At 52.9% G+C, this 139,600-nt stretch overlaps 4 protein-coding genes and 1 non-coding gene across 22 annotated transcripts; all 5 read left to right on the forward strand.

Annotated features, from left to right (window-relative positions):
* The first annotated feature begins 1,234 nt into the window (after positions 1–1,234).
* Positions 1,235–9,197, forward strand: LOC103815568 (arylacetamide deacetylase). Its single transcript, XM_050978098.1, has 5 exons — positions 1,235–1,585; positions 5,236–5,458; positions 5,688–5,757; positions 6,084–6,255; positions 7,394–9,197. The coding sequence occupies exons 1-5, from the start codon at positions 1,448–1,450 to the stop codon at positions 8,000–8,002; spliced, it is 1,212 nt and encodes a 403-aa protein (XP_050834055.1). The 5' UTR covers positions 1,235–1,447; the 3' UTR covers positions 8,003–9,197.
* Positions 9,198–9,315: 118 nt separating this feature from the next.
* On the forward strand, positions 9,316–15,145 carry SUCNR1 (succinate receptor 1). The gene is made up of 2 exons (XM_050978099.1): positions 9,316–11,995; positions 13,323–15,145. The coding sequence occupies exons 1-2, from the start codon at positions 11,993–11,995 to the stop codon at positions 14,271–14,273; spliced, it is 954 nt and encodes a 317-aa protein (XP_050834056.1). The 5' UTR covers positions 9,316–11,992; the 3' UTR covers positions 14,274–15,145.
* Positions 15,146–26,091: 10,946 nt separating this feature from the next.
* Positions 26,092–91,110, forward strand: MBNL1 (muscleblind like splicing regulator 1). Of its 17 annotated transcripts, none has more exons than XM_050978210.1 (12): positions 26,097–26,572; positions 44,706–45,611; positions 68,144–68,314; positions 70,338–70,538; positions 75,758–76,015; positions 76,935–76,988; positions 77,791–77,944; positions 83,170–83,205; positions 83,894–83,988; positions 85,800–85,924; positions 86,944–87,018; positions 87,805–91,110. In XM_050978210.1, coding segments are annotated over exons 2-11 (1,269 nt in total). In that variant the 5' UTR covers positions 26,097–26,572; positions 44,706–45,437; the 3' UTR covers positions 86,945–87,018; positions 87,805–91,110. The 17 variants fall into 17 exon arrangements, with proteins under 17 accessions (XP_050834178.1, XP_050834167.1, XP_050834179.1 ...); XM_050978208.1 differs by lacking the exon at positions 26,097–26,572 and adding an exon at positions 30,204–30,371; XM_050978209.1 differs by lacking the exon at positions 26,097–26,572 and adding an exon at positions 30,447–30,605.
* Positions 91,111–116,425: 25,315 nt separating this feature from the next.
* P2RY1 (purinergic receptor P2Y1) lies at positions 116,426–119,784 on the forward strand. Of its 2 annotated transcripts, none has more exons than XM_050978096.1 (2): positions 116,426–116,540; positions 116,915–119,784. In XM_050978096.1, the coding sequence occupies exon 2, from the start codon at positions 116,983–116,985 to the stop codon at positions 118,072–118,074; it is 1,092 nt and encodes a 363-aa protein (XP_050834053.1). In that variant the 5' UTR covers positions 116,426–116,540; positions 116,915–116,982; the 3' UTR covers positions 118,075–119,784. The 2 variants fall into 2 exon arrangements, with proteins under 2 accessions (XP_050834053.1, XP_050834054.1); XM_050978097.1 differs by having other exon boundaries at positions 116,459–116,536.
* Positions 119,785–120,464: 680 nt separating this feature from the next.
* On the forward strand, positions 120,465–122,230 carry LOC103815255 (uncharacterized). The gene is made up of 2 exons (XR_007778250.1): positions 120,465–120,630; positions 120,674–122,230. It is a non-coding gene; the product is annotated as an uncharacterized LOC103815255 (transcript).
* Positions 122,231–139,600: the final 17,370 nt, after the last annotated feature.

A 139,600-nucleotide genomic window follows, 5' to 3' on the forward strand; every position in this document is an offset into this window, starting at 1 on the left:
CCAGGGAGGGACAGGGCAGGAGAGGGCTTTGTCCTGCATTCCCCATCATCAGCTGTGCCTTATCTTCCCATGCCACCTGAGATCTGGCTTCTTTACCCATGTTTTACCTCTCAGCCCCTGACAAAAGACCTGAGCTGTGCAAAAGAGGAGATGGGTTTGCTGCTCTGTGCCCAGCCGTGTGTGTACACGTGTCACTGCTGGGACCCAGGGCCAGGCCACCCTCACCTGGCCAGAGTGGGCTCACCTGTCCCCTGCCCAGCACTTGGCACTGCAGGGCAGGTGGAGTGGCCGGGGAGCTGTGCTCTCTCTTGGTTTTGTCGGGGTGGGGTGAAGAACATTGGGTTTTCACTGGCTGTTGTGCTGCAGGATGACTGAGGAGAGGGAGCACGGGTGGATTTTTAAAACACTTGAATAGTTTGGAGGTGTTCAGAACTTAAATGTCTGAATGTTTGACTAAGGGCCAGTCTTCATCTGTGTTTGGGCAGGTGGCACATGGTTCAGCTCTCAGCCTTCGGTGATTTTCCTGCTCTGCTCCTCCAAAGGGTGCTCCACCCCACAGGCTGCTCAGCTGGAAAGCACCAGGCTGCGCCCATTTGCTGCTGGTAGAACTTTAGCCAAAAAAATGACCTTCATTTTAATCTGAAAAGGTAAAACCGCTGTGTCCCAGGCCCTGCTCGAGTTTCTGCCTTGCAGAGCGGCAGCTCACTGCCTCGGGACACCCGACACGGCTGCCTGCACTGGGTGTCACCTCCCGTCCCGCTCCCGTCCGCTGCCTGTACCGGGGGCTCTGTGCGGGGTTTAGTGCGAGGTTCAGTGCGGGGCTCTGTGCGGGGTTTAGTGCGAGGTTCAGTGCGGGGCTCTGTGTGGGGTTTGGTGCGAGGTTCAGTGCGGGGCTCTGTGTGGGGTTTGGTGCGAGGTTCAGTGCGGGGCTCTGTGCGGGGCTCTGTGCGGGGTTTGGTGCGAGGTTCAATGCGGGGCTCTGTGCAGGGTTTGGTGCGAGGTTCAATGCGGGGCTCTGTGCAGGGTTTGGTGTGAGGTTCAATGCGGGGCTCTGTGCAGGGTTTGGTGCGAGGTTCAATGCGGGGCTCTGTGCGGGGTTTGGTGCGAGGTTCAGTGCGGGGCTCTGTGCAGGGTTTGGTGTGAGTTTCAATGCGGGGCTCTGTGCAGGGTTTGTGCGAGGTTCAATGCGGGGCTCTGTGCAAGGTTTGGTGCGAGGTTCAGTGCGGGGCTCGGAGCAGGACTGGCCGGCCCAGCAGCTCCCGGCTGGCTGCACGGTGAAGCTGCCGGGGAAACGTGTTCAGTGGACTAACCTCTGCCCCGACTGATACGACAAGAAATCACCTCCTGGCCGGGACCCAAGCAAAACACGGGATTAACTTTGCCCTGCGCTGGCTTGCTGGGAGGCGGTGAGAGCTGCTCGGCCAGCGCCAGAGCGGAGCCTGCAAGGATGGGAGCCAGGCTGCTGTGCTTGTGCCTCCTCACAGCCCTCCTCGCCTACTACATCTACAGCCCGCTGCCCGAGGAGCTGGCCCAGCCCGGGACAGTGATGCTCGTCTCGGCTGCCCTGCGGGCCCTGGGGCACCTGGTGAGGTGTGGGGGTCGGGAGGGCAGGGGGGTTCTCGGGGCTCGGGGACACGGCGGGGTGTGTGTGTGCTGCGTGTGCCCCACGGGGACGGTGCTGCACGGACCCAAGGGCAGAGTGGCTGAAATGGAGCACTGAACTGACTGTGACTGTGACAGAAAGAAATGCAGGAACGGTTTGGTCTTGCAGCCCTGAGAAAGGGCTGTTCGGAGTAACGAATGGGACGTGGGAGGTGGCTGGATCGACAAGCACGGACAGGCTTCTCTTGCCTGGCAGGGCGGAGCAGTTAGAGCCCTGCTGCCGACTCATTCCTGGCTGCCTGTGCCCTGCTCCCCCGGCAGCGCCGGCTGTCCGGGGAGGGAACACTACGGCAGCTCTCACATTCTATTGATTTTTGTAGTTTCATGGAAATCCACTGACAAAACCAAACGAAACATCTCTGTGTGAGACAGCCCTTGTTGGCAGGGGGTACCTTTTCATGGCTGTCCAGTCTGCAGGAGGAGGGGGGATGAGGAGTTTTCTGGTGCACGTCAGGGACTCCTGCTTTGATTTCAGGGGCTGAGCTGGTGAAAGATGAGAGTGGTGAGAAAGAAAGAAGCTGGGGTCAGCAGTGTTGGTGAGCTGCCTTGCTGCTTCCCCTCCTAAATCCCCTGCAGGAGGGAGCCTGCCAGGAGGGCAGGCACGGGCAGCTCATTGCCCAGGCATGCCCAGTGCCTGCTCGGTCACACTGTGCCCTCAGCAGGCCCTGCTGGCCGCAGGAGTGGTGTGAGTTCCCTGCAAGGTGGAGCTGTGTCCTCTTTGTGCCAGGGTGGTGTGAGTTCCCTGCCAGGTGGAGCTGTGTCCTCTTTGTGCCAGGGTGGTGTGAGTTCCCTGCAAGGTGGAGCTGTGTCCTCTTTGTGCCAGGGTGGTGTGAGTTCCCTGCCAGGTGGAGCTGTGTCCGTGGTGCTGCTGTCCTGCCTGCCTGGGAGCGGCAGGGCTGTGGGCAGGCGTTTTGTAACTGAGCTCTCATCTCCTCATAATCCCAAGGGATGGGCACAGCCACAGCCCCCTGGAGCTGCAGTAGTGCAAATTAGAGTTAGGTGGCCCTAAATTGTCCCAAGAATATCCCAGGGCAGTGACTCGAGGTCACCTGGGGCAGGGCTGTGTTTCAGAGGGCAGTCTCTCTGACCCCCTGCTGTTGGTTTAAGCAGAGGGGACAAAGTGCCACCCTCGAGCATTCCTGGGCAGTAGAACTCTCCTGGAGCACCCAAAAGGTTGTGCCAAGAGCCCCACGACATGGCACCTCTCCATCCCCTGTTGTGGTGGGTCTGGGGGAGCCCCCAGCTGGGCAGCCCTGCTGGGTGAGCTCAGAGGCCCTCGGTGCCCCCTCCTTGCAGCAGGGAGGCTGGGAATTCTCCCTGGCCTGCTGATGTTTGTGTCCTGTGTCCATGTGCTGCCAAGCTGAGGAGCAGCCTCTGAGAGCAAACCTGCCACTTGCTGCGGTGTTTGGGCCCCAAATCCCTCAGGCATTTCAGGAAGTGCCTGTGCCCTTGGTCTGAAATGCCTGAAGATGGAACAAAACACAACAGGATGTTTTTGATGTTGTTGTGTGGCGTCCCCCCAGAGCTCCCCCCTGCTCAGCCCAGCTCTGTGGAAGCAGAGACCCAGACTCAGCCCTGCTCATGAGCTGCCCTGTCGGGGTGATTGGGAGCATTCCCTGAGGGTGCCTCATCCCAGCTGCTGCTGCTCTGGAACCCTGACCTGCTGGAAGCCCTGTGGGCACTGCCCCTGCCCCTGCCCGGGCACAGCCAGGCTCCCTTCCCCCTGCACAGGGTTTGGGTCTGTCCTTGCTGAAGGGACTGGGGAAAATGCTTTCCAAAGCACAAGGATGCCAGCCCCAAAGTGGCTGGCTTTCCTGCTACTCCATAAGGCCCAATGATCTCACACTGGGACAATGAGCATTTTCAGATGAGGGCACCATTTCCTTTTATTGATGATGGCCTGGAAACCGCAGGCAGCAGCCCAGTGGTTTTCCACAATGTAAATTGTCCACTTGTGGAAAACAGCTCTGAGAGCTCTGGAAACCCTCAGTGCTGGGGCTCAGGGAATTCCTCCCACCGAGGGCTTTCACAAGCTCGTTGGAGTCACAGCAGGACTCACTTTGACAGAGATATTTGTTTTTTCAAGATGTTAATCCTTGGGGGAAAAGCAACAACTGAGACATGTTTATGTAAACTGTGTCAATGTGGTGGCTAAAACGGCAATTCTGGCACGGGTATGAGTGTTTGTTTGTTTTCATGGAGCTGATGGCAAGGACCTGTGCTTCCCTTTGCAGTGTGCCAGGGCCTGCCCACTCATCTCCCTCCCAGTTCCAGCACCCTGGGATTGGCAGGGCTCCCCCTGGCATCACCCGCTCCAAGCCTTCAGAGAGAGGTGACTCAAAAATGTGGTGACAATCCTGTCAAAGGCTGCCAGCAAGGGCTGAGCTCTGTGCTATTCAGCTCCTGAAAAAGAATGTTATATCATGGAATTCCGGAATCCCAGACTGGTTTGGGTTGGAAAAGAACTTAAATTTCATCTCATTCCACCCTCCTGCCAAGGTCAGGGAGGCCTTCCACTAGACCAGGTTGCTCAAAACCTGGTTATATGTAATGATGATTAAACAGTTGGTTTAAATACAATTGAAGGAAAAAAAAATACACCAAGCAGGGTGAGACTGTGTGACTTCCACTATCACAGTGGGAAGGCTGGAGGTTACACCTATCAGCAGACGACCACTCGTGCTGTGGGGGTTTCACATTCTTCCTGGGAACAAAAGAGCTTCTCATGGAAGCCAAACTCCAAACAGGTTCTGCACCAGGCTTGGCTATTTTCTTCCTTTTAAAACTCAAACCTACTCTAAATTTCATGTTTTCACCTTCAGATAACATGTAAGAGCTTGGCTTTATTTCTTATTGTTTCACTTGTGGTGTGGTGAGGCTGGGGTGGGAAGAGGGTCACGTCCCATTGCTGGGGTGCTGGGGGTGGAGTAGAGGTGCTGGTGCTGGCAGCAGTGCAGGGGCCGTGGGTGGCTCTGCAGTGTGCTCCCTGCGCTGTCCCCACTGGTGCCAGCAGCAGTGCAGGGGCCGTGGGTGGCTCTGCAGTGTGCCCCCTGGGCTGTCCCCACTGGTGCTGGCAGCAGTGCAGGGGCCGTGGGTGGCTCTGCAGTGTGCTCCCTGCGCTGTCCCCACTGGTGCCAGCAGCAGTGCAGGGGCTGTGGGTGGCTCTGCAGTGTGCTCCCTGGGCTGTCCCCACTGGTGCCAGCAGCAGTGCAGGAGCCATGGGTGGCTCCCTGTGGGACAATGTCTGTGCTGATGCCGGTGGCTCACAGAGCTGGACGCTGGGCTGCAGAGGTGACCCACATGAGCCCCAGGCACGTGTGTGAGTGTGGGCACCAAGCAGCAGCCCTGGCTCTGGCTGGGCTCTGGCCTTGCTGGGCAGCTGGTGGCAGTGTGGGCGCGTGCCATGAGTGCTCCTCGCCCTGCCAGGCTCGGGTGGAGGCACTCTGCTCTGCCCTGTTAGTGTGACTTCCACAGCAGTTCACAGGTCTGCACAGAGCATCAAAGTCTCTTTGGGAATTTAATCTGGGAGTGAATAGGCTGCCCTGAAACAGCTTCCCCTGTCTCGCCCTGCAGTCGGAGGCGGCTGAGCTGCTGGGGCTGATGCACTACATGGAGGGCCTGAGGCTGCTCACGGCTGTGGAGCTGGTGGCTCCCACCTCCGATGAAAACGTCACCGTGACAGACACGGAGCTCAGCGGCGTCCCCGTGCGCCTGTACCTGCCCCGGAGGGCACCTGGAGGGCTCAGGAGGGCCGTGCTCTACTTCCACGGCGGCGGCTGGTGCCTGGGAGACGCAGGTGAGCTCTGCACATCGCTGCCCTGGGTCTGTGCCAGAGAGCTCACAGCCCTGTCAGGCGCTGCCTTTTGTTATGTGGGACTTGCCACAGGGAGGGGCAGGGGATGGGGGTCTCACCGGCTGAAAGCAGGGGGAGGTTTGGGAAAGACGGCTCGAAGTGCTGCCAAGGGGAACAGGCAGGTGTGTGTGTGTGTGTGCCCATTCTCACACACGCTGGGCTCTCATTGCAGGCATGCACGCCTATGATCTCATGTCACGGAGGATTTCAAACGAGCTGGATGCTGTCGTGGTGTCAGTCAAGTAAGAGATATTCTCCTTCCAGATGGGATGAGGGTTTGGAGTAAATTAATCTGTTTCAATTAATCTGATTTGTCAATGTTTCTGTATCTGGTTGTGTGCTTTCCTGCTGACTTATACAGGTTTGTGAACAGAGGCTGCCAGGGTGACAGTGGAGAACTGTGGTTGGTGGCTGTTTTGGCTTTATGGAGATGGGTGGGTAACAAAGCTGGGACAGGCAGTTCCCACTTCTCTGGGCACAGAAACAAACATTCCCCAACAGGGAGATGTGAGCAAGCCTTTCTCTTTATTGCCAGCAGGTACTAACACACTTCTCTTGCCTCCCGCAGCTACAGGTTGGCCCCTCCACACCGTTTCCCCGCCCAGTTTGAGGACGTGTACTCGGTGACCAAGTTCTTCCTGCAGAGCCAGGTCCTGTCCCAGTACGGGGTGGACCCTGCGCGGGTCTGCGTGGCCGGGGACAGCGCCGGGGGCAACCTGGCTGCAGCTGTGGCACAACAGGTACAGCACGAACGGACTGCAGCTCAAAATCAGAGCTCTTTAGTCTCACGACCACTAAGACAAGCTCAGCTGGCAGGTACCATCTGAACCTCAAACCCCCAGACTGCAGCACACGCTGCTCTCGTGGTGTGTCAGGATGTCACAGCCTGTGGCATCGTCACAGGGCTCTGGGGACCAGGCGGGCAGCTGTGCTGAGCCACTCGGTGGCATGGCAGGAGCTTTAGTGCCATCCTGACATCTGTCCCCCAAAAAGGCTCTCTGCCCTCTTGTCGGGCCTTACAGCACTCTAACCCTAAGCTCGTGTTGACTGGTTTAGGTATGAGGTTTGCAAAGGGGATTTTAACTGCGTGACTCATAAAGATGCAAACAGCAGGGAAAACAAGCAAACAAAAAAAAAACCTCACTAAATGTTGCGGTCTCTGAGCAAACACTCTGGTGCCTTTTGCACTTCTCCTTCAGCTTTATTAAAGAAAGCCAGCTTCCTGAGAGAGCAGCATGTTGCTGCTCTCTCAGGAAGCTGTTTGGGCTGTGACTAAAACCTGGGAATGGTGGTGAAATTGCTGCAGATGCTGAAGGCAGAAAATGAGGGAGAAAATAGAAAATATATTAGTGAAGAGGGGAAAAAGGTTGACATATAAGAAATGTCAACGTTCAATTCATCACATTTTATTTTTTACATCTCTAAAACACACAGAATTACAATTGCTTGAGTTGTAACATCTCAGGGTTAAAAACCAAACAGGTGAACATGCTCTAAATTGTGTGAAATGATAAGGAGACCCAGAAACCTGAAAGTTTTGTGATGTAAGAGTAGAAATTTTCAGTAGCTACAGAAAATCTTCTGTCAATACTTCAGAAAGCATCAAAATTTCAGAAAGATTATTTCCCAAAAATCATTATCCTTCAATACAAGACATAAAATGAAATTATATTTGATGTTTGAGAATTTTTATTATAGCATGCTGTTTTAGATAACCTGCCTTCAGATTCAGAATTTCTTTATCCTGGTTTTATTGGTAATCTTATTTTGCTCACGTTACAAAATGCGCGTCTTCATTCTTCACCTCGGATGATCCGTCAGCATGGGAGAATCGACCCCTTTGCAGATTCTTTGCAATGGGTTCTGTTTTTTCTGCAGCTGTCGGAGGACCCCGAAGCCAAAGCCAAGCTCAGAGCTCAAGTTCTGATCTACCCAGCCCTGCAGGCGCTGGACCTGGACCTGCCGTCCTACCGGGACAACGCGCACAAGCCGCTGCTGCCGCGGGCGCTGATGGTGCGCTTCTGGAGCGAGTACCTGAGCGCCGAGCCGGCCCTGGCCGCGGCCATGGCCGCCAACCGCCACCTGCCGCCCGAGGCCGCCGCCCTGCTGCCGCTCGTCAACTGGAGCCGCTGGCTGCCCGCCGACATGCGGGGCGCTCACACCTACCGGAGCCCGGCCCTGGGCGGCGCGGGGCTGGCCCGGCGCTTCCCCGCGCTGCTGGACCCGCGGGCGTGCCCGCTGCTGGCCGCCGAGGCCCGGCTGCGCCGCCTGCCCCCGGCCTTCGTGCTGACCTGCGAGCACGACGTGCTGAGGGACGACGGCGCCATGTACGCGGCCCGGCTGCGCGCGGCCGGCGTGCCCGTCACGCACCACCACGCCAGGGACGCCTTCCACGGCGCCATGACCTTCCTGGCCTGGCCGCTGGAGCTGGCCCTGGGCCACCGCCTCCTCGGCACCTGCCTGGACTGGCTGAAGGAGAACCTGTGAGGGGAAGGTCGGCCCCTCGCGTGCCCAGGTGTGACTGGAGCCGGGCTGGGTTTTGGCCGCGATCGCCGTCCCCCTTGCAATCCCCGTGGTGCTGGGGCTGGAGCGTTTCCCACCTTGTCTGGCAGGAAATCATTCTGACCCCAACCCAGTGTTACCGTCTGAACCTCAAACCCCAGACTGCCAGGCCTGCCCTGGGGCTCCTCCTCTGGCCCTGGCGCCTCCGGGCTCTGCTGTCTTGTCTCTGTTGCTGCCTCTTTCCCCCTATGGCCTCCTCAGCCCGGGCTGTGTGCCCAGGGGCCCGGGGGCTGTGGGCACGCGGGACCTGCTCGGTGGCTGCTTGCTCCCTGTGCCCTTCGGCTCCGTGGGACGTGGCAGCATCCCCACTGCTGCCAGGGCTGAAGGGCAGCACCGGGAGCTGCAGGAGGCTCGGGGCAGCTGCAGCGACCTGCCCATCGCAGGTGGGGCTGGTGCTGCTGCTCCTGCCCGGCACAGCTTGAGGGAAGTCTTGGAAACCCAGTGGGATGGCTAAGAAATTGTGCAAGTGTTTTGGGCTTTGCTTGTTGGTTTGTTTTGGGGGTTTTGTTTATTTGGGGTTTTTGTTGTGTTGGGTTTTTGGGTTTTTTAAAGCATGTATCTTACTCCTACTTCCTTTCTTTAATCCGCGCACTAGCAGGAATGAGTGAATCAAACCAGCATTGGATATTCACTGGAAAAAGGAAGCTGTGAAGGTCCCAGACTTAGGATAATACTGCTGCATGGTCTGCGCTCTACTTATCTGTTAAGTCATGTACTTGGTCTTCTAATTATCCTTGAAATTTTTTATCAGATTTCACATATGATTTCTTAAAAGTAGAATTAGCTTAGTAGCTTTATAGGTTTGGAAAAGAAACATAGTTTACCTGGCTGTGTGGATCAAATAACCTCTGTGTAAATGTTTAGTGTGTTAAATATAAACCCTAAAACTTTCGACTGAAGCATGAATACAAGGGTTGGCTGTTGGTTTAAGTAAATCAACCACTGGGCAGGTACTTCATGTATCCTGCTTTTCTTTTGCATAAAAGGTACATGAATCTTCAATAGTTCCGGGTTATTTTCCCGAGTGTGTGGGGCCTGTTCAGATGGAATGTGTAGGGGGTGATTGCTGTTGTCCATCTTCATCCAGATGAATATAAACATTAAACTGTTTTTGATTCCAGTGCAGTGTTTTGTCCCTCGGGTGCCCCATCCAGTGGGAAGCAGTGGAGCTGTGCTGCTGCAGACAGCCCCAGTTCCAGCTCTGCCCTCTCTCCTGCTGTGGAGGGGGAGCTGCTGGGCTGGGCTGAGCAGGAGGGAAGCAGCAGTGGCTGGGTAGGTCTCTCCTTGCCCCTTTGCACGCCCTCTGGGTGCACATCTGTGCTGGTGTGCTCAGTCCCAGAGGGTTTGGCAGTTATTCCTTGGGTGTCCCTGCAGCACTGCCAGCACAGCCCAGCACTCACCACAGGCTGGGCTCCTCTCTGCTGCCAGAGGCAGCTCCATATAGTCCTATTCCTCCCACATTTGGGATTAATTAACAGCCTCTTAGTGTTCCTGAGGAAGCTGGCCTAGGGGGTTTTGCTCAGTAACGCCTTTGGTCTGATTTTCTGTACAGTTTTAGGGTCATGTCCACAAGAATGTTCCTGGGATGGGCATTTCTGGGTTGTAAGTGCTAATGGAATGGGTCCAGCTGGGGTTTGCAGGAAGATAACCTTGCTTAAGGGACTGCTCAGGGAGGATGGCTGTGGTTTTGATTTGGAGGGGACGTGCCCACATCACATCCCTCAGCAGGTCGCCCTGCTGTGAGCCAGAGTGGCTTTGGTTGCTCTCCTGCCCCACAGCACTGGGATGTTGCTGTTAGGGCAGCACTGGGCTGAAGTCTTGGCCTCAGCTGGCTTGGTCTCCCTTCAGGGCTGCTGGAGGTGGCTGTGCCAGCCCAGCTGGAGCAAACCTGGGCCATCCTCCCTGTCCACACTGCCACCAGTACTGTGCTTCCTCCATCGTGGCTCAGGCATCAGCTGTGTCAGGGACACTGAATGCCTGCCTGTAAGGCAGGAGAAAAATTTATGTTCTAAGAAACAATGCCAGCCAAAAATTGCCAACCTTCCCTTGTGTGTTTTTATAGGAGGCTCTTGGAACCAGAAGTAAATGGCTTTTAAGCACCAGCACCTATGGACTCATGATTGATTGGGCTGTATGTTTTTGTTTAGGTTCCTAAAATAGACTTTTGAGATTGGAAATGCCTAGTGAGGCACAAAATGAGGCAGTGAAAGCTGCACTATTGATGTTGCTAGTAGGAGAGGCTGGAGCTGCAGTAAGCAACCCATTTATCCACACCAGAAAACAAGAGAAACCACCACAAGGGAAGGCTTTGGTACATCTCCAAAAGCCTTCCCTTGAAGGGAGGAGGGGATTTGGTGGTTGGCAGTCAAGGACAAAGCTCAGCCTCACAACCCTGCTTGGAGCCAGCTCTGGGTGCAGACATCAAACCCTCCAAGGATGCCCAAGCACAGGGAGACTGATCACGGACTCTCCTATCACGGGGTGCAGTGGGAGCTGTATGAAGAGAGGGGGGTCATGCCTGCAGGTGAGTCAAGAAGGAAATTAAGCATACTTGAAGTATCCCCACCAATCTGGGCTTCCCCATCACCCATTCCTTAAGAACCCTTAACTTTTTGTTGAAGTACTACACTGGTTAAAAAACCCAAACTATCCCCAGCAAAGCACCACCAAAACCCCAAACCCCAGGACTGGACAGAACTCTTGGGTTGCTGGTGTTCGTGGCAGTGTTGATTGATTGCTCCTGGTGTGCTCAGCCAGGCCCTTGTTCCTGAGAAGGGCTCGGGGAGGGCCCCAGGGCTGCCCCACCGAGCTCTCGGGTCCCTGCTGGTTCCTGGGCTGGAGCCCCAGCAGAGGCCAGCAGGACTCCAGCCTGCCCTGCCAGGAGCACGGGGAGTGCCAGCCACCACTGAGCCTGCTGCTGAGAGCCCAGCTCAGTGTTCCTCATGGACAGGGCTGCTGGAAGGCAGTGGAGTGCCAGCATGTGTGACTGGGACAGCCTCAAAATAACTAAGGGATAGAAAACTGCTTAGAAATACAGCCAACTGAAGCAATGGTCACAGAACTGTAAAGCAGGGACCAATCTAAGCCTACTGAAATGACATTAAGGAGCATTTCTTGCTCCCTCACCACTTTTCTGAGGAGTTAATGCAGCAGGAAGGAAGAAATGCTCCATTTCTTCAGCCCTATTTTATCCTTCAGTGCAACAGCGGTTGCCGGAATGAACAAGATATTTAAAAGCTGGTAAATGAGAAGCAGTGTCGGTTATTAGCCATGGGAGAAATTTTAAATCAGCTTCTGTAATGCCTAAATATGAGCTGATTTATTGGCCTTGTTCACAGAGAAAAGCTACAGTAGCTTTTTATATATATTAATAGGGTTAATATTTGCTAACTGTGAAGTACATCACAATAAAGAGGAGGGAGAGGCAGAGAAGCTGTGGCTGCCCCATACCTGAGGATGCTCAAGGCCAGGTTGAAAGGGGCTTGAAGTGGCCAGCTCTAGAGTCCCTGCCCAAGGCAGAGGGGGTGGAATTAGTCGCTGTGGGGTTTGGCCACTCTGCATTAGCAGCATTATGATAATTTTTATCTTTGCCAATAATTTATATAGCAATGCTGGTAAAGCAGGGAGCTGGGGAGCGGTGATGTGCTGCTGTATGAAGAGTTAGTGCCCCTCTTCCCCCGGCTCTGCCCTCCTGCAGCCCCTGGCTGTCCCAGGGCATGGGCCCGGAGCAGGGGGTGCCCTCTCCTCCGTGCAGCCCGGCTGGTTCCCCGGGGGTTCCTGTGAAGGGGAAGTGTTGCTCAGCCCAGCAGGTCCCGCCTTCGCCCTGACTCGTTAATGATTGAATGAAAGGCGGCGAGGCTGCCCCGGGATCGCGCAGCTCGGCCGGACCTGCGGCGAGGCAGCACCGCCCTGGCCATGGTAAGGCTCCAGTGATGGGCACTCTGCTCTTCCACCCCTTCCTGAGTGGGCTTCTAACTGCTCTTCCTTCTTAGCTCACAATCAGCTCTCTCCTAACAACTTGCTGAATTAATGCATCTGTCCATACTGAACTTTCAATCGTTATTGCTCTTTTGAGTGCGGATGTCCCCGATGTGCTTTCTAGATTTAGAACCTCACTAAGGTGTTGAGTTTCTCATCAAGAACCGAGCAGACAGGGCTCAGCAGGTGCAGCCGGTGAGTTCTGATCAGAGCAAGTGCTCTCTGTAGCATTTCTGTCTCCTGGGATGCACAGAGTATGTGTAGAGACTTGATGGAAATGGCTTTATGGAGTTTTTGCTCTGCCTCATGATCTCCCTTCGAAATGAAATACAGCTGATCTCTGCTTTGAGGACAGAGACCTGTGAACATGTTCTTGACACCAAAACACCTTTGGAAAGGCTTAACCTTGTCTTGGGTTCAGTTTTGATCTATATCCTGGTTTCTGGCATTTGGTTTTCCCTGCTTTCCAGTTGTTTGCTGACATTTTACCCAAGGCTCTCACCAAAAGCTATCTGTGTCCTGTGGCAGGGACAGGTGGCTTTGCTGAAGAGGGAGAAGAGTAAACACTTGAGATCCTGCTCCGTCTCCTTCTCTGTAGCTGAAAGCAGTTTTTTAACCAGCCTTTAGAAAGAAAGCAAGCTCATGTGTGTACAGCTTTGAAGGAAGCTTTGGCAGAAAGCACAGGAGATGTGCTCCATCCTCCATGCAATTCTGGTATCCAGTTTCCAGCACAGCACACAAAGTGCTCGATTGAGGGCTGGGTTAATTTAACAAACACATCTCTCCTGGCTCCCTGGCCAGTTCTTAGCAGCACTGCTGCCTCCATCCCTCACCAGCCCTGTCAGCAAACCTCTGCCTCGGTGACGAGGCAGGACCCACGGGACTGGTGTTGGGTAACAGGGGCAGATGACCCCACGAGGCTCTGACAGGGCACCCATGGGCTGGTTTCACTTTCCTGGCCCCTGGCACTGCCCTGGCTTTGGCCAAGCTGGCATGCTGTGACTGATGCCTTCATTCAGGTGGTGCTCCCACTTTGAGTTCCACAGGTCTTTGCTCAGGAGAGTTTTCATTTTGTTCTGTAACTCTGATCAGTGTCTGCAAGTGCCAGTCTTGTGAGTGAGAGACGTTTGAGGTCACATAACTACTTACCCTGTAGGCTGGAAGGAAATTGCAGGCTGCATTCACTGATTACAACAATGATATAACAATAACTGCAATGATCTTTTACTTGGGTTTGATCTTTATTTTTTTTCTTTTGATTTTCCAGGATGTGAACGAGACCTGTGACTATTTTCTGACAAACAGAATACTGGAAAAGTATTATCTCTCCACCATGTACAGCCTTGAGTTCATTATAGGGGCCATTGGAAACACCATCGTGGTGTTTGGCTATGTTTTCTGCCTGAAAAAATGGAAAAGCGGCAACATCTACCTGTTCAATTTATCCATATCAGATTTGCTATTTCTGTGCACTCTGCCAATACTGGTGAACAGCTACTCCAAGGATCAGTGGGCAAAGGAGAGCATCCTGTGCCACAGCAACAGATTCCTGCTGCACGCCAACCTGTACAGCAGCATCCTCTTCCTCACCGTTATCAGCATGGACCGGTACATGCTGATGAAGCACCCCTTCAGGGACCACATCCTGCAGAAGAGGAGCACAGCTGTTATGGTGTCCGTTGCCATATGGATGGGGGTGATCCTGGAGCTGCTGCCACTGTTGCATTTCCTGGAGCCTCTAACAGCTGCCAATAACTACAAATGTCTTGATTACGCCAGCTCTGGAGACCCCGTGAGAAACCTCATCTACAGCGTGTTCCTGACTGTCTTTGGCTTCCTCATCCCTCTCCTGACCATGGGCTGCTTCTACGTGAAGATGGTTCGTTTTCTCCAAAACAGGAGCGAGCAGATCCGCTCTGCCCTGACCCTGGAGAAGCCCCTGACCCTGGTGATCCTCACCGTGGTGATCTTCTCCCTGCTCTTCACTCCCTACCACGTCATGCGCAACGTCCGGATCGCCTCCCGAATTTCAGCCCTGAACGTCTCTGAGTGCACACAGGGAGTCATCAGCACCATTTACATCATCACCAGACCCTTTGCCTTTCTAAATAGTGCCATTAATCCTGTTTTTTATTTCCTGATGGGTGACCACTTCAGAGAGATGCTGATGGCCAAAACGAGACAGCTCCTGGGCAGGCTGGCAACCACTGGGAAGTGAATGAGTAAGCTCACCCCTTGTAGTGGGAGAGGTCTGGGAGGAACTCTCTTAGGGAGAGCATTCAGCAATGTGCCATTTTTTAGATAACTTTATTTATGCAGAATAGAATAGGAATGAGCTGATTGTGTTCCTCTAAATCCACCTGTTACCTTATTGTACAGGAGACTTCTGCTGAGCTGCCTCCAGCAAGCCAGGAGGAATGTTTGCTCACTCCCAGCAGGACAGCAGTGGGATACCCCACAGCCTGTTAATACTGTCATCAAAAGGCCATCAAGCCAGCTCTCTGAGGGAAAGCACGCTGCTCTCAGACAGCTGCTTTGTGAGCCATAATGTGGGCCTGGGCTGGGACAAAACGTGCCTTCACCCGTCACCAGGACAGCCAGGCACGCTCATGTGGGCACTCACACAGCCACTTACCCAGGTATGGAGCTACCTAGCCTCATTATAACTGTCTATAAGTGCCCGTGGAATCTATAGCCTGAAGCAGAATTCAGACCTCAGAGTTCAAACTTCATTAGCAGTTGTACTAATGAACCAGGAGCTAATGAGGAGCCAGTCTCTGCCTGATCCCTGCAGGATCGATCAGCAGCACAAGTTTCTCTCCAATGGACTGACCTGACTTCAAATAGAAGGGGAAAGATCAATGGAGCAACGAGCTCCTGTGAGCTTGGGCTGGCCCAGGGCTGCAGGGTGTGGGCAGCCCCCTCCCCTGCCCTCCTGCAGGCCCCAGCCCCAGGGACTCCCTAGCACAGGGAACGGCTCAGGTCTCACCCAGCTCAGCCTGGGGTCTGCTCTTGATGTGTCAGACACCTGCAATGTGCTTCACTGTGCTGTTGGCACCAGCCCCTGGGGAATAAACTGCTTTAAAAGCTAGGAAAAGTCTGCTCTGTGTTGTTTTACTTTATTTGCTGATCTCTGAGTGTCCATGAAACCTCAGCATCTGTCTTGGTCCCTGTCACATGTGCCCCATCACAGTGTTATCAAAGCAGGGTCTGGTCCCCAGCCCCACACAGCAGCAGCACTTCTGGGCCTGCCAGGGAGGTGACCCTGTCCTCTTTGCAGAAATGTGGAAGAAACTTACTTGCTTTGGTTTTTTTTAGCACAGAGATGGCCATGCAGAAGCTCAAGGTGCTTTGTCAATTTAGATTTCCTCCTCGAGGCTGGGTCTGCTGGAAGAGGAGGCACTGCCAGCCCAACAGCATCCAGGGTCACTGCCCAGGTCTTGCCTGAGTCCTTCTCCACTGTCCTGCCCAAGGAGTCCAGTCCAAGCCCCGAGGCAGGGCTGGAGCCACGGGCACACTGGGTGCCACTGCCCTCTCCAGAGGTGCCTGTACAGCATGTGGCATCCCATGCCCCTGTGTGATGGCCAGGAGCTGATTTCTCTTTGTAAACAGTGTGTAGTGACAGGTTTTATGGATTAATACACTCAATTATTTGTTTTGCTGTGTCCATGGAGGAGAGCAGGGTCACCTGCTCCTTCTGAGTGACTGAGTCACCAAGGTTCCTGCCTGAGTGCCCACTGGCATGGCATTTACCCACGGGTGCTCATCAGCCCCAAATTGTGCTCTTCCTGTCAATGTATGCCATAGATCCATCAGCAGAAAGGAGCAAAGGCAGAGCTGAACAGTGCTGGACAGAGCTCCCAAGGTTCCCTCACCTGCTGCCATCCCACTGGGGCAGGTCACAGCACCTGCCTGCTCACCTGTGATCTGCCCTGCTCACGGCAGGCTCTCCTCAGCTGGGAGCTCCACACGGAGCCCCAGCACCTCAGAGGGACTCAAAGACCTGCTGGGCTCTGGTCCTTCTGAGACAGCCCTGGTTTGTACCTTTGATTCAGTGGCAATCTCTAAAGTCTCCATGACTCCCATTTCCCCAAACTGATGAGTGAAACTTCTGATCCTTACACAATTAACTGTGATGCTGCTGGTTTTGCAATTAAAAATATGACAAAAAAAGAGAATATAAACCATGACGTTCAAGCTTCACAGGCATGTTCCTCTCTGCTTAATTCTTCTACTCCTGAGTGGCACATGGAGAAATTTCAATTAATAAAGCTCCAAAGCACTCCCTGGTTCACCTGAGCTGGGCCAAGCAGGACCAAGGTGGGTGCAGGTGGTGGGCAGTGGGTGCAGGTTCCCCCAGGCAGAGCCACACTTGGGCTGCAGGCCCTGGCATCAGCACAGCTGGGCACAGGCTTTGGTTCTGATTCAGACGGGGTTTTTTTGGTTTCATTTTGTTTTGTCTTTCCTTATTTTGGGTGTGGACTGAAAATGCCTCCAGAACAGGAATTCAGCTGTGAGTCAGCCTGAAAGCAGTCCAAGTATGTTTCAGTGGCGGTAAGTGACCTAAAAATAACTGTTCCTGGGAAGAGGGGTGAGGGCAGGGCGAGGGGCTGGGGCTGCCCCTGGCTCTCCCAGCCCTGCAGCCACTTTCCCAGGCTCACACAGGGCCAGAATACTGGGCTGTGTTCAGTCTCCCGTTTAGGTGGGAGCTGCAGGAGCCTCCTGTCTTTGGGGGGAATTCACAACCAGCTCCACACCCACAAGAAAACACGTGGATCTATTTCTTATTCATTCCAAACCCTACCAAACCTCAGGACCTCTGCAGCCTGGAATGTGTAAAATGTCCTACCATGTTTTTCCTGACATTTGGAGGGAATTTCTTGGGTTTGCCTTTGTTCCCATCACCTTTTGCCCTGCCACTGCCCATGCAGTGCTGCCCTGGGCTCAGCTGCCTCTGCCCTGTGCCCCAGGTCCCTGCAGTGCTCTGTGCCACAGCAGCTGCTGCTCTGCATTGTTTTAATAAGGATTTATAAGAACATGTCTCCAGAAGAGCAAGGCTGCCCACACAGGGGCCGTGGATTCAGCGCAGTGCTGTGGGAGGGGTGGCTGCCTGGCTGCCCTGGGCACCTGCGAGGAGCTGACACCAGCAGAGGTGTCCTGACCATGTCCCTGCCACACTGGCAATTCAGAGTTTAACTGCTCATGTTGACAGTAATGAAGATACTAATTCAGCTGACTTCTGCTTGGTTTCAATTTGGTTTTTACTTTCTAAAAATACGTAAGCTAAAAATAGTCTTCCTGGAGCCCAGGAGAGCTTCACCCTCTGGGCAGTCTGTCCTTTGGCTGGTGAGGTGAGGTCAGCTCAGCAGCCCCCCGAGGTCTCTGGGCAGCACTCCAGGTGTGCAGGCACACTCATGGAAACACCTAGAGCTTCACCTGTTTGTTCAAGCAGCTTTTGGACCAGCAGCATCAGGGTCTGAGCCGAGCACACGATCACCTGGGGGCAGAGTGCTGCAGGGATCTGAAGGCAGAGCAAGGTGCCTGCAAGACTCATTTTCCTTTCAGTTTTCTGGGTCTTATCGAGATTTTGACCCACATAAGTGAAGTGGAACGTTTAAGTGCTGCTTTGTTCACTCTTGCCTCACTTCCTGACACAGCCGCATAAGAGTCAAGGATGGAAGGTCTCACAAATAACCGTCCAGATGAAGTAATTAAGTTATTTGATAAATAAAGCAATCCAGCAGTTTGCCTGCTGCCTTTTGAAATAAATCCTGTGCTCTCGGCTGCTCCAAGGCTTGGTCTTAGGAATTCTTTTCCTTCCCAGAGGCCTGCCCTGTTTGGTGAATGCTGTTCAGGGGCAGTCACAGCCCACTTGCTGTTGGCCCGATTCCTTCTTTCTGATGGGAAAGGTGGGGGCTGAGCCTGGCACGGCCCAGCTGCCCAAACACCCTGGGGGGAACAGGGAGCTGTCAGCCCACCCAGGGAGGTGATGCAGGGCTGGGCACAGGCTGGGCAGTGTCCTCTGCCCAGGTGAGGGGCTGGAGCAGTGGGCAGTGCTGATGAGCCAGAGGAGGCAATGGGTCCCACCTGCCCCAGGAGCTCCATCAGACAGGATGTGGGGCCCAAAGGGTTAAATAGGAGCTGTGGTGCTGCTTCCCAGCCTGCACAAGGATCCTGTGCTGTGTGCCACAGGTGCACAAGGAATGAGCAAGCTGAACAGGTAAGAATGAGGTGACAGTTCTCAAAAGTCCCTTTTATAACCAAGTAGGTTACAGTAGAAAAAATTACTGCAGAATGTGGCACTTTGGCACTTCTTGGGGAAGCCTGGCTGAGTGATCTGCTGGAGAGAGAGCTTGTATGTGCATTGTGGTGCAGGGCTGTGGTGGGACAGCCAGAGGGAATCAGGAGTTCCTGTAGAGAAATGAAGTGACCCAGTTTGGTTTATGGGAAATGTGCAGCAGCGTGAGGGGAGCTGCTCTGTGCTGGGGCAGGAGGGGTGAAGGGAGGCTTCTGCAGGGGTAGTAACTGAGAGGCAACGTGCACAAAGCAATCCTCTGAGCTGGGTTACAAGTGAAACTACCGGGAAACGTCCCCTGTAAATGGAGGGGTGAGGAGCAGCTGTAAGGCCAGGCACAGCCTGGAGCTGCCCGGGCTCTGCAGGGACACACAGCACTTCTGTCTTCAGCTGGCCTGGCAAACGGCTGGGGCTGTGGGAGTACCCCAAGGGTTCCCTCCATCCTTGGAATGGGAGTTCCACTAGGGACTTTCTCTTTTTTTCTTTAGACAGTCCCCTCATCTCCTTTCCCCTGATCAGCCTAGGAGAGGCTCGAAGCAAACCTGACCTCACCTGGTGGACCTTGGGCTGCTCACATCTCCTTTGTCATTGAACAGCTCCTGGCACTCGAAGGGTTTTCCATTCTCCCAAAGAAATACAGCTCCTGGGATGCCTGGTTGTGCTCCCCTGGCAGGTTTACTAGCGGAAATCCTCCTCCTGCAGGAGCACAATGGCTGGGGGCTCTCCAGAGTGAGCAGCAGCCAGGGAAAACAAACATCATCCTGTTAGAGCACATTTCTACAGAGGCCCAAATTTAAAAACCTCATGCATGAGGTTCAATTGCCATGATTTTATATCTAGCAATACATTTTTGACAGGAGAGGAAGTACTTTATCACCCTAATGTTTATTTTTCTTTATGGTGTATGGGGATATTCTAGTTTCTTTGTATTTCAACCCAATATTTTTGCAGGGAATGCTTTAGCTATCAGGTGCCCTAAGAATGCTGGCTTCTCTGAGGTTTGTGTCTATAGTTCTGTCACAGAGAATTAAGCTTTCCCTGATCCCTGAGAGCAAATTACTTTCAGTGCCCATTTGTCTTTCAGGGTGTTTTTACTTATTTCCTTTTAATTAGTTGCTGTGCATTTCAGGCAATCATTACAAAATGGTGGTGCTTGGTGCTGCTCCTTTTGCTCCATTGAGGGAAGTGCCCCAGGATGCTTTAGATGGCTTGGTTCCCTTAAAGGCCCGTTGGATTCAGGGTTTGTTGTGTTTCAGGAGGAGGGCTGTGGCCCTAAGTGCTGTCCCAGCCCCATCCCTGCCTTCCCTCAGGACCAGGGCACCTCCTTCCTCCTCATCCCGTGCACGGAGCTGGAGCTGATGAGCAGATGCTCTCTCCTCTGCTTTGATTTCTGTTATTTCCTAGAAGGATTTCAGTAGTAACCTCAAAGGATCCCGAAATGACTTTTCCTGTTCCATCAGAGATTAATTCAGCCTTTGTTTTCTCCTGCCTGCAACACCTTTGGGCAGAGTGTTTGGTATAACTTGGCAAGGGAAGAAATAACATCAGAATTGACCTTGTACCAAAATAAATAGAGAGGAATTAATGTTTAGTTACAAATATCCTGTTCTCATTAACAGTTCCTCTGCTTACTGTGACATATGAACTTCCAAGGAGTTTGGAGTGACTTTTGCCATATTTATGAAAGCAGTTTTTTCCAGACCTGCTGCCTGTGTGAGGAAGGATAAGCCTGCTTACCTCCTAAAATGCTTTTCAGACCACTCTGTGTAGTACCCAGTATTGCTTTACACAGATAAAGATAAAAATAGAGTTAAATGGTTCCTCTTAGCTACTTTGTTCCTATATTGAATTATATCAGAGAAATCAGTTGTTCTTGAAGCTGCTGCCTATCATTACACTGATTCAGCCTCTCGTGCTGATAGCATTGAATGTAAGTTTCTCCAAAAGTATTTCTTAGCATGACAGACATGATTTTGATTCCTTGGGCTCCTTAAATCTTATTTTAAAGCAAGTTTCTGGTTCATGCCTGTAACATGCAGACTGTAAATCTGTTGAATGGACTCACTGTCTGGATGTGCCACTTCTTATTTATTTTTATCTCCTGTTGCAATAGTATCTTTCATATTTTTCTTTATATCCTTTTCAAAAGCACAAGAGACAAAGGATGCCTTTTTCACTAAAAAAAAACCAATTAAATTTTACCTAATGATTAATTACTTGCAATCTGATTTTTATGACACGTAACTATAGTCACTACTTAATTAGAAAGAGTGCAACTCCAAATACTGAGCTAGAGAAACCAGCTGGTGTTTACAGAATGAGCTGATCATTAACCCTGGCCCTGGGGGTGTCACCCTCCATCCCAGTACACCCACTGCACCAATTGGTCTGCACTGGGCAAGCACTGCTCAGGTTTTCTGTCCGTGGCATGGCAGGGCTGTGTCCTGCTGGAATAGGGCCAGGAGCCTGGACACTGACAAAGGGCATGGGGCTCTGTGAACAGCTCTGTCATAGAAAAGCAGATCATGGAAGCTCTTGGTTTGTGCCAGAGGGAAGTGGGTGGTGTGTTCTGTCTGTCCTCTGTGGGGTCTGTGCTTGTCACCGTGCTCTGGTTAACTGGGGGCCCATCATCCTGCTGGCAGTTCTTGAGCAACGTGTGATTACAGAAGAAAACCCTGACATTGTCTTCTTTGACTCGGCCTTGGTGAGAGCAAGACAGAAACAACACTCTTGTCATCTTCCTATATTTTAATTCAGATTATTTTGCTTTGGGCCTGACAGGATGGGGCTGTGCATCCAGATGAGGGCTGTCAGCCAGAGAACTTGCTCCAGTGAAGTAATGTGGCCTCTTGTATGCTGTGAACCCAGTGCCCTCCCCAAAATACTTTATCTGTGTTGGTTAATTCCTCGGGCTGGGAAAACATGTGCCACAAAATGCTTGTTAGGAGGGTGTCTCATAGCAAAGGATGTGTCTGAAAGTAGGTCTCAACTAGACCCGTGTGAATTAGCAGTGTCTTCTGAAGAAATCGGGGTCTGTGGTTTCCTGAAGAGACAGAAAGATAGATGGATTGGAGTGTTTGCAAGGCTGGAGGAAACCTTTAGGCATCCCTTCAAAAGTGTCCAAAAAGCAGTGCCTTCACCCAGGCCGGGACATGGAGGGGCTTGGCCGCCCCACGGCACCTGAGCATCCTCTTTGCGGCCAGCATCCCCCGAGCCGAGCCGCCCTCCCGTCCTGTCACTGAGCGCGCCGGCAGCTCCGGGCTCTGAGCACATCCCGGCCTGCCCGGGGCCCGGGGAGCCGCCAGGGCTGCGATGCTCTGCCCGGCTCCCGGCCAGGCTGTGCCCTGCTCCGGGTCAGGGCCGCTCCAGCGGCCGCTCCCCGCTTGGTGCGAGTGTTGGTGCCGAGCCTCGGAGCACAGCTGCCCTGGTGGCCCGGCACTGCAGGCAGTGCCCCTCGCTGTCGGAAGCCGTGCCAGGCACGGGAGGGACGGCGGGGGACACGCCGGGTCCCGGGCCCCGTCCCCGCGGCTGCCGGCGCTCCTGGCAGGGCAGGGCAGGGCGTTCCCGGCACCCGGCTGTCTGCGGGCAGCTTGGCGACACCGTGTCCCTGCCAGGTGCCGGGAGGCTCCGCGGCGCTCCCGCAGAGCCGCTGGCTGTGCTTTGCCTCCCTGCCGTGCTCCCGCTGCCCACCGTGCCCGGTCCGGCAGGGCTCGGCCCCGGCACTGCCCCGGCCGGGCCCCTGGGAAGGGCAGGAACGGCGCTTCCCCCCGGCACACGAGCTCCGGGAGGGGAGCGGCACGGATTCGGCTTTGCCGGAGCCGGCGAAGGGCTGTGACACTCACACCGCCGTGCAAATACATACAGGGTGCTGTCAAACCGTGCCAGGCTGGAGCTGGGCACTGCTGGGGCTTGCTAAGACATGGCAGAATATGGCATCCTTGTTATTTAGCTAAAAATAGGGGGGTCAGCAAGTCACATCTGCCTCGCTCCTTATGCTGTAATATTTCGGTGTGGGCATAGGCCAAGTGCCAATGACCCTCCATGGCCACAGATGAATGAAGCCAGACTTTGAAATGTAATTTTCATGTCCTTCCTTGGCAGGAAGGGACTGCTGCTCCCTGTCACTGCCTGCTGGTCTGTGCCCATGCTGGGGCATGGCTGGGTTACATAGCTGGGGCTGTATGAAAGGCTGTGCACTATTGCTGTCCTTTGGAAACATCTCCATGGCTGGAATTACTGTGTTCTGTGTGAAAGCAGACTCACCTTGTGCTTCCACTTGTGCCCCGTGGCAGTTTCACAGCAGAATACTTTCAAATGTGGCTGTTTTGGGTCACAGATGCACAAATCCTCTGGAAGCAAAAGGGATACTTTGGTAAAACTCCACAGCTTTCACCGGAGCAGCCATGCTTCCACTGAAATATTGAGAGTAAGTAGCTGGCTGTGTTTTTCCCTGAAGAATTTCTTTGTTTCTAAATGTGGCTGTGAACTGTTGATGCCTCTGTCATTTAGGGGACAGGCAGTGCTCCCCGCAGCTGGGCAGCTCAGATCTAAATGGCAGGTTTGGAGATGGGATCAAAGTGCCTGAATCCTGGTTGTACAAGGCGTTTGGAGATGCCACCTGTGTGCTGAGGGGGGCATGAGGGGGGCAGGAGGTGTGCAGGAGGTGTGCAGGAGGTGTGCTGAGGGGGGCAGGAGGTGTGCAGGAGGTGTGCAGGAGGTGTGCAGGAGGTGTGCAGGAGGTGTGCAGGAGGTGCAGCCCCCCCCTGCACCCCGCTCTGGGCGGGGAGTGCTGCGGGCAGTGCCCCGAATGTGCCGCAGCATCACGGGCACTGCGCTGCCAGCCAGCCCCAGAGCTTCCCCCAGAGGACATGTGAGAGAAACCAGGAACATTCCCAGCAGCTGATATTTGATTTGGCTGCATCGGAGCGGGCAGGAATGTGCCATTGCTCTGGAAGCCCAGGGAGGCTGTGAAAGGCAAGGGAAGGAGGGGAGTTCCACTGGCTCTGTGCCAGGCACTGGGATGATAACAAGTAGGATTGAAAAAGAAAATGAAATAAAGTCCTAGGCCTGAAAATCTGCAAACTTCTTAAAGCTACCTTTTATTTTATACCAGGCTACATTTAGTAAAAAATAGAAAAAGAGGGGGAAAAGGTAAAGAATACAGCAGGAATGCCTTTAGTAGCATCACTTGTTTGGGATCTAGCTTCTGAAAGGGAAAAAATGCCAAACTAAGCAAATAAGTGTCTGTTGTTTCACCTGGTGCACTTTGCATTTTCATATGAATTTCACTTTTGGGACTTAGATGTTTTATTTTTTGAGGCAACCTCCTCCTTTATGGTTGGACTCTAGCAATCCTTCCTGGGATGGAGCTTAGGGATGTTGAGATGCTCCCACTCCTGCCCAGTGCCAGCCAGGCCAGTGTGCCCATGGCAGATCTGCCTTGGTGACACAGTTCCTTATGGAAAATACAAAAGCTGCCTAAACAACACAAGAAGGCACAAAAGGGTCAGTTTGTTATTATTTCACACTGGGGTTTAATATAAAAACATGAGGATCCTGCTACAGGTTCCCATATCAGGGAAGAGACCTTTGTTTCCAATCTGGATCTGTTTGACACGATATCCAGCAGGAAAGCAAAGCTGTTATCTCCAGTGCTGGGATGGAAATGAGGAGCATGGACATTTTATCTCCTAATGAGGGAGAGATGAGATTGTCCATATGTTTCCCACACTTCCTCTGATTCAGATAATCTTTTACAGATTAACCAGAGGCTTCTTATTCTTTGCAAGCAAAACAAAATGCTCCTGCCCCTGAAAACTTTAACAGTCGTTATTTTTCAAAACAAAGATGTGACCAAAATTTGGAAAAATAATAAGAAGGACAGAGTGGAGTGATTGGTCAGACACTGTCAGCTTTAATGAGAAAGAATTAAAGCTCCTGAAATGCTGGGAACAGAAACCCTTCAGCAGCACCATGACATGGGCTGGCCTGGCTGCCTTTCTGAAGGAATTCATTATTTTAATAATTGCAGCCTAAGAAAAACTTCAGGCTTTGGTCTCTTCAAGAATAATAACCAAAAAAAGGAAAAAAGCTGGGCAGTTCTGTCATCTGTGCCCCCACCAGGGCTCACCCTGTGCATTCTGGGGCTGACACATTTTAGCTCAATTCAGAACCAACACCACAGAGCACACCATGGCCTGAGTAATAACGTGCCAACAACTGTGTCTGTGGTGAGTATTCAGTGAGGAGCTGTACTCATGCAGCAGGGCATGAAGACTCCCCCTGCTGCATGTCTGACACCACAGGGAAGGCAGATGGGCCCTGCTCTCTGTTTGCAGCCTGGGTAATCATCTCAGATTAAATGGGGCTGTTTGCTAGCTCACTGTGCCTGGCAGTGCCACAGCTGCATCAAGAAAAAGGACAAAATCTGTCGTTTCAGCCAAGATTTTCAGACTAGACCTGGGCCCCTCTCCATGGAGGCCTCTTTTCTGATGGAGGCCTTGAGGCTGTTGGGTTTCTGCACAGATAGCTGACACCCATGGGAAATTTTATCTTTTGTATCTCTCTGGGTGAAATTTCTGGGTACCTTTCACCCTTATTGGGGGTGTACTCTGACCAAGCTCTGGAACATCTGGGAATCCTAGAGAAGGGACCAGGGTGCCTGTGCTCTGCTTGGAAAAAGGCTTCAGGATGGGAAGAGACCCCCAGTGCAGAGCATCCCTATCCCTGCCAAAATGCACAAAATTCTGTAATAGGAATGGATATTTCTCAGGTGACTATTGTAATTGATTTTATTTATTATTTATTAGTGATTGAAATCAGGACTCAGGACCTGTCTCTGTCCCACAGGGCAGTTCTTGGAGCAGCCTCAGTGAGGAAGCTGAGCAGACACACAGACCTGCTCCCCACACTCTGCTGCCAGTGCTGCGGCCAAGCTGGGGCTGTGCCAGCCGGGGCTGGCTGCTGCATGCCACGAGCCAGGCTCAGGGACTCATGGAAAGCTGTTCTCTCAACTCCTGCAATACCCCGTAGGGAGGGATGGTGAATCCAGCAGCGCTCTGCTGGGCAGGAGCAGAGGGGGACACTGGTGGAGGAGCGGAAAGAAAAGGCAGGAAATCCTGTGCATGGCTGTGCTGGCTGCAGCGTCCCTCAGCAGCACTTCCAGGCTGCTCAGCCACGTGTTGCACCTCCAGCTGCACCTGCAGCACGACCCGAGCTTGGGCACTGCAGGGCCTGGGTTCAGAGAGATGGCTCTGCTCCTGGCACGGGGGCTGTGGGTTTGAGCCCCCCTGCACCAGCTGCACGGCACAGCTGGCACAGCCGAGCGGAGCCACACGGCCCTTCTCCTGCAGCTCTGCCCACTCACCCCTTGCCCTGGGCCGTGCCCACCACGGACACTGCCGGGCAGGAGCCACTGCACAGGTGTACCAAAGCTGGCATGGCCAGTGAAGGTGGGGCACCATGGCCTTTTCCCCCTGGGCTGAGCGAGGGACATTTCCAGCTGGCTCTGAGTGCAGCAGAGCTTTAGGTGGAAGGGCCGCTGCCTTTGGAAGCCTGGAGCTGGTGGTAACCCCAGCAGAAATAGCAGAAATGGGCTGGAAGCCCCTGGCTGGCGAGGCCAGGCAGCCGTTATCTGCGGCTAGCAGCAGGAAGGAGTCCCGGGCACCGCCCCAGGCATTGCCCCATTTCCAGGGAGCGCGGGCCATGGCCCATGTCAGCGGCCCAAGCCCGTTTCCCCCAGCAGCTGCCAGCGGGCAGATTAATGGGGCACAGGGAGAATCTGCAACCGCGTGTCCGTGTCCCCCATGTGAGTGAGCTCCCGTCAGTGAGCTGGGCTGCAGCGCCATGCAAAGCACTTCCTCCGCCGCGTCCTTTTTTACTAGCAGAAAGTAACTTTTGCTTCCTTAAGAAAATACATGTGCGAAGCCCAGCCCGCGGCCGTGGTTACCGCTGCAGGAAGGGCTCACTTCACTCCCCTGGCCCCCTAGGTTTGGCAAGTGTCATTCTCCGGCCTGTCCCCGCTTCCCCAGGCCAGGCCACCGTGGCAGAGAGCAGCAGGCTGCAATTGGCCCCGCGGCGCCGGGGGGCGGTGGCGGTGCCAGCCGCGCTGCCGTGCCCCGAGCACCGCGCAGCAGCCGCAGGTGGGACCGAGCCGCTGCCCCGGCGCGGGGCTCGCCAGCCCGCCCAGCGCAGCAGGACAGAGCGGCCGTCGGGGACGGACGGTGAGTTGTTCGCAAAGCTGGACCGCTTCATTGTCGTCTTTCACTGTGCTGCTTTCGCGTATGCACCTCGCAATCTTGAGTTAGTGAAGACTTGAATAATTTATTAGAGATATTAACAGTAAATGCAAGATGGTTTTATGCAAGGCATGAGTAACAAAACTCTGTGGTTCTGAAGAGCATTGAAAGTTGCAGTCAGACCCAGAACAGACCCTCCGTGGCGCATGCTGGGGGTCCACTGGGACCCCTGTGGTGTGGAGGAGCTGCACCCTGAGTGAGCACCAGCCTGCTCCCAGGGACACGTGGAAGAAGCACGGCGCGGGAGCCTCTGCCATGGCGCCGGCATGTGCATCTTCTCTTTCTTCTGCTTTTACTACAGTTTTACCCGTTCATCACCTGGGGTGCTTACTGCGCTGGAAAAGGTGAGAGAGGTTCTCACATGCTTACAGGAGCCCTGTGAGCTGGTTTAACATCTTTTGTGTTCTGGCGGTAGAGCAGACACAGGGCTGGTGAGGCACCCTCACCATGGCTGTGCTCCACTTTGGGTGCATTTCCCACTGGGGCCGAGTGCTGCTCCTCCGCAGGGTCCTGCCAGCCCTGGGCAAGAACAGGATGGGTGTGGGTGTCCATCCCTGGAGCTCCTCAGCCCTCCGCTGGCACTCTGGGGGGCTGTTGGTTAAGTACATGGGAGACTGAAATGACATTAATCCTCTGAGAGTGACCCTCAGCTTCCTAGCGTGAAATCCGCTGCTGCTGGTGAACGTCCCGCCAGTTTTCAGTGACTAAACACCACGTTGCAGCAGCCATGGGGCTGAGCACCCACGCTGCTCCCATGGGGCTGGGAGGGCGAAGAGGTGCTGCTGGAGGGGCTCCAGCATGAGCTGCATGGAAAGAAAGAAATTGCGTTTGTGGAAGGTGCAAAAGCTAAAATGCGTATCACAATTATTTGCTGGGAATTGCACTGTGGATTTTTCTCATTTGTGTGCTTGTAGACTAGGAGAGATTATAAGTATCTTATTGTTTTCAACAAAAATAATATTACACAGTAGTTGCAGGAGGCTTTAAAACAAAAGGACAAAACGGTGTAAGGGCCAAGTCATAAATTTGTGTGCTATATTTACAGAAATGCACATGCAGATGAGATCATTAAAACAGAAACAAATGTGCTCTGGCCTGGCGGGAAGCGGTGGCTGCGTGTGCCGTGCACAGCCGCGGGAGCGGGCGCCGGAAGAGCAGGGAGGCAGCAGGGCCTTCTGTGGCAGCAGCACTGCAGCTTGTGTCAGACCTTTTTGGGGAACTTGAGCTTCACCAGTGTTGCACAAATAAGGGCATCAGGAAGCGAACGGCTTCTCCAGGGTTGCAGTCGTGTTCAGTCCGGGTTTGAAGCAACTCTGTGTCTGCCTTTATTAAAGGCTCAAGGAGGGAAGGAAGATCAGAGTGTAGGTTGATTTAGTGACTGCTGTATTGAAGCTATTTGGTGAGATAAAATGAAGACACAGGACACACTTGGAGCTCAGGTGGATTTGCACTGTGGTTTCTGTCTGTGTGTAGGCCAAGTACGGAGCCCCCCGTGCTCCTGATGATGACAGAGCCCTGCGGTGAGGAAGTGTTTTTGTTCTGCTCGAGGTGCAGCTGTGAAGAGGATGCCCACAGGCACCCTCGAGTCAGGCTCTGGGACACACTGGTCCTCTGCCATGTCTGGGTGACCACGGGCCCTGCTGCCTGCCAGGCTCAGAGGGAAGGGCAGGTACATTGGCACCAATTTCACAGGTCAGCCTCTCACCTCAACAGCACCAGGGCTGCACTGACTCAGCCGGGAGAGCTCCTCTTTCTTGCTCCACTTGTGATAGCAAAAAGGGATTCTAAAACACAAAGTATCCCTCAAAAAACTTTCTTAGCACACAGTGTTTCTCTTTGTCCGCTGGGCTGAGCGGCACACAATGCTGAGTGTGCAATGAGATATTTCTTTATCTTTGCTGTAAGACAATTAGTCTGTTGGAATCGCAGGTGGTGATTGTTGTTGGTATTGGATGATGACCTGGGAGATCCCTGGATCTGAAATTCCTCTTGGTTTTCTCTTTTCTTTGCTCGGCCTGGACACTATGTTATGACAGAGCTTGTGCCTGACATCCATGCCCTAGGGTTTGATCCCCTGTAACCTTCATAAACCGATGTGAATGGAATGCATTCACTTTTCAGGATACAGTGAGAAATGTCATCACTGTGCTCAAGACACAGCTCCAGTCTCCCAGCACCAGGACACTGTCCCTTGCCATTATTTAGGAAGAAATAGGGCAGGGAGGAGTTTGTACAGAAACTTTGTGACCAGAACAAGTGCTTTGAAAACGCCCAGAGCGGTGATGTCGGTTCTCAGGGAGGAAATGGCCCAGGGAGCTCTTTGTGCTTGAACGGGAACAGGAAGAGCACAAATGGCCCAGTACAATGTTCACTCCCAGGGCCCATTGGACTGTGCAGCCAGGGACATCTGCACTGCCCCACACTGAATATTAAATACCATGGGATCCCAGTTGTCATGGATTTTCTTCTGATCTGGATTAAACTCCATTGAAACGCAGGTGTAAGTACACAACATTTTTCTGGAAGAAAATGGAATGCTTCTTTGCCCTTTCAGTCTCCTGTTTCTAGCAAAAAACCATAAGGGCCAACCAGCAGGTATCAGAAAGCTCTCCCAGCCAGTGAGGTGCCAGCACTCCCTCGGGCATGTGGCACACCTGGATGCTCCCCAAGCCAGGCAGCTCTGAGGAGGGATGCTCACTAAACCCAGTCTGTTTCCAAAGTGCTGCCTGCTCGTTGCAGGGGTGATTAGAGCACAAGAAAAGCAAAGTTAGTTATATCCCCTCTAGGCTGTCAAATAGAACAAAAAGCCTCATGAAGGAAGCAGCCGGAGTTAGATCTTGAGACCAGGTAACAAAATGTCTCCCAAAGTCAAGTAAGGAATTATTTATCGTTACTTCATCTCACAAAACATAATCCACTGCTTATGTGTCTGTGTTCAAGGATGTTTAACACTATGTGACACTGGAGAAAAACTCTGTCTCTTTCCTTGTCTCTTTTCAGTTTGTTTGTCTTTCCTAAACTGTAGTTACCACCACAGGGGTCTGATGAGCCCTTTGCACATGGCCCTATGTGCGCGTCCTGGCAGGGGACACACCGATACACCTCTGGCTAATCTAGACTACTGCGTGTCCTTTTCTGCACTCCGCAGTCGGTGTCACCCAGACGGCAGGACCGACACGTGCCCTGTGCCGCGGCAGAGCCGACCTGTTGCCTGGGCGGTGGGCCCGCTGCTGCGGAGGGCCAGGGAGCGGAGAGCTGCTGATGGTGGGTGCCGGGCGAGCCCTGCCAGCCCCCGCAGCAGCCGGCAGAACCACCCCTCTGCAACGGCTGCTCTCGCTAAGATGAAGGAAGAGCGGGAAGCGGGAGGAAAGCAGGGTCCTTCTGCCTGCTTTGGGAAGCAAATGCTTAGAGGATCGTGTCCTCAGGAACGGCGCTGGGGGGGTCTGGAGCCATCGCGCTGGGCGTTCGGCGGACACGGCCGGGCCGCGGGCAGCGCCGCCCGCCCCCAGGCCGCCCCTGCCGTGCCTCCCCCGGCCGGAGGCGGCGGGGCCGGGCACGTGTGCGGGCCCGGGCTCGGTGACTCATGAGGCGCCGGCCGCTCCGCCGCGGGGAGGATGAGGGAGGGCGGCCCCGGGGGAGGGCAGCCCGCCGCGCCGCCGCCCCGCTCCGCGCCTTCCCCCTCGCTCCCGCGGTGCCCGGAGCAGGGAGGCCGCACCGGGATTAGGTGAGCGCGGCCGGGCCGGGTCCGGGCCGGGCTCCCCGCGGGCCCGGGGCTGCCGGCGGGGCCGGGGCCGGGTGGCGCTTCCGGGCGGGGCGGGGGCGGCGGCGGAAGCGGGCCCGGGGCTGGCGCGGGGAGCCCGGGCCGCCGCTGCCTCCGCCCGCCGCGCCGGCGGCACCGTCAGCATGAGCCGCTGAGCCGGGCGGGCCGCGCCGGCAGGGCCCCGCCGGCAGGCCCGGGGTGAGTGCGGCGGCGAGGCCGGGCCCGGCGGCGGGGGGAGGCGGGCGGCGGCCCTGCGGGTCGGCTCCGCGGGGAAATGGGGAGCGCCGCTGCGCTCGGCGGGCCGGGGACAGCGACCGTCCTGCGGCAGGGGCCGGGGCGGCCCCGGTGCCCGCGCGTCCCTGCGGCAGCGCCCGGCGTGGGGCTCCCCACGCGGGTCCCCGCCCGGAGCCGCCCGGCCGCGGGGCGAGCGGCGCTCCGCAGCGCCGGGCCGGGGCTCGGCCGTGGGTCGGGGCGGTGGGTGCCGGCGGGGCCGGTACCGCGGTGCGGGGTCCGAGGGCGGCGGGGAGCCCGGCGGTGCGGGAGCAGCACACGGCGGGGCGGGCGGCAGCGCCCCGTGCGCACTCACCGCACGGCCTGGCCCCGGCAGCTGCCGCCGTAGCGTGACGGAAACAGAGCTTTTTGTTTCATTTTTGGAGAAAGTTCTTGAATTCCGAACTTTGGTTTGCAGGTGCAAACAAGTCAGTTTGTTAAGACGCTGGTATAGTGGAAGAGGAAAATGCAGGGATGTTTGTGTAGAATGGTTGTCTTGGGAAAATATGTTTTAGAACATATGATTGTCTGTTTTAGAAAGAAATAATTTCTTTTGGTGATTCTTTTGAGGTGGGGAATATATGCCCCAGAGAAAGGGAGGAGCAGGACGGGGGTGACAGAGATAATGAGGTGCAGGAGAGCAGGTTCAAGGAAGGGATGTAACGGGAAAGAGGGATGGAAGTAATGAATAGTAATGGTGAATAACTTAACTGGGTTGTATATTTTTTTTTTGGCACTACGGAGAAGGGGTTCTAATGAAACTACAACATATTCCAAAGTGACAAGGAAATGATTTACATAATGAATAATTAACCGATGGCACTTGTTGCTGCAGGGGAAGTTTGGGATGAGAGCTGAGGAGAGGTTGCAGGCTTCCCTCGGGCTGGCTGCATGTGACACTGACCCTGGGCAGGCCCACTGGCATAGAGCAGTATTATGATAATTTAAAGTAGATAAAAGAGGAAGAAATGAAAGGGTTGGTAACCCCGTGCTCACTGCAGTGGTGACAGGACTGCTGCATATGGAAGGCTGGGATGTGCCACTGCAGGAACCAGAGGTGTTGGGCGTCTCTCTGCTCTGGGCTGAAAGCAGGCATGGGCAATAGCCAGTTGGGGTGTATCCCACAGCTGCCTCCAGCCTTGTTCCCCCTGGGTGGGAGAATCTGTCCTGCACTCCTGCAGTCTGTCCTCTGAGGGGTCTGTGGAGGGCAGGTGAATGCCCCATTCCGTGGCCTTGGTGCGATGTCCCAGCCATGTTCTGCTCCTTCCCTGCATCAGGTGCTGCTCTGACTGTCCTTGGAGCTGCCTGTGCTGGAAGCCTGCAGTACAAGGGTGACATCCAGGAGATGTTGGTGGGTGCCAGCAAACAGCTGGAGCACGCCCTGGCCGTGGGAGGGTGCTGCCCTGCAGGGCCAGGCTTTGGCTGCCCAGAGCAGACAGGCTGTAAAAGCCTCATGGTTTCACCTCACTGTCCAGGGGGGTTTCTGTGGCCACAGGAAGGTTCTCACACGTGTGATGTAGATGAAGATCTGATGGTCAGCTCAGATTAAATCATAGGCTTCTCTCCCTGTTTTCATTTCCTTCGAGTACTTGTTTTATTCTGCTGCTTCAGCGTCAGTGGGGAGGTGGTAGTGACACAGGAATGCCAGTAATTAGGGGGATGAGCCTCAGCACCTCTTGATTCCTAAACAGTGGATGATTCCTGCTCAGGAACTGGTGGATAATCTGCAGACATAATTTTCTGACACTGAGGAAGTCATGCATGTTGGGTTGTAAAAGGCCTTGTGGTAACTCCGTTACTTTCAAAGGCTTAATGGATGTTTTCCTTAGGCATATTTTCGATGGGAATGCTGTAAACAGCATGTTAGCTAAGGCCAGCTCCTTAAGGTAAAACTGCAGGAAAAGTTCTGTTCCCATTCCTTATGATTTATGTTCATGCCAAGGATGATTTTTGCAACTATGAGTTTATCAGCAAATTCCTGCTACTACTCCTGTCTGGGGGGAAGGGAGAGGGAGGATCTGTCAGAGTTCAATTGCTTCCCTGGGAATTCCTACACTTCAGTGTGTCCTGCTGTGCCCAGCCCTACACAGGGGGCTCTCCTTTCCCTTGCATGACTTGTGGTCTCTGCTGTTTGTGTGCCTTAAGGATTAGAGCAGTTGCCTATGATTATTATTTTTAAATTTAATTTTATTAACAATTATGTACTGTAAGCTTAGTTTCCCAAGTTATGCAGCAAAGTAAACAACGTTTGTTTCCTCCTGACCCATAGTTATTTACCAAAAGAATAAACATGTAAATATGTTTGAGTGCTGTCCTCAGCGTTTGGAGCCTGCTCTGCTATAAATTTGTGCAATTGCAATTCCATTAGTGTCAAAGAGAGTTCCCAGCAATTAAGCAGGAAAGAGAAGGGATTATTAAAACCATGTTGTAGTTGTGATGAAACTTCAGTACATCCTAAGATGAGCAAATACAGTTAATGTACGAGTTCTGAGGTGAAGGCTTTGTGTGGCTCCAGTGAGGATGCTGGAGCCCACTCTCCCTTCAGCACTCTGTGCAGGGGGAGTGTCCTAGTCAGTACTTTGCTCAGAGTAAAAAGCCAGAGACAAATGTTGGTTTGCCCTGATCTGTGCATTCACAACCAGCAGTAAGTTCTGCTGTTCTGAAGATGCTCTGAAGTCTGTTCAGCAGTTTCTGAGGCAGCAGCAGGAGAGTGACAGCAGCACCCTGAGCTGGGGCAGGCTGACAGATCCGAGGTTTCCCATGCCCGTTGGGCAGTCTGGGCACTAGGTTTGATGTGCACTGACCTCAGAGTGAAGTCCCACTATCTATCAGAAGAATTGCTTTTCCTAAGGGGTCAATTATTTTTTTTTTAATGTCCACTTTGTGTCAACTTCTACGCTGTGAAACAGTCCATGTTTCAGATTATGTGCATCTAATTGTTATGGAAGAATATTTTTATCTGAAATATCTTCATTCCAAGTAGCTGGGAAGAAAAAAAAGTTTGCAATAGTTATAATCTATCCTTAGTAAAATCTGACTCGAGTTCTCACAACTCAACTTGATTAAGCTTGAAATTTTGGAGGTAAAATTGCTATTGGTACAATAGACGAGCAGCAGTGTGTAAGGTGACAGCACTTCTGTCAACAGGGTGCAAAATCCTGCAGTTTGAGTTCATTTTGGTTTGAATGTACAGCTTGTACAGGGAAACTGAGGCAGGCAGGCCAGAGGAAAATGCAGCTGGGCCTGAGTTTTGTGTAGCCAGGTTATAATTCCCATGAGGCAAGTGCATGACCAGCATTAGCCCAGCCTGGGGAATGGGCCAGCTCAGCTTGGGTCTGTCTGTCCTTCCAAAGCCCCACTACCTCCTGGAGCTGCCCTGATCTGAGCACTGTGATAAAGTGTATGACTCCTGGGACCTTTGCTTTGGACAAATAGGCCAAATACTTGTTTTCTCAGAAAAATATTCTGGTACATAAATATGCAAGGTGTATATGAATAGCTGAATGGAGTGGATTTCCACAGAATAAAAAGCAATAAGTACTAGAAAGGTTGCTCTAAACACCAAAGGCCTGGTTGTATTTCAGAGCTCCTGCACAGCCTGCCGTGGCTAGCCTGGCTGGGCTGGGCTCCTTTTATCAGTCCTTCTTGTGAATGTGCAGGTGGCAGTTCCAGCGCCTGCTGAGTGCCCAGGTTTTCCTGTGGGAAGTGTACCTCGCTGTCCGCCCTGGGGCAGGCTGCTCTTGTAAAAGGAATTTCTTTTCCCTTATGTAACTTGTTGGTGTTACATCCAGAGTCGGCTCTTGCAAAAGTGCGTCAGTCTTGCTTGCAGTGGCGCTGAAAAAACTTAACAGAGCGTGCACTGAATTCCCCCCTTATCTCTCTATAGCACATTTTATGTATCTTGTAGTGAGATGTTTTGTTTCTGCAGTTTCAGACTTCGTGTTTCAGAAGATTAATAGACTTAGCAGCCCTGTTTGCTCAGCTTAGCAGCGATAACAATGTAATAAGTCATGAGATGGTCGCAGATCATCTGGCAAGGCAAAATATGCCTTGGACTTGAACTTGGAGCAGGTATTATTTGCAGAGGAAAGTGAAATGTTGAAAGCATTATAAATAGCGTGTCCTGCCTTGGGTGGCTGTGGGTTCAGGTCTGCCTGCAGAGCCTGCACAGGAGGCGACTGATGGCATCTGCATTCCCCTGTCCGGATGGCCCGGGAGGCTGAGGGCAGCGTTTGTACCGTACATGGCTGGTATTTTCTGCAGCACGTACAGCCCTGGCGGGGCTTGGGCGCAGGCTGGAGGAGCGGGCTGGGCCCGGGCTCCCAAACCCTCCCGCTGCAGCTCCGCACATTCCTGCTGCGTTGCTGTCTCCCGCGGCAGCGAGTCCAACTGCGAGCAGTGAGTAAGGACTTGGGAACCCAGAGCATTTTTGGGCTCTCGGCCCAATCCTGCTTCCAGAGAAGTTAATTGGAATTTTTGCCTTCTAAAAAAGGGAGAGCAATCAGAAGTGCCCGGCTCAGCCGTTCAGGGCCCCGGGCGCTCCCGTGAGCGCGTTGTGTGAGCCGGGCTGCCCCGGCGCCCGGCAGGGATGGGCTGCGGGCGGCCGGAGCCCCCGGGGGATGTGCTCCCGAGGCTGCTGGAGCCGTGGCGCTGCAGTGGCGATATCTGCACTGCAGTGACAGTACCCGGCTGGAGGAGATAAGCTTTTCCTTTAAATGTGAGTACATTGCTGTGGGAGCTCGCGGAGTTTGCCGTGTCACTTGGGTCTGCACGCACCCGAGGTGCGGAGCCTTTGAGCCCACCGCTCCCCGGGCAGCGCGGAGGAGGGCGCCGCACCGGGCACGTGGGTCAGGCTTTCCGAGCAGGTTGCCAAGCTGGAGGCACAGCAGCGGGCCTGGATTGGCCATATAAAGGAGGTGTCGGGTGCTGCCAGGGCCACCCGCCCTTCCTCTTCCTCACCGCTTCCCTGGGCCGCGCTGGCCGGTGTTTCAGTGCTGCCTGTGCCTCTGGCTCCCATGGAAGGAAGCTCCCGATAAACACGGCAGGGCTTTCTGGGGAGAAATAAACTCTCCCTTTTTTCTTCTGTGGGTCTCCGAAGCTTCAAAAAAAATCCAAACAAAAATGTTGATTCTAGCGTGTGGAAGAGTTTATTAGTGCCTGGGCAGCATTCTTGACTCTATGTGCCCACCTCTGGTTTTCAGCGAAGTCTGGTACTCTTTACCTGGGCCATGAATGCTTCCATGCTCCAAACATAGGCACAACTTCAGTGGACTTTGAGCCTTCTTTCAAGCAGTGAAAAACCAGAGGTAGTGAGTCCGTGATCCTGATAATGTAATTATGTATTTTTCAGCTTTTTGATGTGTAGCAGTTAAAAGTGTTGTTTTGGGAGTGCGAGTGCTTGCTGTGGTGCTGGAGCTTTGCAGACTGCTTGGGAATGAAGTCCCTAGGCAGATATCTTGTTTGCTGCTTATCAACGTTTTATTGAGCTCCTACATTTATGTGCAAATATATTCAATAAATAAATCTTTAATGATGTGATTTTTGTTGTGAAAAGTAGACACAGCTCTGTTCAATTCTTATAATTAAATACAGCCAATGGTGGAACAGAAATATAAGCATTTGAACTTCTTTCGCTAATTTTTCTGCATGACTGACAAAATTATTACTTTGGATTTGGTTTGTTTTCTACAACTTCTGAGCATTCTGCAACTTCTGCCTTTAATCACCATTTTTATAAAAGCTAGGTTTTCTTAAGTTATTTCTTAGAATAGAATCTGTTTTCCAAATATCCCTATTTCTGTTTTTTTGTGTAAGAGTAGAAATTTAAGCTTTCATTCTTGGTGTTTTAAAATGGCTTTTAAAGGTAGGAAGGAAAAATACAAGGAAAACAGTGATCTTTTGAGGTTTTCCCAAAATTCCTTCATTGGGTTTAACTTGGGTAGCTTGCTGTGTTAATGGAGAAGGGACACATTGAGGAGAACCCAAGCAGAGGATAGAGTATTCTGTGTGAGAAGTCCTAAGGGACAGTGTCAATGGCACTGCTGTGCCGCGCAGGGACCAGCCCAGCTCAGGAGCCCCTTTGTGACTTGTCCCCTGCGTGGTGGAAGCTCTGCTGGCTGAGGTTGTGTGCAGAGAGGCTGTTCTGAACAGGGGCTCTTAGAGGCTTGTTTCTCATGGTTATTGTTAGCTGTGTACATGTCATAATTCAAAATGAACAAGTGTAACAATATACTAAAACAAATACTGATTGAAAACTTGCCTCAAAGATATTTTCCACTTATTTCCTAAAATAAAAGTCATGCAGTTTTTATTACTTCTTTTTAATACCAGTGACTAATTTGGAGCTTTTGCTTGCTATCTGAAGACGCGTGTATTTGTTTAGTTTGCGTGAGATTGGTCACGATCCAAAACTGATCACAGCAGTAAGTGTTTCTGTGCTGCTGAGCATTGTATACGTAAGGATCTCTGTTAGGTCAAGAAAGTGTCTCCTAAACTGGTTTAGTTTTGCTGTGTATGGAAAATCATTTTATATTTAGTGTGTAACAGTCATCTCTGATACCTCAGGTGGTGACAGGCAGAGAGAATTAAAAATCCCATTCTCTGTGGTTTAGATTCTTATGTAACTAATCAAATAAATTATATAGATTCCTTGTATTTTCTGAGAAGTTGTACAAGTTTCTCTTATCCTGGAAGGATGTGATTATAAACATAAATTAAATGTAAGGCCAGAATGAATCAAAGCCCCGAAAGTGCTCTATTTTGGATCTGAGATTCCCTGAGAAACAGACAGCTGTGAATGCAAATGCAGTCGGCTGTGTCTCCTGTCTCACAGCAGATGCTGGAGTGTTTTCAGGACTGTCCTTGCCGTGATTCATGTTGGTGAGCGAGTCGGGCAGTGTCGTCATTGCACTGAGCTGGCAGTGCCTCCCTGCTCCAGGTGTCCCCAGCATGGCAGTGCTGCCACTCTGTGATGCTGGCATGGTTTCAGAGGTGTGGGACTCCCGGTCCTTCCTCAGGGGTGCCGTGCCTGGCACTGCTTGGCCATGCTGCAGAGCCAGGGCGCTGGTTTGCCACTTGGGCAGCAGTCCTTCAGTCCAAACTGAACTACTCTGCTGTCCCTCATTCCCAGGTAATTTTCCAGTCCCTGGGGAGAAGCCTGTGATTGTCCCTGCATTGCTGTAGCTCGCCATGGCTGAGCTGAAGTGACCAGTTCTAAGGGCTGCTGCAAGCAGAGCTCGGTGTAACGAGTTCCTCATGAGCTGGACTCGCGTCCCTTTTCGGTTGCCCTCAAGTCAGATGCAAGATGAAGCAATCCATGACTGCCAGAACTCCCAAGGGCCTTCCTGGGAGTGTGCCTGTTAGGCAGAGAGCAGCAAGGTGTCCCCCATGGAATCGTGCCCCACTGTGGTGCATGTGTCCTCAGGGCCAGGAGAGCTGCTGGCATTGTCCCCAGGAGCAGGACCACACACCAGTGTGGAGCACATGACATGAATGGCCTATTCTATTCCCAGTAATTAGGTTCAGATTTAATCTTGCTAGTTAATTTGGTCTGTGCAGGGATGTGGTAGCTGCATCCTGACACCTGACTCGAAATTATTGTTCTAACAAAGTGGTTGTCATGTGAACAGGCAAGAACTTTGAAATCTGGAGTTTTGATGTGGGCAAAGGTAGGAGGAGTGGCCCAGCCAGGGATGAGTTAGTGAGGCCAAGGGGAGGAGCTTATTATCTGGAGGAAGTGGTACTATTAATAAATGAATAATGTTAGTAGTGACCATGTGTGTGTCCTGATCCACTGCTGTCTGCAGTGGTCCCTCAGGACTCCTTTTCCCCACTGCTTTATCCAGCTGTCTCTGGGGAAGGAAGAGCCACCCTTTGCACCAGGGCCACATGGCAGCTGCATGAGGAAGGGAAGTGGGAACTGAGCAGTACTGAGGTGCTGGTCTGTTTTCCCTTGCAGTACTGGAGATGTTCAGGCTTCAGACCCGTGGGGAGCCAGGGTTGGTGTCTGCTGCACCTCTCACCAGTGAGAGCTCTTCCGGGTCACTTCTGCTGAAACCACCAGCATCAGCTGAATTTGGTGTCAGAGGGAAGCAGTTCCTTCCCTTGCTGAGTCATGGATGTGTCTTTTTTTTTTCTGTAGGGATTCTTCTTATGGATGATGCTAATCATTGTGTTTTCTATAAATTCATACACGCATGTGCAGCTGGAAATCACCTCTCCCTATGGGACAGTTTCTGCCTCTTTGCTGCTGCTGCAGGTGCCTCCTGGCTCTGAATCTGGACTGTAGGACTCATCCTGGGGTTTGCCATGTGGCTGTTCTTGAGGACAACACCCCGCAGCCACTGCCAGCGAGACAGGCATGAGCAAAATTACAGTCAGTAATTTTATGCTCCTAGTGAGCCTGAGTCACACCTGCAGGGTGCAGAGCAGGGGAGGTTTTACAGGTGCAGTGGTCAGTTCATGCACCCTGTGCTGCCCGGGGAGGCGCTGGGGTTGGGGGTCTGCTCCTGGGCTGACCCCACTGCCATGGTCATCCTGCTGCTCTCCTGCCTTGCTTGGCTTGTGTACATTTGCAGTTAATCAAACAAAATGTGCAAGAGTCGGATTAATAAATAGCTTGTAGTTTTTGGAAGGGTGCATAGTTGATTTATTATGGCCTCTCAAAAGCCTTTGTATAGAAATATGTTTAAAATTAGTATTAGAACAAGAAAATAAAACTGATTTTAATAAAGCAGGTTTTGGTTTTTTCAGTTCATTTTGTTACTTCTTGGAATTTTAACTTAAATCACTAGATTGCTGTTATTTTTAAAGATAAACAACTTCTTTTTAGGCTTGCTTGGGCAATGTCACTTCTTTTATGGTCGGAATTCCCCTGTGCCAGGATAATACAGAACTTCTCATTTCTAAAATACATTATGTGAATGTTATGGCAAGGAAATTACAGTGCAAATATGTTTTTATTATCAGAAGCAGTATTTGTGACTTCAGGGTGGGTGGGGATGGATATGTAAATGCTTTGTAATACATAAATTGATGAAAAGTGGATTAAAGGCAGAGTAGTCCTTGCCCATTTTGTGTCCCTGACTTAGTTGTAAGAACAGAATAACAGGTTGTGTGCCACATCCTCGTCCAGAGACAGGGCCTGGCCTGTGCCTGTTCTTGCTCAGAAATACATATCCAGCTAATGCTGTCAAACTGCAAATCCCATGTGCCCCTGAAGTCTCAAATTTTGTAACAGAGATTGATATATACCCCAGGTTATTAAAAAAAAAAAATCAGCAGGCATGTTTCTTGACTTTAATATTTTTTAAATTACAGCAAGAGCAGTTAATCTGTTACTGTCTGCTCCTTAAAGGTAAGAGGGTTTATGGAATTTGCAGTGTAGCTTTCTGACTTGAAAATAGCATTACTGTAATCTAAAGTAAGAGAGGATTGGGCTGTGGGCTTTGTATGTCGGTGCCCGTGCGCTGCTGGTGGGAATTGGCTTGCAGTTTGATTAGGGATGGAAATCTTGGGGCAATACCTGGTTTCTGCATGTGGCTGGGGCATGTAGTGTACATGTTGCCTCTTTTTTCATTATTTATCAAGTTTTCATGAACTGAGTACACTTGGGTGTGTTAAATTCAGATGGAATGTCACAGTTAGGTGGTTCTGCTAAAACAGTTTCAGAAACTGTGAAATAGACTCAAGATAAAACCACGTCTGATGGGGATGTGCTGGAGGAGCCACTGAAGTCAGTGGGAGGTTGCACAGGAAAGTCTGTCAGAGCTAAAACAGTACAGAAGAAACCTTTAAAACACTACTACTACTACTACTACTACTACTACTAGTGCTAAAACTCTGTGTGTCATGCAAAATATCTGTGTCATAGAAGCAGTGTTGGCAGTTTTTTACTAATCTGGTGTGGCACTTAGTAGCTCAAAGCTAACATGTGCTTGCAGTTTTACCAGGCTCCCAGTCCCAGGTTGCTGGGTTGGGGAGCTGTGAAATCCAGCCCAGGCTACAGTACCCTGGCAGTCCTGCTCTGGAGCTGGCTGCTCTCTCTCCTGCCTTTGCACTTCCATTCTTTCCTGAAACATACAAAAGTACAAAATTGTAAAAGGAATCATCTTCCATTTCCATGCTGTCCTATGGGAGCAGCGGGTGCAGCCCAGAGTGTGAGACAATCTTCAGCTGCATTTTACTAAAGAATATTTTCCTTTATCCAATCCTATATTGTTACGTGACAAGATGTTAATTAGCTCATTGTTTCAGCTTAATTTTGTGACAGTGCTATAATTATATCCCTCAATTGTGCCATGGAGTAATTGCTGTATCTCCTCCAAATCTTATATTGAGATATGTTATTGGTAAACTTTGAGTTTGGCAGAGGTGTTTTGAAAATACTGTAAGGAGTCAGTAATTTTGTGTTCCTTGATTTAAAAGACAGACATTTGGCAATTTCAAGCTTTGAGACTGCCCTGTCAGTGTAAATAGAATATTGATTTTATTCCATTTCCTATCTCATTAGAGTCATTGTCATGAGGATGAATTCACGTTGTGTAATTATCTGTTCTTGCTGACAGTTCTCATGTCATTGAGACTGGTGTTTTCAGCTTCCACTTTCTCTAAGCATAAAAATAGCATTCTTCCCTGCCATCTTCTCCTTCAGTGCTGGGCTTCTTGCCTGCCCAGCTTTCTACATCTTTCTGTGAGAGACCTTTGTGAATTGAGATAAACAGGGATGTCCAGCAACCCCAGTTACAGGAACAGTGAAAACAATGCCTCAGCGCAGGGAGTTACCTTATTTTTATGTCAAAGACTGTAATGAGGGGAGAAAATGCATTGTTAATCAGTCTGCACATTTCTTTATAGCAGTAAGGGGAAGTAACAGGAGTCTCTTCTGTGTCAGATTCACTTTCTTGGACATTTCCAGGTAACCTTTTCATTGATTTGTGAGGCTGTTTCTTAGTCATTTTCATTGACCCAGCTCAGGAGACAACTAAGTCATCTCTGTTACCCTCCTAAGGAATGACTCCTCAGTGTTATTTCTCTCTTCTGTCTCTTCTGAGAATCACTTTTTAATTTACTTGCAATCCCTGTAGCTCGATATTCAGTCAAGGCAAGGTTCTGCCTTGGCCAAGCCAGTGTTGCACTATTCCCAAGACAAGTGGCAAATGCTTCCAGATTTCAAAAGGGGAGCTTTAAAATCCACCTGTGGATCATAAGAGTCTTTAGTACTGACTGCTCTGCTGGGTGGGGTCTTGAAACCGTCAGCCCCTAAATCAGTTTCAATTGAATGAAAAAGAAGTTGTTCAGTCCTTTTCCTGTCATTTCCCTATGGTTCTCCCTCTGGATTTGTTACAGTCGTTCCCACCACATCAGCGACAGCCCAAAGGAGACATCACATGTATCAGCTGGGTTTTGCAGACAGTGTATCTTCTAGCATGTGAAGCTTGCTGGGGACTCCTTAGTGACTGAGTATCACAAGAGAATTTCCAAGTAATGGGAGAATAGCTTATGCAGATAAAAAAGGATAAGTCTATGCTAACATCTTCCTTTATTTAGTGGATATAGAAGATAAACCTCTGGTCTGACGTCAGGCTTTATTTCTGCTCAAAGGCTATTTTTAAAGCTGACATTTCTGGCTGTTTTCAGGTAGAAAACAAACTATGACAAAACACTTTTTCTTCAAGTAACTGTTCATACAATATATACATCTAGTATTTCTTTGTGTCCTGAAGATTTACCTTCGAGGCATCAGCTCCTTGGAGTGATGCTTTTCTTTTTGTGGGTGGCAGCCTGAAGAAGGAAGGGTGGAAGGAAGGTGCAGTCACAAGTGTGTCACTGACCTCAGCAGGAGAAGGATTTCTCTCTGAGTGGGTGATTGTCCAAATCCTAACAGAAAACTTATTACAAACCTGGGAGTAAAACACAGTTCGGGGAGCCTTCCCAGGGATATTTCTCCTGTCAGTACATGAGAGCACAAAAGCTAGTTTTCATCTGTTTTCATTTTTAGGGTGCTGCCTTCATGCTCTCTTTTCTTTCTTATTAGGGGTGACTACTTGTGTAATGAGAGTGAAATATCTTGTTTGGAAACGGTGGCCTTTAACTTGCATTGGCTTTAGCATATAAAATGCATCAATTTACTGCTCTAACTCTTCTTGGTGTTTGGAAAAATCAATCCTTGGTATGGATTGGTTACCAAGCTGATGAACAAGAGAAAACCCTGCTGAGAGCTGTTCCACAGCTTTGTGGTACAGCTCTTCTTGCTGGCATTGGCAGCACCCTGTCCTGAGGGTCTCACAGGGAACAAATGTTCCTAACAAAATAACACAAGTCATTTTGTGCAGTGCAGGAGTGATGGTGGGAGGACGCAGATCCAGCTCTTGCAGTGCACCTTGACTGAAGGCTGGGGGATGTGTTTAGGCTTCCAAAAGCGCTCTGATGTGCTGGTATTCCTGCACGAGGCTGCAGGGAGGCCTGGTGGATCTGGTGGACCGGCTGGCACACAGTCCCAGCAGCACGTTCTCTGCTTTCAGATCTCCTGGTGCTAATCTGTCACGGCTGGGAAGCGTGGCACAAGTGCAAGAACCAAACTGGTTTGCCTGGACATCTGTTACAGAACAAGTTTTCAAGACCTAAGAATTCAATATCCTGAGCATGAGGAGTAGTGACTGCTGGTACAGGATGACCCCGAACTTCAGAGTTTTAGGCAGTTGAAGCAAATGAGTATCTGTGTTTACCACAGACACTTAGTTGTCAACCTGTGCTTGCAAGTAATTAGGTCGTTGTTTGTCTCTTGCTAGCAGGGATTAAAAACGTGGCAGGATTTCAAGTGTCCTGGCAAAGAACGCATGGTGCCTGTTGTAATCTCATTAGCTCTGTTAGGTGTGTTTTCCTTCCCCTGGAGTTGGTTGTTCTGATCACTATGTCCCTAGAAAAAGACTGTAGCTTTTTCTCATCTGGTTTGCATTCACGCTGACAGCATCGCTTCCCGGGGTGTGATTCTGGGGGCTGTGTCAGTGACCTGCATTGGAGGGTGGTGGGAAATGGGAAGACAAGGAAGCAGCATCTTTAGAAAGACGGGGATGGGGCTAGTCTTCCCCTTAGCGCAGGTGGAGGATGCTGCTGGGGCTGCAGTGCTGGCAGAATCCCCGTGGCTGGTGCTGTCAGTGTGTCCCAGACAGTGCCACGAGGGTCCCTCTGCTCCGACCTCTGCGAGGATCCCTTGCACAGGGTCCCCTGCTATTCTCAGGTGGGACAGGAGCTGTAGTTCATTATACCGGATTTGCATTTGCAGGTGGCACCAGGCTTCTGTGGCAGAGCTGGGCATCTGAGCCGCGGCGCGAAGGGAAACCCATGCGGCCCACTGGGCATCCGAGGGCGAGGTTTGCCCGCTGCCCGGCTGGCTTTGCGGCGGCCGGAGGCGCTCCCGCGGCGCGGTGCGGGGCAGAGCGCTGCTCCCGGCGGGCAGGGCCGCTGTCCCCGGGCTCTCGGCGCGGCCCCGGTGCCGCGGGCCTTGTCCGAGCGGGCGGTCGGGCGCCGCCGGGGCCGGGCCGCTCCGGGGTCAGCGTGTCTCGGTCTGTCCAAACGCCGGGCGGGCCGACGGGGCGGTGCCGGTCCCCTTCGGCCGCCGCGTTCCGCGCGCCGGGGAGCCGCGGCGGGCGGTCAGGCCGGGCCCGAGCCGCTCGGAGGGCCGGCGGGCGCTGCCGGTGCCGTTCCCGGCGCCGTTCCCGGCGCCGTTCCCGGCCGGGTTCGCTCACCGGTACCGCCGGGCCGCACGCGCGGCCCCCGGCGGGCGCGCTCGGGGCAGCGCGGCGCGGCCGGCGTCTGACAGGCGCGACCTTTCATAAGACGGCCCCCGCCATTGGCTCCCTGCCCGGAGTGTCGCTGCAACGCTCGCCGCGATTGGCCCGCGGCGGTGCTGCCGCCCGGCCCCGCGCGGGGACGCGGCCCCGCCGCCCGCAGCCGTGAGTGCCCTGCGCGGGGCGGCGGCTCGCGGGGCGCCCGCGCCGCCCGCTCGTAACGTGTCTCTTCTCTCCACAGGTTGGTACTAAGAAGTGCCTTTCCTGACGTCGCTGCTGCTTGGGACCGCTTCTAGAGCAGCCGCTGCTTTTGCCTTGCTTGCTGCCAGCTAGACTGCGACGACAGCGCTCCGCCGCTGCCAGCCCCGCGCCCGCCGGGAGGAGGGTCCGGCGCTGCTCCCCCGCCGCCGCTGCACTGTGCACTAAAGTGTGCCGCGAAGGTCAGAGCTCTGCTGCCCGAAAGCCAAGGAGAGGAGGAGAAAAAGCCCAGCCTAAACCCGGTGTCGGTCGTTGCTCTAAACTGCTGCATCTGTCTATGCCAAACTAATCGATCCCGATTGCACCGCAGAGCCCGCTGCGAGCCCGCTGCCTGGAGGCACCTGCCCGCCGCCGTCCCCGGGAGCAGCTCGGGAATCGCTGCCGGAGCCCGCCACGTTCCCATGCTTGCGGCGGCCGCACTCAGGACGGGATGCTGAGCGCGCGGGGCTAGTCCCGGCCACGCTCCCTCCGGCAGGCGCACCCGGCTGCCGGCCCGGCCCTCCCCAGCCCCGCTAACGGTGCCACGCTCTGAACTCTGGTGACACAGCTCTTCCTCGGGATTGCAGCCACCCGGTTTTACACGCACTTATTTTAAAATAGGGAGCGGGGGAAAAAAGTGTTCTGGAGGTGGCACTTTCGTAATTTCCAGTTTATCAGTTCAGCTACCCGTTTGCCCATTTTTATTGGAAATTTTAACTACCTGTAAAATCTAAAGATGGCTGTTAGCGTCACACCGATCCGGGACACAAAATGGCTAACGCTGGAAGTGTGTAGGGAGTTCCAAAGGGGGACTTGCTCACGACCAGACACGGAATGTAAATTTGCACACCCATCGAAAAGCTGCCAAGTTGAAAACGGACGCGTAATCGCCTGCTTTGACTCATTGAAAGTGAGTAAATATTACATTATTTTCAAGGATAAATGGTTAATGAAAGAAGCAGTTGTAGCCAGAGAAATCCTGCAGCCGAACAGGAGCAAGTGCTGGCTGCCAGCAGTGGGGTGTTTTGCTGCTTTTATTTTATTGATGCTTGTCGATTTGTGTTGCTGCTTTCCTCAGGGGAAGGGGACGGATATAGGGAACGAAGGGAAAATATGTCTGGCAGGGCTCAAATCCTCCAGTATGGCTACAGGGGCTCATTCTTCGCCTCCAAATTATTCCCTGCCTGTAGCTGGAATAAAGGGCACTTCACGTAGAAACAGCAAAGTCACTGTGAGGATTCTTTGTTTTTAATAGCACAAACCACGTAAGCAATATGAGGATATGTTTCCATCTCATAACTACCAGCGGGTTGTTGGTGTCTCTGGACAGCTGATGGTGAACCTTAGAAGAGTGTTTTCCTCCCTGGGTTATTCGGGTGTCTGTGAGCACCCTGCTTGCCTTTCTGTGGTTGGCACTGGTGTGGTTATCCCATCTTTTTCCCAAGTGCACTCACTTAAGGGAAGGACAGCACTTAGCAGAAAGCAAGGTGCCTCTGGACGTGCAAGCATGGCAGGAGCAGAGAGGGTTTTCAGGAGGCACATCCCATCTGGGCACCATAAATACAGGGCTGTTGTTTCTCTGTAGCTCCTGTGTCAGTGATAGGTGTTAAATGTGCAGGTCCCAGCTCCTTCCCTTGGTTTTTCATCATTTGAGTAACCTCACATGTAAAATACTCATACCACAAACAGTACAGAATTAATCCAGCGGAGTCACGAAAAAATCAAGACATGGGAAGCAGAAATTTGTCTGCCAGTTTTTTCTCCAGTGTGATTTTCTCTCCCTGGGCCCCGACCCCGAGAAGGGGAGCTGGCTGCTGGCAGGGCCATGCTCGGTGGGAGCTGCTGGAGCTGGAGCTGGAGCAGCTCGTGGCACAGCCGGGCCCGGCGCAGCGTGAGCGGGGCAGGAAGTGGCTTGCAGCAGGTCTCTGTAGATCCTCAGCGTCCCAAGCTTCACCATGGGTCTTGTCTCTGATCAGGGTACGGGGTAAAGCTCTGCAGTGCTCTCAGGCTTGAAATGCTCCATCACCCCCAGCCACGGCTTAACTTGCTGATTCTGAAAGGATTTGTTTCTCTGTTGTTCAATTTCTTTTTAAATACAACAATTACCGTGCATGCAGGGTATTAGTTTTAGAATGTGGAAATAAGATGTTTTTATGCATTAAGCACGTGCTGGAGGTAGGAGCAGAGCCAGGGCTGCCAGTGCCAGTGGGGAGTCCCAGCCCCGTGGTGTCATCACGAGGACACGGTGCTACCGCGTGTCGGCGTGGCCGTCGGTGGCTGCGCGGTGTCACCGTGGGGATGGCGGTGCTGCCAGAGCACAGGCCTGGCCCTGGAGCCTCTCAGCTGTTCCTGAGCAAGGGGCAGTGACTGCCACCCTGGGTTTGCTGGTGCAGCAGCACCCGCAGTGTCCCCAGGTTGGTTTCCCAGCAACATGTGTCTGGCCACTGCGGCCTGACCCCACTGGCCTTGCTTCTCGTGGCGAGGATCTGCCGAAAGGCTGGAAAGCAGCCACTAGAGTGACCCGGACATGATGTCAGTGGTCGCTGGAAGTGCCCTAAAATCTCAGTGCTGGACGGGGGTGCTGCTGGTGCTGGAGCCGGGTGGCAGCGTGAGCTGGTGTCTGTGTGAGAGGGGATGGAGCGCGGCCTGGGCTGCTTTCCCCAGCCCCGGCAGCGTGACTGGCCCTTCTGCTGCTGTCAGCAGGGCTCTTCGCTTCCCTTTTTAATGCAGGAACTGAGGCTGACCTTTGCCAAGCGCTGCAAGGTCCGTGGGTGATAACCGTGGGTAACGTTACAGCGTTGCTGCGGATCCTCGGAGAGGAGTGTGCTGCTGCCCTGTGGAGTCAGCGCATGGGCCGAGCTGGGAGCTGGGAAAGAATCTGCTCTTTAAAAATACACTGCTGACCAGAGCTGTTTACTTGTGCTCATGCTGACAGGTTTGCCAGTGGCTGAGCTGCTGTGTGCTGGAGAGGCTCCCGGGGATGCGGGGCAGGAACCCGCGGTGCCTGTGGCTGCCAGCGGCTCCCCAGCCCTGGGCAGGTGGTTGGTTAAGGAGCTGTACCATGTACGGAAATACCTTGGGCAAACAGGAATTCCCCCCTCTGGGGAATTCCCAGTCCAATCCCCACTGCTGAAGCCGTTGCTCAGTTTTGGTTTTGTTTGGGTTCTGTGTCAGTTTTGGTGTGTGCCAATCTCAACCACCTCTAGTCATTGAGTTACCTTGTCTGCAATATCCCAAACTTTAGATGTTCTGCAAAAGCAATTTAGGGAGATGCTGCACCAGCTCTCTCTGGACCTTAGAAGGTCAGTCAATATTTTAGTACAGATTAAAAAAGATTTTTGGTTAGGACATTCAAAAGTAATTTTTAATTTTTCAGTAATTCAATATGGATGTAATGTCCTTGTTCTTTACTAAAATAGCAGCACGCTGAAAAATTGACCTTAATGTTAAAGTATTTGATATCTTATTAATGTATATAATATTATTATTAATTATACAGCTATTCTTGCATTATCTCTTGAACATAAGACAGATACTTAGTCACTGAATTTTTCTCTACAAACTCCTGCATCTTGGCAGGAGTTGAAATGAGGTGACCTTTAAGGTGCCTTCCAGCCCGCTGTGCGATGCTGTGATGTGTCACTCCCCGGCTTGGTGTGCCTTAGGAGTGACTGCTGTGTGGAGCTGACGTCAGGCAGGTGTGAGTGCTGCAGAGCTGCAGCCCCGGGCAGCACTCCTCGGAGCTGGAGATGGCCCGTGTGCTCGGCTATTCCTGGGACAGGAGCAGATCCTCGGAGGGACCTTGTGCGGTGGCAGTGCCCTTCGGCTCTGGCCCTGGCCCAGGTGTCCTCTGCGGGCGCAGGGACAGTGCGCCGAGTGCGCAGCCGCCGCAGCACAACTCCATTGCCCTGCCCTGCCGGGAGGAGGCAAAAATAGATGCCAGAAGTGAAACTTGGCAGCTTGGGTAAAGCACTTTTTTTTAAATTACTATTTCCCCCTCCTGTGAAATGAAGGCACAAACTCTGTGCAGGGCTAGAGCAAGGAGAGCAGTGCTGCCTCCCAAGGTTCCCTGCCGTGCGTGAGCAGTGGCACTGGGCTCTGGACACCATCTCTGGTTGCAAACACGTCCTGTGGGTGCACCTGGCAGCTCCTCCTTACCTGTGAGCAGAACCAGCAGCTGCTGGCCCATGGTAGTTGGGAGCGTGGGGAGCAAGAGGCAGCCAGGCCCGTGGCTGTGACCTCTGAGGTGCTGCAGGAGGTCAGGGCTGGGACAGCCCCAGCAAGATGTTATCATCCTGCTGCCTAATTAGCACTAATGGAACCTGCGAGGCTGGCCTAGGGGAGCGTGTGAATCAAGATGAACGTGTGTGGGATAATCTGGCCCTTAGATATTAGGAGGATAATTTTAAACCAAGAATGATTATGTAGTGTATTCAAATTATGTGCTGGAGCGGCTGAGTCAGCTCCAGCTCTGGCTCTGCCTTGTTTAAATGCCGTAGGATTTTTTTCCTAAATTTGGATGCCTAAAAGCCTGTTAGACTGTCTACAGCAAAAATAAGCTTGAGTTCCTAAATCAGGAAACTGGTTTGCAACAGAAATTTGATTTTTACCATAATTTTGAAACATTTTTTCTTCTTTCTTTTTCTTGGAAAAATAAGCCGAAGTCGAACTCGTTTTTGAAATTACGTTAGCTTCATCAGATGTTCCGATAGATGAGTCATCGTCGTTTCCTGAAAGCTGAGATAAAGATGTCTGAACAATGGGGAGATGGATGTCAAATGCAAATTCTGTGGGAGCTGCAGATGCGCCGAGGCCACCATCACTGCGGCCACGCGGCCACTGCCAGCCCTGTGCTGGGCAAGGTGTCACACAGCAGGAGGGGCAGGGAGCTCGGGTGTCCCAGTGCTACCTCTGGAGCTGCCCACAGTGCTGCCCACAGTGCTGTCCCAGTGCTATCCCTACCTCTGGTGCTGTCCCGGTGCTGTCCCAGTGCTACCTCTGGTGCTGTCCCAGCACTGTGCCAGTGCTGCCTCGGTGCTATCCCCGTGCTGTCCCAGCGCTGCCCCCGGCGCTGCCCCGCTGTGCTCGGCCCAGCCCCACAGCAGCTCTCGGTGGGGTGGGGGCTGCTGTGTTCCCAAACCTGCTGCTCCAGAGTGATCTGAACCTCGCGTGGCTTTGGCCATGGTGAGCACAGGTGCCAGCCCATGGCTTGGGGATAGCGTGCACCACGGGTGCTGCGCTTCCAAGTTGGCTTTTGGTCTCCTAGGCTATGCTCCCGCTAAGGCGGCTCCTTCATGTTCAAGCTGGGTGTCCCAATGAAGTGTAAAAGCTTTTTCTACTCTTTCTTCAACAGCTGGAAAGTCTTAAACTTCCACATTTCTCTGCTTTTTTATTTTTTTTTTAATTCTAAGAAAAAGCTGGAAGCCAGAAGTGTAAGTCACTTCAGTGACGATGCCTGAGGTTGAAGCTCTGGTGCCTAGTGTCTGAGACCCACCAGCACTTGGTATGATAGTATTTTATCTTCTGATGTAGAAGTGTTTATTTTTTTAAAATGAACACCTGAACTCTGTGAAAGTGACTGCCACTTTCTACCAAGAAGGCTTAAAAATATATAAATGTAGCATTATTATTATTATTATTGCTGAAATTCATAAGCATTTTATTTCTTCTGCCTCAGAGATGTAATTGTTAGTTGTTCAAGTCTCTCTATTGAAGTCCCTCTGCTTTGTCCCTGCTTAAAAAAGTACTGATTTTTTTGACTTGCCGTTCTCCCTTATGTGACACTTACCTAAGGGTGTAGAGTAAGAACTCTATTCCATTTAATACAAAGAGAAGAAAATCCCATAAGCCTATTGCACTAATCATGCTGGGAATGGCAGATCATGGATCTGATTCTTCTTCAGTGAAGGCAAAAGAAGAAACCCAGAACACTTGAGCAGGTGATTCTTGAGTAGTTCTACCTGTGTGGTGTCTGGCATCCCTGGACCGCGGGGCAGTAGCAGCAGCAGGACTCGGGGTGCAGGGATGAGGTGAGGCTCAGGGCTGGGAGGCAGATGGACACATGGCTGATTTCAAGGAAGCTCGTAAAGCAGTAACCCTTGGCAAAAAATGAAAACATAAACAATGTTCAAATTCCTAAGGTCTGATTTGCCATTTTTCTCCTCTCCAGCCTGTGCGTCTGCCAGCAGGCTGAGCTCCAGAAGAGGAAGCAAAGGGAAAAGTGGCAAACACATGGAGAAAATGGGGCAATTGTTAGGTGGAGTGGCAAATAGTCCATTAGCAAACCAAACAATTGAAAGCACGTGTGTTCCTCTGTGGGAAGATAGATGGTGTTTTGAAATCTTATCAGGCCTTTGGACAGAGAAGTTACAACTAACTACAGCCTTCGCAGCTCATTTTACAGTTTCAGCTCTGCCTTGGCAGAAAGAAATTAAGTAGAAATTAAAACATTGCACTGCAGCATTTGCACTGTCATTTCTTAAAGGCTGTGCATAATAGAAAGCAGCGTGGGCTCCTGTTACAGTCAGGAACTCTGCTGGGCATAGTCAAAATGAGCAAAATTCTGAACTGGTTTGCAGGGAAGATGTAAAGAGGCAAAAAAATAAGAAAACTTCGTGTCAAGAACATTCAGACATTTGTCCCAAGTCTTAACAGAGTGATCAGGAGCAGCCTGTGAGGCCTGTCTCCTTCCCAGGATGACCCCAAGTGTCTGTTTTTCCAAATACAGATGCCTCGTTGCCAAGGCTCACTGAAATTTGTTGGAAGCAACAAATTACATTCAATACCGAATGATCACATCTGTTTTTTGACTTTGGAGAAATGCTGGTGTTTCTTTGTTGGGACTGCAGAGCCTTGTTAGCCCAGCTGGATGTTATTTAGGAACTACTGCCCCGGGTGCTGCTTAGGAGTCTGCGCTTCCTGCCAGGAGCTGCTCCCGTGTCCATGCCTGGGAAGGAGCCTCTTCTGCAGGTGAGCAGCCAAAGCCAGGGCGAGGCCACAGCCCTCCCTCCGAAGTGCTCAGCTCCAGGCATCCCCGCAGAGAGAGCCAGCAGGGTTTGGGCTTGGCCAGGGTCGGGGCAGTGCTCTGTGCTGGGCTGTGCTCCCTGCGGGGCCTCGCGGCACCAGGGCTGCACAGCAGCACTCCAAACAGCCCCCAGGAAATCACAAGAGCTGCTTTTATCCTGATCCAGAGGGCTGTCTTGTCCCCTGTTTCACAGTGCCACTGGGAGGATTACTGCTGTTGAAATAAGATTTAAGTCAACACTGAATTGTCAGGTCCTGAAACACAGGATTATGCTGGTAAGAAAACCTTCGGGTTCATGGTTGAATTTGTTGAAATACTTATGACTTATCCTCTTCATAAGGAAACATCTCAGGATTTAACTGATGCAGAACACACATTGAAGTAGTTGAAAGCAAATGCAATATTTGATCAAATGAAGGAAAATACATCTGATGAAGTGGATTTTTAAAGAAGAAGAAATCCAGTGTAGTGCTTCTGGAGGGCTTCACCCTGGCACTAGCAAGCTGCTTCCTTAGATTGCCTTTTTGTTATATTCTACTCACTGGATAGACTTCTCAGCTCTCAGCCCTGGAGATCCCAAGAAGTTCTCTGTCTTTTCACAGAGGGGATGGTGGGCTCTGATGGGAGAATGCTGATAACTCCCAAGTTTGCTGACAGGAGCAGGAGGGAGGAAGGGGCTGGCTGGGGTAACAGGTCTGGATCCAGCTTCATCTCAGAGCACTTCAAGTCCCGTCAAGTTCCTGGAAAGACTCTCTTCAGCTCCAGATTTCTCTGGACCATTCCTAACTTGGCAAAATAGTATAGAGAGTTAGCAAAAGGAGTGCTGTTTGAAAAGAGGAGCAGTTCTGGGAGGAAGAAAAGCTGGTTACTTTTTGTTGGTGCCATTTGACTGGATTTGCATGGGTTAATTCCAGGCTTGCATAGAGACATAAATGGTTGTGAGACTGAGATTTAAATTTGAAAGAGAGGAATTGCAAAGTATGGAAATTGTCCCACATGTGCCCACTGGACCAGGAGGCAGCTGACATAGACAGGGAGCTGTGAGGATGTGGAGGGTGGGTGGCTGCAAGGCCACCTCTGTTGAGGGGACAAACCTGTGGGGAGCAAACATTCCATTGAATCTGAGATGGAACAGGGCAGTTTGTGCTTGGGGTGGGTCATGGGCAGGAGTTGGCTCAGGCTCAAGGGGTCTGTGGTGTCCCTGGGGGACTGAGTCGTTTGTGTGTGGACATGCTGGAAAACCCGACAGTCCAGAAGCAGGCAGCAAAGCCAGGGTAGCTGCAGGTGTAGTTGGTAACTACCACTTTGCAGGAGTAAAACCCATTGTTTTCTGCTTGCTCTTTATCCTGGGTGGGATTCACTCTAAAATGCTGTACAGGTTCATTGCTGGTATTTGACACTGGGTGAGGAGGAGGTTGTGATTTTTTTAATTTGAGAGCATCTTTCCAGCTTTGTCTGGCTCAGGGAGAGGTTCTCACTCCCTCCAGGAGCCTGGCAGGTTTTTAGGTGTGCAGTAGCCACCACAGTAATGTCAGGAACAGCCCAGTTTTTATTACTTGGTTCTGTTATATAGGAACAAGAGTGTGCACATTTAACAGAAGTCTTTTGAAAGGAATAGGCAGAATGAAATATTTTCTGGGTCTTTGGGGCTCGCTGTAAACTGACATTGGTGAAGCAAATACTGAGTGCCAAGAGAGCACACTTGGTAGTGTGTTTGTGCAGAATTCAGCAGGCAGCAGCTCGGAGCACATTGTGCCATCAGAGACAGGCTGGGCTGCAGCTGCACGGGCTGCTGGCTCTGCTGTCCCTTCCCCTTTCTCACAGCGCAGTCAGTGTTTAGAGCCTGCTGTAGATGGGAAACTGTGCCTGCAATTCTGGTTGCTTTCTGGTTGTAGGGTGGATGATTTTTTTCAGAAAATAATCTGCATTGATATATGGTTGCTTGTTTGGTGCCCTGGTAAAATTTTCCCTGCAGTGAGCTGAGTCAGTAGACAGCCTGGATGCCTGCAGTGTCTGTAACCAAATAAAAACCCAGGTGAGCTTGGAAAGCCCCTGACTGTGCAGACTCAAGGGTTAAAGAGTTCCCACTCACTAAGCACTCCTTAGAGGAAACAGAAGAGTCAGTACTTGGTATCTGCTAGTTGTTATTTACTCCTGTTGTTGGCTGATTGCTGGCTGCACCTCCTGTCTGTGGGAACAGAGTGAGGTGCTTCCCTTGGGCAAGGCATGCAAGGATGGATGGATGGATGGATGGATGGATGGATGGATGGATGGATAAAATGCAAAGCTCTTGTTGTCAGTGGAACACGAGGAATTGTTTCATAGTAAAAAAATTAATTTCTGATTTAAATTTCCAGGTGATACTGGAGGGGTGTGGTGGAGTTGGTCAGTCCAGGGAACACCTCACCAGGCTGAGCATTTGCTGCAGAAGTGACAGTGTGTGGAGCTGCAGCTGGCAAAACAGGCACGCAGCACAGAGTGAGCTCACTGCAGCCAGGAGAGGGTCTGGGATTTTCTCTATGGCTGCACTGAACAGGAGGAAACGGGATTTTTTATGACAGTGGTAAAGGTGATTAAGTCTCTAACTAGAAGAGAAGACAAGGCAGAAGAGAGAAAGAAATTAAAGGGTGGGACAGAGGAGAGACAAAAGGCTGAAGAGGTCAGATACTGTTATAGCACCTGGCAGATAACACAGGAGAGAGGGCTCTGTCTGAGCTGTGTGAGCAGATGGGAGGGGAAGGGGAAGCAAGAGCAAAGCACAAGCCAGGAGATCAGGAGATATCAGAGGATGTAGTGTGCGGACAGGCTCCAAGATTCCTTGACAAAATGTGTTTGTTCCCAGGTTCTGACAGCTTTTTGCAACAGATATTTTGCACCTAGTTCCAAACGTGGTTACTGGTGTGATTAAATATATCTGAAGAGAAAAATAACACTTGCTGATGGATTTTTTTTTTTTTTTTTTTTTTTACTGTGGGGGAAAGCACACCTAGTTTTGTCTTGTTGCAATCCTTTAGCATTTGGCTTCATTAAGTGTGGCACTGAAAATCAGAAGGGAAGTGAGGTCTCCTGTTCGTGTTTAGTCCATTGGCTGAAGACACTGCTAATGTTTGTAACAATGTAAAATATTTCTGCACAGCATTTGTCACATATTTATGGTTTAGATGTTTCCGGTAATTTTAGATACCTAAGGAATTAGAGACTGAAAAAGTAGCAACAGTGGAAGGTTGAAGTTATTTGTTATACTTGTCAACTGTTCTGCTCTGGGCTACACACACACTGCAGGCTGTTTGTGTATGTGTGTGTGCTCACTGTATTTTATATATAATGTATGTCTGTGTGTATATGACTCCTCCAAGTTTTTCCCAGGCTGTGTGTTTTGTGTGTTGACTTTGGGTTTGTACAGAAAAAGGAGCATTCAGAAACTGCAAAGACCTTTTGTGAATTAAGAAGCTACTTTATGCTTAAAAAAATTTAAAATCGTAGTTGCTAAAAACACACTCATATTTAATAATTAAAATTTGGAAAGCATTGCTGGATTTTATCGTTGTCTGGAGTACAGCCATGGGTCAGTTGTCCAGCACCATCTGTAGCTGTTCCATTCTTTCTTCCCTGTCCTGTTTAAATGACAAATAATGAAGTGTTTCTGAGTGACTGCTCAAGTTCTGTTTGACCACCTGACAAATTACTTGGTTCAGCTTCTGCTCCTTAATGTTGTGTGAAAGCTGTCTGAGCCCTGGCAGCTGCAGGAGGGAGGCAGGGATTCCCAGTGGTCGTGGGGGTGCTGCAGGCAGGGATTCCCAGTGGCAGTGCTGCCAGGGAAGAGCAGGATCAGCTGCTGGGAGCAGCACATCTCCATGTCCCTGGAATGCTGGGGTTCTGAGCTCTTGGGGATAATGGTGAGCAAAGCTGTCACTCTCACCTTGTGTCTTTGTAGGGAGGTTTTGGGGTAGAAGGTTCTCATTTTCTATTTCACTACTTTGCTGGTTTACTACTTTTAGAGTGAGTCAGGTCTCACATAAAAAAAAAAAGGTCATGGAAAAGAGAGGAATTCAATATTTGTTTGATTTCCTTTTAATGCTCAAAAACAAGTTGTTTCCTCTCGTAGATCTAAGTAAAATGTATTAAAAGAGAATTTAGGTTTTTGAAGAGCAAGCACCTGTAAGGCAGCCCTGCAACCCAGCCCCAAGGCTGATGCTCTCATCTCTGGAGCTTTGATTCTGCCTCACCATGCTGAACTTGGGGAAAAAGTGCTTCTGCAATGAGATCATGATACGCCAGTCCTCCCTCTGAATGTTCCTGTTTGTTTCATCAGCTCAGTTGGCTCCCACACATGGAAAGTTTTTCATTTCCCACCAGCTATGTGGCTGAACACTTGAAGTGAGAGCGTTTGAGTCTTCAGGTCACACACATACACAGTGTCTGCAGAGGTGGCATTTCCTGCAGCTCAGCGTGTGCACCAAGGTGGTGACACTGCCAAGATGTCCTACAACAACATCAGACTGCCAGGAGCAGAAACCACAGAATCATTTAGGGTGGAAAACACCTCCAAGATCATCGAGTCCCCACCTTGTCACCCAGCCCAGAGAATTTGTGCCACGTGCAGTATTCCTTGGACGCCTCCATGGCTGGGGGCTCCATCCCCTCCCTGGCCAGCCCTGCCAATGCCTGACCACCCTTTCTGTAAAGAAATTCTTCCTGAGAATGCTGCTTCCTACAGAAAGTCTGCATCTGTAAAACAATACTACTCCTCTTTCCTTTTTGCCATTGGGCTGGGGTTTTGTGTCTTCCTCCTGGCTAACGTCCTGCTGGGGTGGGCTGAGGAGCAGAGCACTGCACAGCTCTGCTTTGGGACAGGACATGGCAGCTGTCAGTGCCCCTGTGAAATAAACAGTCAAAGGGAATTCTGACTGCAGAGCAGTGCTCGGCATGTTTTGTGGTTATTTAACTTTAGAAAAATAAATCCTGCCACCTGTGTTTGCCCCTAGTCCGTGTGCGCTGACCTGCTCTGTTCACATCATGGCAAGGGCAGGTGGATCTGCACCTCTGTGTTCCTGCCTGCCCACGAGCTCTGCGAGGCCTTACAGACACTGAAAAACAGATTCTGCTGCTTGCATGTTCTTCTGCTCCTCTGGTGTCTTTGTCACCTATTTCATAAGCTTTTCTGAGCGTTTTTCTTCTCAGTGTGTGACTGACAGAGTTGGGCTTTTCAAGACTTTTGCATCAAATATTCACCCTGCAGCCGCATTTCTGAGCACACAGAGGCTCTCACCTGGTCCTGCTTTGTGTGAGTATTTGTTCTAGGAAGGAGTTGCATTTTTAGAAGTGAAGCCTATGCAGAGGCTTTAACAGAGAGAGGCTGGAGAGCTCCTGAGAGCAAGCAATGTTTCCTGGTAGCTGTAATTATATTTGCACTGCACTGGTGCGGACAGAGCACATAGATACTGTCTTTATTTGCACACTGCCTAACAGTGGGTCTTTGTTCTGTCATTTTGCTGTCATTTTGTTTCATGTGGAAAGTGAGCAAAGCCAAACCTCTGGGGTAGAAGGTAGCAGGGGTGCAGAGTGTGTAGTTACAGCAGCACTGCCTGTTAGAGATGCTTAAATGAGTGCACACATCCATCCATCCATCAGACAACTTTGTCTTTGTGAAGTATTGATCTGCAATATCAATGTTAAGAGGCCTGGAAAGCACTTAGTGCAGGAAATTATTCCTGAGCTGTATGAGAAAAAAGCCTGTGACTGATATAGGGCCTGTTGAGCCCTCTGTCCTGCCTTCCCCTCCTGAGCAGTGCAGCACAGAGCTGAGCAAGGAATTCAGCATGGTGTGGGCTGAAACTTCCAGTTTTGGTTGGTGCTTCCATGTGCAGTGTTAGTGATTATTGGATCATGTCATGGGCAGGTCAGGGGGCTGGACCCTGCACCGCCTGGTTACTCGTGGGGAGGGCTGAGCCCCCAGGTGAGAAATTCAGCCAACGGGGCTCGTGCCCTGCGCGCTGCCCTGTGCCGCTGCTCTGCTGGCTTCCACAGGACACGGAGCTTCCTGCCCCCAGCTCCGATGGCATGTTCTCTGCTCCTGCTGCCTTTTCCATGGAGCTGTTAAGTGCTTCAGGGCTGGCTTTGGTTGGGTTTGTTTTTTTTAAAGAAATGTGACAAGTGTGTCCCAGAGGCACAGGGGAAGTGGTGCTGCGTGTGAGGTCCCAGTGCTGCTGCAGTGGGGCCTCCAGCCCTACCCTCGTTCCCGGGTGGTTCCTGCAGGGACTGCAAGGGTGTTTATTTGGTTAGCAAGCTTTTACTGGGCCTCATTGCACACTTGCAAGGTAAAACAAACCTGATGTGTCAGCCTTTGTTTACCCGACACTTTCCCTTTCCTATTCTTGCTTGCTTCAATTTGTTCTTTGTTAAAGACTTTTAACTCTCCGTTTTCCTTCTAATGTTGAGAACATCAACATTTTTTGGTATCATTTTTTTTCCCCTGATGTCTGAATTACTTAGATTGATCCTCCCTGTATGAATTTTTGAACTATAAACTTAAAGTTTTTTTATCTCTCTTTGGCTGTACCCTATGTTATTTATATCCTTTTCTTCCCTCATTTGCCTAAGCAGTAAAAAACTGTTACTCAAGCTTGTCATCAGTTGGCCATGGTTTGGTGGCTTTCTTTATCTAGCTTCTAATTACTTCAGATTTGTCTTTTCTCTTGCCTCTTTGGATGAGGTAGTAAAATCTTAGGTTTGTGTTTTTCTAGTCCCTTTACCCAGTGCTGTTATCCCCTCATCAGTGACGGGCAGACCAGATTTCAACAGTAATGGGTACTTTCATTGCCATCAGGGAAATCTGATCTTCCTTTCAGTTTCCACCCCGCTCTTCTGAGGCATAAAGTGCCTCTATGATTGAATACCACCAGACCCATGATAATTCCATCACCAGCCCAGTGTTCTCTGGGGGGCTGTTGCTGGTGTTTTCTTGTCCAGCAAGCCGAGCAGTTGGGGTGTTCTCTGTGCTGAGGAGGAGCTGGGTGTGTGGGTTAAGGGGTCACTGTTCCCCTGGGGGAGCCTGTGCAGGACCCTGCTGTTTGGTGCAGCAGGGCACTCAGGACAGCCTCTCCTGGCCAGGGCAGTGCCCAGGGCAGTGTGTCCCGTGCCTGCCCTGCCCTGCAGGACCCTGCTGTGTGTGTGCAGGGTTTGGTGCAGCAGGACAGCCTCTCCTGGCCAGGGCAGTGCCCAGGGCAGTGTGCCTGCCCTGCCCTGCAGGACCCTGCTGTGTGTGTGCAGGGTTTGGTGCAGCAGGACAGCCTCTCCTGGCCAGGGCAGTGCCCAGGGCAGCGTGCCTGTGCCTGCCCTGCCGGTGGAGCGCTGCTCCCCTCCCAGCCCTCCCATCCATCCCGGTGTTCCGCTCCCCTCCGCCCTGCTCACATGCTCGCTTTTTTTGTCCAGAAGTGACTAAGCTTCCTGTTATTCCACTCTGTCAGTTTTTCCCCAATCCTGCTGTCGTGTTGGGCAATATTTACTTGCCAGCAGCTTCCTCTGCCGCTGTCCCACTCCGCTCCGTCCTATTCCCACTTGACTCTTAATTTGTTATTTGTGGCCCTCAGGGATGTTCACTTGCACTCTGTTAGATTTATTTCCACTAAAGCCAGGATTTATGGAGAGCTGTGAATCCCAGGAGAGCATTACCTGGATGCTGCAGGAATGCAGTGGAGACTGTTTGATCTGTGGAGGGAGAGCTGCACTTTGTGAACACACCTGACACAGGTGCAGCCAGGGCAGCATCACAGCACTGTCCTGAGCTGTCCCTGCCTGATGGGTGTGTTCCTGTGTACAGAGGACTTGTTCCTGCCTCCTTGGAAGCCACAGGGACACTTTGATTTAGCAGGGCTTTCCTCAGAGGATGGGAAGTCGAAGGAGCTGCTCAGGAGAGGGTTTTCTCTCTGGAGCTCCAGGGGCAGCCTGGAGGCATTGGCCAACACTGTGGGGAGGTGGGGGGTGACTCTCCCTGCATGCTGGGCACGGCTGGCAGGGTGGGCAGTGGCTGAAGGTGTCTCTCATGGACCTGTGCCAGCCCCTCTGCCCTGAGGCAGGGTGGTCAGGCGGGTGGGGATGTCCCCACTCCAGCACCATGCCGGGCTGGTGCACCTGGCCCCACCATGTGCCTCCACTGGGACCAGCAGCAGCAAACAGCCATGGCGACCCAGTACTCCTGGTGTAAAAATAATACCTCAGGAGGAGTAAACAAGCTATTTTTGTGTGTTAGGGGTGGCCGTGCAGAGCTGACTCAGGGCCTTGCCTTGCGCTGCCACCGAGGGCTTATTCAGACATGCTGAGCATTCAGAGCAGCTTGAGGCGCTTCCCTTGGTGCTGGGAGGGTGGGATGGTGCCAGTGGGGCCTGGGAGGTGTCCGTGCCCTGAGAGGGGCTGCTGGCTGCCAGGCACTGCTGCTGTGTCACAGAGCAGGGGACACCCCAGTGCCAGGTCCTCAGGTCCCCGGCAACATGGTCGGGTCCTGCTGGAGCTGCTGCCGGCTCGGATGGTGCTTGTGCCCAGGTACAATCAATTACATGGAATTTCAGCAGGTGGGGAGGGAAACTTTATCTGGAAGCAAATAGGGACAGAGCTCGTAGGAAATGAACAGTGCCTGGCAGAGATTGGGTGTGAAAACTGACACATAAATGTCACAGCATGAAAAATAGTTTCTCATATGTAAAATTAAACCGCTTGTGACCCCAAGGCTACAGCAGGGCTGGGTACACCAGGGGAAGAGCATCTCTCTTTTGTTTTACTCTTTTATGGCACTTTAGCACTACAACAAGTACTAATTTTAATTGTTTTACTTTGCACGTGCTGAGTTCTGTCAATTGCCAAATTCCAGAGTGACGTTCCCACTGGGCTTTACAGGTTTTATGGTGGTGACATGTGCAGAAACAAAGGCAAAGGCTAACAATTCTACTTATGTGATAATTATGATATGATAGAACGTAAAGGGAGAAGAGCTGTGTTCAGTCTGTCTTGCACATTTAATGATTGTTCTTTGATTTTCACTTCAAACCAGGTAGTATGAGCTATTAAAAAAAAAAAAAAATCAAAGTGACCAGGGGTACTTATATGCTAGCCAACAGAAAGAAAGAGGAAAGGTGTGGGAGAGGAGGGTGCCTTGGGGTGGGATGTGGGGTCCCTGGCAGGGGCACACAGTAGTGCCCTTCGAGGGGGACCTTGTCTCAGGGGGATGTAGTGGTGTCCTGGGGTGGGACATGGCAGTGCCCTTGGCAGGGGGAATGTGGCAGTGCCTTGGGGTGGGCACCACGGTGCTGGGGCAGTAGCTGCTCTGGGGGTGCCTTTGGGCACGAGGCTCGTGCGCTGGGTTCATTAATTCCTCCTGAATTGCTGATTAAGGGTCTTCTTTCTGCTGCTGGTCCTGGCAAGCTGCACTGACCGATTTTAAAGGGGTGTTTTGTAGGAAATCAATGTCTTGTCAAAAGTTCCCTCTTGTGGAAAACAGATGGAATTTTTTCTTAGAAGTTGTTAAAGATTCCCTGGTTTTGTTTTGGTTGTTTTTTTTTTTTTTTTTTCCCAAAAGAGAAATTCTTTGACTTTGTTTAGTTCCTAAAATTCTTGTTGGACAGTGGCACTGCTTTCTGCCTTACTCAAGTGCATTTGTGGGTTTGTCCTTTCAGTCACAGTGGGATTCTGGCTGGAAGAGGCATCCACTGGCCTGATGTGTCCTGTTACTGGAAGCTCTGAGTGGTTTTCCTTCCATTCCTGTGTGAACTTGTCTTGTTCTTTGGGTTTGCAAGGCAGGGCAGCACTGGCCAGTTCCCCACACATCTCCAGTCAGTGGCACTGTGGTGGTGACAGCCATGAACCTTCACTGTCAAACCTGTGGGTCACCTCATGCTGCCCTAAGGGGGTTCAAGTCCACCTTTTACCTGCTGTGATGGACTTTAGTGGTCCCTCAGCCTCCTGTGGAAATTGGTCTCCAAGGTTAGTGTTTAGTGGTGCAGTGACATCAGACTAAACTGCTTTGGAACTCCAGTGCCCTGCGAGTGACGTGCGCCCTGCTTCCTCCAGCAGCCTGTCCTGAGTGCCAAGCATGCTATATTGGCCTCTCTTTTGTTTTATTGCTGAGTAGACTGAATGGCCTTAATTTGTTTATCCTGTTAGCAAACTGTACAGAAAAGCCAGAAGTGTCAAATTTTTGGTTGCCAGAGGCAGAACTTGGTGTCAGCTGCCAAAGGCAGCCTGTCAGTGGCTATGGCACACACACAAGGGTCCCTGCTGCTCTGAAAGACTGTGGGCTCTGTAATGCCCAACTCAGCTCAGTCCCAGTCCTGACAGCTCTCCCCACTGCCTCCAGAGCCACTCTGGGTTATTTTGGCAGTACTGGAGGTGTGTGGTAATTAAGTAGAAAGGTTTGGATGTCATCAAGCACTATGATTCCGTCTTAGGCAGTTTTTTGTGTTGTAAAATGTCTCTTGCACGTGTGCAGTCAGGGACCTGGAGCTGTTTGCATTCCTGAAAATCAGGTCACCTCTCCGTGCTGCTTTCAGGGATTTCACGGGGTGCCCTGCAGCCCCTGGGTTTCCCAGCAGTGGAGCGTGCTGGGTTTGTTTTGTCAGGTGCCAGCAGCCCTTACAGAGCCAGCAGAGCACACAGCTCTGAGGAGGTTTCTGTGTGGCATTGCTGAAAGGGAGTCAAGATCATTTCTCATGCTGCTCACTCAAACTTGTGATCCTTTGTACGCTCGGGGAAAGTTCCTCATGCTGAGAAAGCAGCTGTTGGCTTTTCCAGGTGCCAGCAGCCACTGCTCCCCCCGTGCCATGAACCCGCTCTGTACCTGTGCACAGGTACCTGTGCCACTGCTGTCTTCCTGGGCAGGGTTCACTGTCTGCCTTCCACATTCTAAGAAAAATGGCATCTCGGGGATTCATTTGAAATCGTATCTCCAGGCTTTGATCCCCAGAACAGTTCCCATTTGAGGCTGACCTTGGTTTCAGAAAAATGTTTTATTTATCTATAAGGATAGGTCCAGGCAAATTTCTTCTTTCAGCAGAAATTCTTCTCTGTGAGGGTGGTGAGTCTGGCGCGACCCTGGCACAGGGTGCCCAGAGCAGCTGTGGCTGCCTCTGGATCCCTGGCAGTGTCCAAGGCCAGGCTGGACAGGGCTTAGAGCTACCTGGGATAGTGGAAGATGTCCCTGCCCATGGCAGGAGGATTGGACTGGGTGATCTTTAAGGTCACTTTCAACCCTAACAAGTCTGTGACTGTGATGCTATGAAATTTCACTTTTAGAGCTTTTCATCTCAGAGTGCTTTGTTTCACCTATGCTCAGTTGTAAACTGAGTGAGCAGCACGCAGGAGCGGGGTAGCCCTGTCCTCACGTCACCTGGGCCCAGCCTCTGCAGCCAGGCTGTGGGGCAGAACCTCCCGGAGCTCCGTGCGCCCTCTGCTCAGCAGAGCCCTGCCAGGCAGCCCCGGGGAGCTTCAGCAGGAGTTAAACACCACCACTGTGGACATTCACTGGTGAAAGTCCTGGCTCTTGTGAGGGGTGATAGGGATTGCTGCTCTTTCCCCCTGTCCCCCCAGACCTTGTTTTGGAGCCTGTGCACCCCTAGCCCCTGTACACATCTGGAGGGGGTCGCTCTGTCCCTGCTCACATCCAGCTGCAGGTGGGGGATGCGGGTCCCGTCTTGTGGGCCACGTGCCCCGTCTGATGGGGCAGGGGATGCCAGGCTGGGGGTACGCTCTGGGCATCTCTGGGAGCTAAGGGCAGCTGTCAGGGGTGCCCAGCTGGGGTCCCTGTGCAGCAGATGCCCTGATGGGCTCAGTCCCGAGCTCTGTGCAGAGGATTGGCGCGGTGGTGGGGCCTCACCGCTCTCCTGCTGCTTATTTGCTTTGTCTGTTCAGGGCAAATTTCTGGTGCAGGTTCTGTGTAGTGCTCTGTGTCGTGCCTGTCGAGTGACTGTCAGGGGATTATGGCTGTGAGCAGGATTTGGATCACAGCAATCCCAGTACCTGCTCAGCATCCCACTGTTCTGGCCACTTGCAGCTGGGCTCCACAGGAATGTGCACCGATAAACAGATTAAATCTGCCGTGTGTTGTACTTGATCCAGACATAAAGTCATGTTCATTCTCCTCTTAAATTGTGGGTCATTGCATGCCTGAGTGAGCATCGTATGGATTAGCAGAGATTGCTCTAAAAGCATTTGGCAGCATTGGAAGTTCAAGGAGCAGCTGGAGCTCTCGCAGGGAAGGGCTCGTGGTTCCCAATGGTGCAGTGACCCCCGGGCTGCCCCTTGGGGGGACAAAGCCCCTCGGGCTGGGGGGAGGCTGCTCCTTCTGCACCCCCCTGGAAAAATGTAATTCCCTCATGTCCTGGGGTACAGCACTGGCTGGGGGCGGGTGGAGGGGTGCTTGGGATGAAATGAAGTGTTGTTCAATCTCAGGCTGCAGAGTCTGTGTGTCCTGGGAGTGTCAGTATAAATACTTATGGATTGATACATATGTGGTGTCTATATAGACATAGGGATATACAAACATTTGTAGTAATACCGAGATCAACCACATATTGAATATTTATATAAATGTTTAAAACATATAAATTTTAAAATACATAAATAGAAATAAAATTTATTAAAGAATTTGTGTAAGTACTTGTACGTCCATGTGTGGTTGATGCATTTGCTGATGCTGTTATGAAATGAGAACTGGGGTCACTTGGGGGTTTCCCAGCAGCCTCCTTACAAGAGGTCGGGGTGGCTAGGGCTGGACAGGTGCTCAGTTGACATCACTGTAGGTGCAAAGAAAAGTGGCACAGGTGTGAATATCCCCATCCCCATCCTCATGTCACTGTTGTGGCACTGGGAATCATTCTGTGCTTCCTCGGAGCTGAGGAGGAGGCACCCACAGACGGCAGGAGCAGCAGGGAGGGTTTTGCTGCTGAGCTGGTGTCTTTCCTTCTGTTTGTGTGCTGGCAGTCTGCTTGCTCTGTTTGCTTTTTTCTTTCTTTTTTTAAATCCTGTTGTATTTCATGGCAGTAGGACAGCTCCCGTAGGAGTGCTATTAGCTCTGCTAGCCAAATGATCCATTAGAGGGGTTGAGGCTTTTATGTACAAGAGTCACACACAAAGACGTCATTAAGTGGTCACTTTGGTGTGTTTTCACATGGAAGGATTCACTTTAAAAAGTGTCTGCAGAGTGCTGCCATCAGTATCCCTGTGCCACAGCAGCAGCCCTGGGGGGAGCTGAGGGGGCTTCACAGGGGTGATGCCCTCACCTCCTTGCCCCGGAGATGTGTGTTTGCCCCCAGCTGGCATGCTGCTTGCCCTGAGAGTTGTGTGTGTGTCCAAACTCACAGCCCCTCCCTGGCAGGCTGTTGGGCTGTGAGCTGGGGGAGCTGCAGGGTCTGGAGGGCGAGCACTGCCCCCAGCTCTGGGTTTGGCCCTGAACCAGCGTCTGGTTATGGTGTGGGACCAGCTCTGGGCAGAGGCACCTGTGGTCCCACAGCATCAGACAGGGGCAGAACTGGCTGCAGGTTCTTGTCTGCAAACAGGCTGTGCATCAGCCTTGTGCAGAGGCCCAGTGATTGCAGCCCTGCCTCTGTCTGGCCTCAGAGGTGTCAGTCACTGACTCACGGGGCTGCAGGCTGCTTCAAGGCAGCCACGCAGGCCCTGTATATTAAAATATAGATATTAAAAAGCTTTCTCTGAATGTGCAGGCAGCCTCAACACAAAGCTCCTGCAAGCAGTTTATTTTTAAAAAGGAAACCACAGCTTACATGGAGTTAAATGTTTTCCTGTAAAAGCCATGGGCATCAGGATAAATAGTTTTACCATTTACAGGCAATAGTCGATGGCACGTAGCAGCCATCCTCCTGCTCGGGTTCAAACGCGCCGGGTCACAGGGATTTGTGCTCCCTGACAGAGGGAGGTGTTTGTGTGTTTGCTTTGGATCAGAAGCATTCCCTGTGCTCCAGCTGCACTGTTGGGCTGTGGCTGCTGGTTCTGCAGCTTTGGCATCCCCAGCCCGGGGGAGGCAGCCCCAGGCAGAGCTCCTGGCTGAGGGAACACCGCAGCTCCAGCAGCAGCAGTCGGTGCCACAGCACCCTCAGAACATCCACACGTGTTTCAGTGACTGAAAATTCTATCAGTCATTAAGGATTGTTTGTAGTGATGGGGTGGTGTGTGTTCACACAGGGCAGAGGGGATGTGCAGCGCTCACTGGAGTCTCTGCTGGCCACAAGGAGATTTCTCTTTTGTCCTTAGGAGGTAGTCTGGTCAGTGGTAGAGGGTTGTAGGTCTGACCACCAATAGCCACTTCAAATTGCAGAATCACAGACTCAGGAGTAGAGGAGCTTGCAGTGTCAGAAGGGAATCCCAGGAAAACATTTCTGTTACTAAATATACAATCAGGGTGTTTTCTGGAAGGAGATTATTATCATAGAGCAAAAGTTGCAGTTGGATGCCTAACATACAGTGTGGGATGTCAAAACCAGGGTGTGCTGTGCTTCCCAGAAAAGTGATGGTGTGGGGAAGAGCCTGGTGGTGACCACACAGAAATGGGCACACTCCTGTTCACCTGTGTGCAGGTCTGAAAAACCCAGGTGTACTGTCACAATCCAACACACCTGTCAGAGGATCCAAGTCTTCTAGGAATACCCTGGATTTTCTGAACGTAGAATCTGGGAGTGATATTTCCAAGGCATGATTGGTCATTTTCTTTTGTCTGAGTTTGCCACATTTTCCACAATTCTGTAAGTGTTCACACAAAGTGCCTTGTGCTTTGTGGAGAGTAAAGCCCCCATTAAGTGTAGCTGGGGATGCTTCTGCCCTGTGGGAAGGTGCCTGGGGACAGGTACAAGTTCCTGCTCCCCTGAAGGCAAGGTAAAAAATCCTCCCAGTCCAACTCCTGATCACCAGACCATGCTGAGCCCTGTGCTGCCCCCGATGAGGTGTCACAGGAGGCTGAGCTCAGCAAGGTCAGGCACATCCTGCTCCCATCCGGAGTGGATGGCATTTCTTCATTTTTGACAGTGAAAGTGAACTATACAGAGTAGGAAATAAATCTGTGTATTAAACACCAAAAAAAGAAATGGAGAAGCAGCATGAGATGAAAAGAATTACTGCTGCAAGGAGAGAAAGCAAATGTGTGCTTGCTGCCATGCTTCAAGGAAGAGTGAGGAGTTTGCGTGGCAGCTGCTGCAGGCACGGCGCTGTCCGGCTGGTCAGAGGGGCTGAGCTGAGCTCAGCAGGCACTGCCTGACCCTGCTGAGCCCAGGGCTGGGGCAAAGCACCACCTGAGAGTGGCTGGGACACCGAGGGACCCAGCTGGCCCTCTGCCCCTCGCCCCACTGGCCTTGAGGGCCTCTGCTGAGGAGCATTTGTGCTGAGTTTTAGTCCAGCAGGATTGGGTTAATGCCCCACTGTGCTGGCACGGCCCATCAGGACACTGCAGCATCCCCTGCCACCTCTGAATTTACTCACTTATAATATTCCTTTTGTAATGATTGGAAGAGAGTTCAGAGAAGGTTCAGAGAGATGAAAATCTGCCTTGACCTCTGCTGATGCAGTTAGCAGGATCCAGTGACAGGGTAACTGGGAACTGCTTGCTGCGGGAGCAAGGGATGAATGCTGCCCGTGTTCTGGGGAGATCTGTGCCGCTGGTTGCCAGCCTGCAGCTTCCAGCTCCTGGGTGCTCTGTGGGCCATTTGTAAAGGTCCATGGAATGAAAGTGAGACAAGAAACCTTGCTCCCAGACCGACAAGTCTGCATTTCTTCTGGGAAATGTGCTAAGATCTGTAAATTAAAAGAGATTGAAGGTTAAAGGTGCCCTGCACTCCAGAGCTACATGAAAACAAGGAGTATGTAAGTGTTTTGATAGTAGCTGGTGATAGCAAAGCATAAGCTGTGGTATATTCTGGTAGTCTTCAACTCTGAGTAAATAGCTGTCCTTAAAGACCATCTCCTAGGTGGATAGAAATGCTAGTCTCAGTGGGGAAGCAGAGAGACTCCTTGTTTCCTGGGAGCCAGAGGACATTGCATTAGATCACAGGAATGATTTTTTATGGCTTTAAAGCATTTGAGTGTATGAAGTACATTAAGTGGTTGGGGTGTACAATATGTACTGCCGGGCTTTGGATCTCATCCAGAGAGTTGTGGAACAGCCTAAACCCCAGCACTGAAATGAGGACATTGAGTTTAATCTGGATTTCAGAATTGGGTTGGTTAACTGCTCCTCTGATTCCAGCAACACATGCTGTAGTTCCATGTTACCCATTTAGCAGTAATTTGCTCTGACTTTTACATTGTGCTCATGCAGGGTCTCGTTTTCCAGGTATCTGGTAAGTGTGTTTGCTTGTGTTTGCTTTAGCCCATGGCATGAGGAACAAAGATGCAGCTTCTAATCCTACTGTGTCCATTCTCTTCTTCAGGGTCGATGTTCAAGGGAAAACTGCAAATATCTTCACCCACCACCACACTTAAAAACACAGCTGGAGATCAACGGCCGCAATAACCTGATCCAGCAGAAGAACATGGCCATGCTGGCCCAGCAGATGCAGCTGGCCAATGCCATGATGCCCGGAGCCCCGCTGCAGCCCGTGGTACGTGCACTCCAGGGGTCCCTCAGGAGCTGGGCTGAGTGCAGGCAGCACAGGCTTGCACACCAGGGAAATCCCATGAGGGTCAGGAATGGGAGAGGAGTCAACTGAAATGCCCCTCTGAATGTCTTTGTGTTGCTTAATTCTGCCTTGCCTGAAGTAATATTTTTAATTATTTCAGTAATATTGGGTTAATTTATCTTTCGCAGCTTTATTCTCAGAGTTTGGCAAGCGAGTGATCTGCATGAGATTTTCATTTCCTTTGCAATATTATGTAATCTAGGAAACTCCTGGCTCTAAGAAGATGCCCACTGGGTGTTTTCCCTTCACTCAAGGGAACTTGCCCAGAGAATTGCTTACTGGAATTAAGCTTTAGTTTAGGGGGAGTTAGGTTCAGCTTGACCACGGCTAGTGCATCAGTCAGTATGAGCCCACCCAGCAGCAGAGAGCTGGGGTGGCTCTGTGCCCTGGCCCAGCAGTGGCCATGTGCTGATGGGGCTGTAGGACAGGGGGGTGTTGCCACTGGGAGTGGGCAGCACATCACAATGTCCCTGTGAGCTTCAGAGCAATGCCAGCTGGCTCTGATAACATGCTGTCAGTCTGCAGTGGTCAAAGAGCTGCAGGATATTTATATTGCTAGAAAATAAGCTCAGTAGAAAATAAATGGGGTAGTCTTATTTGCTGTACAGCAGGCACACAGGTGTCTGTTTGAGTGTATTGGGCTGAAATCAAACACCAACATCTCTGAAGTTACACACTAACAGACTGGTTCTATTTTGAAGTTCATTCTTACATAGCTGATAACCCAATGAAAAGTGCAGTTAATTAATAGAGTATTTAAGGGTAATATTTAATTTCCTGTAATATTTGCCAGACTGTTTTTCATTCACATGGATGAAGAGTTATAAGCATTACAGAAATTATACCCATTTACACAACTCTCGTTCTGTTTTCTGCAGTAATCCCTGCATGTTTTTGTTCATTACTTCCAATGTCTCTTGCTTCCAAACAATTCAGTCATTTCCTCAGGAATACAGAAACATGTCCTGTTCTCTGCTGTCTGCCTTAAATTGATATGAAACAGAGAAAGAGTTGTGTTAACTCTGTAGTTGTTTTTCCTCCTAAAAATTAGTTGGGGAAAAGAACCTAAATGCCTTGAGTAACTGCCTTATTTAGATAGTGAAAGACAAACACTCCGACTGAATTTTATTTGCCAGTTACACTGCATTTGGGGGCAGGAGAGTTATTTAATCCTTGCCTCAATGTAGCAGCTCTGTGTTAGGTTTTCACAGCATTATTTGGGCTCTACCCCCAATTATCTTCACACCCACAAAGGCACTTGACTCTTTTTTGAAAACATGCAAACAAACAAAGTCAAGTCATGTTTGCATGTGTGCTTTCTTCCAGTGGTTTAATGTTTTAGCCTACCTAAAGCATCTCCCTGATGCAGTGTGTCTGATTATCTGCATGGCCAGCCTGTTGGATTCTGTAAAAACGGGAGGATTGTGGCTGTGAAACCTCAGGAGTTCCTGAGCCAGCTCTAGCTGCACCAGGGTCAGAAAAGCTTTTGCCTGTGCCTGAAGTCGAGTGGGGTTGGTGCTTTTCAGGGCTCTCAGTTGCCTTTTCCCCAAGAGCCAGCATTGTACCTGCTGTGGCCATGTCCCCCTGGTAGTCCCAGACTCTCTGTGACCCCACAGAGCGTCTGTCATTCATTATGGCATTGCTGGAGTGTGGACCCATTGTAGGTTTTCTCCAGGAGCTGCCATGTGCTGTGAGTGTGCAGGGAAGCTGGAGGAGGAGAGCCAGCAAAGGCTGGTGGGGATCCCTGTCCCGTGCTCTTGCTCAGGAGCAACAACTGCACGGGTGTTCCCCATGCGCCACAAATACAGCAAATGCTCCTTTCCAGTTAGCAGCAGAAACTCGCCTCGTTCAGCTCCAGGCCATGCTGAAGAGCTGTTCTGGTGACAGCCTGGCAAGCTGCTGCACAGCAAATGTTAAGTGTCTGTTTCCCTGTCTCCACTTGCAGCCAATGTTTTCCGTTGCACCGAGCTTAGCCACCAACGCGTCAGCCGCCTTCAACCCCTACCTGGGGCCCGTGTCCCCAGGCCTGGTCCCTGCTGAGATCCTGCCCACGGCCCCGATGCTGGTGACAGGGAACCCCGGCGTGCCGGTTCCCGCCGCCGCCGCCGCCGCTGCCCAGAAGCTGATGAGGACAGACAGGCTGGAGGTAGGAGCTGGCTGGTGTAACTTACTCTCACAAGCGCTATCATTTATTATGTCTTCTAGGTGGGAAATACTTTCCTTGTGAAAGCAAATAATGCAGGTTTCACCTGGGCTGGTAATGTGGTATCTTTGTGATGGTAAGAATGAGAAGTGACTGAGTGATTGCACAGTAAGTTCAGGCTGCCATTCTACTTCTGACCCTCGCTTGCAGAAGGAAATTGGAATATTTGGGAATGATCATGGCAGCAGCAAGGGTGCCACGAAGCTGTTAGTGTGTGCCCAGAAGACGTTAGCATGGTGGGGGCACAGCCCCTGAGCACTAGGGAGAGGTGCAGAGCTGCAGCTGCTGGCTGCAGATGACTTGGCCTCTGGCTCAGGGCATACGGTGCCCACGCTCCCCTGCTGGCCTCCCGCACCTGGCTTATCACCCTCGCTACAGCCCTGACAAGTGTCAGTGCTCTGCTCTCCCTCGCTCCCAATCTTTCTTATCTGAAAGGCCTGACAGTGTTTTCAGCACCTTATCGGTGCTGCAGCGGCGTGGGCGGGCTGCTGTGAGCTTGGGGCACTGCCCGTGAGCACAGCCTGAGCACAGCCTGAGAGCATAGGGCACAGCCTGAGAGCATAGATCACAGCCTGAGAGCACAGATCACAGCCTGAGAGCACAGCCTGAGAGCATAGATCACAGCCTGAGAGCATAGATCACAGCCTGAGAGCATAGGGCACAGCCTGAGAGCACAGCCTGAGAGCATAGGGGCACACTGAGATGCATAGGGCACAGCCCTGAGAGCTAGATCACGCCTTAGAGCATAGGCACAGCCTGAGAGCCTCGGCAACAGCTGAGAGCATAGATCACAGCCTGAGAGCATAGATCACAGCCTGAGAGCACAGCCTGAGAGCATAGATCACAGCCTGAGAGCATAGATCACAGCCTGAGAGCACAGCCTGAGAGCATAGCATAGCACAGCCTGAGAGCATAGGGCACAGCCTGAGAGCATAGGGCACAGCCTGAGAGCATAGGGCACAGCCTGGAGCACAGCTGAGAGCATAGGGCACAGCATAGAGCAAGGCACACCTGACACACACCTGAGAGCATAGGTACAGCCGAGAGCGCGATCAGCAGCCTGAACATAGTGGCACAGCCTGAGAGCACAGCCTGATAGCATAGGTCACAGCATAGAGCATAGGCACAGCCGATAACACAGCCTTATAGCATAGGGCACAGCCTGATAGCATAGGGACAGCTGAGAGCATAATCACCTCCTGAGAGCATAGGGTCAGCTGAGACCCAGCCGATAGCATAGGCACAGCCTCAGAGCATAGATCACAAGCCTGAGAGCATAGGCACAGCCTGATCTCACAGCCTGAGAGCATATGCAAGCCTTAAGCATAGGCACTCCTGAGAGCACAGCCTGAGAGCATAGATCACAGCCTGAGAGCATAGGGCACAGCCTGAGAGCACAGCCTGAGAGCATAGGGCACAGCATGAGAGCATAGATCACAGCATGAGAGCACAGCCTGAGAACGTAGATCATAGCCTGAGAGCGTGGAGCACAGCCTGAGAGCACAGCCTGAGAACATAGAGCTCAGCCCGTGGGCACAGCCTGAGAGCAGGTGCTTGGCAGCCCTGGCTGTGGTTAAAAGGCAGCGAGGGGGGAGGCTGAGCTGCCAGGCTGCCCTGCTGTCCCCCTGGTGTGTGCTGCCACCCTGGTGTGTGCTGCACACGGTGGGGTGAGGTCTCAAGGCTGCTGTCTCCTGCACGGCTGCTGCTGGTCTCCCTTCTGGCAGTGGGTCTGCTCTCTGAGCTCAGGGAGCACGCTGGGAGGAGCAAGAAGGATCTCTGTTTTATGCAGCCTGCTCTATTTGTAACTCTGTTTTTTCTGCCTGTGCATCTGCACTAACAGGGATTAACTCTCCTTCCAAGGGAAATTAATTCCTTTTCCTTAGCTGCATCCCTGATGTCAAGCTGCTGCTCAGAAGGGGCGAGCTGGGAGCGGTGTGGAGGGTCATCTGGCAGCCAGCATTTCCCGCTGCTGCTGTCACTATTCTCAGAGCTCACATCACCACAGGTCACCCTCCTGTGGGATCACATCATTTCCCTTTTTAGAGATGTTTTCCCTGAGGGAAGCGTTCCCCAAAGCACGCTCAGGTTGCAGGGAGGCAGCCATGCCAGGGTCTGAGCTGGCACACAGGTGGCTGGCTGGAATCACCCAGGGATGTTTTTCCCTTGAGGACTCTAAAAGATGGACTCCTGCCAGAGGTGGATTAAAACCAAAATGCAATTAGGTAAATTCATAAATAAATCATAATGGATTTGGAAATGAGTATGGAGAGGAGGATGCCTATGGTGGGAACCCTTTGGGTTGTGCTGCCAACATCAGCTGCTGGGTTTGATTGTGCTTCCAGCCCTGCAGTGCCCATGGATGGTCAGCGTGGGACATGACGGCTCAAAAGCATCCTGGTCATAAGCAGGATGTACCCATTGTCCCCAAGCACCCAGGGAAGCAGGAGCACCCCTTTGTGTGCCCCTCCAGGGCAGCCCTGGTGCTGGCCACCGGCTGTGTCCTCTGTGCACAGGGAGCTGATGTCACCTGGGACCTCAGTGTGCAGGATTTGTCCCTCTGGACACTGCATTCTCTTGATATTACTGGTCAGAGAAGTGCTGCACTGCTGAGCCAAACTCCTCTGCATGAGAGGGAGATGCTAGAGCAGCACTCTTAGGGTCACAATACTGTTTTTCCCTTCTGCAAATTCAGTTTAAACAGTGAAACCTGTAGGTGAGAACATAATTTGCAAATGCTTTCCAGTACAGTGGTCATCTGATCTGGAGATTCCAAATTTAGTATCCAAACATTAAACAAGCATGTAATTTTTATGAACAGCAAAATATTTGAATGTACTTTATAGGCTACAGAAATGCAGAATGGATTTTGGAGATTCTCCATGACCTGGCTATTACCTCCCAGAGGAGTCAGCAGTGTCTACCTGCTCTTCCAGGGAGCTGCTGCTGTGGCACTGCCATTTGTTATGGCATGATCAGAGCTTTATAAGGCTCCACTCACTCTCCCGTGGAATGAGCTGTCCTGGAGAAAAATAACCACAATGATGTTAGCATCTAATCTTGGAGTGTGATTGGTTCTGCTTAGAATTTTAAATATTTATTTTCAAGGGTGGTATACTCTGTCAGGAATTAAGTCAGCACATGTTCTGGCATACAGACCCAGGCTGTTCCCAGGCTGAGAGCTCTCAGTAAGCACACCTGGGGTTTTCAGAGATGCAGGCAGACACCACAGCACTGTGGTGCTGCACTGTGGGCAGCACTGTGTCTCCTGAATTAATGTGAGTCTTGGTGAAGTGAGGTGGCGGACTGATACTAGCAGTGGGATTGCTTTCATCTGCATTTCACACTGACAGCATGCAGATGTTGGGTATCCAGTGCTTTCAGCCACTCCTGTAAGGAATCTGCATCTCGGGATGGAAATGTCATGGCTTCAGGCTTTTCCACAGCTTTCCTCACACTCCTCCCCTTCAGGAAATATCTTGAACAAAGTGTGGCTCTTCAGTGAACTAGAAAAGAAGCAAGAAGGACAGGGAAGTGAGAGAAAAAGGAATTGCCTAATGCTTTATCAAAAACAGCTGTTTCTGTTGGAATGCCATCATTTTCTATTAGAAGTGTTCCCAAGTCAGGAATGACCACAGCCAAGCTGCTCTTTCTTGCTTGGTTCTTACATGCCATGCTTTGCCAGAAAGAAGCAGCTTAGAAGTTCTTGGAGCTGGTCAGCTCAGGGCAATCAGGACTGCTGTGTTGGCTGGCATGTGTCACTGCAGGGGACTGAACCAGGGAAAGGATCTGGCTGCAGGATTACCTGGCAGGCCAGTGGATCTATTCCAGCCCAGGAGTTTGCCTGAGCTGTTTTAGGCATGCTGCAGAATCTGTACTGTGAGCCCTGAGCAAGAGGGCATGGGATGAGCAGGGACCATGCAGGGGCTGGGCCTGGCTCACGTGGCTCAGGTGCCAATACACACCTGGAGTCTGTCACCATGTGAAAAAAGCCCATGAACAGGGTTGTGCAGGAATGGCCCTGGACAAATGTTTTCACACCTGACCTGGTCCTGCAGGGGGTCAGTTCATACCCATGGAGGATTTCCAGGTGGCTGTGGCAGTGGCACGAGGGTTAAACAGCAGCCAGAAGACTGGTGTGAAGGGAAACCAAAATCTGGGTTGTTGCAGGGATCAGAGCCAAGGTCCTAAAGCAAATACTTATGATCCAAGCTCACAGGCACCCACCTTGAACAGGAAATTCCATCTACTAAAGGGTTTTATTTTGTCCCTTTGTTTCCTATGGCCTTTGGAAATCTGGAATGCAAAGTGTGTTTTGTTGGCAGTTTGGGGAGAACTGACCATGATAGGAGCCCGCGTCAGTCTGTCGGACACAGGGTTGGCACAGGGTTGCCAGAGCGGGCCAGTGTTTGTCCCACTGGTGACACAGTCCATGTCTGTGGTGCTGGGGTGCCTGGGGGCCAGGGGTCTGTGTGGGCTCAGGGCTGGCTGGAGCCCACAGGGACACTGCAGGTGCTGTCACCCAAGCAGCTGCAGTGTCCGAGCCCTCAGCTCCATCTGGCTGCTGGTGTGTGACAGCGAGAGCAGTGGTGGCTCTGGCTGTGGCCACTGCTATTCCCCACCTCCCCAGGGTGATGGCTGGGCAGCACAGGGGCTGTGCCACCACCGTGGGCTTGGCTTACTCTCTCCTGGTAGGCACCTGGATTGTGGGGGCACATGGACACAGGGTTCCCATGCAGTGGGGCTCCCTGGGGGTGGCCACACACCGTCCACTCACCTTAATGAGCACATGCAGCACAGCCAGGTCATGGCCGAGCATCTTGGGGTGCTCGAGCATGTTGGGTGGTGCCCAAGAGCAGCCACGGCACATTTCAGGAGACAGCAACAGCCCCCTGGGCAGCTAAGTGGGAGCCAGAGTGATACCTGCTGTGTGCTTGGCTCTGGTCACGGTGGGGTTTCATGCTCCTTGACACCAGAAGTGGCTCTGGAGAAGCCAGTCTCTGCTGCCATGTCCCTGAGCCCTCCATCCCACTGCACTGCACCGCCTGGGCCAGGCCCTTCCTCGTGGTGCTCTGGCAGATTTTCAGAAAGCGTGTCTCTGCTCCAAGCTGTGCCTGCAACACCCACCACCAAAAGTAAGTGGCTTTCTTTTCCTGGTGTCACAGGTTTGTCGAGAGTACCAGCGTGGGAACTGCAACAGGGGAGAGAACGACTGCCGCTTCGCTCACCCCGCCGACAGCGCCATGATCGACACCAACGACAACACCGTCACCGTCTGCATGGATTACATCAAAGGGAGGTGCTCCCGGGAAAAGTGCAAATATTTTCACCCTCCTGCACACCTGCAAGCCAAGATCAAGGCTGCCCAGTACCAGGTTAACCAAGCTGCAGCTGCCCAAGCAGCAGCGACTGCAGCTGCCATGGTGAGTGTGGGAGCACTTGTGGACGTAGACATACATTGAGGAGAGGCAATGGTGGATGATGTGTGTTTGTCCTTGCTGAGGAGGGTGCGTGTGCTTGGGGACCTGGGTCACTACGTGGTGCAATGAGCTTTCTCAGCATGTGGTGCCAGATCTGCTGTGAAATAGTTCCAGACCATTGAGGTGTTTGACTAATTTTGCCTGCCGATGTCCGGAGTTCCCGTGTGTACCTCTGTGCGTGCATACGTGTGTGCGTGTCTGTACGTGTGGGCTCCTTGTGTCTCTGGTTGGCTGTACATCTGTGTGTGGGCAGATGTGTATCTGTCCAGCTGCACAGCTAGATAAGTCCATGTTTAGTTTCTGTAAGTCGGTGTTTGTAGAGGTGCAGTTTGGAGTGGATTGACCGTGTCGCTGCTGTCCCTGTCCCGTGTCCCCTGAGGGCTGGCGGTGGCTGTCCCCGGCGCTAGTGCAGGCCCGTAGCTGTAGCAGCCAGGCCTGGGCCCCGTGAGGAGCTGGTGTGCTGGCAAGGCGAGGGCAGCACCGGGGGGCTGTGGTGGCAGAGGGTCCCGCCTGTGCTGAGCCCGTGGGTGTGGGAAGCGGAGCACAGAGGGGGCGGCAGGGCCGGCGGGGCGAGGCGGTGGCCGCGGGCCTGGCCCGGCAGGAGCCCGGCCGTGCGTGGCCGTGAGCCCCGCGGCCCGCCCGGCGTGGGCACCCCCTGCTGCCCCGCTGCCCTGCCCGTCGGCCCGTGCATGCCTAGTCTTGTTACCGTTGTACACGGCATCCGGTGATTTGTTTTTATTTGTTTTTTCTCACCTCCCCAAATGCACTGCTGCCCCCATGATGCACCTCTGCTTGCTGTTTATGTTAATGCGCTTGACCCCACTGGCCATTGCCATCATGTGCTCGCTGCCTGCTAATTAAGACTCAGTCGGCTGTCAAATCACTGAAGCGACCCCTCGAGGCAACCTTTGACCTGGTACTATGACCTTTCACCTTTTAGCTTGGCATGTAGCTGTATCGTAGAGTCGAGTTTGGGGTTAATGTGTAGAAATGGAACATCCCGGTTTCCCTCCCTGCGTCCCCGGCAAAGGGCGTGCGGGCGGCCGGGCCAGGCTGGGTGCCCTCCCTACAGCCCCCGCCGCCCCCGCGCCCCGCCGGCCCCTTCCCGTCCCCTCCCCTGTCCCCTGTCCCCGTCCCTGTCCCTGTCCCCTCCTGGGTGCCGGCGCAGGGGCGTTGGCATGGCTTGGTGGCGCGGAGGCGGCCGGGGCCGGCATGTGGCGCGCTCTGCATGCCCGGGCAGCGCTGGGGCCCGGGGACTGGGGTGTCACCACGGCCCTGCCATCCACTCCAGACGGTGACTATTAACATGGCTTCTACGTGTGATCCTCATGGAGCTAGCAGTGCTGCTTCCCCGAGAGCCTGGCTCCTGGCCCACCCGAAGCTTTCCCTGGCGTGGCACTGATGCCGGTGCCCGCAGCGGCTGTCCCGCCGGTCCCTGTGCCGCTGTAGTGGCAGGCAAACAGTGCTCCCTGGAAAGCTGTTCCCTCGCCTTTTATTTGGTAGTTCAGTCTGCTATGCCGCTTGCTTGCTCATGGAGAAACATGGTGCTGCCTGGTTATTTTGCCTTCTACTGATTTTTCTTTTTTCCTTTTTCTCTCTCCTTTTCTCCTCCCTCCCTCCCTCCTTCCCTCCCATCCTCCTCCACACCCCACCCACCCCCTCCCTTTTTTTTTTCTTTTTGTTACTGGACTTTATTTTTATACCCATCCACCATTCAGGGAATTCCTCAAGCTGTACTTCCCCCCTTACCAAAGAGGCCTGCGCTTGAAAAAACCAATGGTGCCACCGCAGTCTTTAACACTGGTATCTTCCAATACCAGCAAGCTCTTGCCAACATGCAGTTACAGCAGCATACAGCCTTTCTCCCACCAGGTAAGTGCATCACTGGCGCCTTTTCAGGGGCAGGAGCGGGGGGGATTTCTGGGAACAGCACTCTAGGAGGCAGCTGTAGGTTGCTGGTGCAAACGTGGTGTGTGCTGAGGCCGCTGGTGCCAGGCACAGGTAGCCCCTCCAGGCAGGGCACAGCAGTGCCCCTGCCCCTGGGCAGAGGAGGGGCTGCCTGTGGGAACACTGGCTTCTCTCTGCTCCTCGCAGAAGCTGGGTGGGTGTTTTCCAGTCTAACACAAAATCAGCATCATGCTCTCTCACCCCAAATCAGAATTTGAAATCTCCTCTCTCCTTCCTCTTTCCCTGGATTAACTGCTCTTTCTTCCACATCCCTCAGCTGTTGTTCTTGTGTCGCTGTAAGACCCCTTGGCCTTGGCAGTGGTGGCTCTGAGCCACACACACAAAAGGGTTTTTTAATGAGGTTTTAATGGGGTGCAGTGATCCCAGGCAGCACAGGCAGTGTCACAGGTGGAGAAACACAAACCTACACAAGAAGTCACATTTTGGGCCTCCACCACTGATGTCTCAGGGCCGGTCTTGGACTGAGTAAAGCCAAGTGCCTTGTTCTCAGCCAAGAGTCCTGGTGTACTATGGACCAAGCAGAAATCCTTTTGGAGGAATAGTGATGGGACATAAAGCTGGAATATGTGCTTTGGTTCTGCCAATGGCACTGCATGAAAAATGATCTCCAGTATGTCCTGGGAGCTTCTGCCCTTAGTTACACGGCTGAGGTAGTTTGTTACACCTGAACCCACGCTAAAGCAGCACCATCTTTCCAGGAGGTGTGCAGAGCTGATAGATCTGTACTCAAAAATGGGATAGAGTCTGTGAGGACAGCCCTTCATAATGCAGACTGGGAAGGGGAAGAAATACAGCTAATCAGCCTCTACCCCAAAATTTAAAGGATTTTACCCTGAGCATCTTTGGCAAGTATATTCCCAGGAGATCAGTACAGTGCCCTTTACCATTGTCTTCATCTGGCATGCAACCAACTTGTGTACTTTAAATGGCACAAAAATCAGTTTCTTGATCTAGTGCATTTTAATAATGCAAAAATGCATTACAGCCACTGAAATGTATCAGTAAATGTTGCAAAGCTTGTTGGAGTCAATAGCAAGATGGGCTGGGTAAGCTGCAGGTCAGATCCCTAGCCCACATATTAAAATCCATATAAAAATTCATATGCAGTCTTGGACTCATGGAACCATTGAATGGTCTGGGTTGGGAAGGGCCTTAAAGACCACCTCATTGCAAACTCCCTGCCGTGGGGGACACTTTGCAATAGACCAGGCTGCTCAGAGCCCCATCCAGATAGACTAAGAATCCTTCCTATGAATGTTAAACATTTCACAGACCTCTTTGGGCACAGCATAACCAGTGGAGTCTGTAAACGGCAATTTTCTGGCTTCCATGAAAGCAGCAAGGGGCTGGATGGTTTCTGGAAATGCTGGAGCTGCCTTTGTACTTCCCCTTGGAACTCAGGAGCTGGGGTTGTGGTTTGTGTGTGCCAGACCCATTTGCACCTCATCCTAGACTGGGGTCTTTCCCATTGGCTCTTGACACACCTTACCTCAGCTCTTCCTCCAGCAGATCCACACTGAAACCTCCAGGAGCTTGGCAGTGGTTCTTGAGCTTCATTAGACCTTTCCTGACCACTGGAGTTTAGTGTATGTTACACAATAAAAGTAGGGGAGTTTTTAGCCTGAGCTATTATGAATTCTCTCTTTATATTTTTCAGATAGCTGCAATTTGAGCTTTCCAGTAGTCCAGTACTTTCCAAAAAATTTGAAAAATGTCTTTGGCACCTTGCCCTTTTTAGTTTTTCCCGCTTCAAATGAGCTGGGATCAGTTCCTGTTTGGGCACAGACACGTGGACACAGAGTTTCTCCATCTGCCCCTGCGAAGCCACGGAGAGCACAGAGCACGGGTGCCCCCCGCTCCATGGCCACGGAGCAGGGCCAGGGCAGCTCAGGGGGATCTGAATTAAAGTGACATTTTTCAGGTTCAGACACCCAAGGTGTAAGTGCTCATTTGTGTTCCTGGTTGCTCCAGGCAGAGCGTGCAAGAGGGCTGGAGGGCAGGACACCTGCAGGGCCTACACAGGGCGGGTGTGCCCTTGGCAAGACCCTCCCTTCTGCAGGGCACTTCAGTCCTCATGTTCTCCCACTGATACTGCAGAAAACCTCAGATACCTCTTCTGAATTGTGAGGCATTGTTCTGGCTGGCTGTGTGCCAGGGATGTGAAGCACATTCAGGGAACATCCATGCCTGGGAGTGGACGCTGCACTCCAGCACGCCTTAAGTGATTAAATGTTCTTCAGACATTCATATCAACTACAGCTCCCTCTGTGCACAGCTCCCCTCTTGAGGTGTCCCCAAAACTATAGCTGCTGGAAGCTGTCCCCAGAATGAGAGGGGAGTTCAGGGGTGTTGCAGGGAAGAACCAGGAGCATTTGTGTTGTTGAGATAAGGGCAGTTAGTGCGCCGAGTCAGGAGGCTCTGCATTCTGGGTTTGGCCCCTGGGTACTGGCTGCCAGCTGGGGACACCTCGGCAGACGTGGGTGACCCTCCCTGTGTGAATGTGCAGAGCTCCAGGTCCTCAGACCTTCACCTGCTCCACGTCCTGCAGCGACTGGGGCTGGCTGAGTGCTCCTGGGGCTGAGTGACATCCTGCCTGGTGCCTGGCACCATGCTGTGCCCCAGCTCCCTTCTCCTCAGGAGTGTGAGGGCAGCTGCTGTGCCCCAGGTGTGTCCCCCAGGTGTGTCCCCCAGGTGACCAGACTGGCCTTGAGGAGCAAGATCCTCCAGAGCAAGGGGTCAGGTTGGCAGGATGCTCCCAGGAGTTGGGTGGTCCAGCTGCAAGGGGCAGGATTGCAGCTGGCAGCTGAACCCCAGAGCCAGTGAGGAAAGGCTGCAGCTGGCTCTGTGTCGTGGTGTTAACCCGTTGTGTATTTGTTCAATTACTGCAGCTTCAGCACCAGAGACTCCCTTGCTCCTGGCTGGGACTCAGTGCCCAGAGGCTTTCCTAAAGGGACTTTCCTTCCTGGGGCTGCTGGGCCTGTGCAAAACCACTGCTCTCCCCCAAAACATTGGGGAGGGAAAGGTCACACACCACTGCTCACCTCCACAGGAGTGCTTTTGCTGTCTGGAGTGTTGTTTTTAATTAGACTTTAGTAGATTGGGCAGAAGAAATAGACTGAGGGCAATAATACAAGGGAGAAAAGAGAAAAAAATAATTAAAACAACAGTAAACATAGAATATTTCTAGAAATAGCTTTATTGTGTTGCAGAAATAATTTGGTCATGAAGTTATGGTCAGTTAAGTCATAACATCCTCAAATTAAAATTCTGCCTTGTGCTGAACAGCCAGGGAACATTGAAAGTGCACATTCATAATTCATGTGTTCTCATTAGTCAGTCAAAGCTTCTGAAGTCAAGCTGAATATTAGGATCATAGCAAAAATTATTTTTATTACTGGTAAGAGGATCATAAAGCATAATATCTGTGTTTGGGCAATATGCCACCCCAGCAAGCATTCTACTTTCTGCCTCATGCTCATTTGCTTTAATTCCCTTTCAAAACTGTGTGCACTGGTCATAATGTTAATGATGATCATCCAGACTGAAATTTGGAGCTCTTCACTGAAAAGTGTTACAGGGATGTTTCAGAGTGGTTATAACACCCAGCTCATATGTAGCAGGTAGATCCACTTGTGCATGGGGTGATGGAGCATTGCAGGGTGCACAGCCATGTGCAGGGGGCTCTTTGCAGAGCCACAGCTCAGAGCTTCTGCTCTGAAACCCCACTAATGCCACTGAGAGCCCACAAGAGGGACCAAGAAAGCAGTTCTGCTTACTGTTTGTACCTTTTAGCCAAATTCTGCTCCATTTTTTAATCTTACAGGTGATTCCCTTGGCTTCAGCTGTGATTTGTGCCAGGGGAGGTCAGGACAGGCCCTTCCTTTGCCCTTTCTTTGCCAGTGTCCTCGGTCTCTTCCTTGACACAGAGGAGTAATCAGGGAACACGATGATGCCCTTGCCTTTGTTGCCTTACAGATACAGCAGTGACAGAGGATAACCTTGGCCCCAGCAGTAATTAAACTGGCCTGACTTCTTCCCTGCATAGTTAAATGCTCCTGAGGCTGTGGCTGGAGCCATTTCCTGCCCCCAGGACAGCCCCGGGATGTCACAGAGGCAGCCTTGCCTGGCTGCCTCTGGCAGTCTGCTAGGATATGTTTCCATTTCCACTGCAATCTCATTCCCAGATTTCAGAGTTTATTTCCATTTCTGCTGTGTCACTCATCATTAACTGTGTTAATAAATGTTTTTCGTTAAATTAAAAAGTAAATAATTTATTAAAAATGGATATTCTGGAAGATCAGTGTATGTTTAACATCTTGGAAGCAGAAATAAAAGATTGTGAGATCAGTCTGGTGGAGGGCATTTTGCTGTGTGACTTAAAGAGAATTACCACTTTGGTGATACTTAAAAACAAGGCCAGAATAATCCTAAAAACACCTTCCTGCTCTGGCTCTGGTTGCAGGGCAGAACTCTCCAGGTGTGTGGTCTGAAGGGAGTTGGGGTTGTGAGCCCAGGCACCAGCAGCTTAAAGTTCATCCTGCAATGTAGAACAGAAGGCTGAGCAGGAGTTGTGAGGGAGTTGTCACTGGGAGCTGCACAGGGCACAGGGACCATTCAGCCACTGCTCTGGGCCACATGAGGAGAGGAGAGGGAGAGGAGATGGACAGCGGGAGTGTCACCTCCCACTGTCCATCTGCCTGGATGGCTCCAACAAGGACAGCAGGGCCTGGTCCCTGGTCCCTGCACTGGGGACTGCAGGCGCCAGGCAGGGTGAGTTTGAAGCATCTCTTTTGATGTGAGAAGAGCAGGGAAAAGACCATGACAAAGCTTGTGTTAAAAGGCAGAAAGGTTTCAGGAGCTGTGAGCTAGAGCTGAGGAAGGCTTTCCTGGCCGTGCAGGGGCCAGCAGGGTCCCAGCACAGCTCCACCCGCTGCCTGTCCCCAGGCCTCGTTCTAACAGATCACTGTGCTATTGTGTGGTTTGATTGTGCTGACAGTTACATGCCACTGTGCCCGTAATAACAATTTTTCTTCTTTGTTCAATGAAATTTCTAATTACACGTGTGATGGGTTGTTTTAATTCTTTTCCCTTTCCAAATCCACCTTCCTGTTGCAATGCATGATGAGCAGGCTCAATATTGTGCATGACACCCGCTACAAGTGTTGGTAGGTGCCAGCTTTGTTTCTTGATTATCTTAAACCTGTGGTGCAGCTCACAGACCCTCAAAATCCACTGCTAGATTTAACGTACAGCCCTCGTGCCAGTCCATCTCCCCGTGCCTCCTGCACTAACACCTGTCAATTAAATGTGATTGTTTTATTTAATTGACATGGACACGTAGATGTTAATTTTGTACAGCAGTTCTTAATTGCACATTGTTCCTTGGTGGATTTTGACTGGACTATGAGTTCCAGTGTTTAGAAACTATCTTGTGTTAACTAAAGACTGTATCTTACCATAGCCACGTAGCTGTATTCTGTCCTTCTACAAGATTAATTTCTGTTAGCAGTTAATATTTGGGTTGAATTTCTAAAGGACAAAAATTTGTAAATGTAAGGGCATTGAAAAAACTCTCCTGTTGTTTTTCATATTGAAATGGTTAAGCTTGTTTGTGTCGATTTTCTTGATTTGATGGTAACAAGCATTTTCCCCTTTTTTTTCTCTTCCGTCTCCCTCCCCTCCCTCCTGGAATGCCGTCCTGCTTTGCACTGTGGTTGCATGTCACGCGCTGGCAATGATGTCTCGGGCTTTCTGCTGTGGTAAACCATGCTCAATGACCCTCCCACGTGTCGCTCTGGTCCCATACTGCTACACTCTTCTGTATGTTTGCTTATTTGATTTTCCTTCCGAAAGTTCCCATGGTGCACGGTGCTACGCCAGCCACTGTGTCTGCAGCAACAACATCTGCCACAAGTGTTCCCTTCGCTGCAACAGCCACAGCCAACCAGGTTTGCTAATTTACAGCTTTGTTCCTTACAGACAACTCGAAATCGGTGCTTTAATGAGCATGGGGGTTTGGATCTGACCTCTTGTTGGCCTACACATCCTCTCAGAGAGCTGCAGCACAGCTTAATCAGCCCTTAGCTGTGCTCCAAAGGTGCTGCAGTTCCATTTCTGATGCTAAAAATAATTGACAATAGAGTTTCTGACTCAGTCTTGACATTTATGGGCCATGCTGCTTATTTCTGTTCTCAGGGATGCAAAGAGCAAGGGATAATACACAAACCCATGATTTATTTCCGTTTCTGTGGAGCCAGCAGCTCCTTTCAGTGCAGAACTCAGGGATAGCCAGGGGAGTCTTTGTGCAGAGGGGTTGCAGGTTCTTACAGTCTCAGTTTAGCAGTCTAAACATGTTCTGACTCTCCTCTTCCAAGCGTAAAACAAAACCCTGTGAGCATGGGCCACACAGAAAGGCTTCCTTGAAGCCTTTGTTGCAGCCTTGTGATTCTCCTTGGAATGGCCCATTGCTTTGAACAGAGCTCAGATAAGAAAATGCCCATTAGAGTCTGGGTTTTTTTCTCAATAGGCACCCCAGTCATTGCCGTGTTTGGATGTATTTCAGGAATATGAGAGTAAAGCTTTACCACGTAAGTGATTAGAAGTCCTGCCAGGAAAGCCAGAACCAATGCTCTAAAGATGAGTCCCTGGGCCAGAGGAGCGGCTGGAGCTGCACCTGAGCACAGGACGCTGTCAGAAAAGCAGATTTCTGTACAACACCTGGCTGAAACAATAAAAGCATTTTAAAGAGCCTCATGTTCCTCTTCTAAGAGCTAATTATTTTTTGAGATTTGCTGGGCAGTTAGTTGTCCATGCCAGGAAGCTGTCAGCCCTGGTCTGATATACAGGTCTTGCTTCCAGCTCAGTGGGATGACATGTGTGCCCCTTAGAAAAGGGAGTTCCAGGTTCTCCTCAGCATTGTGCAGGTGTGCTCCTGTGCAGGTAAATGTCAATGTTAAAGCAGGCTTACCTGATGCACTTGGCTCCTGGCTCAGGACAGGTGGCTCCTCAGAACACTCAGAGCTGCAGAGTGAGCCCCAGGGCCTTTGGCTTCAAGCCTTTGCACCTTTACCTGTTGAACACCACCATTTTGTGCTGCCCCAACTGTACATCCCTCGTTAACCTGTCTGCTTCCTCATCTCTCAAAAATACAATTCCCAAATGGCATCATTGCAGTGACACCTAGGCATGCACATCCCAAGCCTCCAAAGGGACATGGATATTGTAGAATGCCAAAATCAGCCCAGGTTAGTCTGCTCAGCAGCTAGCATGTTCTTGCCTTGAGAAATGTTTGCTGAATGGACAGCTCACTTGGGGCTTTAAACTTGGCCTAAGAATTTGTGTTTTGATGAGCTAGTTCATAAATGGGCTACCTCTGCATATGTGCCACCTCAGCGAGCAACATTCTGTGTGCCCAAAATCTCTTAATATTGTAGTTTATTGCACCAGACAGTTACTTTCAGTGCGTCTCTATATCCTGTGTGTGTCCTGAAGGTTGTGAGAACAAGACAAGCCACAGAAAAGTAATCATTTTAAAATCCTCTGTTAGTAACCATGCACTTCCCAGGGAGATCACAGGGAAAACCTTCTGCTGTAGAATCTGGTCATTTCATGCCTTTTCTCCCCAGAGCCTCATAACACCCTTAGTGCAGTTCTGCAGCCAAACCTCCATATATACATATATGCCCATATATGTATATGCCATGTGAGCAATGCTGAAGGTATTTAATGCCACCCAATGCCGTGTGCCTGCATGCCAAAGGCTAAAGATGTGGCCCTTCATCTGCCCGGGCTGGTGTGGAAGGTCCTTGGTCTGTTCGACAGCACTGCCCCTGATGCTGCTCCAGTCGGGTGCCGCAGCCTGTCCTGCAGCAGCAGGAAAACATGGTATGAGAAGCTTCATTCTGCTCCAAGCCCATTTCTGTGGAGTTGGCAATGCTGTGATGTGTGAGCTGCCAGGGGAGGAGAGGGCACACGGGGGGAGAAACAGCAGCAGGACCTGCCAATGAGTTAGCTGAGAAGAAACCCCCCCCCGTTCTCTTTACTGGGCAGATTCACAGGCCAGCCTTGGTGCCCATCAGGAAAAAGAGTCTTTCCAAGTGCCACAGCCATTTGGGATTGTGCAAATCTACCTTGTGTCCTAGGCCCCAGCACAATTCCCTGTGCCTGGGCACGTCTGCTCCCCTGGGCGCTGCAGGGCTGCGGTGCCGCCGTGACCCACAGCCAGGGCGCAGTGTCACCTGTCAGTGGCACTGCTGGCACTTGGCTCCGTGTAATCCTGGTTTGTTAAACGGCGAGCTGAGCAGATGGGCCTGTGAGGGGAGCCACGTGCTCAGTCCTGTTTGTGCAGCCGAGCCCTCTGGGGGTTGTTTCCCTGCTTGGGGAGGCTTTGCTTGCCGGCTGCTCCGCGCGGCTGCTGCGGGAAGGGCAGAGCTCTTCTCAGCCGGGCATTTTCACCAGCCATGAACATCAAGCTCAGGGCTTCGTAGGCTTGGCATTCAAACCCCAGGACAGTGACATCAGTGAACACTTCACAAAATCACACTGAAACGAGGCCACTGTAGAATTCATCATCTGAGACACTGAAAGCACAGGATTTTGTGTAGGCCAACAAAAAGGGCTATTTTCAATTACTGCACTGCATGACTTGTAGATGTTAACTTCTCCTATTTCCTGAACAACCAGTAATACTTATTTATATTTGTCCAGTAGTACTTAACCCAGTGTTTTCCAGTTATAAGTTGCTATTGTAGCACTTCAGTTGACTTTAACTTAGAGTTATGATATAAAATCCACCGACTCACAGCTGATCCTCCCTTTCCCGAACTGATGTTCTGTAGCAAATGCTGTGCCTCTGGGTGGACTTGTTGCTCCTGTCACTCACTGTTTACATTTCTTACCTGTAGATACCCATAATATCTGCCGAACATCTGACTAGCCACAAGTATGTTACACAGATGTAGACATTTGGTCATCAAACAGTAAGTTCCCAATGTGTTGTTGCTGTATTTTTTCTTACTATTATGTGTGCAGTTGGTTGCTGTAAGGGACAGAATGTTTTTATCTTCTTTCTAATAAAGCCAGTAAGCTCTGGGGCAGAGGCTCTGACTCCCCTGAGGGGCCATTCCTCTGCAAGGGGAGATCCCATGGGTACCAGTGGCCACATCCTGTGTTAGTTTGTACATGCCCACCCAGCAGAATCAGGGTTCACAGAGGTTTATGCTGTCTGCAGTGGCGTCAGCATTGACCTGAGCTGAGGGCAGACTTGGGGGGAAAATGATTCCATCAGGTTCTCTTCAGAAAGAATGGCTTTTAAATCTCAAAATTTGGAACCCCAGCATTTCCTGGATTTGGAAACTCATAATTCTCCTGTTGTGAGAGTCCCTTCCCACAGCCATCCCGTCCAGGATGGCTCCTGCTTCGTGTTACCTTCCTCTCTCCTGTGCTCCATTTCTGCCATGTTTTTATTGAATTCCTTGGCCATAATGGAATTATTTCTGAGGGTGAGGATTGACCCTTTGGCCACAGTGGGTTTGTAATCACGGCTGCTCCTTTCAGCTGAGCATAAACATTGTTAAACTGCTGGAGTGGTGCAGGGAGGGTGGGTGGCACGGGCTGGGGTGGATGGAATGCCTCGAGTGGGATGGGACGCTTCTGCGGCCCGAGGGCTCCTGCAGGGACACAGCCCCCGTGCGTGGAGCTGGGGCTGGTGTGTGTGACCCCGAGTCCTGGCTGTGCCGAGAACACTTTGTGCTCTTCCTTCCCAGATGGTATCGGCGGCGAAGAGGCCGGATTTGGGTGGGAAGAGGCCGAGCTCATTAGCCATAGTGTATGTAAATACTGTCCAGCAGCACGGGGAACCCCTCAGCAGTGACATCACACATTGCATGTTAACGAGACGAAGCGAGACCGTGGGACTCCACTGCACACTGTTGCCTATCTACTTTGTACATTGAATTGATATTTGTGCTGAGGTGATTTACTGTCCAGGCCCGCAGCATCGTCCGCCTTTGGCGCGCGCAGCCCGGGCGGCGCTGGGGGCTGCTCCCCTCTGCAGCCCCAGAGACCGCCCCGAAAGACCGACGATGCTGTAACCAGACATCTATTATGTATTGGTACGTCTGTAGACCAAGATATAATTTTTTAAAGTAAGTTTATTTCTTTCAAGGTTTACAAATAACAAAGGTGCACCTTGTATTTAAAATTGCCATTATAGACGAGAGCGTGCATGCACAGTAATTTTTTGTTTAAGAGTAATATTTTTAATGTAATAGATTGTAAGAAATGAGAAGAGAGGAATCTGACAGAGATGAATGTGCCAAGCAAAACCACAACTGTGTATATTTTAAAGCACATCAATGGCTTTAAGTACCATGTTGTTAAGGATTCTCATGAAGTGCCATAGACTGTACATCCATCAGAGTATTATTTCCACAGTGTTATTTTCAGAACCACGTTTTCACTGACTTGATGAATACTGATCAGTCAAAGGGCACCATTCTGTTTCAAACCAAAGCTGTCTCAGAAATGGCCAATTGCTCCTCACAGCCAGTGGGTAGCACCAGAGAGATGCTCCAGCTTCGTGTAACCCTTATGGACAATATTATCTATAAACTCTCCCAAGGTGTTGTATGTCATATTTATGCATAGTTACTGTATAAGGTGATCTGCAAAGGGAAAAGCCATTTCTGAGACACAGTAACAAATGTTGAGGAACTTCTTTTGCTCTATTTATAGCCTCTGTCTCAAGTCACAAGGACTATAAATGTTTTGCAGAGATGGGTTTCACTTTAATTCATCAAGTCCCGCGTCCGCGGCGACTCTAAACAAAGACGCAGAAGCACTGACAGCAGATGCATGACAAACCAAAATAGGACAAATGAGACGTTGATTAGTGTAGAAATTGGGTGGGTTAATACTCGGGTGAGTTTTATATGTGATTTTTTTTTTTTTGTTCAGATTAACTGCTTATAGCCTTAGAAAGCCTTTACAAAATAAAAACAAACAAATAGATGTGCATTCAAGTTCTAAGAATGGATTCATCCAAAGGAATTCCTTTTTGTGGTTTGGATGTTGCAGCCAGTAAAGGATATTTTTGCTCTGTTCAGCCAGGGGCTGCCTGGGGCCAGGCCCCGGGTGGGCAGGGAGGGAGAGGCGCGGGTTCGGTTCTAGAACTCGCCGTACTCCGAGTTTACTGCAAGTTTTTATGCTTGAGAGAGATGCTTTATAGATAAGAATGATGTGTTGATTTTCCTGATTGTACTGTACATCTATTAAAGCCTTAGATTATTACATTACGGGTTAAAACCCATACCAATGTAATTTCAATCGTGTTAAGAAAGTATAGGTGACTTCACATGTTATTGTAGTGACTTACCATAGAGAATTTACTTATTTTTTTCTTGTTAAAAGTGTAGTTTTTATTTCTTACATTTATTAGCTCGTTTTCATTTTCTATTACCAGTTGATACCATTTCAGTTCATAGAATTTTGTTTTATTAGAGTTTACTGATGACTTTTTCAAAATATAAAAAAAAAAGAGTAGTTTTCTTCATAACATACTCAGTTTGGAATCTATATGTAGTGTCTTATGAGTATTCGTATTATTGTTAACTAAATGATTTCTATTTTACTGATCTAATACGACAATGTAAGAATGTCAGTCATTGTTAGTTCTTGTCTAGTTTTCATTCAAAGAACAAAGATCTTTTATATGGATATCTTATAATTATATAATCATTGCTAAGTAAGAAGTTAAGTTGTTGCTATAGCAACAATCCTGGCAGACAATTGAGTAATATTTTGATGATTTATTTTGTTTGTAATTAGTTATTATGAGAAAAAAAAAATCTAGTTCCTAGATATTAGAATAAAATTTATTTTCTACTGTATCCATTTCAAATGTTAAAATATTGTTTAAATATTTTTTGAAATCCCTGAATATCAGGCCTTGTTATAAATAAGCTGCATAATCAATAGATCAAGGGACTTTTTGTTGATAATCCAAATACTCAAAGTTTACGTAACAAGAATTCTAGTGTGTGTGTGCAAACTCTTGAGGGTTGATTATGCTGCAGTTGGGACGTCGAGAGCGAAGGTTGACTTTTTGCACTTCTGTATATAGTCAAAAAAGAGAGAAACCTGTATAATAGTAAGATCTTATTTTGAATAAAAATGTCTATAATTACAAGGAGTTTTGTTAAGGCTAAATAAAATGACAGGCTGAACAAAATTGCTTGCAAAAGTGGCACAGAGTTAGCACTCCATCCCCCTTCCAAAAAGTTGCTTTGCTTTATGTGGACAGCTTGTAGTTTGCCAGGATTTTTTCAGCTGGAAAGATCTGCCATCCTTCCGAGATCTCATGACTGACAGAAGCTCCACTGGGTCAAATCTGCCTGAAAATCATTAAGAAAAAAAAGGAAAAAAAAAAAAAAAAGAAAAAAAAAAAGCAGGTACTTCAGCCCATCCAGGGAATCATGGCTCAGATATTCCGTACATTATTCAAAATCTACTGCATGTTTAAAGTATCAAAATATATTAAAGATATATGCTATTCAAACCAGTTTCTGACAATTTCAGTGGTTTCTTGTTCACAAAAAAAGATTCTTCAAAACAGATACTGACATTCACAGAGTTCAACCATGGACAGGCAAACGGAACAGCACCCGTAGCTGTAGGGTAGGGGATTGTTTTCTCGCTGTAGTGGTCCTGTTCTTTTAGCAGCTGAGGAACAGCCTGGGAGATCTTCCCTTTTCCCGGAAGCCTTGCAGGAGCCTGGTCATCCTGTGCGTGCCAGAGCTGGGAGCAGGCGTGGGGCTGGGAGCTGACACCGATCAGTAATTAATTAATGACCTAACGAGCTGCAGCCCCCGGGCCATCTGCTGGAAGGACCGGCGCGCTTGGGTTTGCTCTTACGTAACCACAGACTTACTTTGCTTGTAGTTGCTCCAGTTACGTACTCTGTCCTGGGCTGCAATTTGGGTTTATGCTTATTTTATTATTACTGCTATAGTTGACCTTGCTGTATGGAAAAAATAAAGTGAAATTGCCCTAATAAAAGTTCTCTTTCTTAATTATCTTTTCCTCTGCCAGGTTAAAAGCGGCTCTGCTGCATTACGTAGGCTCAAACGTGTCTGAGCACTTGTGGGACTGCCCACAATTTATTTTATTTGGTACCGGGGCTTTTCTGTACCAGCACATTCCATCCACAGGATGTGTATTAAAATGCCACCTGTTAGGGATATTCCTGTTAGACCCTGGAGGTAAATACAAAGCACCAGGATCTCTGGATCAGCCCCACTGTCCGTACCCTCCTGTGACAACACCTCTGAGATTCAGGGACGCATTCCCTGCAGGGAGGGCCACAGGCAATGAGGGGAGTGGGAATGGGGGCACAGGGGGCTGGATCCTCATGGAACTGCAGAACAGGGAGCTGGGGGTGCAGGGAATTCAGAGTGAAGGAAGTGAGGGGAGCATGGAACTGGGGGGGCAAGGAGTGGGGAGCAGAAACCTCGATGTGCCGGGAATGGGGGCACAGGGAATAAAGGGAACTGGGAAGGGAGGTGAGGGAATGGGGCAGCAGGAGTGGGGTGCAGCCAGGCAGTGGCTGACATTAGAGGGAGCTCTGTTGCCACATGTTGCAGTTCCTCCGTCGGTTTCCCACGAATCACTGATAATCAAAATTTTTGATCACAACATCACAACTTTAATTGATTGAAGGAAACATCTCAGGGAGTTGCTTTCCAGGGGGATTCCGGGTGTCTCCTGTGACCCCCAGCACGAACTGGCCTTTCCCAGACAGGTCTCTTGGCCCCATTTCCCAGCTCAGCACACCTGGACCCCCCATTCCTGCTGGCCGAGACCCCAGACCCCTGCACTCCCTTTGTCCCGTGCTAAGGATGGCACCAGCACTTCATTTATCCCCATGTTTAGCTGCCAAGGGCAAACAGCGTGTCGAGCAGTGCCAGTGTTCAGAACTGGCAAAAAGATCCCAGCTCGATTTTCCTCCCTAACTCCGGCAGTGGCTGCGGTGGCTCCCGGCTCCGTCCCAGGGCTCCCCCAGCCCCTCGGGCCGGCTCTGTCCTGCAGCTCTGCGGGCTCGGAGCACCAGCTCTGTCACTGCAGGGAGGGTTCAGCAGCCTGGGTGCCGAGCAGAGCCACAAGAAGGAGCTGCTGAAGCAGCTTGGGAACAGCTGCAGCTGTGGCACCTCGCTGTCCCTGCCACCCCTCGGGAATGTGGCTCCTCGCTGGCCAGGGCCGGACAATGACCACCACGGGAGCAGCAATGACAACTGTATCAGCTGTGAAAAGCAAAATAATAGAATTTTGTTCCACGGATCTCCTGTGTCTGCAGCTGGGAGGCTTTTCTTACCTGGGGGAGGATTCTGGGCCTTCAGGGAGGGAGGAACAGGAACCTGGGGAAGAGCTCGAATCATCTCTGCTCCCTGGGCAGGATATGGTTGCAGGAAGAAGGAAACAGAATAATTCTGAGGGTGGTTTTGCATTCAGATATTAGGTGCACCAGGTGCTTTGGGGGCTGCCTCTGCCCCGAGGGGTGGCAGTGGGAGAGCCAGGAAGGAGTGCTGCCAGGAGGGCAGGGAGCCCCCGGGTGGCCAAGGGGTCTGGCTATGGCCACTATGCCCATGGCATCGGCAGCCACAAGTAAAGGGGGGGAAATATGCCCAGAGTGTCTCTTACCAGCTCTGCCAGCTGCTGCTGGCTCCAGCTCCTCAGCTCGTGGTTTCTGGTGCAAAAAGGAAAATGATGTGAACATATCGTTACTGCAAGAAACCCAGTTCTGAACATCTGTGCTGAAGTGAAAACTTCATCCTAAAATAGATGCACAGATAGAGAAGAAAGAGGAGCAGCTCACAGGAGAGAGCTGGAGGGAATTCACAAAATCCAACTTGCCCTATAAAACTTTTGGGGGGTCCCTGGGTCTGTACCAACATTCCCTTTTGAGGGTCCCCCCGCCTGCCTGTATTGACCTCTCCCCAAACCCAGAATCAGTTACTTCATGTCTGTTCTCCAAAACACCTCCACACTGTTCAGAGGATGTGTGGCTCTGCTGTGAGATGCACACCTGGGTCTGGGCTGCCCTTTCACGGGGGTTATCCAGATCATTTTCCTTTGAAGGAGCTTCCTGTGGCCTGGCAGTGCTGGGCACCTTCCCTAGTGAAGCTGCTGAGCCCCCTGTTCCTGTGACAGGCCCTTGCTGGCCGTGCCTGTGTCACCAGGGCAGGCTAGGGCTGGAGGATGCTGCTGCTGGGGCAGCTCTGGCCCCAGTTCCCGGCCAGGACTCGGGTGCTGAGCCCAGCCCAGTGCCCCAGGAATTCCCTGCCCTGGGCAGTGGTTCAGGCCGGGGCTCAGGCCAGAGTCGAGCCTGGAGTGCCAATTCCCTACCAGAGTGAGGGGCTGGTCCCCCCAGGGTCCTTCCCTGCTGCCTCCGGGTACCCCCGTGCCGGGTCTGTGCCTTCTGAGTCACCAGCAGGTGCATTGAGCAATCTTCTCTTTCCCAATCTGTTTTCTTGCTCAGGAATTCAGCCATCAGGTTGCTTCCAGGGCAGCAAGAGCGTAATCCAGCTGCGAGTTCCCACACGCGGCTCCGCCGCTCGGCAGGTGCCGGCACAGCCCCTCGTTTTTCAGGGGAAGGGAGGCAGGGCTGTGTCCAGTGCCCACTGCTGAGCCCCGCGGGGCTGCCACCGGCTCTCCTGGGTGCCACCCTGCCGCCTGAGCCAGCCCTGGGTGGCTCGCAGGGTGAGCAGGGCAGCTGGGGCCGTGAGCCCCCTGAGCTGGGGCTGCCCAGGGCCAGCGCTGCCCCCTCCTGTGGGGCCGGCACCGGGATCAGACAGGAGGGGACAGGATGGGGCCGGCACCGGGATCAGACAGGAGGGGACAGGATGGGGCCGGCACCGGGATCAGACAGGAGGGGACAGGATGGGGCCGGCCCCACGCCCCGAGATGCCCTAACGTGCAGGTGCAGGGCAGCACCCAGCGTTAGAAACTGCCAGAGCCCTGCACTGTGTTTGATGTGCCTCTGCCGTGTCATTCCACACTCACTGCTGCACCGTGAGCCTTTCCTAGTCCTGGATATTTCCTGGCATTTTGCACTTCTCCCTGCTGCAGCACCTGGCAGTGCTCCCCTCCCAAACCCCAGCCCCAGGGCAGTGCCCACCCCCCTCTGCTCAGCAGGTCAGTGTCCCTCCAGCCTGCAGCCAGCCGGACACACAGCAGGGGAGGGACATATATTTTCTTCCTTTTCTTCCTATTTATATTTTCTTCCCTCCTTTTTTCCTCCCCACAGTCCTGGGCGATAGTTTGTGATGCTGCAGTTTGAAGGTTCCCACTCATAACAGATGGGCAGCATTTTCTTGTACTTGGTTTGTAAGTCCTTTCCCCATGCAGTGGATATTAATGATCACACAAACCAGACTGCTGCTTTCCAAGGGGCACCAGCTCAGACTCCTGCAGGCCAGGAGTGCTGAGGGGCCTGGCAGCCTGTCCGAGTGCGCTCTGACAGTACTCTAGGGCAAACAGAATTCTCTGTTAATTTTTTCAATCCTCCCCTTCTGAGCCGAAGCCTCATTCTGGGGAGAAATCTGTTAAACCCAGCACATGATTTCTGTCAGCCTTGCTCCAACGCAGTTTTCAATGGGAACGGGAAGAAACGTGTCAGCGGCTTCGTGTCCCTTCTTGCCTGGGGAGCAGGTCCCGTGCCAAGCAGGGAATGCCTTTGGCAGAGCTGCTGCCTGCCGAGCGCGTCCCGGCGCTGCTCCGGCTCCTCGGGACGCTGCCGGGGCCCCGGGCCGCGCACCTGGGCCGGCTGCGGGGGCACGTGGAGCCCCAGGCGCGGCTCGGCAGCGCCGGCAGCTGAGTCAGCCCCGTTCTGCCGGTCCGGAGGAGGCCCAGCTGTCTCCTCGCCAGGCGTGGAGCGGCTCCAGCCTCCGTGCGCGGTGCCTTCCCACCGCATGCTGCTGCCAGCCCGGGAACAGCGTGTGCCGCCGCAGCCGCCCCGCTGCCCGGGCCGCTCGGGGATGCCGCGTGTGCCGGAGCCTCGGTGGGGCTGACACGGGCTGTGCTCCACCCTCTCCCCGAAAGGAAGGGGCGAGGAGCACTAAAACCGCCGCGGAGCTGCTGCTTTGTCCCGCGGCTTTGCGAGCTGGGGCTCCTGGTGCCTCTCCTCCTCCCGGGCTTGCTCCCAGGTCGGAGCGGGTGGTTCCGGTGCAGAGGGTGCGGGAGGGGTGGGCTCTGCTCGCCGGACAGAGCTCAGTGCTGGGGAGAGCTGCGGGGTCACTGCGGTCTCGTCCCCACCCCAAAGCCCAGCGATGTGTTTGGGAGCAGTTCTGGCACGGCACGGAGCCAGCGGGGCGCTCCCCACGCAGCGCTGGTTCTCCAGTCCCAGTGGTGCTGATCCCGCAATGCCTGAGCCCTTCTGTGGGCACCACCCCGGCCAGGGGCTGTTTCTGCAGGCAGGTTGTTGTTTTGTTTGTGCAGGGAGAAAAAAACCCAGAGATCTAAAAATGTGCTCTTGAGCTTTGGAAATGGATGGGGATCACCACAGCATCGTACAATTCATTAAAATATAAATCTGATGCACTGTAATTACAAGAAAAATTGTTTGCAAATCACGCGGGGATTTGCTTTAATTAAATGTTCATTGTCAGGCTCCTGCTGTGTTGCAGAGGCCTGAGAGCGAGGCGATCTCTCCGTGGAGCACAGCAGCGCGGTTTGCTGTGCCTGCAGGCAGCTGAGGAGGTCAACATCTAAAAAACGCCAAAGCAGCCAGCCCAGGGAGAGCCCAGCCCAGGGAGAGCCCAGCCCAGGGAGAGCCCAGCCCAGCGCCGGGGCTGCTCTCCCGGGCTGGCCCCGGGCCCAGCGGTGCCGGGCAGGGGCGATGCTCACCGGGCACCCAGCGCTCCCCCCCGCCGCACTCCCGAGCCGTGCCCGGCATCGCACTGGGGCAGAAACCGTGCGATAAGGCAGAGATGTGCGGTGCTTTGTCAGGGGAGGAACCAGACCCACTCACCGGCCGCGCTGCGCGGTGCTCGGGCAGCCTGGGACACGCTTTGAGCGCAGGGTGGGGACAGTCCTGCTGTGGGACAGCCGGGGGGCAGCCCCAGCCTGGAACCAGCGGCTCTGACTGCACCACTGGTGTTTCCCCAGCCAGGCTGAACCCCAGGTTTGCCTGTATTTGTCACTAGCAGGGGAGTAAATGCAATAGGAGAGGAAAATTTCTGTCACTCACTCTGCAAAACTGCAAGGAACTGGAACTATTTTAAGAAAGGGGGAAAAAAAAAGGGTAAACTTTCAAAGGTCTTTTAAAACCAAGGTTAAACAAGGAAAGACTTGGAGATGAGAATTAAAGGACTTGGATAAGCTTTGCTGAGGAGAGGTTTTCTTCCCTGTTAGTTTTGCTTATGGGTTTATGTCAGTTTTATGGAGCTGTACAGTATAATTTATCCAGTTTTTCCTATTTATGGGTACATTTCAGAGTAGAATGTTGTTAGCAGCTTGAAGCACTGCCACGCTCCAGCACTTTGGGTTTAACACTACTCAATGTGAAAAAAATTAATATTTCGACTCAAAATAGTGAATAGCAGCTATGAATGCAAAAACTTCGCAGCTCACTTGAAAACCTGTCAGAAGTGCCCAGGGAAGAAGAATGCTGATGCGTTCTGCTTGCGGCAGCAGCTCTGCCGGGGGCCGGGCGGGCTCTGGGTGTGCGGGGCACAGCCCAGGGTCTGTCCCGGGAACACTCCGAGCCCTTCGCGGGGACAGCAAATCGCCCTCGGGGTCTTTGGAGGGCGAGAGCCCCTCCAGGTGTGGCTGTCTCGGGGCTTGGCATCCCCAACAGAGACAGGAGCTGCCGGGAAACCCCAGCGCTCCGTGACTCCGAGGCTCGGGGTCTTTGTTAAACATCCGCTGGTTTTCCATGGCTGAGAGCCGTTCCCCAGAGCTGCAGGAAGTGGCAATCTTTAAAAAATGTGTGACCTTCCAGCAGGAATGAGAGTTTCCTGGGAGCTGGCTGTGCCCCACGCCCGGGATAGAGCACTCCTCTCCTAGCTCCCCTCCAGGAGCTGAGCCCAGGGCTGGGCTCCTTCAGGAGGAAGGAGCAGGAATCCATCCCATATTCCAGCAGATGTCAAAGGTCGTTAATTATTAAGCAGGCCTGTATCTGGGGGAAGTATGATAACTCAGCCCGGGAGATAGAACTGTTTGTGTGGAACAGCTGCTTGTGCTGAGCAGCCCGTGGTGGAGGGAAGGGAATTTATAAATAAAAGTTACAAAACGTCAACAAAGGCCTTGGCACGAATGGCCAAGAGTTCAGATAAAAGGGGAGCTATTAAGGATCCCTTTTCTCAGGCCTTGAAAAGCATTTGGGAACTTCCAGGAATGAAGATTGTTTGGCCAGCCCATGAACCCCAGAGCGCTCCCAGCCCGTGTCAGGGCTGGGGGTGCTCCAGGCTCTCATGTCCTGGGGCACAGCACCCACGGCCACCCCACACGTCCCATGTGAGGGGCAGGGAGGAGCAGAGCCCTCGCCCCCTCCAGGTGCCAGGTGTCCCGGCAGCAGCAGCTCCTGCTCTTCCTCTCCTGCGGCACCGAGCCCCGGCAGCCTGTGCCGGGCAGGGGTGCTGGGCAGGGGCCGTGCCCAGCTCGGAGCCCCCGGGGCAGCAATCAGGCTCCACTCAGCCAGGAAGGCAGCCGGGCAATGCTGCGGGACACGGGCTGCGGGCAGCAGGAGGAGAAGCTGCCTTTCGGTGCCTGGGGAGGGGGGAAAGCCCCAAAGCCCCTGCCCAGTGCCCCCCTCCCCGTGTCCCCACTCCCTGCTCTGCTCAGCACGGGCCCCTCTCAGCCCGCCCACCAGCCTGGGGCTCAGGGGCCTGGCCCACGGCACAGCAGCAGCTTCCAGAGGAAAAGGGGAAGGGCAGGGGGGGAGTTAGCCCAGCAGCATCTCCAGGCTGTGGGAGCCGAGCGCTGCACAGCCCAAGGCACTGAGGGCATGGGCACCTGCAGGCCGGGTGCCAGCTCTGAGAGGATTGCAATCTTCTCTTGGTTGTTAAAGTAATAAAGCCGATGTGCTTACACCCCAAACCAAAGAAAGCACCGCCCCAAACGGTTGCCATTGAGCTCCTTCACCCGGGATGACAGGGGCAGAGCAGAGAGCACAAAGGCTCTGGATCTGCTGCACCAGCTTGGCCCAACCCCCGTTCCACCCAGGCTGTGAGGGGGAAGGTGAGAGCTGGCTGTGAATCCACGGCACATCCAGCTCGTGTGCAGAACGAGGGGCAGCTTCCAGCATCAGCTGTGCGCGGGCAGCGCTGGCACATCCAGGGAGGGGAGGTCGGGATCCTGGAGGCGCTGAGGGGACAGAGATGGGCTGAGCAGGGAGTTCAGCCCCCTGGCTCCCTCTTGCCTGCCGTGTTTGTGCCCTGGTTTGGTCATTTACCAGGTACCTCCGCGTCCTGTCCTGAGTGAGCGGCTGGGGCTGCTCACCGGGCAGTGCCCTGCCGGGAATTTGTTCTGATTCCATGTGGAAGACCCCCACTGAATTTTCAGGGGGTTGGAGGGCCCCAAGGGGTTTTTCTGGTGCCAGGTGGAACAGAAAACAGATGCAGCAGGGGGACCGGGCTCCCCCCGTCCCTGGTGCCCCCCAGCTCCGGGGGAGCAGCACCCGCCCGGCGATTGTGGCCAGGCTGCGGCGGAGCAGGAGGCACCAGAGCCCCCGGATCCGCTTCCTGCCCTGCCAGCCCTGCCTCTCCGGATGCTCCTGGCGGAGACAGCACAGGGGAGGCTCTCGCGGTCTCAAAATATTTCAGCAGAGCTGAATCCTGTCATCTCCTCCTGCCGCTCATCCCCACCCGCAGCAGCAGCAGCAGCAGCAGCAGCAGCAAGGGCACTGACAGCCCGCAGAAACCCAGAGGATTTGGCTGCACACACCCCGAGGCAGCCAAGGAGGAGTTGAAGGAGCTGACAATGCCGTTTCCTTATTTTCAAACCGGACTTGTGAGGATTTTTCCTCCTCTGCTCCTTCGCGGCCCCTCGTGCTGCTCCTGTCCGAGCGCTGCCCCCTGCTCGGGGCTGGGGGGGCCGCTGGGACCCCGGCCCGTGTGTGCAGCTCTCAGCCTTGGCTCCTTGACAATTACAGAGGAGCTTCACAGCTCGGCACTCCTGCAGCCACAGATTCTGGTCTCTAACAGCCCTTCCCAGTTCTGCAGGTCCAAGTGTTTTTGCAGGCTGGTCAATTTGGATCCCCCCCGTTTGCTCACCAGGCAGCTGGAGCAGGGGCAGGGGCAGGGATTTGGCCCCTGCAAGTGGCCAGGCTCCCCTCTGGAAGCTCCTGCCCTCCCACCAGCACTCCTGCCTCCTCTTCGCATTGCAACAGCCTTCGTGGCTAGCCCCACTGGAGCTGATCCTGCTTTCAAATGAATCATGCTCAGAAATGTATGAGGTGGGAGCAACAGGATTATTTTTGCTTCTGTCACGGATGCTGGCAGTGACCCCTGCTCCTCCCACTCAGCTGCAGCTCAGCCCAAGGCAGTGAAACCCCCCCTGCCCCCAGGGAGCCCCAGCTCTGTCCTGTGGGGCTGTGGGGCCATGGGGCTGTGGGGCCATGGGGCTGTGGGGCCATGTGTCCTGTGGGGCTGTGGGGCTGTGTCCTGTAGGGCCATGGGGCTGTCTCCTGTGGGGCTGTGGGGCCATAGGGCTGTCTCCTGTGGGGCTGTGTCCTGTGGGGCTGTCTCCTGTGGGGCTGTGTCCTGTGGGGCTGTGTCCTGTAGGGCCATGGGGCTGTCTCCTGTGGGGCCGTGGGGCTGTCTCCTGTGGGGCTGTCTCCTGTGGGGCTGTCTCCTGTGGGGCCATGGGGCTGTGATGCCCCCACCCAAGGGGAAGGCTCTCCGGCCCTGCCTTCAGGTAAAGCTCAGCCCTTGCTCTGCACCTCGCTCTCTCTGCCCCCAAGGCACCTTGCTGCAGCCTCAGAGGCAGCAGGGAATTCCAACAGCAGCACCCTCCTGACCCTGGTGCTGCAATTCTGCAGAAATTTGGGCAGGGAAGAGGCAGAGCTGCCAAGTGCTGGCAGGAGTCCTGTGCTGTGCCCTTCCACAACACATTGCCAGGGCAAAATGTGAATGGTTTGGGTTAAAATCCAGCTTTTTCTTAATTTGCCCTAGCAAAGAGAACTGGCTCCAAATAGATCTTTGTTTTGATTCGAGTCTTAGATGGTTTCTCCAAGGAAAAAAAACCAACCAACAACAAACAAACAAACAAACAAACAAACAAACAAAGCCACCTCCTCATCTCCTCCTGCCCAGGGGTGGAGAAGCATGTTGTGGTTTGTTTTCACAGGAAAACCAGCCTTTGTTGGGAGCGTGATTCAAACATGCAGGGACTGGGACTTGGATGAGTTTCCAGGGTTTAGCAATAGTTTTGCAACACGTGTGTGGTTTCCAGTGAGCTGTGTGACAGGAGGTGGCCAGGGCTGGGCTGGGCTTGCCAAGGCCCTGCCCCAGGCAGAGCTCCTCGGGGTGAGAGCTGCCCGTGGCTTGGGATTTCCATTGCCAGGGGAATGCCACCATTGCCTGTGGAATGCCACCACTGCCAGGGGAATGCCACCACTGCCTGGGAAATGCCACCATTGCCAGGGGAATGCCACCATTGCCTGGGGAATGCCACCACTGCCAGGGGAATGCCACCACTGCCTGGGAAATGCCACCATTGCCAGGGGAATGCCACCACTGCCAGGGGAATGCCACCATTGCCAGGGGAATGCCACCACTGCCTGGGGAATGCCACCACTGCCTGGGGAATGCCACCACTGCCAGGGGAATGCCACCATTGCCTGGGGAATGCCACCACTGCCTGGGGAATGCCACCACTGCCTGTGGAATGCCACCACTGCCAGGGGAATGCCACCATTGCCAGGGGAATGCCACCCACTGCCTGGGGAATGCCACCATTGCCTGGGGAATGCCACCACTGCCTGGGGAATGCCACCACTGCCAGGGGAATGCCACCATTGCCTGGGGAATGCCACCACTGCCTGGGGAATGCCACCATTGCCTGGGGAATGCCACCACTGCCTGGGGAATGCCACCATTGCCTGGGGAACGCCACCACTGCCTGGGGAATGCCACCATTGCCTGGGGAATGCCACCACTGCCAGGGGAATGCCACCACTGCCTGGGGAATGCCACCACTGCCAGGGGAATGCCACCACTGCCTGGGGAATGCCACCATTGCCTGGGGAATGCCACCACTGCCTGGGGAGAAAGGCCTGCGTGCACCTGGGGAAGTATCCCACAGCATTCCAGGGAAAGCTTTCTGTGGGCAGTGTGAACGGGGAGCTGCCCCTGGGGTTTGTGTGGAGGTTTGTGGGGCCCTGGCTGTCCCCTGTCACTGCAGCGGGGTCCCCTGGCCCCGTGCCCACCCCAAGCTGTGCCAGGGGTCCCGCAGGCTCTCGGGGCAGGCTCTGGGGGTGCTCTCATGGCCCTGGTTCTGTTCCCCTGTTTCAATTTGCTTTGAAAAGCATCCTGCACCCCGGCTCCTGCTCTGTTCCCATCCCATCTGTGCCCACCCAGCCCCTGGGCTTGCCCATTCCCAGGGATGCTGCTCCTGCTCCTGCTGCCCCCTGCTCTGTGAGCCCAGGTGCCAGCCCTGGAGCTGCTGCCACAGGAAAAGCCAATTTCTCAGCCTTTTCTGACAGTGGCACTGAAGGAAGGAAGGGAGTGGATGAGTGAGAGGACTCCCACCTGGAAAATACCTTTTCTGCCTCCTGCATTGAAACCATCCCGCTGTGAGCGTTAATGCTTCTTCTGCAGCTCCAGGAAATACAATCATAGGTTGCACATTCAAACCAGCTGCTCATTTATTTTTTCAACTGCCTCTGAAAAATGCCTGTAATTAGGAAAAATCTATAACAAGAAGTACAAACAAATCAATGTCTTTCATTAGCCACAAAGAGTCGGCACTCTGCCTTCACTGCGGCTTTATTAAATTAGAATAATGAAGCAGAAGCCATAGAAAGCAAAACAAGAGCTTTGGAAAGGGCTGAAAATACACAGATGTCAGGTTAGAAACACGTTTCAAATTTAAGCGTGAAGCTGTAAACACATTTGCTTGTGCTGTTCTGATGCCTCCTCTGCAAGGCTGTGGGAACCTAAAAGAATATATATCTAGGAAATACATATATATATAAAATATATTTTATATATTTTATATTTTTATATATTTTTATAATTTTTATATAATTTATATATTTTTATATGTTTTGTATGTTTATACATTTATATATTTCAATATTTACACTTATATTTGCATTTACATTTATATTTTTCCTCCTACTTCCCTATGAGAGGGATTTAATCTCCCCTGCCAAGACACTGCTCGTGCAGGAGGGTGTCAGGAGGTGCCCCCAGGAGCTGGGGTGGGTGAGGAGGGGAGCCCACCCTGGGCTGAGGGGAGGCTCCCAGGGCACCTGCCCCGTGCCACACCTGCACTGGGAGCATCCAAGGCCTCCCCCAGGTGTGGTCCCTCCCTGCAGGACAGGGATTGCTGGCTCTGCTGCACATCCTCCCCCCTCTGGCTCTCTCCTCGTTCTGTGCAGGGCCTGGCACACTCAGGTGCTGAGGATCAGCAGTCCCACGACAAAACACAGACAGGCTGCTCAAGGACCTTGCAAGCACCAGAATAAACCAACTTTGATGCATTTTGCTCTTTCAAAGATCATTTTCTCCCATTTCTTTCTGCCATGTGGTAGTTTGTTGCTTTCAAAAACAAACCAAAACCAACCTTTTCATAATCAGCAGAAGACACTTCCAGAAATCTTCACCTGTGTCTTTTCTAATGCGGAGCTGTGAGCTGGAAAAAGAAATCTTGCCCTTAATTTTTCTGGAACTGAAGAGCTGTGGGGCTGGGGCAGGGTGGGCATGGCACCTCAGCCTCGGCAGGGCTGGCTGGAGAGTAGCTGTAAACTGCTTATTCCTGGCTTATTTCAGGCAGGATTTCTGCAGCCTGGGAGGTGGAGCCGTGTGTGCCCTGCAGTGCCCGGGTGCCCTGGTGCCCTGGGCTGTGTCCCCTTGGGCACCTGTGGGGCTGGGGCTCTGCACCAGGCAGGGCTGGGCCCTGGGGAGGGGCAGGACATGACCTGGGATGGGAGCCCACACCCAGCAGGGCAGTCTGAACCTTCTCCAGCTGCGTTTGTCCCTGCAAAGCTGCCCTGGGGCTGGGAAAGGCGCCCAGGCCTGGCTGAGGGGCTGCAGGGACGGAGCCTTGGCCAGCCTGACCCCGGGCAGCCACCCCGGACTCAGCTCTCCCAAGGAATGTTTGTTTTACTGCTTTGGCACGGGCTGACAGCACCACAGACCCCCCAGCCCAGGATAATTGAATATTCATCTCCTGCAAATTCTATTAATTCTGCGTCTCTTGTTCGCAAGAGCAAAATAATTGCTGTGATTTCATTTCCAACCCAAAGTCAATAACCACGAGCCTGTCATTTCTCTGTGCCTTCACTGAGGGTCCGCTCTCTGCTCCGTGAGCGCTGCTAGAACAGCACATTTACTCCTGCATTGCTCTGCTAAAGCCCATTTGCTCTAAGTGGCCCAGTTAACACCACCAGAGAATCCTTTGCCCTGGTTTTAAAAAGCTTTCCAAAACTCTGCCTTAATTTAAACAGGAAAATATAAATTAAATTATGTGGTTTGGTTTAGTGTTTCACCCCCATCCCCCACCAAAGGCTCTGCATTTTTTTCAAACAGCCCCAAAGGAGATGTGCTTTAATATTAATCAGTGCTAAAGAATAATTTTTAAAAATCAGGTTTTACCCACTAGAGAAAAGCACAGAGAAGGGATGAGGTTTAAACACGTGGCACTGGGACCTGGCATGCAGGGCAGGCATGGGGAAGCTGCTTGTCAGGGAGCTGTAAAAAGCAGGTTTTGTGTTTCCTACACAAACTCCAGCGTGAGGGAAGGCTCTGGATCTGACCTTCCTCCTTGTCCCCTTATCCTCTCATCAGTGTTTGCCAGACACGGAATTTTCTCATGAAAGAGCAGCTGCTCTCCAGAAAGCAGAGTCACCGGGTCACTGGTACCTCTGCCACAGAGGAATTCCTCTGGCCAGGGGCTGCTGCTGGGGCTTGGGCATCAGGGAGGGGGCGAGGCAGCAGGGACACGGCAGGGACACCACAGGGACACAGGAGTGACACCACAGGGACACGGCTGAGACACAGGAGTGACACCACAGGGACACCACAGGGACACTGGAGTGACACCACAGGGACACGGCAGGGACACAGGAGTGACACCACAGGGACACCACAGGGACACAGGAGTGACACCACAGGGACACCACAGGGACACAGGAGGGACACCACAGGGACACAGGAGACACCACAGGGACCCACAGGACCGGAGGGACACCACAGGGACACGGAGGACACACAGGACACGCGAGACACAGGAGTGACACCACAGGGACACGGCTGAGACACAGGAGTGACACCACAGGGACACCACAGGGACACAGGAGGGACACCACAGGGACACCACAGGGACACTGGCTGGTCTCTCTGCTCTGCTGCCCAGATCAATGGGCTGCAACCTCAGAATCACTGCTTTGCCCTGGAGGGGACTCGGGCAAGGCTGTCCTCCCTGTCGGGTTGCTGGGTCCAGGCAAGGGAGGTGCTGCCATTCCTCATCCATCCATCCATCCATCCATCCATCCATCCATCCATCCATGCCCGCCAGCCAGCAAGCCAGCAAGCCAGCCAGCCAGCCAGCCCGCATGCCAGCCATCAGCCAAGCCAGCCAGCCAGGCCAGCACAGCCCGCCAGCCAGCCGCCAGCCAGCCAGCCAGCACCGCACCAGCCAGCCATCAGCCAGCAAGACAGCCAGCCAGCCAGCCAGCAGCCAGCCAGTCAGCATCCAGCCAGCCCAGCCAGCCAGCCCAGCCAGCCCGCATCCAGCCAGCCAGCAGCCATCACCATAAGCCAGCCAGCAGCAACCAGCAGCAGCCAGCCAGCATGGCCAGCAAGCGCAGCAGTCCAGCATCAGCCTCCAGCCAGACAGCCAGCCAGCCATCCATCCTCCACAAGCCATCCCCATCCAGCCACCATCCATCCATCCATCCATCCATCCATCCATCCATCATCCATCCATCCATCCAATCCTACCAATCCATCCATCCATCCTCCATCCATCATCCATCCATCCAACCAGCCACCATCCATCCAGCAATCACATCCATCCATCCATCATCCTCACCATCCAGCCATCCATCGGATCAGCATACATCATCCATCAATCCATCCAATCCATCATCCACCATCAATCCACCCATCCATCCATCCCCATGCCATCCATCCAACATCCCAAGCACATCCATCCATCCATCCATCGTTCCATCCATCAATCCTCCATTCCATCCCCATCCATCCCCATCCATCCATCCATCCATCATCCATCATCCATCCATCCATCATCCATCCATCCATCCATCCATCCATCCATCCATCCATCCATCCATCACATCCTCATCATCCATCCATCCATCCATCCATCCATCCATCCATCCATCCATCCATCCATCCATCCATCCGTCCATCCATCCATCCATCCATCCATCCATCCATCCATCCATCCATCCATCCATCCATCCATCCATCCCCAGTTCACTGAACCACCAGATTTGACCTCAGAGGTGTGATGCCATGATTTGTCCCATGAGCTGGGCAGGTTGATCCCACTCCTCATTCCTCTACAGCAGCACTGAGCCCAGGCTGTGGCTGCAGGCGGGCTGAGGGGGTTTGGCAGGGTTCCTGAGGCAGCTCCCTGAGCCAAACAGATGAAGCCTCATTAGCACCTGTACCAGGGAGGCATTTATTTCCATTAAGGGAGCGTGGAGTGTGCCTTCCTGCCAGGCACAGCACAAACACTGCGGGAGGCAAAAGCCCTGCTCCCCTCTGCTCAGCACTCCCTCATCACTCACACGCTGTTAGACCAGCTGAGCAAACCAGGCTGGGCTGCAAACAAGCAGCTTGGTGGCTCTGCCCTCCCCTCCTGGTGCCACTGCTGGCAGCCAGGCCAGCCCCAGGGACGGGGCTGGGACAGGGCAGCTGCAGCACCCCTGGGACAGTCAGCATGCCCTGACCCTGGCAAGCACAGGGACCCACACTGGTTGGGAGGGACCCCAAATCCCACCCAGTGCCACCCCTGCCATGGCAGGGACCCCTCCCACTGTCCCAGGTGCTCCCAGCCCCAGTGTCCAACCTGGCCTTGGGCACTGCCAGGGATCCAGGGGCAGCCACAGCTGCTCTGGGCACCCTGTGCCAGGGCCTGCCCACCCTGCCAAGGAACAATTCCCAGTTCCCACTCTCGCATTCAGCCCTGCCCTCTGGCAGTGGGAGCCATTCCCTGTGTCCTGTCCCTCCAGCCCTTGTCCACAATCCCTCTCCAGCTCTCCTGGAGCCCCTTCAGGGCATGCCAGGGCTCTGAGCTCTCCCTGGAACCTTCTCCTCTCAGGTGAGCACCCCCAGCTCTGCCAGCCTGGCTCCAGAGGGGCTCCAGCCCTGAGAGCACCTCCACGGTCTCCTCTGGATTTGCTCCACAGCTCCCTGTCCTGTCTGTGTCGGAGGCCCCAGGGCTGGATGCAGCACTCCAGGTGGGCTTGCTGCTGCAGAGGTGTCACTTCCTGCTCCTCCTGCCTGGGCCCAATTTTGGGCTAAATTTGAACTTCGTTCCTGTCCAGCCTGTTCCTGTCCATTGGCTTCTCACCAGAAGAGGATAAAACACCTCAGTCTGTAATTTGCAATGCAAGTGTCAGGCATGGGGGAATCAGTGTGCCAAGGGAAACCCAGAGCTCTGTGCCAGGGTGCTGCTCCTGGGCATGAAGGATGAGCTGCTCTTTAGAAAACCCCCATGACACAGAATGGTTTGGGGTTGACCCTTATCAGACCCATCCCTGCAGATCTGAGAGTGCAGTTCTTTTACCTGCCCCCTTTATAATTGACTTCACCTCCTTTAGAAATCAAAGCAGCAAAGAGGAACTCACAGAGGAGGTTCTGCCTTCCCAGCTCCCAGTTTGCTGTGGTTCTAAGTCAGTGCTGATTTTGCCCCCCCCATTAAATATGAGACTTTAAAATCAATCATTAATAGCTTTAAAAGGTTTATACAGCAACAACCAGGCTCACTCATGTTTGAACATTAACAGATGTATTTTTCCTTAACAGTGGGTTCTTTTAGTCAAATTCTAGAGGTTATAAAAAGGATTATCTATGCCAGTGATTTTTTTTCCGGTACATTTTTAGACTGGGCTCATGGAATAAGCTCCTGAAGCTCCAAATTGAAAAGACAAAGGTTAATCCCTTAAGAGCTGGATAAACAATCAGTCATTAAGGGATGGAAAGCATTAGCACAGGGCGAGCAGAGGCTGAAGGGCAGGAGGGGAGGATGCACCTGCAGCGGGCACTGGCCTCACCTGGGTGTGGGGGGCAGGTCCTGCTGCCAGGGGGTGTGGGGGTCCCAGTGCCTCAGCAGGGTGCAGAGGGCCATGGCTCAGGGTGCAAACCACACGAGCTCATTTGTGTTTGGCATTTCAGGAGGGAGGAGGAACGTGGGGACAGAGGGCCTCTGCAGCAGGGCCACCCCCAGCACTGCAGCTTGTGCAGCTCCGACTGAAGCTGTGCTTCAGGGGCTGCCCCTCGTGCTGGAAATGGCCCTGGGGAGGGGTGCCAGGGGTCTGCTTCCAGTGAGGGCTCAGCTGGCATCTCTTTGTCCTGTGGGGGGTTTTATTTCAGGCACTGATGTGCCTGTGTTTGTTCCTTGGCACCACCTCCTTCCTCACCATCACTGGGAGCTGCTGAGTTTCACCTTTGGCAGTCGTGAGCAGACAGAAGTGTCCCTGGGTCAGCGTGGAGGTGCACACAGGTGCTCTGAGACAGGAACACATTCATCTGCTGGGTGTCAGCCCAGGGGCAGCACCGACACCAGACGAGAGCATCAGGTCATGAGAGACAGGACAGGGAGCAGCCAGGAGCAGGCAGGAGCTGAGGGGTGACTGTGCCCACACAGCTGTGGGAGGAAGGAGGCCAGAGCAGCCCGGGAGAGAGAGCTGCAGCATAATGAGAGAGGGAACAATAGCTGGGAAGGGATAAAAAGATCTGGCTGTGGAGACAGCAGTGCAGATGTGTTGCTCAAGATGCTCCTACCCCCATCTGCTTCAAACCTGTCGGAAGAGAGCTCAGAAAAGGGGGCTTTGAATGCTTAGTTTAAACTCCTGACACTTCTTTGTCATTACTGCATTTTCAGATATTCCTGAAATAAAATAAAAGTGAGAATTGGCATCAGGCTAAAAACCAGGATTCATTATGTGGCAGCCCTGAACTGAAGGATTTGATTCCCATTTCCACGCCTGGTATTTCGGAGGCCGTTCCTTCCCCTAACTGGAGCCCTGGGCAGGAGCGGGGGGCAGTGAGGGAGGGCAGTTTGCAGAAGGGCAGATTGCAGCGAGGGAGGGCAGTTTGCAGAAGGGCAGATTGCTGTGAGGGAGGGCAGTTTGCAGAAGGGCAGATTGCAGCGAGGGAGGGCAGTGTGCAGAAGGGCAGATTGCAGCGAGGAAGGGCAGTGTGCAGAAGGGCAGATTGCAGTGAGGGAGGGCAGTGTGCAGAAGGGCAGGCTGCAGTGAGGGAGGGACAGCCGAGCTGGTGCTAAGGCAGGAGGGGCACGGGCGCTCCAGCTGCCAGGACCGCTTGGTTTCCCCCTGGCAGCGAGGGAATCGCGCCTTCCCTGCCCTTTGTTTGCTTTGTGGCCGCCGTGCCAGAGCAGCTCTTTGGACCCATTAGGCAGAGGCACGGGGGATCAGTGCCGGGTCTGTGGGTCCAGCCCGAGGGCAGCAGGGGGATCTCCGGGCAGGGAAGGCAGCCCCGAGCCAGCCCCGGCCCCCAGAGCCTGCGGGGCTGGGCGGGCGTGCCTCTGCTCGGAGCAGCTCCTGCGGAACCGATCGGGAGGAAATGCGGGCAGGGAGGGCAGGCAGGAGGAGGGATGGGAGCTCCGGGGGGCTCCAGCAGCTCCCGAGAGCTTTGGGAATGCAGCAGGAGGAACCTCCACCGTTTGGATTTGCGGTTGTGGCTGCCCGTGGAAGGGCCATGTTCTGGGCTCTCACCTCTCAGTACATGGCTGCCCTCTGATTTCACTGCCTTGGCTTGGAAAAGCTCTCTCAGATCAGCTTTAACATCTCTTTTACGAGTTTAGCCCCTGAAACTGTGTGTGATTTTAGTGGTTCAGGTTTTGAGGGTTGAGAAGACTTATTTTAACCAAATAGATCACCTGATCAAATCTACACTAAAACATCAAGAACGATTTTGCCAACATTTAAATAAATATATGAAGAAATATCAAAAGGGAAATTTAATGGAAAATCCAATATGAGCATATTGCTAGTATTTGCTAAACATCAGCAGATGATGTTGGCTATGACGTGATGCTGATGCAATGACAGGTGTTTTCTGAGCTCCATTTGGCTTCTTCTGCCCCCACTTGTGCCCACATGAGGAACTTTGCAGGGCTGGAAGGAGGCACCTGCAGGGTCCCACTGCTGCCTCAGTAGTGCCCAACCAGCAGCTGGGTCATAGCTTTGGTCACAGCACCTCAGAGGCAGCGCCACATTCATTCCCCCTATGCATTAGCTAGCAAATTCTTAATTGAAATGTTTAATTTTGTCTCCCCTGGTATGTGATCTTCGGTGTTTCTGACCTGTTTGTCTTCTTGGCCATTTGAGGAAATTGTATAATGTGAGTATTATTGTGCTATCAAACTGCCTCAGCAGAATTGTCTTTCTTGGACAGGAGCTGAACAAAAGAGCTTTTCTACTGAGGATAGTAATTTCAGTTTAAATGGCCATATAGGAAGAAGGCAAGATTGCTCCCTGCTGTAATTAGAACAAGTTTTCCAGGATCCTGTGTTATCTTTAGGCTCTGGAAGTGTAGTTGCTCCACTAGGATTAATAAGTCACATCCATTAACTCCAATTATTGCTGTGCTGTATTGCTATCACAAACCATTTGCATATTCTGGAATACAGAAGGGATTCCAGAACAGTTTCATTATCTTTGTTGGTTTATAATATTAAAAAGGCCAACGGGGAGAAGCAAAGCCCTCAGGGGGGAGCACTCTGTGGGGCTCCAGATTGGGGCACTCTGGGGATGCCAGCCCAGCCTGCTGGATGCTCCTAGCTCAGTGCTGGGCAGTGCCAGCCTCCCCCAGCCCAGTGCTGGACAGTGCCAGCCTCCCCCAGCTCAGTGCTGGGCAGTGCCCGCCTCCCCCAGCCCAGTGCTGGGCAGTGCCAGCCTCCCCCAGCCCAGTGCTGGGCAGTGCCAGCCTCCCCCAGCCCAGTGCTGGACAGTGCCAGCCTCCCCCAGCCCAGTGCTGGGCAGTGCCCGCCTCCCCCAGCCCAGTGCTGGACAGTGCCCGCCTCCCCCAGCCCAGTGCTGGACAGTGCCAGCCTCCCCCAGCCCAGTGCTGGGCAGTGCCAGCCTCCCCCAGCCCAATGCTGGGCAGTGCCAGCCTCCCCCAGCCTAGAGCTGGACAGTACCAGCCTCCCCCAGCCCAGTGCTGGACAGTGCCAGCCTCCCCCAGCCTAGAGCTGGACAGTGCCAGCCTCCCCCAGCCCAGTGCTGGGCAGTGCCAGCCTCCCCCAGCCCAGTGCTGGACAGTGCCAGCCTCCCCCAGCCCAGTGCTGGGCAGTGCCCAGCCTCCCCAGCCCAGTGCTGGACAGTGCCAGCCTCCCCCAGCCCAGCGCTGGGCAGTACCAGCCTCCCCCAGCCCAATGCTGGGCAGTGCCAGCCTCCCCCAGCCCAGTGCTGGACAGTGCCCGCCTCCCCCAGCCCAGTGCTGGACAGTGCCGCCTCCCCCAGCCCAGTGCTGGGCAGTGCCAGCCTCCCCCAGCCCAGTGCTGGACAGTGCCCGCCTCCCCCAGCCCAGTGCTGGGCAGTGCCCGCCTCCCCCAGCCCAGTGCTGGACAGTGCCAGCCTCCCCCAGCCCAGTGCTGGACAGTGCCAGCCTCCCCCAGCCCAGTGCTGGACAGTGCCCGCCTCCCCCAGCCCAGTGCTGGGCAGTGCCCGCCTCCCCCAGCCCAGTGCTGGACAGTGCCAGCCTCCCCCAGCCCAGAGCTGGGCAGTGCCCGCCTCCCCCAGCCCAGTGCTGGACAGTGCCAGCCTCCCCAGCCCAGAGCTGGACAGTGCCAGCCTCCCCCCAGCCCAGTGCTGGGCAGTGCCAGCCTCCCCAGCCCAGTGCTGGGCAGTGCCAGCCTCCCCCAGCCCAGTGCTGGGCAGTGCCCGCCTCCCCCAGCCCAGAGCTGGACAGTGCCAGCCTCCCCCAGCCCAGTGCTGGGCAGTGCCAGCCTCCCCAGCCCAGTGCTGGACAGTGCCAGCCTCCCCCAGCCCAGAGCTGGACAGTGCCCGCCTCCCCCAGCCCAGTGCTGGACAGTGCCAGCCTCCCCCAGCCCAGTGCTGGGCAGTGCCAGCCTCCCCCAGCCCAGTGCTGGACAGTGCCAGCCTCCCCCAGCCCAGTGCTGGGCAGTGCCAGCCTCCCCCAGCCCAGTGCTGGGCAGTGCCCGCCTCCCCCAGCCCAGTGCTGGACAGTGCCAGCCTCCCCTGCTGATCACAGAGCCACCACCCTCTCCCCATGGCACAGCAGTGCCACTCTGCCCCAGAGCTCACACCCTGCTGGGACTCTGCCTCCCTGGGGCACACTCCATGCTGTGTGAGATCTAGTTAATTAGCCCAGGAACAGCTTTTGTTTTCCAGACAGCAAAATGTCAGCTGAGACATAAAAATGCAGAGAGGAGCCGGCTCCTCTAGTTCTGGAGGGGCGGGAGCTGCTCCCCAGGCCACAGCAGGCACTGGGAGTCTCCTGCAGGGCTGGAGCACAGCGGGATTCTGTCACCCCCAAACGGCGGGGTGACAGTCCCCAGGGACAGCAGCTGCTGCTCTGCAAGGACAGCAAGACCACCAGAGCTCAGAGCCCCAGAACCCCACAGAATGGCAGGGGGTTCCAAGCCCATCGAGTCCCCCCACACTGCCAACCCCACATTTACTCGGGTTCTCCAGCACCGCATCCACAGGGCTTCTAAACCCCTCCAGCACGGGGACTCCACCATTGCCCTGGCAGCTGTGCCAGGCTGCACAGCCCCTGGGGTGAAGAAGTTTTCCCACTATTCAGCCTCAGGCTGCCCTGGCACAACCTGGGTTTGCTTTCCCCTTGTTTGCCCCTTGTTCGGAGGGAGCAGAGCCCGGCCCCGCCCGCACCTCCTGTCGGGGAATGGGGCAGGGCGAGCTCCTTTCTGCCCTTCTGCTTCGGGCACATCCCCTGGCTGCCCTGCGTGTCCTATCTGCCACGGACACGTCTAATTATCCTTATCAGCTCTGGAGCTGCCGCTTCCCGGGTTTGTTTTCCGAGGAAAGGCAAAGAGCCGGGGCTGGCGGAGGGGGAGGATCCGCGGCAGGGCTGCTCCCTCTGCCCTCTGCCCTCACCTCGGCTCGGCTGCCCGGGAACACGAGCTCCTTCCTGCACCAGAGCAGCTCCTGGGGTGCCAAGGGGCACAGGGTCACTGGGGCTGGTGCAGAGCAGCCCGCAGAAACCTGCCCTTCACAAGGGAAAAGGGAATATTGTGTGGTAAAGGGAATGTTGTCAACTATTTTATACACTGCAGGCAGAGGTATTTTAAAATGAAATAAATTGTATTTTGGGCTCCCCGTGGAAAGCCTGCAGGGTGTATAAACGAGTGCTAGGAAGAGATGTCGTCTTCTGTGAAAAAGGAATAAAAGAAGCTTCAGGAACTGAAGAAAGAAAACAACGGGGTAAATTGTTGTTTGACCTAAAGAGTTTCCTAAGGTGAAGGTGAATGAAGCTCTCCAGAAGCCAATAGGTAGGTCACAAGCCAATTGAGGTAAAATGTGAAATAGGCATTTTTGCAGCAGGTAAGGTGTCCTGTGGTGGGGAGTTGAGAGCAGCTCAATCTCCAAGCTCTGTGCTCAAACCACAAGCTCTGTGCTCACCTGCCCTTTCCAGCAGCTCTCCTGAGTGAAATGCAGCGTGCCTCAAACCCTCTCTGTGTGTCTATATGTATATATTTTCCCTCTCCACGGGCAGGTGTTGTGCTGGCCACTCACAAGGGTCCTTTCCACCAGCGCTCAGCCTGCACCTGGCTTGGGCCCCTTGCTGGTACCAGCACGCCCTGAGATGCTGACATCTGAGCCTTCCTGACCACCAGCACCAACAGGTAGAAGCAGCTGGATGCAGGAGCAGCCTGTTCCCTTCCCACTCCCCCACACCACAACAGCTCAGCACTAATTGGACTGACTGGGAATTTCCATTTGTGCTCCAGCACACTTTCGTTCCTCGTTAGGGATATATCATCCGTTTGGGGTAAATCAGCTGTTAGCAGAACAAAACATTCAGTTTAATGGAAATCAGGGGTATAAAATCCCAGATTTTGCAGAAAATGCATTAAGAGGCAGAGCTGGAAGGAATTCAGCTCCAGCTCTACCAGACAGAAACCAAGTCAGCTCCAGGCATATGCTGGAGCGATGGAGGAAAAGGTGCTAATGCAACATGCTTCATGTTGTGCTCCAAAATAAGAACAGCTCGGCGTGGCAAGCAGGAAGGCACTCGTTTGCTGGCTGTGGAAGAAGGCATGGAACAGCGTGGCTGAGAAAAAATCTGCCTCGTTCTTTACTCATGTGTTTGGACCTTTTGCAGCTGAAGCACTGCAGCCAGAATGTGCAAACTGCATAGCCAGGATGTGAGAGCTCCACTGGCAGTGCTGGCAGGCTCAGAAGGGCCATGCTGAGGTGCAGGCTGCCCGTGAGGGCAGGGATGAGCTGCCTGGACAGCACGGGCTGCTCGGGTGCAGGGATTTCCCATCAACCCTGCTAGGGCAGGGAGGCAGCTTGTGCCTGAAATCCATGTCAGCCACCATCACAACCAGTGTCTGTTCAGCAGCCCACCCTTCCCAAGAGATATTGAAAAATTAGATGACACTCAGAACAAGGTTACAGGGATGAGTCAGGTGTCTTGGAAAATCCTGCCCTGGCAGGGAAGACTAAACAAATTGTAGTCTCAAACCAGATTATAAATCTGAGCTTGGAGTGTGTAGGAACAGATCAAGAGTACTACAGATAAGGAATGGGAAGGATGGATTCAGTACAGAGCACTTCTGCCTTCAGGTGTTTGCACCTTTGTGTTCATCCTTCAGCACACACACTACTACCTCAGGAATGTCCTGCCAGTCCAGCTGTCACCTCTCCACACAGCCACGGATTCCCCAGGGGTGTCCCTCTGTCGTGTCAGCATTCTCCTGAGGTCAGTGTGACCTACAGGTGCCTGGGCAAGCACTGTACATGCGGAACATCCCCTGGGCAGAGCACCATCCTCCAGGCAGATCATCATCCTCCAGGCAGATCAGCCTCCTGCTGCTCCAGCCCTGCTAACAGCACAGCAGCTCCCCAGGGCCCTCTGCCCTGCCTGCACCTCAGCCTGGCTCCAGCCCCAGCACAAAGCCCAGGAATGCCTCCTTCCTCGGCAGCTGTGTGCTCCCAGAATGGCTGCTCCAACCTTTGCCTTTCCAGTTTGGATTTGCAGCGCTGCTCAGGTAACCAGGGAGGCAGGCTGGAGTTCAGAGCGTGTTTGCTGATGCTATCAGCATGGCTTCAGCATGACTCAAAATTTGCTCAAGACAGGAAACTCAAGGAAGCTGCCATGAGAAGCTGCAGTGAGCCGTGGCACTGAGAAGTCACGAGTCTTACAAAGAGATAGAGAAACTCAAAGGCTTCTCCTCTACTAATAGCATCGGTTTGCATATCTGATTACTTTTTTACACAACAATACAAGTCCTTCATTGAAACAAATTCTACTTTGGGTCATACAGCTGGCTCTTGGAGGAGCAAGATGGCTTTTCCCTAAGCTGGCGTGGTAGGCTTGATATCATTGCACTGCATTTGCCATGTGTCTGGCTCGTGGGTTGGGTGTTTGCTTTCCTGGGAATATGAAGAGTCAGGATTTGTTTTTCCAGTGCTCTCAAATCCTAGAGGGCACCACAGAACAGCTCTGCAAACCGGGCTCGCTGTACAACATGCATTTCATAGGGGTTACACTTCTTGTCTCCTTTTTTGCTTTCCTTTCTCTTCACATTCATTTTGCATTAAAATTTAAAAGAATCTTAAAATACTGAATAAGCAGTTGTTAGTGGATAAAAACAGAAGGGGAAAAAACCCCTAACATACAAGAAGGAAAGGTATTGTATTTACAAAACTGAAGCTGTTGCTTTGACATTGTAGTTTAAGTTGCCCCAAAAGCGAAGCCAGGCCAGTGACTCCATCTGCAGCCACTTGCATATTCCCACAGGGGTACAATATGCAGCTGATTTCCCAATTAAGCTTTCCCAGCAAAGAAGTTTTATAATTTAAACAGACTCAAAAGTTTGAGGAATGAATACATATTCATGAAGAACTAATAACACTCTGTCTAGAACACAGCTTTGAGCTGAGAGCAGCTCTGACTGGCTCATGTCTCACCCACCATACTTAGCGAAAATGGGAACGAGGAAGAAATGGCTGAAACCAGCAGATTGTGTTTTGCCAAGACAATAAATAATAACCATATTCTGACTCAAGTGCCAAATGTATAGCGCTTAATTAGAGGTCAGTAGAGCATATTTCTGCTCAGCTGTTCCATTTACAGCAATTAACATGTTCGTGTCACTTAAACTGGGTTGCAGAGCAGATTTCAAAGGGTTGAGTGAAAGCAGAATCAGGGAAGGGCTGTTCCACCTCTGGCAGCAGCTCGGGAGCAGCACCCTTGGCACCCACCCACTGGCAAAGAGAGGTCTCAGCCTTGGCGCAGCACCACCCTGCCCCACCCTCTGAGGGCTGAGGGCACCCTGTCCCATCGTTGCGGGAGCTGAAGTGACCCTGCCCCGTCCCCGGGAGGGCTATCTGGACCCCGCCTCCGGCCAGCGCTCCCTGTCCCGCCTGCCCGGGCTGCGCGGTGACACCGTCAGACACCGGCGGCCGTGCCGGGCTCCACGCCCGCCGCGCCGCGTGGTCTGCACCGCCGCCTCCTCCCCGGCGCGGGAGCCCTCCGAGCCCGGTGTGGCGGGTGCCCCAGGGCAGGGCAGCGCCGGTCCCGTCCCCGTGCCCGCGGCGCGGCCCCGGTGCGGCGGGCGCGGCAGCACCGCCCGTGCGGGGGCGGCGCGGGGGGCGGGCGCGCCGGGGCCGAACCGCGCCTCGTCCCGCCCGGCTCAGTCCGGCGGGGCCGGCGCCGTGCCCGCCGAGGGGCCGCGCTCCGCGGCGCTGCCGCCGTCCGGGGCCCGTCCCGCCGGCCCCGGCCCTGCCCGGCCATGGGCGCCGGGGCAGCCGCGGCCGGGATACCGCCCCCCGCGGGCGGGCGCTGCCGGCGGCGCGGAGCGGCGAGCGCGGGCTGAGGAGACGACGACGACGACGACGACGAGGAGGAGGCAGGTGGGGCGGCCCCGGCGCTCCTGCAGCCGGGCTGGGGTGCGGCGGGGCCGGGGCGGCGGTGGCCGGGCGGGCAGAGGGAGCCGGGCGGGCGGCGGGACGGGCGGTGGCGCGGGGGCGGCGGCGATCGCCGGGGGGCGCGGGTGGATTGGCCGCTCCCTGCCCCCCTTCGGCCCCGTTCCCGCCGCCCCGTCCCTGTCGCTGTCCCCGTCCCCGCTCCGGCCGGGCCGGCACGCGGTGGCGGCGGCGTGCGCGGCTCCCCGGGAGCGGGGCGGGGAGCGAAGCGGGGCCCGGTGCCGCCGCTTGGAAACCTCCGGGGAAAAGCAGGGTAGGGCTCACCTTCCAGCTAGGTTTCCTTTGCTCTCTTATTTTTTTAGATGCGTTTCTGTGCCTGTAGAGACTTCGTTGCTTCGCCTCAGCCCTATGTGACTCTGGGGGAAGGATCATGACTGAAGTCCTTCTCTCTGCTGCTCTGAACGGAACTGAACCCAACCTGTTATCCAGCAGCGGCTGGTCTGCGGGAAACGTCACCACCAAGTGCTCCCTGACCAAAACCGGCTTCCAGTTCTATTACCTGCCCACCGTCTACATTCTGGTCTTCATCACAGGGTTTTTGGGCAACAGTGTGGCTATCTGGATGTTCGTCTTCCACATGAGGCCTTGGAGCGGCATCTCGGTTTACATGTTCAACTTGGCACTAGCCGATTTCTTGTATGTCTTGACTCTGCCCGCCCTCATCTTTTACTACTTCAACAAAACAGACTGGATCTTCGGAGACATCATGTGCAAGCTGCAGAGGTTCATCTTCCACGTGAACCTGTACGGCAGTATCCTGTTTCTGATGTGCATCAGTGTGCACAGGTACACGGGGGTGGTGCACCCCCTCAAGTCGCTGGGCAGGCTGAAGAAGAAGAACGCGCTGTACATCAGCAGCCTGGTCTGGGTCCTCGTGGTGGCCGTGATTTCTCCAATACTCTTCTACTCGGGAACAGGGATAAGGAAAAATAAAACCACGACGTGCTACGACACGACGGCCGACGATTACCTGAGAAGTTACTTCATTTATAGCATGTGCACCACCGTGCTGATGTTCTGCATCCCCTTCATAGTGATTCTTGGTTGCTATGGGCTGATCGTGAAAGCTTTGATTTACAAGGATTTGGACAATACTCCTCTCAGGAGAAAATCCATTTACCTGGTCATTATTGTGTTGACGGTCTTTGCAGTGTCTTACCTTCCCTTCCACGTGATGAAGACCTTAAATCTAAGGGCCAGGGTGGATTTTCAAACCCCAGATATGTGTGCCTTCAACGATAAGGTTTATGCCACTTACCAAGTGACGAGGGGCCTGGCCAGCCTCAACAGCTGCGTTGACCCCATCCTTTACTTCCTGGCAGGCGACACCTTCCGAAGGAAGCTTTCCAGGGCCACCAGGAAATCATCCAGGAGGAGCGAACACAATGTGCAGTCCAAAAGTGAGGAAATGACTCTCAATATTTTAACAGAGTATAAACAGAACGGAGATACCAGTTTGTGAACAAATGCAGAAGATTTGGGAAAGGTTCGAAAAAATCCTCCGCTTTGAGGCAGTAGGAGACTGTAGGGCTTACCAGTGTGTGAGGAAAATCTACCAGTCTCAAATTCTTTTTTAGACAAAGCCTCATTTTCTGGTCTTAGGAAAAGCTTAACAAAGTCAGCGGAAGAATTTTAATGGAAAATAACATGTCAAAATTTAGCTTGCCATCAGTAGTTTCATTTATTTCTGACTTCTGTCAGATAAAGTAAAATGAAGTAAATCCCCTAAAGGAGGAGAGCAATCCGAGTGCATCTGGTTTAATGACTTAGTCTCCCACGTTTGAAAATGTTCTCAGTCAGCCTGTCTTTAAAAATAGGAAATAAAAATAAGAGCAGTGTCTTGTCTTCTGAGGCTCAGTCACAGACCAGGCTCTCTGCTCACTCGCCGTTGTACGCAAGGATTTAAATCAAAGTCATGATGCAGTTACCGTTTTCAGTTTTAGTATCTTTTTTCATCTACTTCTAGTGCTGATAATTACTTGATAGTTTGGTGGCATTTATGGTTCAGTCCTCTTTCAGTGCTGGTGTTTTACTCAAGGTAGGCTTTGCTGGTGTGTGCATGGTTGTGCTTTGGGATTGCGATGGTTGTTCGTGGCAGAGCTGGCCCCAGGGCTCCCGGGTGCCCCTCAGGTGGGCACGGGAGCGTCCCCGGGCGCTGCCGGGCGCGCGGGCGCTGCCGGGCACGGTCCCGGCCCCGGGCTCTGCTCGGTGCCCGGTGCCAGCCGCAGGGACGGGCCCGGGGGGGCCTGGCTGGCCAGGGAGCTCTGGCCGAGCCGCCCGGGTCGGGGGCTGCCGGCGCCGCAGCCGTGCCCGGCCCTGGTGGGCGCGCTGGCAGCAGCCGCGCCTCCAGGCCAGCAGGGAACACGTGCTCCACGTACCTGCCTGGTACCAGAAAGGTGCTGCTCCTGCAGCCTTGACACAGAGCACAGGCCGTGGGCCAGGAACAGTGGCTGTTAAAGTGGATAATATAAATGGATTATATATATATATATAATATATAACAGTATTTGGGGGGAATGAATTTTTTTGTACTTTGACAAATAAATTACTGTATTAACAAGATGTTGCAATATACTACAGACTAAATACGGCCTTTACTATAGATCTTCTCCAAATGTGGGGATAGTTCATCCAAAATTAGCCAAACTGCAACATTGTGTAACACAAGAGCTAGTGATCAGGCACAGATGAAATTCTACATGGGCAGTGTCACTCGTTTCTCATATTTTTAATAAATGTATTTGAAAATATTTTGTGCTAAAAGCGGTATAAAAGCATGCTCTGAATAATGAATTTAGTGTACAAAATTAAGTTTGATGTAATCCTAAGGGTGATTTTTAACAGATCTTTGTTCCTCTGGTCTGCATCATAAGAGTAAAATATTTATATTTTACTTACCAATTCCAGCGATTGGTTACAAATGAGAGCAGCTCTAGGTTTTTTTTGACAACATTGTTAAGCAGCTTCTGTTCATATGTACGGCTTCCTCTGCAGAGTCCCTATTTATTGAACTTATTTATTAGAATGCTAAATGTAAAGTTTGTAAAGTGTGGTTCTCTGTGGTCATATTCAGAATTGGGCATTAATGGAAAATTGAAGAGCATGTTTCAATCACTGTAATACTGTGTCTTCTAACAGAGCACCTTTATAATAAACTCAATTCCACCCTGACTATTCACTGCTGATATGTAACCTAGTGATAAATTAAACTACTGATTTATAGCCTAGAGGTAAATGAAACTCCAGCTTAGGAAGCCTCTTAAAGCAATGTGGAGAGCTCATTTAGCCCTATGAAAAATGTAGAGGTAGCTAAGAAATCTCAAGCAAGGGTCAATTGCTAATTAATCCTGACTGACAAAGCCTGTGGAACAGCACAGACTATTTATATACCACAGAAAGAGCCTGATTCACAATAAATGACTTCTCCTATTATGTGATTATTTGAGGCTTCATTCAGCTGAGGCACGTCTTGTTTGGAATGGCAGATGAATTACACGGAGAGCGAGCATAAAAATAGGATATTCTTTGAATCTGCTGCTCTGTGTCGAAAATCCTGTTCTTTTCCCAACGTTTTGTGGTCCATTTCTCGCGTTCAGTTAGGAAATACAATGTTCCAGTAATTCCTGTTTGACCGGAGGTCGCAGGCAGCCCCCGCAGAGCGCGGCCCCGCCGGCGCGGCTCGGCTCGGAGCGGCCCCACGGTCTGTCCGCACTGTGCCTGTGTGCTGCCCTTCCTGCGGGCACGGAGGGGACAGAGGGACAGCTGTCCTGTCCAGCCAGGCCGGGGAGAGCCGCGCTGGCCAGCGGGGCCCCGCGGCTGGCCCTGAGCCCCGCACAGTGCGGGCTGGCCGGAGGGAGCGCTGCGGGTGGCCCCGCAGGTGCTGGCTGCGCTGGGACACCGCGCGGCACCAATGTCCTTGTCGCTGCCCAGCAGCCGTGCCACCAGCCGCCCGGAGAGCGGGCCATTAATCGAGTTTTCCACACGGCTGATGGTGCCCCGCAGCTCTGTAGCGGCCGAGGTGACACCTCGCTCCATGCCCTGTGACACTCCGTGCCGTGGAGGTGACACCTCGCTCCACGCCCTGTGACACTCCGTGCCGTGGAGGTGACACCTCGCTCCACGCCCTGTGACACTCCAGCTGGCAGAGCCAGCACCAGGCACTTGGAGCCAGTGCAAAATCCTGGCTGCTCCCACAGCTCCTCCTTACCTGGCCATGCCAGAGCCCCACGTTGGGTGTCCCACCTGAGAGAACGCTGCTCAGCCAGGGACTGGACACCCAGCAGCTCTGCAGGCAGAGCAGGGGCTGAAGCCAGGAGCTCCTGGGGAGCTGCTAGCCTGTCCCTGAGCTGATCCCTTCTGGGATGTATTTATGGAAGGCAATCAGCCCACCAGCTCTAGGGGCCCAGGTGATCCCTGTGATTATCCACCAGCCTCAGGGGTGGGAGTAGCTGAAGAGGCCTTTCCCTGTGCCACTCACCTGGAGTTTCTAATCCACCCAATATGTGAGGAGAATGCAACTGCAGCTCCGGCCTTTGGGCTGGTAATTAATAATCAGTGACAACGATGGGTTGTGATTACTAGGGACAAGATCCAGCTCACTATCTCTCTACTGTGACCACCTAGAAGTTCCACCTTCCCTCATGCTGTGCAATCTTTGACTAGCAAATGAGATTAAACCTGTTCTGATTTTGTGGTCATGCTTGTAACCTGTTTTCCCCCTGGGTATGTTTGGGAATCTTCTGACTACAAATCATTCTCTTAAGACACCACAAAGTTTGAAGTAAACAGTGATTTAGAGCTTAACGTTGGCCAGATCCACGCCAACAGCAATTCTCATTCATGAGCTGCATTTGCTTCCTGCAGCTCATGGGTTAATGTTTTTTCCTGTCTATGCCCAGTAACTCTCACATGTCTTTAACACAACTTGAAGTCAGCATGAAACCCCCAGGTGAGCTGCTGTCAGTTTGTACATTTGCATACATGGGCTTTTTGTTTAAATCCAGTTCATATACCATGGAATTAATGAGCTCCTGGGCAGGGTACGGGCAGCACCTGGCCCTGCTTTGGGCAGCAGGGTGCCCAGGGTGTGCTGGTGAGCCTGGTCACAGGGGAGCTGCAGGTCTGCTCTGGTGGCTGCCAGCCTCCACAGCTCCCCTGTGTGCCAGGGCTGTGGAGCATCCTCTGCTCTGTGCCCCCAGGGACAGGCTGGGGTTTGGCTCCACAGCGAGGCCCCGCAGCCAAACCCCGGCTTTGGGCTGTGAGAGCCCCAGGAGGGGCACAGGAACCTTCCCTGGCCTTGCCCTCCTCCTCCTCCTCTTCTGCATGAGGAAGGACATGGGGCACTCCTGGGGGTGTCTGGAGCCTGATTGCATGGGCACAGCAATTTCAAATACTCTAAAGGCACAGGACTTATTACTTGGCATGTGGCTGTGAATTACTGTGTGTTCCAAGAACAGATGTGAAAATACTTATTTTTCTGGTGTGCTGTGATTTTAATATTGTTAAGTTCAATTTTTTTGTAAACACTACTGAAACCTGACTGCAACATCTGCAGGGACAGTGCTACCTTTTATTTACACTCAGGTTATGTAGCTGCTTTAATTAAAGAGTAAACAATCCTCTTATTTGTCTATAATTTTAATTAAAAAATATATATTTGGGTTTGAAGTTGCAGCTATTTTTAGTGGCAGCAGAAGTGCGGCCCCAGCGTTGCTGCCTGCACCACCACACCGAGCGACTCGTGTTGGAGCCGCCCCAGGAGCATTATGAAACACTCCTCCTGCCTTTTGTGTTGGTAATTCATGCTTCCAGGAGATTCTTCCGGCAGTGCTATGTCTTTAAAAATAGGTAATAAAAGGCTTGCAAAATATATCCAGTTTAAAACCTTGAGAGGAAGCAGGCAGACCAAATGAGAATCAAAATAAGTGAATAAAGTGAATAAATGAGAGATGCTTAGCCTACAAAGACAAAGGAGGCATGTGGAGATGTGGTGGCAGAACAAGGGGAATGGCTTTAGGCTGAGGGAAGGTAGATAGAGATCGGATATTGGAAGAAATCTGCTCCCTGGGAGGGTGGGCAGGCCCTGGATCCCTGGCAGTGCCCCAGGCCAGGATGGACACTGGGGCTGGAGCAGCCTGGGACAGTGGGAGGTGTCCCTGCCATGGCAGGGGTGGCACTGGGTGGGATTTCAGGTCTGTTCCAACCCAAGCCATTCCTTGACTCTGTGATGTTTGGGGTCAGTGTGTCTGCAGGTGGCACAAACAAGGGTCACACCTGTGCAGTTCCAGAGGCAGCAGGCTCACTTGCTGCCCCATTCCCACCCACTCCAAGCCCTCTCCCATTCCCAGAATTCAGCCAGAGCTGAACGTGTTCCCAGCCCCCCTCCCTGTACAGATCAGAGCTAAATCTGTCCTGCAGAAACTGCCTTTTGCCCTCTGGCAATGGCTGTGTCTCAGATTCCTTGCAGGATGTTGGGGTGTGTTCCTTCCCAAACAGCTTAACAGCTCAAGCCCCACTGGAAGGTGGAACCCCTCTGTTAGCCGTGCCCTCCCTGCCACGTAGGTATTTCAGGTTTTATGCTGGACTGCATTTCCATGCCATGGTCTGGCTGCCTGCAGCTGCCCCAGCCTCACACCCTGAGCAGTTTCCCTCTGTTCCCTCCTCGTCGTGTGGGATGGCTGTGGGCATGAATTGGTACTTCACTGATTTCACCTGATTTATCTTAAGATTTATTTACCTTTCTCCTAATTTTCTTCCTCTTCATTTATCTTTGCCCTGGTTCATGCAAATGGTTTAGCTACCCATTAAAATGACTCTGTTAAAATTATATTTTCTTACCAGTAGATGAATTACCTGTAAACAAAGAATTTGTCTTCAACAAATCATGCTGTTCCATGCCTTTCCAAAATTTTCTTTCCATTCCAAAACCTGCTGGGGACTGAAGACCTCGTTTTCCCCCAGCACATAAACCTTTAAATGCTCCAAATCAGGCAGGGCCAGGGCCCCGCTCTGGTTGTGTTTGAGCAGATTCAGGCAGTGTGTGAGCACCAGATTCAATATCTGAACTGACCATGCATTTATCTCCAGTTCCACAAAATCACGGAAAGATTTATGTTGGAAAAGGCCTCCAAGACCACCAAGTCCAATTCCAATTCCAATTCCTTACCCCTGGCCCAAGTGGGCAAAGGCAGTTTGTGCCCTGGCAGAGGTGAGGCAGCACAAAGATCTGGGGATATTTGTTTCCAAACTTTAATTTACAGTGTTTGGAAAGCACAGGCCAGCCCGTAGCAAGAGGCAGTGGGTGGAAGAGGTAAATAATTAAATAAATTGGGTTTTCAGGCCGTGCAGCTCAGGTTTCTGCTGGCAGCACAGGCCCTGGCTCTGCCGGGAGCTGCCGGGAACAGCGTTGGGATGGAGCCGAGCTGGGGCAGGGCTGGAGGGGGCAGTGCCCAGAGACTGCTGGGGACATGTCCTGAGGGTCACCCAAACCATCACAGGCTGGGGGGTTACCCAAACCTGAGGGATTACCCAAACCTGAGGGGTTACCCAAACCATCACATCCTGAGGGGTTACCCAAACCATCACAGGCTGGGGGGTCACTCAAACCATCACAGGCAACAAGGTGGGAGCACTGCCCAGCTCATTCTGGCATCTCCACGGGGCTGGAGATGCTCAGAGTGAGGCAGGAGAGCCCCGGGGCAGCTCAGAGGGGCTGGGCTGTGTCTGTGGCACCCACAGGAGCACCCAGGGCTGGGCTGTGTCTGTGGCACCCACAGGAGCACCCAGGGCTGGGCTGTGTCTGTGGCACCCACAGGAGCACCCAGAGCTGGGCTGTGTCTGTGGCACCCACAGGAGCACCCAGGGCTGGGCTGTGTCTCTGCCATCCACAGGAACACCCAGGCTGCTGGGCTCCATGGCAGCTGGCTGTGGGTGTCACCAGCTCCTGTGTGAGGCACTGAGAGGACAGTGAGGTGCTGGCTGTGTTTATGTCCCCTGGGGCACACAACCCACACAGTGCTCCCTGGGGAATGGGGCTACCCCATGGCCTACCACAGCCACCAGCACCGTGTCCTGCAGCCCCAGTGCAAGCTGGATATCCCAAAGGAGAACCAGGCAGAGCCTCCCACCAGGAAACCCATTCCCAGGGTCCCGAGTGACTGCTGCCTGCCTGTGGGAGCATCCTCGCGTCCCTGAGTGATCATCAGAAAATCTGCTCGTTTAAAGTGCTGGAAACACCACTTACCCTTCCTGGCATTCCCCTACAGCCAAGGAACAGCAGAGCTGTTAGTGTTAATAATTCATAGAAGACTTCTCCCTTTGGTTTACGGCTCTTCCACGTAGAAGCACCAGGATCTGCCCCACACCCTCCTCCCTGAGCTGGGGCCATGGCCTGGGACAGACCGAAACCATCAAACCTGCTGCTCCCAGGGACCTTCCCCTGCAGGCTGAGAGCCTCACTTGGCTCGATTCCTGACCAAAACCAGTCCTAACTTTGATGCAGAGGTGGTATCACCCTGGCACAGGTTCCTCAGGGGGCCGTGGCTGCCCCTGCCCTGGAAGTGCTCGCAGCCAGGCTGGCTCCTGGTGGGTGGCAGGGCTGTGCCCCGTGCTGTGCTGGCATTCAGGCATGGACTGACAGAGATTTCCCTGTGGAAGCCAGGCTGCTTGGTCACAAATGCACTTCCTTCCACTGTGAATAATGGCCTTTTGTGGGAACTGATTTTTCTCCAAGACAGTGACTGAGAAGTGACCCAGCCGTGGAGCCAGGGCTGGCTCAGCACTGGGAGAGTGTCAGGGGCTGGGGCCAGGCAGAGCTGTGGAGGGGTGTGCAGAGGCACCCGGCCTTGGTGTCACCCAAACAGACCCCAGGGACTGGCAGAGGAGGGGAAGGGATGCTCCTGCACGCAGCCAAGCATCTCAAATGCACGTGCCAGAGGCTTGGGGCACAGCCCTGGGACCCACGGATGAGGATTTGCTCACTTGGTCTCTCTGCGACCCAGCTGGGAGAAGCTCTTGGGGATTATAACACAGTTTTTATACCAAATATTATGTTATTGATATTTCAGAATTAAAGAGTACTTTCCAAAATTAAAGAGTTTTTTTAAGACTCCACAGAAATTAAATTCTTAGCAGATTTTTGAGTTTTAATATCCCCAATTACAACGTCAGAGTAGTTCACTCATACATGGAAGATAATAAGGCTTGGAATTGTAGAGGGCAAATTATTTATTTGTTTGGTATTACTGGCCCATCAGTATCCCCATCCCTATTTTTGGGCTCTGCACAGGGCTCCAGGGCCCGGATGGGTGCAGCAGGATGGGTTTCCCCTCTCCCTGCTCCCCCTGGCTGCAACTGGGCCAATCCAGGAGGACAAATGGCCTTGCAGGGGTTTGTGGCAGTTTCCAATGCAGGGACAGCAGCCAGGCCAGAGGGAAGCAGGTCCCGGGTGCTGCCCAAGCTGCCTTGGCACTGCAGCTCTCCTCCTCCTCCTCAGCAATGTGTCAGGACACGTTTGGCACAAATAAAAAGTTGTTGTTTAACATTCTTGTGTATTTGTGAGCGGTGGCAGTGATGCTTCCTGTAAAACAGAGCTGCAAGCGTGGCAAAGCTGTTTGATGTTACAGCCTTATTTAAACAGCATTTAGATAGTAAAAGCAGTCATTCCCCTCATCCCCACATACCAGCTACCCATTAAAATTCCTTCTCATGCTCCTGCACAAAGACTAATTTTGGCAGAAGGCTGACTTGCCCTAGATTTTTAAAAGACTACTTGTTTTAAAACAAAGTCCTTTGGGGAAGGGAGGGAGCTGGGAGATTTGCTTCCTCCCCCTGCCCTCCCAGCCTCATCACCTTGACACCCTCCATCCCATCACCCCTGGTCACCCCATCCCATCACCCCCCACTCGGTCACCTCCTGGCCCGGAGGGTGCAGTACCCTCCTCCTCCTCCTCCTCTCCCATGGAGGGGCTCCTGGCCCCTCAGAGGGTGTGGAGGGGAGCTTTGAGCTTTGAGCACAGAGCAGGAGGAGCCAAGGGAAGATTGAAAATCTGTCATTCACCTTGACATTGACACACTAAAAATAAAGTTAAACACTTTTAAAAACAAATTATGCCAACATTCAGATATTACTTGAGGGACTCGACTCAGAATAAAACTCTGGGTTTTCAAGCCATCTCTCACTACCATCAGAACAGCTTTCCACCAAGATATTCCTTTGTTCCTGGGTTGTTTCCTCTCCTTCAGACTCTGGGCAAAGTGTCACTGGATTGAGACAACTGAGAACAGCAAAAAATCAGAAGAAACCTGGCCCACAGGTGTCCTGTAGAACGCAGAGCGAGCAGGTCCAGAGAGACCCACAGAGGCAAATCCACAGCCAAAGCCTCGCGGGGAGCAGATGGAGGAGCTGACTTGTCTCTTTGGCTGTGATTCAAGGAAAATGTTTTCTACCCTTCCCCTTGCTGCATGGGGATAAATCTGCAAAGGAAAACATTTCTCTGTGCAGCGTGCTGGCAGGGCTGGTGCCACACCAGCGATCCAGCACTGCCACAGCCCTGGGGCACGTTCCTTACTGAGCGCTCTGACAGCTGCTCTGGCTGCAAGGCCACCAGCAGGCTGCTCAAGCCAGGAGAGGTTAAATACCAGTGAGTCCCAGTGAGTCCCATTCCCCAGTAAATGGTGTATAAGCCGCTGCCCTTGGTGCATGCACATAAGGAAGTAGAGCTGAATTTTTGGCTGGATTTAGAAGCCCTCTGTAGCTTGCCAGGCCATGGTGACATCAAGGAATGGCTCCACAGAGGGATGCTGCCTTTAGAACCCCATGGGGCTCCTGGGTGCCCTGCCCACAGCAGGGATGGAGCTGGGCAGTGTCAGCACCTCCTTCTCGGCTGCCAGCTGCACTTCACCCCCTGTCCCACAGCAGGCTCAGCTGGGGACAAGGGGCAGGGCTGGGGCTGGGGCAGGCTGGACTGGGGCAGGGCTGGACTGGGGCAGGGCTGGACTGGGGCCGAGCTGGGGAAGCGCTGGGGCTGGGGCAGGGCTGGGACTGTGTCCGAGCCACCGCGGCTGCTGCCACCTCCTCAGAGGCTCCAGCGCGGCCCCGAGCCCTCGCCACCGGCTCTGCTCATTAAAGCCCTCCCGTAAGTGATACTGGAAGGGATGACTCAGCCCTAAGTATAGCTACCTGCACCCAAAATAGAGCCAGGCCCTGCACAGCTCGGCACTCGGTGCAGGTCAGCCAGGAGCGTCTCCGAAACCACTGTGAGCTGGGACACAGGGTGGCACCACAGGTGGCCCTGGCTTTTCACCTGCTTTACCCTCAGTCCAGGACGGGATTCCTAAGAAAACCCTCTGACATGAATCCCCTCTCTTGAATGTACAGAAACACAAATTTCAGTTGTTTGTTTTCTTGATCAATTCGCACTGACCAGAGCTCATGATCAGGATCAACTTACACCACATCTAAAAATACACCATCAGCTACACACAGATGGATCTGGGGGGGGTGTGTGTAACTATGTGCACATGTCCCTAAGACTCTAAGATACACTTGTAACTTACACAAATTCCTGACATTTTCCTGTAAAAGATGCCAGGCAGAAACACCATGCCCTGGCAGCGCACAAAGGGGGCCTTTGTCCCTTGCCATGAAGACCCTGTACCCACAAGGCTCAGGAGCAGATCCAGAAGCATCAGTGAGTTCACACTGGTGGGAAACCTCCAGAAGGAAAGAGGAGCCAGAGCCACTCTGCCCCGTTGCCCTCATCAGCATCCAACACCAAGAGTTGAGGGGTTGCATCCTGGGCTTTGCTCTGCCTCTTTGACCAAATTGTTTAAAATAGCAAACAGAAGAATTTGCCTCTCAGACTAAGATAAACTGCAGTTAACTCATGACAGGATGCGCACAGCAAACCTCAGGAGCAATCTGCACATTGTGAAATGCAGCCACAGCACCGGTCCTGCCTGCTGCAGCAGCAAGCCAGGCTGCACACCGTGCTGTGGCTGACCCCGCTGGCAGCACCCTTGAGCACAGACTGAATGTCTGCAGCTGCACAGGTGTCAGGGCAGGAGCAGAGGTGCCCACAGAAGCCTTGTTGGGCACGGAGGTTCCCAGATGGATTTTGGAGCAGCTCCCAGCAGCAGCCCCAGCTCCCCTCTTCCCACAGCACAGGTGAGAGGCTGGCTGCAGCCCCAGCTCTGCATTCCAGGGGGCTGGGCAGGGTGTGTGTCCCAGAGCCACCATGGGAACAGGGACACGCCAGCCTGGGGCTCCTGCAGAGGCTCCTGCTTCCCTTTCCCAGTACCATTGTAAGGGTAGAAACATCCACATGGAGTCACTGCAAATGAGTCATATTTCAGTGCCATCTAATTGCTAGATACCGTACATGATATTTGTCAGCTCGTGCTGTGAGCAGTTATTTTACATCACCCCTGGAGAGCTGTGTCAGGCTCCAGTGGTTTACAAGGTCTCTGCTTTGAATGAATTAAAGTGTGGTGCTCATTTTCAACTCCAGAGCTGTAGAGCTGCTCACATGCTGTATCCAGTTGAATGAGGTGCCTTTTTGGGCAGGTGGCAGTGACACCTCTGAGAGGGCATGAGGCTCTGGCACTGCCATTTTCCTCTGCAGGATGCCCTGATGCCCTGAGTGCCCTGGGCACTCTCTGCCTCCCCAAGGGGTCACCAAAGCCACCACAAGTGTTTCAATCCCTCTGGTCATTGTTGTATCTGAGCCTTGGTGCCTTTAGGATCTGCTTCTCCCCCAGCTGCCTTCTGGGCTCAGGGGATGGTGCCATCAGGGCAGAAGAGTGGCAAGGACTGGTGGGGATGGCCCAAACCATGTGGGAAGTGTGGAGCAGCAAAGCTCTGAGTCAGAAGCACTAACTCCAGCAGCTGTCTGTGAAAGCCACTTAACAGGAATATTAACTTTCCCTGACAAATCTAATACACTTCTCCTGGTGCCAAGTGACCATTAAAGGAACACGATCCAAAAACCACATTAGCCCATTCTGTTGTGTGGGTGCCAGGGATGCCAGCCCAGAGTGTGTGAGCTGCAGCTGCTCCAGCTCAGGTACAGGAGCTTGTGGTGTGCAGAGCAGGTCCATCCTGTAGGAGCAGGGACTCTCCTCATGACCAGCAGCCACGGCATGATGCCACAAGGCCAGATGTGGGCAGGCAGCCCTGCCGTGGTCCCAGACCCCGGGCACCAGCACAGCCCCTGGCTCTCCTGTGCCCACAGCATGAGCAGTGGTGCTCCTGATGGCTCTTGCCACTGCATGGGGTGACAGAAGCTGTGGACAAAGCCCTGCACAGTCTCTGGAACAGGAGCAGAGGGGAGCCGAGGAGCGGACGGGAGATGCGGGCTCGCCCCGGGGCTCTGGCAGAGCGCGGTCCGTGCCCGCTCCCGGCCGGCAGCCCCGGGGCACTGCCTGCGGTGCCCTCCACGGCTGCTGCTCCCGGGAGCCCACAGCGATCCCGGCTGGGGCCAAGAGCGGCCGAGGAGCGTTCCCAGGCGGCCTCCTGCGAAGGAGGAGCTGCGCCGCCCCGCCTGGATGAGCTTCCAGCTCCGGCAGCGAAGCGTGAACCGACGGCCGCCCCCTCTCCAGCGCTCCCGGTTCGCAGCTCCCTTCCAAACCCCTTCCAAACCTCTTCCCGAACCCTGCTGCTGTCACTGCTCCTGGGCTGTGTTTAGCCACCGTTCCCTCTCCGAATGGCCTGGCTTAGGGGATGTCAGGCTTCACAGGTAGTTCACAGAGCTGGCTGAACCCTTCTGGCATGGTCACTCGTCCAGAAGGCCCGGCAGCGGTGGCAGGAGCTGGCACAGCTGTGCCCATCCCTGCCCTCGATGGCACCCGGGGCTGCCGTCCCCCCGGGCATGCAGCACGTCCCCAGTCAGGAAAAACCGTGATTTTCCTTCCTGGGCTTGCGCTGGGAGCCAGAGCCCTGCGGGGCTGGGACCTGCTCTGGGCAGCCCGAGCGCAGCTGCCGCGTTCGGGACACGGAGCACGGAGCGTGTGTGCGTGGGCCCACTGGCCAGGGATCGTGTGGGACAGACAGAGCCTCCCGGGGCACGGGCGCGTGTCGGGACAGACAGAGCTCCCTGTGGGACACTCTGGGCACTGAGCGTGTGGGGACAGACAGAGCTCCCTGTGGGACACTCGGGGCACGGAGCGTGTGCGGGGACAGACAGAGCTCCCTGTGGGACACTCGGGGCAGGGAGCGTGTGCGGGGACAGACAGAGCTCCCTGTGGGACACTCGGGGCAGGGAGCGTGTGCGGGGACAGACAGAGCTCCCTGTCCCTGTGGAACACTCGGGGCAGGGAGCGTGTGCGGGGACAGACAGAGCTCCCTGTGGGACACTCGGGGCAGGGAGCGTGTGCGGGGACAGACAGAGCTCCCTCAGCAGCTCCCTCTGTTCCCTCTGCAGCGCCGGGCACGCCGCTCCTGCCGAGCCGCTCGGCACTCCCGCTGCACACAGAGCAGCCAGGAGCACAGCGGGGATTGCCCTGGCAAACGCAAAATGTGCCTTTCCTGTGGTCCCGACCATTGGCTCTGAGGCTCGTGTTGGAAAGGGTATAAATATTGATAGAAGTGTGAGCCCCCTTTTCAAAGACACTTAAAAGACTTTTTTAAAAAATTAACAGCCAAAACACCAAACAAGCCCTAAAGGTATTTCTTCAGGAGGAACCTGACAGAAGCAGGGCTGATGAAGTGCAATCCACGGTCTTTCCACCTACTTAATCGGAAACAGGACACTGCAGGAAATTATCATACTACTTAATTTCAGTAAAAAGCTTTTCAATGAAAAGATTAAACGTGTCTCTAATGTGTGAAGATATGAGCAGGTTATAATTACTATTGACCTCACCTCATCAGCAGTATTTAATTGATGTCAAGGTCTTTATCTGCCTGTGCAAGTTAATCAGCATCCCTGGGCCTCCAAAGACTGCATTTATAACCTCCTAAGGAGGCAGGAATCTTGCTGGGTTTACTTCTCTCTTGTTTTTCTCTCCCTTCCCTTCCACGTCTCTGACCTGCTGCATCCCAGCTCTGCTGGGGCAGTCACTGCCTGTGGCTTGAAATCCCTCTGAAATAGCAGCTCCTGCACCTCATGCTTCCCAGACACCTGCAGCAGGATCCCTTTTCTGGAAATGTGATTTCACACTTTGGGAGAGAGCTGCTCCTGAGTGGGCTGGGGGGTCTGGCCTGAGCCCTGCTGCCCCCAGCCCTGCACACCAGCCAGGGGCTGGCACCAGCCTCGTGCTTTCCTTGAGATGCACATTTCCAGGGGTTATAAATACTCCAGGAGCCGGGAGTGCACATGGAAGGGCTGGAGCAGCACGGGAGGGAGGGGGGCAGGTGTGCTCCATTGCAATATCCAGATTTATCTGCAGGTTTATTTGAGTATTAGGGTGGTTTTCTCCCCTGCTGGCCACCAAGGAGCTGCTGCAGTGCCCAGGCTGCTCCCAGAGCCATGCTGCAGCTGAAGGACAGGATCCACACTGTGATCCTGGCAGGGAGCTGGGAGAACACAGGAGCTCCTCTCCAGACTTTGGGAAGGAATAATTGTGGGCAAGCTTTCCTTGAATGAAAGAGATGAACTGTTTATATCAGAATCAAACAGTGCAGGGTCAGGACACATCCCCTGTTGCACTGATGAGCCTTTGCCATAAAACCTGTTCTGGAGAAGCCCCAGAGGCAGCAGTGAAACAATTTCCTTGGCTGTGAGCAAGGAGCTCCTCTCTGATGGGCCCCCCAGTGCTGGGGGGGACACCCCAGGACGTTGGATGCTACCTTGGGGTCCCCATGTCCATCCCAGGTGCATTGACCCCCACTCAGGGAATGTCTGGCAGAGACTGGGAAGGACAATGTGTCCCTCTGCATCTCCCTCCCCTCCCACTGCCGACACACAGCTTTGGAGACAGCACCCTGGGGTAATTCCACAGCGAGGTCAGGATTCCAAGGGTGTCTGAAATTACAAAGCAACTTCTCCATGGTGTCTTTCATGGTGTTAAGCTGATTAGTACCATTTAAAAAGAAAAAAAAGTAGCTTAATTTTATATCTTAGCAAAGCTTCTTTGACAAATACATTGAGGGTAAGAATCCCTCTTCCCAGGGAGCTGAAACCATTAGGGGAGATTTGCTGCTAGAGCCGGTTCTCTACAACCACTGTGTGTTCTGCACTTGTTATTTATAAAAACTCAGGGAAAATATGTCAGAGCTGTAAGGAGCTGAAGCAAGGAGACGTCAAAGTAGTTCTGTGTCACCTTCATGGACACAAACCTGCTGCTGGTTTAGGCAAGTCCCACTTAGCACAACTGAAGGGTTTGTGCCTCTCCTGCTTAGAAACCTCCTGGATTTTGCTGATCTCCAGCTGGACTCCATGAGAAGCAGCAGCTCTGCCAGGAAAACTCGTGGGCTGGAATCAAACCTTGGTGCTGGGTTTCATATGCCACGAGCAGCCCCCTGCACTCCCTGGGATGGGCTGGGCACGGCGCCGGCAGCTCCCAGCCCTTGGCATCTCTGACCTCTGCTCTCCTGGCACTCAGGCTGGCAGAGCTGAGCACAGAAGGGCTGCCAGCTGGGGGCCCGGAAGGGGCTGTGGACACCAGGTCCTGTGGCAGCAGAGGGAAGAAGCCCTGGGAGTGTGGGGGACACGAGGCAGCGGGAAGCGGCACGGGGAGAAGCGCCTGCACCACGCACGGCAGGATGAGCACCCCCAAAAAACCAGGTGGGTGGAACGGGCTGAGGAAGGAGTCGTGATGTTTGGGAAGTGCAGATTAGAGCTGCAGCAGCGCACTCAGCAAACAGCCATCCGATGGGAAAGGAAATCCACCGGCATGGAGCAGGGTAAATGTCACATTGTCCAAGAACCCTGGCAGGGTGAGGGACAGGCTCTGGTACCATGGGCTGTTCACGTGTGTCAGTAACAAGAAGTCACACTAAAATCATGAGGTGTTTTATTTTTGGAAAGATGATGTATTGCTCCTCCTGATCTCAACAATTTCCTAATCCCACTGAAAGAATGATGGTCTCATGATGTGAGCTCCGAAACAATGTCTCACAAATCAATTTACAAATACATGACAAAGCATGGCCTCGTGTGTAGGGTTTTACTCCTGTGGGAATGGTGATGCATCCCTTGGCTTCCAGTGCCTCAGGTACTTACTGCGAGTGCCTGCTGCCTCTGCCCACCACTCACAGATGCTTGGCAACAGCTGGGCTTGCTGTTTCTGATGGGCCTGTGCCTCCAAAGCTGATCTGTCTTTTGCAGTGAGGGAGTTGTGGGAACCATGGGTTATTTTGCAAGTGCCACTTGCACTCTCATTCCCCTCAGAATCTCAGGAGCAGCCCAGGAACTGTTGGACAGTTCATGGCAGCATTATCTCCTTCAAAGTGTGGGCAGAGGATAACATCTGTCACTATTCCATGGAGCTGGGCTTACCCTGACTCAGATTTCACTGCACAGAGTGGGGTGTTCCCTTCCTCTGGCCTCTGCAGCCAAATGTCCCATGGGTAGGTATGATGGCACTGGGAACCTGGGTGAATCCCCAGGGTGAACCCCCTCACCCAAATGCCTGGGAATGGGGTGGCTCAGGGACGGGTGTGAAAGCCCCTGACAAAACGTTCCAAACAGAGGAAATTGCTGGGAAATCTGCTTTAGAGATTTGGGGCCTTTATGGGAAACAACCACCTGCAAAGTCTGTGAAGGAGCTCTGGATGCCTCCCCTCCTGAGCATCCCTCATGGAGCTTGCCAGGGCTGGCACTGCAGAGCTGCCCCAGGGCTGGCACTGCAGAGCTGCCCCAGGGACAGGGGCTCTGAGGGACGGGCACAGCTGGGGCGAGTTTGTCCCTGGCACAGGCTGCCCATGTCCCATGCTGCAGGGGAGCCAAGCCTGGCTCCGTGGGTGGCACCCTGTCTCTGTGGGGCAGAACAGGGCTCCAGCAGAGCCCGGTCAGAGCAGCGGGGATTGGTATCCAGTATCTACAAAGAACAAGAAGGGGATGAATGAAAATAGTAATTTAAATAGAAATAAAAATTACTGCTGGTAATTTTGCTGCAAAACAGCCTTTCTGTTCCTCTGCCTTTCCCCCCCGAAGGACGGACCCGGAGCTGCCGGCATCTCCATGGTGACAGCGCGGCGCAGGCTCCGCAGGGCGCTCGGGTGGCACCGGGGCTCCGAGAGCAGCCCGGGACCCGAAAGGAGCCCGTGGGAAGATGGGGACCCCTTCCCAAGGGCTGCCGTGCCGATCCGCAGCCTCAGCACCCAGCCAGGCTCAGTGCCACCCAGATGTGCGACAGCAGAGGTGGCTCTGGCCTTGGCGGCGGCACCGGGCCGTGGTGGTGGGTGCCGCACCGACACTGCCCTGCCCGGCGGCCGACCACGGTCACGGCCCCTCCTGTGCACCCCAGAGCCGTTCATGAGAGCTGCAGCCTCATTTATACCTATTTTTAAGTCGGTGATATTGTCTCTGAGCCGGCTAAATATAAAAGTCTTGTACCGTGTGGTGAGTAACGTTTGGCGAAGAGCCACAGCGAGGCAGCAGCGGCCGGGCTCCGAGGGCTGCGCACGTGGTGTGGGGGGAGAAAAACCACCCGGCACCCCAAGTGCTGCTTGTCACATCCTGCAGACAGGCGAGAGCGAGGGCTGTGCCCGGGCCCGCGGGGATGCGGCAGGACAGCCAGGGATGGATCCCCGCGGTGCACGGGGCGCGCTGGGCGCTGCGGGTGCCGGTGGCTCTGCGGGACCCTGGGCACTGCCAGGCTGTTGGCTCAGCGCTGTGCTGGCAGCTGCCGTGTCCCCACGGCTCTGCTGGCCCTAGCCCGGCCCTGCTCCCAGTCCTTCCCAGTATCCCATCAAACGCCTTCCTTCCCATCTCCCCTCCGCGGAGCCAGGACAGCCCAGGGGGTGCCGGCCCGTGGGGACGGACCCCGTGGGGGTCTCTCCGGGTCAGGACAGCGGGCACGGTGCCCACGGCTGCGGATCCATGGCCAGAGCAGAGCACAGTGTCCCTGGCGTCACCCCCAGCCCAGCGGGGTCAGTGACTCCTGCAGGGATCCTGCCCATGGCAGCATCCCAGGGCGGTAAGAACACACAGAACGCCCTTCCCTGGCCGGCCTCCTGCCATTTACGGTGACATTCTCAGCGTGAAGGAATTAAATGCTATCGGCTCGTGGGACGGGGAAAGAACCCCCAATTTTTGGAGTTCCTGGTTATGAAGAGACCCGGCTGCCCCCGCGCCGTGGGACGCGTGGCGGGGTCCCGGGGGAAGTGGGAGTCACTGCCGAGGGTTTACCCAGGGCACGCGTGGGGCACCGGCCCTGCTGCCCCGCTCCCCGGCCCCGCTCCCCTTGCCCTGTCTCGCTCCCCGGCCCTTCTCCGCTCCCCGGCCCCGCTCCCCGGCCCTTCTCCGCTCCCCGGCGCCGCTCCCCGGCCCTTCTCCGCTCCCCGGCCCCTCTCCCCGGCCCTTCTCCGCTCCCCTGCCCCGCTCCCCGGCCCCGGCAGCACCAGGTGGCGCCCGCGGCGTCCGCAGCTCCTTCCCGGCCGGGAGGAACCGGAGGGGCGGCGGGACGGGAACCGGAGGGACGGGAGCGGGAGGGACGGGAGCGGGTCGGAACGGAACACGGAGGATGCTCGAGGTGGGGAAGGGGGGATGCTCCTGCGGGCCCCAGTCGCGGCGGGGCAGGGACAGTGGGGCTGGGGACAGTGCAGCGGGTCCGGTCAGAGCCATCTGTCCCTGCCATCACCTTCTGTGCTGCCTGAGCCCCCACCGGGAGGTATCAGGAGAAAAGAAGGTTCCAGGGAGACCTCTGAGCCCGTTCCAGTGCCTTTAGAGCCCCCTCCAGGAGAGCCGGAGAGGGACTGGGGACAAGGCATGGATGGACAGGACACAGGGAATGGCTCCCGCTGCCAGAAGGCAGGGATGGATGGGAGATTGGGAATTGTTTTCTGAGAGGGTGGGAAGGCACAGGGTGCCCAGAGCAGCTGTGGTTGCCCTGGATCCCTGGCAGTGCCCAAGGCCAGGCCAGACAGAGCTTAGAGCAACTTGGGATGGTGGAAGCTGACCCTGCCATGGCAGGGGTGGCACTGGGTGAGCTTTAAGGCCCCTTGCAACACAAGCCAGTCTGGCATTCGGATATTCCTTGGATTTCAGTGTCTTTTCTGCCTCAGGACCTCGAGGATTTGTGGCTGGTTCAATCGTGCTGTCTCCCCTCCTGGCCCAGGATGTGATTCATCACATCTTGCACAAGATGGAGCAAGGCTGACAGCCCTGCCCGCCAGGATGGGGCTGTTCAGGGCCTTATCTCTGCAGTGAAGAGCACGAGACACTGAGCTCTGCACCTTCCAACAATGGCTGCGTTTGTCACTTCTGCTGTGCTAGCCCAGTATCCTGGGCTGCACTTCTGCTTGCTGCAGACTCCAAGTCTACACTGAAGGAATCCAAACCCAGAAGAAACCCCTGAAGGTTTCCAGACTGACCTCCTCCATACCATGAACTGCAGCACTTCTCCAGTGCATCCCTGCCCTCCTGCAGCAGCCCCTGCAGGGAAAAACTCTCTGGTGTCACAAACCCAGGAGGGGCAGGAGGCTCCTTCCAGTGCTCAGGAAACTGTTCCATGATGGGTTATCTTGGCTGGTCAAATTTGTCCCACTCTGGAGCTCCAGCCTGCTGTCACTGTGTCCTAACTCACACCTGTCTGCCAGGTTGGGCAGACCTGAAAGCTCTCATGTTCTCCTTGAAGGTGTAAGCTGTAATCTAATTTCTGTAAGGATCTTTCTGTTAAACCCAGCAGGTTAAGCCCCTTAGTTCAGGGTGTGGAATGTTGCTTAAAACCAGACCCTCATTTCTGATTCCCTGACTACCAGTTCTGAGTGAGGAGCAGCAGCTTGTTTGTGGGGTCTTTTTTTTTCATTTTTAAATATAACTAAATCTAAAACCCATTCCAGACTCACATTAAAGGCAGAGATTTTATAACACAAACAAAAATACACTCACGGCATTGCTGTGCTAAAAGTGTTGAGAGGCTGCACGTGGGCTGTTTGTGCTGCCCTGCCAGGGAGCACCACGGCAGCCACCCTCACACTGAGGGTCCACCCCACAGGAACCAGGAGCTGGACCCGATGGTCCTCTGGGTCCCTTCCAGCCCAGGATGCTCCACGATTTCCTGGATCACTGGGTATAACTCAGCTCTTTGTGCTCAGCAGCAGCGCAGGGCAATGGAATCAATTAGTGCCACCAGAGGTGGCTCTGGAACCTTTCTGTATTTGGAGGAAATAATCTGCATTTATTCCTTGCTTAAGAAAGTACTGCTGCCTGTGGCTTGCTTTCCCAGTGATTATTTTTCCGCTTGGTTCTGTACTAATGAACAAAGCTCTGGCTCCTCGGAGCAGGCAGAACCCGGCCCACCCATTTATCTCTCCTGCAGCAGCCAAATGGCATTTGCTGTCTCCAGCAGGAAATGAGCAATTAAAAGGCAACAGGAGGTTATTTTTTTATTTCCCTCTCTCCCCTCCAGAATAATAAACATCTCCAAGTGAATGTGCCGTGTGTGCCGATTACTTGGACAATTTGATGTGAGGCAAATTGTTCTTAAATAGGATGGCAATAAATGTGTCTGTTACAATTTGGAAAATCCCATTAGTTTTTCAAAATAATTGGCTTTATATCTCTTACAGAGCACAGGGTAAGCAAAAACCTTTCCAACTAATCAATAAGAAGCAAAATAAATTAATTTTCCCAGACTGCCTCAACACGAAGGGATGCAGCAGTGCAAATGCATGCAGTGTGTGGCTCAGGCTGAAGCTAACTCTGCTATTGCAGGGCTCCCCACACTCACTCCAGCTGTTCAAAGCTCCTGTCAAAAGCACTTAGCTGAAAAGGCTGAACTGCTTGGCTTGCAAAGGGCAGTGGCACAATGGAGGCCACATGCAGTAAAATGTCACGGTCTTGGCAGCGCCTCTGGAGGGCAGGGGCTTGATCTAGGAAGCAAACTACAAGAAGCAAGGCAGAGCCCCAGTACCAGCTCTGCTGCACGGTGTTATCTCGCCTGGCACAGCCCTTGGGGCTGCTGGAGATCCCTGCTCAGGGCTGCTCCTGCTGCTGCCCTCAGTGGGGTCTCTGTGCCCAGGGAGGGTCCTGGCCCTGCTGCCACAGGGCATCCAGGGCAGGGCTGTCCCAAGGGGCATCCAGGGCAGGACTCTGTGAGCCCAGAACCCCCCTGGGTGGGCACTGAGGGACCCCGTGAGCCCAGCACTCCATGGGCAGGCAGAGGGCTGGCTGCAGGAGCGAGCCCCATTCTGCAGAGCTGTGCATGGACTCAGCTCCACACAGCCCTGGGGCCTGGCACAGCTGCAGGGCAGGAGGGCAGCAGCCCCTGGCCAGGCTGTGCCATGCCAGGCTGTGCCAGGCTGTGCCATGCCAAGCCGTGCCATTCCAGGCTGTGCCAGGCTGTGCCATGCCAAGCCGTGCCTTGGGCTGTCCTCCCCGAGTTCCCAAAGATGGGCAGGGGAGCAGTTCTTCCCTGGCAGGGGCTGAGGCCCTGGCACAGGTTGCCCAGAGAAGCTGTGGCTGCCCCATCCCTGCCACTGGAATGCATTAACATAAGCACTAACAAAAAGAGATTCATCATATCTAATAGATCATTGTTAAAAACTATATGAATAAAATTACAACTTTCCACAGAGCAAGTTACTCAAGCACAATACTGAAATGTCAGTTCAAGCATTAATTAATAGATACTCATGGTCTCTACCCAATCAAACTGCTTTTCAGCTGGGCTCCAGACAGCAGCTCTGTTGTTTCTGTTTCGGCTGCAGGAGCTGAAAATCCCCCCCTCTGTCCCCAACCAAACCATTCCCTGCTCCTGGCACAGCCCGAGCTGCAGCCCTGCCTAATGGCAGGGAGGGAGGGCAGGAAAGCCTGTCAAACAGGATTATTCACAGAAAAACCCAGCTAAGTGGATTTCAAATTGCAACCTGTCACTGCCTTCTG

The sequence above is a fragment of the Serinus canaria genome, chromosome 9, assembly GCF_022539315.1.
Source record: "Serinus canaria isolate serCan28SL12 chromosome 9, serCan2020, whole genome shotgun sequence".
In the NCBI taxonomy this organism is placed as follows: domain Eukaryota; kingdom Metazoa; phylum Chordata; class Aves; order Passeriformes; family Fringillidae; genus Serinus; species Serinus canaria.

Coding starts and splice junctions, on each gene's coding strand:
- LOC103815568 (XM_050978098.1), top strand. CDS start 1,448: ATGGGAGCCAGGCTGCTGTGCTTGTGCCTCCTCACAGCCCTCCTCGCC. Junction 5,459..5,687: donor CTGGTGCCTGGGAGACGCAG/GTGAGCTCTGCA, acceptor CTCTCATTGCAG/GCATGCACGCCTATGATCTC. Junction 5,758..6,083: donor GCTGTCGTGGTGTCAGTCAA/GTAAGAGATATT, acceptor TGCCTCCCGCAG/CTACAGGTTGGCCCCTCCAC.
- P2RY1 (XM_050978096.1), top strand. CDS start 116,983: ATGACTGAAGTCCTTCTCTCTGCTGCTCTGAACGGAACTGAACCCAAC.
- MBNL1 (XM_050978210.1), top strand. CDS start 45,438: ATGGCTGTTAGCGTCACACCGATCCGGGACACAAAATGGCTAACGCTG. Junction 76,989..77,790: donor TCGAGGCAACCTTTGACCTG/GTACTATGACCT, acceptor TCCACCATTCAG/GGAATTCCTCAAGCTGTACT. Junction 77,945..83,169: donor TACAGCCTTTCTCCCACCAG/GTAAGTGCATCA, acceptor CATGATGAGCAG/GCTCAATATTGTGCATGACA.